Source organism: Ascaphus truei, chromosome 4 (assembly GCF_040206685.1).
Source record: "Ascaphus truei isolate aAscTru1 chromosome 4, aAscTru1.hap1, whole genome shotgun sequence".
Lineage (NCBI taxonomy): Eukaryota > Metazoa > Chordata > Amphibia > Anura > Ascaphidae > Ascaphus > Ascaphus truei.
Window position 1 is genome coordinate 49,647,592 of NC_134486.1, and position 144,179 is coordinate 49,791,770.

Genomic DNA, 144,179 nt, shown 5'->3' on the forward strand with positions numbered 1-144,179 from the left:
CCATAGAACTCAAAGGGAATTTGTGGCCGAAAATAACCCAATTGGACTTTTCAGGCAAATATATAATTGAAAGTACAAAGAAGAAGCAGGCACTCGGTCTTACTCAAAAGGAGGTTTAATATGCCATAAAGTCCAACGTTTCAGCAGTCTAATACTGCCTTTTTCACCTTTCTCACCTTGAGAAAGGCATTATTAGACTGCCAAAACGTTGGACTTTATGGCATATTAAACCTCCTTTTGAGTAAGACCGAGTGCCTGCTTCTTCTTTGTACTGGAACATTTGGGACTACAGGAGCTCCCCAGGACCAGCGCACCGGCAGCTAAGTACCCCACCTTTAATACCCTTGATATTGAGTGTGTGTCTCATCCTCTGTCTATATAGAATTGACCCCTTAGTACTATTCTTGGAAACATTGTTGTAGTATGCCAAACTGTCATAGAGTGGGGGTGATGATTATTTTGGGGTAAATTATCTCTCTGCCAATCAATATACTACCTGTAACTGGGACTTATCTCTCTTTAAGTAAAACTGCCTCTAAATACTCTTAGGAATCGAGCAGGGAGCTGGTTAATTACAGCCAGACAATTAACCAGACTCCATCTGGCTAATCTGAGCTCTAGAAAGCCTCCTGTGGGAGAGATTCCTTGCACACAACTGTGCTGACAGAGGACAGAGGCACTCCTTAGCACACAAGTGTGCTGACAAAGGAGAGCAAAGACAGAGGATTCTTGAAGCACTCACCAGGGCTGTGTGCTGACAACAGACTTCCTGGAAGCAGCAGGATTAAAACGCCTGCATCTGGAGATGCCGGACTAGCAAAGTCAGATAAGACTTTCTTATATATTGCTCCCTGATAAATGTTATACGTTTTTGGACTGGGAACTGGCCTATCCAGCCAGTCACAGATAGTTAGGGCATATACTGTCTATTTAGTCTCCAAAGTGCAGTAGGTGCTTGTTTATTTTGTTTTTGTATGCCGTACAGTGTTTAAAGGGACAGGCTCAATAAAGCCATGTTTTAATTTCACCCAAATCGGTCTCCATTAGTGTACCTCTGCACACATATTTTAGTCTCCATTAGTGTACCTCTGCACACACTAAAAAATATACATTGTGGTAAAAAAAATACCACTTAGTCAAAGAGTTAAAAGATGACTGTGTGCAACTGTGCTGAGTCCAGATTGGGACCATGAAAGTAATCATCCTTTACTCAGGGAAAACAAATGTAATCTGGTATCAAAGGCAAAGGAAAGATCAAGTACAAACAGAATTAAAGAAAAAAGCAATAAGAAGAGAAGCCATTACTGAGAATTATCATGAAATCAAAAGTCCAGAAACCAGACAGTGGCACTAATTTTGTGGGTTAGCAGAGACATTATCTGGGACTGGGAGTAGGAGAACATTTCAGAGCATTCAATAGAAAAATAAGTAGGACAATTAGTAAATAAATGTGGTAAGATCAAATAATGTTGATTTAAAAATGCTGGAACAGAACTAGTTAAGAGTAAATGATTAGATATAATTAATAAAACTAAAGCGTGGAAGTAAGAGCAAAGTAGACTGATCTTTGTAGGTTACATTGTCCAGTAAATGAGACAAAAGCAAACAAGACAGTATGTCTTTTTTATGCCATTTTTTTGTGTTATTACAAAATGCACATGCACTGTCACACAGAGTTAATACAATCTATGTGGCCTCAAAGCAACGACAACAACAGAAGAAGTGGCACATTATAAGTGGGAGGACTACTGAACAACTCTACTGAACAACTGAAGTTTAAAAGGAAGTTGAAAAGAAGTGAAGAAGAAGTGAACACCCCACCTGGCCCTGATTCCTGCATTTGAACTACGCTGGAAAGGAGGATATCATCTATACCAGACTGCATCATTACTGCTATGATGCTGCCTTTACCATTTATATTTGCTGTGACTTCACTTCTTCTCAAATTATGCACTTCTTTCTACCAGCCTCAGTATGTCTCAAACTCTATTCATATCTCCATCTCTCCTTCCTTCTCCACTTCTCAGTTCACATGAACTCCTTTCTTACCTGCGTCCTCTGACACCACACAGCTATATCCCCTGCACTAAAAAACACCCCTACAAATCATCCTCACACATCCTCTTTCTTTCCATGCTTCTCCTCCTTGCTTCTGGGGATATCTCTCCCAATCCTGGTCCCTGCCTTATTCATACATGCGCTCGTCCTCACCTGCCAAATGCAACCTCTACTCCTTCTGGTGTCAACGTCTCCAACCTCATACCCATCCCCTGCCACCCTCCCTCCTCTCTCCCTTTCTCCTCTGCCCTTTGGAATGCTCGCTCCCTTTCTAACAAGTTCCTCTCTGTACATGACTTTTTTTCTCTCTCACTCTCTGCTCCTATTTGCTATAACTGAGACCTGGCTCACTCAGTCTGACACTGATCTGGAAGCTGCCCTCTCCTATGGTGGCCTTTCCTTCTCCCACACTCCGCGCATTGATGGCAGGGGTGGAGGCGTGGTGCTCCTGCTCTCCCCCCTCTGCCGTTACCGAACCCTTCCTATTCCTCCATCTCTTGCTTTTCCCTCCTTTGAGGCTCACACTGTCCAGATCTTCTCTCCTCTCCCTGTCCATGTGGCGGTCATCTATCGCCCACCTACCTCTACTCATCCCCCTTCTGCCTTTCTCTCTCACTTTGAATCCTGGCTCTCTTTCTTTCTCTCCTCAGACTCCCCTGTTCTTCTCCTTGGGGACTTCAATTGCCACATTGATGACCCCTCTCTACCTTGGGCTTCCCGCTTTCTTTCTCTAACCTCTTCTTTTGGCCTTCAACAGTGGACTGCAACCAGCACCCACAAGGATGGCCACTACTTAGACCTGTTTTTTTACTAAAAATTTCTCTCTCTCCAATTTCTCCATTTCCCCTTTTCCTCTCTCTGACCATCATCTCATCTCATTCTCCCTATCTCGCTTCTCCCCTTCTCCACCTCCATCTACCCCCCGGTTCTGCAGAAACCTGCGCTCTATTCACTTACCTGACTTTGAGTCCACTTTAATCTCCTCCCTCTCCTCTCTCAGCTCTGCTACAGACCCTGACAACCTGGTCAGGAACTACAACTCTGTCTTGTCCTCGTCTCTTGATCTACATGCCCACGCTTTCTCTCTGCCGCACTTGCCCTTCTAACCCTAGACCCTGGCTAAATTCCCACACGCGCATGCTGCGTTCCTCCACTCGTTCCTCTGAACGCCTCTGGAGGAAGTCTCACACTCTCGCAGACTTCCTTCACTACAAATTTATGCTATCCTGTTTCAACTCTGCCCTCTCGCAAGCTAAACAAGCCTACTTTTCTTCACTAATCTACATGCACAAGTCTAACTCACGCCGACTGTTCTCTGTCTTTGATACTCTCCTCAAACCACCCTTGGCTGCCTCTCCTTCCTCCATCTCCGCTCAGGACTTTGCTGACTATTTTAAGGAAAAGGTGGAATCCATACGGCAGAACATCCCCTCTGTTTCTTCCTCCCATCCTACACCTCTTTATAACTCTCCTCCTGCCTTCCTTGACTCTTTTTTCACTGTCTCAGAGGAGGATGTGTCGCTGTTGATCGCCTCTTCTCACTCTACCACTTGCCCTCTTGACCCCATTACCTCCCATCTCCTAAAACCTCTTGCTCCTACTATAATCCCTATGCTCACACACATTTTTAACTCCTCCCTTTGCTCTGGAACCTTTCCATCCTCCTTCAAACATGCAACAGTCATACCATTACTCAAAAACAGCAAGCTTGACCCTATCTGTCTTTCTAACTATCGACCTGTCTCCCTCCTGCCTTTTGCCTCCAAACTCCTTGAACGTCTTGTATTCTCTCGCTTGCTCCATTTTCTCAACACCTATTCTCTCCTAGACCCTCTACAATCTGGCTTCCGCACTGCTCACTCCATGGAAACAGCCCTCACTAAAATAACTGATGACCTCCATGCTGCCAAAGACAGAGGTCATTACACTCTGCTCATATTACTCGTCCTCTCTGCAGCATTTGACACAGTGGACCACCCTCTTCTCCTCCACATTCTCCATACTCTTGGTATTCGGAACAAAGCTCAATCCTGGATCTCATCCTACCTCTCCCATCGTACTTTCAGTGTCTCTTCTGCTAACACCTCCTCCTCCTCTATTGATCTCTCTGTGGGGGTACCCCAGGGCTCTGTCCTGGGACCTCTTCTCTTTTCTCTGTACACACTCTCTCTAGGTGACCTAATAACATCTTTTGGGTTTAATTATCACCTCTATGCTGACGACACACAAATATACTTTTCAACACCTGACCTTACACCTGCTGTACAAACCAAAGTTTCTGAATGTCTCTCTGCTATATCATCCTGGATGGCCCTCCAACGCCTTAAACTCAACATGGCTAAAACAGAGCTCCTCATACTTCCTCCCAAACCTGGCCCTACTACCTCCTTCCACATTACTGTTGGAACTACAATCATTCACCCAGTAGCCCAAGCACGCTGCCTAGGTGTCAAACTCGACTCCTCTCTCACATTCGCCCCTCACATTCAAAACATTTCTAAAACTTGTCGCTTTTTCCTCCGCAATATAACAAAGATACGCCCTTTCCTCTGTTGCTCGATTGCTAACTCAGGCCCTCATTCTCTCCCGTCTTGATTATTGTAACCTCCTGCTGTCCGGCCTTCCTGCCTCTCACCTGTCTCCCCTACAATCTATCCTAAATGCTGCTGCCAGAATCACTCTACTCTTTCCTAGATCTGTCTCAGCATCTCCCCTCATGAAATCCCTCTCCTGGCTTCCGATCAAATCCCGCATCTCACACTCCATTCTTCTCCTCACTTTTAAAGCTTTACATTCTTCTGCCCCTCCTTACATCTCATCCCTAATTTCTCGTTATGCACCATCCAGACTCTTGCGTTCTTCTCAAGGATGTCTTCTTTCTACCCCCTTTGTATCTAAAGCCCTCTCCCGCCTTAAACCTTTTTTCACTGACTGTCCCGCACCTCTGGAATGCCCTTCCCCTGAGTACCCGACTAGCACCCTCTCTATCCACCTTTAAGACCCTCCTTAAGACACACTTGCTTAAAGAAGCATAGGAATAGCTCTGTGGATATTCTGGACACATGATACATAAAGCTTGCCCCCCTGCAGACACACTTACCAGAACTCCCTCCTACTGTCTCTGTACATTCTACCTACCTACCAATTAGACTGTAAGCTTCTCAGGGCAGGGACTCCTCTTCCAAAATGTTACTTTTATGTCTAAAACACTTATTCCCATGATCTGTTATTTATATTATCTGTTATTTATTTGATTATCACTTGTATTACTACTGTGAAGCGCTATGTACATTAATGGCGCAATATAAATAAAGACATACAATACAATACAGAAGAAGATATTTTATATTATTAACCCTTTAGGTGGCGCTATGGACGTAGCGACTTTGACATGGGGTCTGGCCACATGACATTGTAGCTACAGTATATCCTAAAGACCCTGCTCGTTTTTCTAGGGGAGAGAGCGTGAATGCCATCTGTCACTAAGTAAAAAACAAAAGGGGAGGATGCTCCTCCTTCCATTCCATCATCACATGATTGCGAGAGCTGGAGGTGTCATGGCACTGTGGTGCTGTGGCCCCATCGACATTCCAAAGGTTCATGTTATTGTTATCAGTATTTTTGTTATTAACTACAGACTACAACGTTGGCCTGAGCGTGTACTACTGAACTTAATGATTAATGTATAATGCTTACTTGACTGATTGACATTGGACAGATCTTTGTAATATTTTACAAATAATATTACTTGATATTTTCCTTACCAACAGCTATGGTTTTATTTATCATTTACTATATATCTATTTTTGGAACAAGTGTTACAAAATGCATGGATGCATGAAAACTAGTGTTTATTTTCTGATTCGGCCAGATATCGATGTTTTATTTCTGCATCTTCTGATTTCACGTAACACCTATACTTTACCTTTTGAGTTTTCTAACGTGAGACACTCATCAGTGCGATACCCCTCTCTTATTAGGGAATCACCATGAATGAACATAACCTATGACCCCTTTTTATTCAGCATCTGATTTATATACATTTTTACATGATGAAATGAAAAAGTACACATCTACTGTATCTCAATATATGTTTTTTATGATAGCCAAAAAGCATATCAATAGTATACCTATCATGTCCTTCCAATTTAAATCATTCAAGAACAAATAATTTCTGGTGGATATGCATGATCTGTTTCATTAAAAAATCAATTACTAAAGTATCATCATACTAAATGTTGAAGCACTGTCCATAAAACATAAAAGTGCTAAATATATTCAAAGAAAATTGACATAATATTCATTTCATATAGGTCATGTTAGAGGTGGCTTGTTAATTACAACCACCCACATTTTAACATTGCCTTTCCAGATATTTTGAGTTTATGAAAAAAGCGTAAGAAACAGTGGGGAGGTAAAAATCAGAATATCAGAATCTGAAATAGTTATGACATTTCCCCAATTAGGGCTGTCTGACTTCCTAAAATGTGGCAGAGGCTTTGCCCCCTTATGGGTCATAGATACTGTCCAGATCCTTACCAGACTAAGGCACCTATGCAGTAAGCAGCGGTAAGCCATTTATCATCAGTTTATCCCAAAAAAGCCTACTGCTATTCAGTAAGTCCCGATAAGTCGGCAATAAGAGAGCTTTTTGTCAAAAAAAATTGCCGAAAAAAAGAAATCGCCAACACACAGTGAGAAGCCACTTATCACCAGCTTGTCAAACTCGTGCTATTCTAGTAGCCCCGATTAGCTTATCAAGGCTAATTCTCTGCTCTAGAATTGCGATTTCCTCTCCAAATTGTCTCACCAGGAAAAGTTGGCAAGAAGATGGTGAGAAGCTGCCGATAAGCGGCGAGGCGGCACTTTGAAAAAAAAATGCATTTCTCCTGCATCTGATTGATGCAGGAGACTCCGGAGCTGATATCCATTAATATCATCACCGGAGACCCCCGGCATCAATCAAATGCCATAAAAATGCATTTACAGGCAACTTCATTACCTTAGCGGCTAACCCCTAAGAAAATGAAGGGGTTAAGGGACAACAGGATCTTTATTGGGGGCAGAGGGTGTGAGTGACAGGGGAAAACATGGCCTTTCACTCACTCCCTCTGCCCCCAATAAACATTACAATATGTAATAAGCACCAATACATAACCATACAAGGAAAGGAAGGGTCTTACAGTACCCTCACATAAAACCATTTTTTATTTATTTTAACACAGGATTGATAACATAGGCCAGCGGGTGTCCCCGGGTGGTTCTCACAGGTGTCTGGGGCCCTCAGGTTTTCCCTGCGGGTGTCTGTGGGCCCTAGGGTGGTCCAAACGAGTGTCAGTGGGCCTCTAGGTGGTCCCCGCGGGTGTCTGTGGGCCATGCAAGGGGCCCCCATTGGTGCCTGGGGGTCCCCATATCATCTCCATGGTGTCTGGGGGCCCTCGGGTGGTTCCTACTGGTGTCTGGGGGCCATTGGGTGGTTCCCACTAGTGTCAGGGGGCCTTTGGGTGGTTCCCATTGGCTTCTGGGGGTCCTCGGGGTGATCCCCGTGGTCATCCGGGGTTCCTTGGGTGGTCCCCGCTTGCCTGCAGTACTAACCCTGTTGTAAAATAAATAAAGAAGGCATACATTTCAATAAATACACCGCCCCCTCAAACACATCATACAGTACAGTAATGGGCAAAATAACTATTATCCAAATATGGATAATAGCTCATTTGCCCATTATTAAATCAAACATTAGCCAGGCAGCCAAAATAAAGTAAATAGAAACCATTCTACTTACCCCTGTCATCCTAAAGGGCATCCTTGTCAGCATACTGCAGAGCCATTTCCTCCGATGCCAGCAAGAATACATACAAACCGCTATAGTGTGTTGTATTATGGCATTTTTGGTGATGTTTTTAATTGTTTATTTCTGGGGTTTCTTTGATGTTAGCATTTTAATAGTGGTTTATTTTTGGTGTTTTGATTTTCAATGATGGTGTTTATTTGGAGATTTATTTTATTTATTGATGGCTTCGTTTTGGTGTTGGAATAGTTCATTCTGGTGTTAATTTGGTATTTGATTAATTGAATGGTTGTAATTTTTATGTGTTTACTTATTTATTTTTGATTATTTGGTGATTGTTTGGATTGCATTGGATATTGTTGGTGATTGATTTTTTTGTAGGTTGGCCATTGACTGGCATAGTGTTAAATCATGCCCATATTATATTATATGGGCATGATATACCCACTGTGCCAATCAATTGGTTTATTGGCAATTGTAATTTGTTATTTTTTATATGTAATGTGTTGTATTTTGGGCTTGTTTTTTGGTAGCTCCACCATTTATTGTTATAGTGTTAAATCACGCCCATATTATATGGGCATGATGTACCCACTGTACCAATAAATGGGTGGAGGGTGGGGGTAGTTGCCTGGGGAGGGTGGGTAGCCTCCTGGGTGGGTAGTGGGGGAGGGTGGGTAGTGGGGGAGGGTGGGTTACCCCTTTAACAACTATAGCAGTTATTAACTGCAAAGGTGATTAAGGGGTTAGGGGCCATTAGATTGTATTTTTGTATGTATTCTTGCTGGCATCGGAGGACATTGCCCTGCAGTATGCCGACGAGGACACTCTTCAGGATTGCAGGGGTAAGTAGAACAGTTTGTATTTACTTTATTTATGCTGCCTGGCTAATGTTTGATTTAATAATGGGCAAATGAGCTATTATCCATATCTGGATAATAGTTATTTTGCCCATTACAGTACTGTATGATGTTTGGTGGGGGGTGTTTATTGACATGTTTGCCATTTTTATTTATTTTACACTGGTACTGCAGGCCAACAGGGATCACCTGAGGACCCGCGAATGCCCACGTGGACCACCCATGGACCCCCAGATGCCCACAGGAACCAATCAAGGATCCCAGGACAACTTTGGAACACCTGTGGGGCCCCCGGCACCTGTGGGAACAACCTGAGGGCCCCAAGACACCCGTGGGGACCACCCAGGGACCCCTTTTGGGGCCCACAGAAACCCACGGGGACCACCCAAGGGCCCCCAGAAACCCGTGTGGAACACCCATGGACCCCCAGATGCCCACAGGAACCACCCAAGGATCCCAGGACAACCTTGGAACACCTGTGGGGCCCCCGGCACCTGTGGGAACAACCTGAGAGCCCCCAGACACCCGTGGGGACAACCCAGGGACCCCTTTTGGGGCCCACAGAAACCCACGGGGACCACCCAAGGGCCAACAGACACCCAAGGGGACCAGCTTATGAGACCCCCGGGCATCCGTGGGGACCACCCGGGACACCCACCCGCCTATGTTATCAATCCTGTGTTTAAATAAATAATGAATGGTTTTATGAGTGGGCACAGGGGGTGGGTTTTGTATTGGTGATTATTACATATTTTAATATAAATTGTAATACTAGTGTATTGTAGCAGGGGGTCTCTGGAGCTGAACCTTGTAAATTTGAGGTCCGGGGACCCCCTATTTCCCTGAGATAGTTGGAATCAAATGCATAGGAGATACCGGCACCCCATAACGGGGCCTGTATCTCGGGAAGCAGGGGGTCCCCGGACATGAAACCAACGCGGTTCTGCTCCGGAGACCCCTTGCTCATCTACACTATTAATAAAATGTAAATTAAAAAAAAAATTAGGCTGAGATTTGCGCAGAGAGAGGCAGCCCTCTCTGCTGCAGATAGAACTCGCTGGGTGAGCCCTTTTCAGAGGGCGATCTTAACGTCGTTGGCTACTCACCATTTTTGCAAATGATGCTATCACTGGTATTCGGGGCTTTCTGCATACTGTGATAGCAACGCTATCAAAAATGGCGATTTAAAAACAATGCGATTTTTTTTATCGGACTTTAGTGCATAGGCCCCTAAGCATTGCAATCAGCCTGATCAGGAACAACCAGGGGGGCTATCGAGCAGCAACTGGCAATGTCTGCAGTGGTTCCTTAAAAAGCATACATTGGACTAGCAAGCTAACATTAGAGGGGTAGTCGGGGAAATTAAGTGGTGGGCCAAGAGGGAAAAGTTTATTTATGTAAAGCAAGAATGTATCAAGCAAACCTCAGATTAAGAAACGAGAGTATGACACATCACTGTGCTCAGTAAACAATGTCTTCTGGCAAATATTTTTTCAGACCTCCATGGTACCCTCCTTGAGCTTAGGAAGATGACTATTGCGGGAGCTTTCAGATTACTGACACTACAACCAGAGTGTTTCAGGTGGATGGTATGCAGATGTGATGGTCTCTATTTTATTGACAAATGCCTTCCCATGGGCTATGCAATTTCCTGCTTATGTTTCAAGACATTCTAATCTTTTGTACACTGGTTTCTCAGCACTAACACTGGTTTAAAATTCACAACCCATTATTTAGATGATTTTCTACTACTTGGTAGTGGTTACAAAAGACATTTTAACACTGTATAGTGTACAGAAAAATAAAATATCATAGTTTTTTGTCACTTTTGTACTCACCATAACTTTCTTTGTGATAACAAAGAAAATTTTAAGTTGCTATTGTATAATATCTACAATAATTGTGTGTTTTAAATATAAAGTGTAATACATCTACTAATCGTATGTAGTGAATGTTTATCTGATAAAGTTTTGCAGCCATAGTGAAGGGGTCTCTAATCCCCTGGAGTGAGTTGCAATGGATAGAAATACCCTGGCGCATGAATCTGAATAAGTATCTAACAATTTTTGTTTAGCAAGTAATTTAGGTACACCGAGGTTCCTGAGGACAAAGCATATGAAATATTACATTTGCATAAAAAATTACATTTATTAGCAAATAAAACAAAATAAAAATGTAATAACAAATATATCAATTATGACATAATTGTGTAACCCACACGTGGTGAAGCCTAATCAATATGCCTTAGGGCAATTATGATGTGCAACTAAAGTCCAGATCCTCACCCCTACCACATGCAGCACTTATCATCTGAGATCAGACTCCAAAAGACTGTTCATGGTCCCAAGGCTCAACAAAGTATCTGGCCACTCCTTCTCTTACCGTGCACCTCAAAACTGGATCAATCTACCGGAGACTCTCACATCCACCACCAGTTTAAGTTGTTTCAAAACTAAGGCTGTCTCACATTTTAATCTGGTCTGTAACTGTTACATACGCCTATAATATAATTTTCTTTAACTGTGCATGCAATGTCTTGTATATAATGTATAACCTGTTCATTTATGCAACTGTGTTTGTAACCATGTATTATTTGACTTAACTCTATGCCCAGGACATACTTGAAAACGAGAGGTAACTCTCAATGTATTACTTCCTGGTAAAACATTTTATAAATAAATAGCTTGAATATATTGCTGTGGTATCCTGTGTATATGCTTGAGTCCAAAAACTCAATATGATATTGGACTACAGTGTGTCACAGAGAATGATTCTCTCAATGCATATATATTGTAGGTTCCAATATTTATGATGGAATCCTTGTATATTGGATCCTTATTGGAAGTTTGCACTTTAAAATCAATACATGTTGAAAAACAGTTTAAAAAATAGAAGAGGGTTAGTAACCTCTCTTTGGTATGATTAGATAATTGTGATGGTATATCTTTTTCAAATGAAAGTAGCATCTATTGTAATAATGCATGTGACGCCGTTTGGGTGATACTTGCAGGACAGGGTGATTTTACCTTTATGGTGAATTCTTCAATGGGTGATGGTTACTCACTAGAAGATGCAGATACATCACCTCGGTTCAGATCATCCAAATCTTAGAGTATATTTTTGGAGAGAAGTGTCACCGTTATTGCCTGGGCTTCTGCTGCCGCCGGTCGCTGATATAGTTGCTCTGATAAAACACAGCTTTGCTCTGGGGATCTGCTGCATAAACCGCGGCCTCCTCAGATCGTCAATTTCACCTGGCACTGTGGTAGCGTCTCTCCGGATCGCCTTCTCCAATGCTCCAAACCACAGCCAAAACATTCTTTGTGTCCGGTTGTAACCACCACCAGTTTCAGATTGCATAGCCAGTAACCGACCTGACACGAATGAGACACATGTTAAAATGGACAAAAAGCAAAAAATGACACACTATGAGCGCTTGTTTGCATGTCATTACCTACAATCCCTGGTTACAGTGGAAGCATTGAGATTATGGGGGAAAGCAAGGTTGTGAACCCGTCTGAGATGGGAATGTGCTGACAATTGGGAAAAAGTGGCTCAAGTTCTGTCTGATTTCAGGCAAAATAGGCAAAACTGTTGAAATTCTGAGCAACGCGAATAATGAAAACATTTCCTGAATACGTGTAATTTAAAGAAAATAATTAAAACATTTTGGGAAACAAAGGTGAAGGCATTTGCATTTGCAGCTAGGCTTACCACAAGACAAATGACCCTCCTATGACTTTAAGTGGACAGCTAAGTATGTAATGTCAATGTAACAAAAGCAGAACAGGACAGACCTGACATTGTGCTAATGCAGCGGTGCATAAAGTGGGGGGGCACTGGATTTTTTTTTGGGGGGGGGGGGCACGGGTGCTTGCAGAGGCCCCGCGCTCTTCCCTGAGGCACTAAAATTAAATCCCGGGGGACCCCGTGAGGCCCCTGCAACAAACTTACCGGGGTTCAGACGTGTTGGTGTGACGCATCGTTATGGCAACACGGCGTCAAATGACGCAGCGGTGTCATGCAGAGTGATGTCACATGGCCATCTCCATGGTACAGGGGTCACCGCCGCGGGGACGTGAGGGGGGCGTGAAAGCGAGGGGGAGCAGGCAAGGGGGCGCAGCTCCAAAAGTTTGCGGTGCCCTGTGCTAATGCACCGCGGTAGTAATGATTTGGGTAGCAAAAAATCACACCTATTGTTATTTCAAATAGAAGCAGATTGCACCAGATTAACGGCCCTATGGTAAATACTAACCCTAATTTAGTCATACGGTATACCAAGAAGATCGTGGCACCATGCAATTAATTGGGTCAGTAAAGAGGGAGCAAGGGAAAAAAAACAAACAAAGCCATCAGCAGGTTTATTCTTTCTATGGGGGGTACAGTTGTGACAGAAAGAAATAGACGTTCAGTGCAGGGGCCTATACAGAGGCGTTGTTTTGCAGTTATCGAGTACAGGGATGGATACATTAAAAGCAAACATACAGAATGCGCAAGAAGCCTTTATTTGAAGGTCACAGTAGGAGTCGGCTTCTGTCCCATGAAGAAGCTAATGGGACCTTTGGTGGCAGAACTGACATTCTGGCATGGACTGATATTCAACATTAGTTTCAGGGGACAGTAGCCCAGGAAAAAAGAAATAGCATGAGCTCGGTGTCAGCTGTACAGCCAGGCCACATCCTTGTGAAGGGCACGTAGCAAGTGCCACCATTTGGGGTCTTTGGAGTCTGGCAAAAATGGAGGGTTAGATAGGCGGCTAGCCACATATGTTTTTATCACCCATGTTTGAGTAAATTTGCTGGTTTGTCAGTAAAAGTGGTGTCTTATTTCTAATGTTGTTATAAAACGTGGACCTAAATTATTTCCTCACTTAGTGATGGGCAAATTTATTAAGGTTCAGCCCACAATCATTTGTGCAAACGTTCTTCAATCTCTGCAAACCCACCAACGTTAATCAGTGCTTCTTTTCCTTACAAATTCATGCAAAAGCTTTGAAATCTACCAAAAGTCTACGTTTCACTTGCTCTCTCCTTAAAAAATAAATTAAAAAGTTATTTGTGTTTATTATTTGTTTTTGTGAACTTTTTTGCTTTATTTCATTTGGTGCAAAAAAAGAAGAAGAAAGTTTGTACAAACAAAATCAATAAAAACAAAAGACTGACAAAGGCTTTTTCGCACTCAGCCACACCCATGAAATTCACACAAACAAAATATATGGAAAACACAAAACAGCTGCGGTGTTTTTCCAACTCAGACACGTCCGCAAAGCTTTTCACCTGCGCAGATATGCCTATATTGTGGCAAACACAAACTTTGGCGAAAAGTTAGCCCATTTCTACCCGCACTTGTATATTTTGGAGGAATTGAGGGTAAATGGGTGGTTAACATAGGCCACTTATGTTAAGATATGGAAAATAGCTGAAGCGCTCAAATGCAGGTTTATCTCAAAATGATAATAAGCCAGACCACTGTACCAGGGTACTAACAATTGATATAGTACCTATTGTGTCATATAATGGGTACTATCCTCCTGAAGACAGGTGGTGTGTGGTGCAACCCACTCACCATCAGTCTCATTGGCAGGTTCCCCTGAAAAATATGCAAATACTCACATCCTGGTAGGGCAGGCAGGCAGGCTGTGCAGCTACTCAATGCAATACAGGGAAAAGGGAGACCAAAAAGCGCACCAGCACAAATGGAGCAGAAAGAAACCAGGACAAAAAAATGATTAAAAGGGCACTTTAATGTGGCAAAAGACCCATCCAATGCATTTCAAACGTCGCAGCGTTCTTTTTCAAGGATCCTTGAAAAAGAACGCTGCGACGTTCGAAATGCATTGGATGGGTCTTTTGCCACATTAAAGTGCCCTTTTAATCATTTTTTTGTCCTGGTTTCTTCCTGCTCCGTTTGTGCTGGTGCGCTTTTTGGTCTCCCTTTTCACTTATGTTAAGAACCTCATGATCTAAATCTTGCAAACTATATTGCAAGTTGTAAAACCATTTGCCTCAGCAATGTTAGCACAGTTTAGTGAATGAGGCTATAAATAAATAGTGAATGAGGCTATAAAAAAGAATGGACATTTAAAGTACAGTAGCAATATATATTTAAGTTCCAATGGAGTGTAACCTATTAAAAATGCAACATATTTCCAAGCATTGTAAACATTGGATTTATAGTTTAAGAAAAGTAATACATTTTCAAAGGGGTTATGAAAACCTAATTCTGTACAGCCATAGCAGTAAAACAGCAAATTCCATGGAATACCTAACAAATAGGTTCTTACTAAGGGTTTGTTAATAGTTCAATTATAGTTAAGGAAAGAAAGCTGTAAAGATGCAGACATTTGTTATAACTAGAGATGTGCAAATTCCTTCAAATGGGCTTCACAAAATATTTTTGCAAATTTCTGTAACAGTTTTTATTTTCCCCAACTTTTTGTAAAAAATTATAGTAGTCAAAATATGTGCAGTTTCACTCGATTTTTGAGAAGATATCAGGATATAAAAGATCATGTGCCTGAATCTAGGGTCATGGGACATGTACATTGACTTGAAATGTATGGTGGATCGTGTTGTTGTTGTGAACTTTGGAAACCAGGGCAAATTTCACCTGGTTCGCAATGGCAAGTATAATGCATCAAAAGTCCTCTAAAGCAGGAAACTGCTGAACATTTTCTAAATGAATACTCTGGCTACTGGAAACCTGTTTAATATTACCATGGAACTCAGTAGACAATGTATATGGTTACATTCACATCTTTGGACTCTTGACTATATGTTATCATGTGTTACATATATTTACATTTGTCTAGTGACAGCTGCGTAAAAGCATAGAGAGTTCAAAAAGAGATAAACCATACACCTCTTTGCTCATTCCACTGATTGAAATTGTTCACTGTTGTATGCTTTTTATCACACCAACGTCTTCTAAGTCAGTCTGTTTCTGATAAGTGTTACTGCCTGGTGCCAGTATTGCTAGTCAACATTTTTTTCTAAACAATGCTCAAGAGACAATCCAAGTTATGTAATCAGTGGTTTGATCCTTTATTCACCTACCGATTCTCAACTCAGTTTGTTAGTTCTGCCGGTACAGTATTTTACATTGGCATGCAGCTTGGTATAAGCTTGAAGCAACAAGGAAACCGTTGTAACTGTTTCAGTTTTGGACCATTTAGCTTTGTGGGAAGCTGCCTACAAACCAGAAAATAAGTAACACTCACTCTTCACTTATTGTTATCCATCTGTACAGTACAAGACAATGTGATACTCTCAAAGGGAGGAAACATGTTATGCATCCAAAGGGTTACCAGATGTCCTAATTATTTCAGAAGTCTCAGTTTACAAGCAGCTAGATTGCCTTTTCTCCAATTTGTCCTATAAGCCAATATTTATTTGACTCTCCAGAGCCACTTTGCTTTTGAGATAGAAAGATGCAAGCAACAGGTTCATTAATTCATTTTAGCACTGACTATGAATATGATGATTTAAATAAGATGTATAATATTTTTTGTTATTGTACTACAATACATACTGATCCCACCAAACATTAGACAAGTAGGACGCTAGTTGAAAAAGGACAGAAATATAATTAAAAAGAGGCCAACTATATTCATTGATACATATATTTATTTATAAAATATTTTAATTGGAAGTAATACATTCAAAGTCAATTCTCGTTTTCAAGTATGACCTGGGCATAGAGTTGTGATAACAATACATGGTTCCATTAAATGAACATGGTTATACATTATATATAAAGACATTGCATGAACAGTTAAAGAACACATGTTATAGGCGTATGGAACAGTTACAGACCAGATTGAAATGTGAGACCGCTTTAGTCTTGAAAGTGTTTAGACCGGTGGCGACTTTGAGAATCTCAAGCAGATTGTTCCAGTTTTGGGGTGCACGGTAAGAGAAGGAGGGACACCTGGATACTATGCTGAACCTTGGGACCGTGAACAGTCTTTTGGAGTCAGATCTCAAGTGATAAGAGCTGCGTGTGGTAGAGGTGTGGAGCTTGTTCAGATAGATTCAATATACACATTGAATCTTCAAATGTGGTAATATACAGAGTAATGGAAAACCTGGTGGGTCTAGCATTGTATGATTAAAAACCAATGCAGGATACTATTGCAGTAAAATTAGAAAACATTATAGCAAGAAAACTAGGTACAGTCCCCAGGAATAATCTTAAATAATTACATAAACAAAAAGTCCCAGCAGGTTAAACAATATTTTGTGATGCCTCTCAGGAACATACTGTATGATAACTTTTGTGAGACCTAGGCCCTGTGGACTAATTACACCTACTCATAACTACTTATATACTGTATACACATAATTATGTTTTTTTTCCCTTTGACACATAAATTGCAAAATTTAATTTCATTTAGTGGATTTTACTATTTTAAATTAAATATACAGTATATATTTGAATAGACTGTATAACTGAATGAAATAATTGTATTGTATTAATTGTACCAATGCACCTCCCACCCCGTCCCCTGTCCTTTTTTTTAAGCTTTTCTACCCCATCCCTATTTCTTTAACATTGTTTGAGTAAAATATGTTAAGTATATAACAAATATGTATATATATTTTTTTTTTAAACAATTTATTATTGTAACTGATTTCTTAGAAAACATTCAATCACCTTAATTGTACTTATTTGTTGCTTACAAAAAAATGATTTGTTTATTTTTTTCTCTAGGTCTGCAGAATTCAAGCACTTCAGCAACTTGTTTTTTATCTGTTAGACTAATGATAGCATCATAATGACTGTGCAAACAATGAGCAATAAACAGTTCAAAAACCAAAATATATTAGGTAAAGATTGCAAACCCTTCTAAAGTATTTTTTTCCCCATCGCAATGTTAAAAATGTAAAAACAATGTCTAAATAGTTATTCTATACTTTTTTCTTTTGTTTTAAAAAAAAGGTGTCAATCGCCTCTGCTTAAAGCCAGACACCTGTCCCGATAACTGATCAACCTTATGTTACAGGATGGAATTTGGGGGTCTTTTCCTGAGCTATATCATGCTGTTCTCAGCTCCGCGGGCCCCCCAGTTCCAGAGATACTAATCAGGGAAGTAACCAGATTTAAATCTCTCTCCAGGGGAAAGAAAAGAGCATACTTACAAAACAAATCATATGGAAAAATTAGCAAAGGCTTAATGATGTGTTATTTCAGGATAAAGCTACATTAACTTTAAAAAAAAGTGATATTGTTTAAGTCTTTGTGCAGCTTCCATCCAGACAATGAAATAAGGCTTTGGGGATATAACAATCCGTAATTTAAGTTATACCCAAAGCAGGCGTTACTCCCAGCCACACATGGGAATAGCGTTTTTTCCTATTGCCTATTTCACTGCCTGGATGGGAGTCATACAGCGGAAAACCAGCACTCCATAGGCCTTTCCAGCAAAAATAAAAAACTTTAATGTGTGGACTGATCAGTCCACAAATAAAAGTTTAATATTTTTGTTGAAAAGACCTATGAGTGCTGGTTTTCCGCTGCAGAATTTCCCCCTATATTGATTACCCTACGGGATGTACTGTAGCCGTGCACCCGAAGCAGTATCTAAACCGTGAAGTTAGTGCTCCTAACTCTGCTTATTATTATGGATGGGAGTCATGCCAGGTTTAGGTATGAATGAAATATTGTAACATCATTTTTTGTCCTTAACATTCACAGATTCTTCTGAGAAGGGTATTTGTGGCTCAGTTTCATTTATATATAATTTGCATATAATTTCCCCCAAAGTCCGTTCTTCATAATGCTAGTCTTTTTACGTAACATTGACATACGTTTATGGTACTTTTTAGTGAGTACAGCTTTTCCATTAACGTTACGTTAAATGGCTTTAGGAAGCTCAGTGAGTCTGGGCCATAATGTGCTGTTTCCAAGATCCAAGATGTTAAGGGGATAGCTTTCTTACAATTATTAAATAGGATACCATTAATTTAGTATACATGTAGCGTAATGTACTGTATGGCTCTATGGGACCTATTTTCAAAGCAGTGAGTTTGTCTTTGTCAAACTATGTGATTTGACAAGGCAAGAAGTAGCAAACTAAAATTTGTAATTTATCCATATTCTCTCAAATAAATTGCATCTATTACATCACGTCTAGTAAAATGTGACATTCCGTGTGATTAAACAGCCAATCCGTGCCAGTTTGACTTGGTTTTTATTTGAAGCTTAATTAACATGGTTGTGATATCACACATTAGCCACAGTAGGCAGTATGTGTCAGTGCTGTTGGGTGTGAGGGACATACAGACTGTGCTGTGGAGTTTGGAGGTAGTTTAGCTTTTGGACAGTGATTTCTGAGTTGAGTTGTCTTTTGTTTTTCTATTTGTTTTTTCCTATTGTCTTATTGTCAGTTTGAAAGTTTATTGTGGAACTGTATGTATTCCTGTGTGTTTGTTAGTGAGTTTGTGTTTTTCTTTCTAACTGTTGTCTTTGTTTGTTTGGGGTGGGAATAAGATAGAGGAGGGGATATGTGGAAGAGGTCATGAGAGGAGTGTGCAAGCGGAGAGTAGAAGTGGGCATGAGAGGAGTGTGCATGAGGCAAGTGAGAGGTCTGTACAAGAGGCGAGTGAGAGGAGTATGCTTGAGGCGAGTGAGAGGACTGTGCATCAGGCGAGTGAGAGGAGTGTGCATGAGGCGAGTGGGCATGGTGGAATGAGGAGTGGTAAGAGGAGTGGGAAGAAGATTAGTGGTGTTATTGAGGTTAGGAGAGGAGGTGGGGAGGTAGCAAAGAGTGATAGAGGGGCCCAGCTAAGGGTAGAGGAAGGTGAGCCCAGAAGAGGCTTGGGGAAGGAGGGTCAGTTAGAGGGATCAGGGAGTAGATTGCAGGGAGCAAGGGTCAGTTACCCAAGGCTGTTTGGGAGCAAGACTGCCAGGACATGAACAGGAAACAAAAATAGATTGTCGGAGCAGATATGCTACCCTGTATAATGTCTTGGCGTGACAAGAAGAATTGCAAGAAAAGATTATCTGGTATCAAATGAAAGGTCAAAGTGAATATGCCCGAATCACACTGTCATGCCACTTGGTCTGGAGGAGTGCTACAAATGATGCATTTGAAGGAGAGGCTGAGTGCATTCCTGTTCCTAGAGGGCATCTTTGCCTTGGAGGGGGTCAGTAATCTAGGACCAAGTGAGTCCGAACAGGAGGCTAGTTACTAGTAAATGACATTAGCATATAATCACTCAAAATTTTATAAATACGACACAGCAATTCAAAGCCTTGTCTAGTTATTTCATTACGCAAGGGCAACATCTGCACAATCTTCTAAATATTAATACCTTATGATTCAAAATATTTAGGAAGGTATTCTTTATTTAAAAATGTAAGTGTGACTGCAAAACCACATCAATGTTGAAGAGATGTAGTGCTTATAACGTGATGGTGTGGTAGTGATAAGGGCGAATGCAAGTGGCACTGACACTACATCGTCAGCCACCTCTGACCCAACGACCCTGCAACCCCCAAAACAGCAAGCAGGGTTGAGATGTGACGCACGTTGACGAGGTGGTGGCAGTCAGGCCTCCAGAGTCCTACCAATACCACCATCACTAGCAAAATAGCAAAGAATAAAATAATGGATTAATACAAAAAATAATAATATATATTTCTTTTAATAATAATGTCCTTAAATATTAGTAGTAGATTGTTCACATGGTTATTAATACAGTTGCATGTATCAATACAAACATCTGGGAGTTAAAGATAAGAACTTTAAAGATTATCTACGGTGTAATAATGCAATTTTTGTGATATACATAATAGCAAATAATGCACTGGTAACACAATTGTAAATGAAGCACAAACAATATATTCACAAAACATAGAAACGAATGACAACCTATTACTGTAAATGCATCTACAGTCGATGATGGAACACATGTTTTAAGCATGTTAACAGTAATATAAATATAGTAATGTGGTAGACAGCACAGGATAAACTTTGCCAAGTGTATTAAAAAGGAAATTATTAGGGAATCCCTACCCAGCAGAGTTAAAAAAAAAAAAACTCACATCTTTTGAGGCTATCTCGCTAGCCTTTAGTTGCTGAGAAAAAATCTACAAGATATTTTGACTGATTTTGCGTTACTGACTTAATGGAGCTACTAGAATCCCAGTGTTTGCCAAATTTGCAAGTCTGAGCAATTTTGGCCATATAGATCGGATATGCAGAACCGGAATGAAATTGATTCTTCAAAAAAAAGCCTTTCTCGCGCGCTTTGGACCAGCATATTCGATAAAAAAGGGCTCTATCCTCACAGATATACACTTCTCACAGCTAGCGAAATAGGCTCCTATAGGCATACAACTATTTATTTTTTTGCAAGTTTTATTTATATGTTTTTTTTTTTAAGGTAAATATATATATTTTAAATAATCTAACTATACTTAATTGATATATTAAGTTTTGACATGTGTGAAATGTTAACTAAAGACTGTGAACCAAGTGAGATTTGCCTAATTGTTTCCACAATAATGTTGCAAAAATTGGCATGCCTCACCCCAACAATTCACCAAGCATTAAAAGTAAATATTCAAGGTCACACGGCCGTTTATTTACTACCACGTTTGAAAAATTCTGGTCAAAATTGGCAAAATTCGGGCTAAATTAATAACATGTGGTTGCAAATAGAAAAATCGCATAATTTTGGAGCAATGTGAACTCTCTTGAAACTGTAATAGAAATGTGAAATGTAAGAAAATATTGGGAATAAACTTGCGGTGAAAATTTGAAGACGTTCCCATTTCTCTAATAAAGTTATTTTTATCTTACTCTCTTTAAAAGTCTATGACAATGGACCGTGGAATATATTGATGACTTATAAATAAGTGACAATAATATAGAACAGAAACTTTGGTTCAAGTTTCCTTTAAACAGCCCATGGAGGAGAGCGAGGAAGCTGAGAACTACTGCAAATTTCCCAACTAAGGAGATAACCAACTATTCATTATCCTACAAAAGAGAAGGGCTGGACACCCCATGAATTGTCATGGGATTTAATTGATGGGTTTTTTCTCCCCCTTCCAGTTTTGTTATTTTTCCTGTCTGAATCTAGTTACAGTAGGCACAGGGAAACAGTGGGGGTGAAGAGAATGAGACAAAAGTGGAGATAGAAGAGAGAGATAGCATAGAGTGAGAGCCAAAGGAACAAAGATAGTGCAGAAAGTGTTAATGTGGAGAAGAAGCAAAGTGTGGGTAGTCAAAAGTAAATAAAGTATTGTGTGTAAGCAAAGAGAGGGGATTGTAAAGGGGCAAAGTGAAATGAGACTGGATGAGAAAATAGATTAAAGGAGAAATGAAGATAAATTCACAAATTTTGTTGATTCAGTAACAATTTCACATACTGGGATTCACTGATTTTTTTTTCAGTTATACAAAAATATTACTTTTAACAATACTCATTAGCATAAGACTCTTACAGGAATATAGGTATCAAAATCCAGAAAAATGGCATCTAGATCTCAAACTTTTCTCAACATTGTTAGATAACCTACCAATTAGATTGTAAGCTCTTTAGAGCAGGGGCTCCTCTTCCTAAATGCCACTTTTATGTCTGAAGCACTTCTTCCCATGATCTGTTATTTGTATTATTTGTTATTTATGATTGTCATGTGTATTACTGCTGTAAAGCGCTATGTATATTAATGGCACTATATAAATAAAGACATACATACATACATTACCTATAGCAGGGTCCTTACTAGAGGTTGTGCACATTTCTCTCTCAAACTATATTGCATAAATAGCATAAACTTTTTGACAATTCTAAAAAGTCAATGTGCAGGTCCTCTGGCCCTTTATATACTGCCATTTACTGATATTGTCATGAAAATACTGAAAAAATGTGGTAATATGGAAAAGGTTTATGGAAACGGTAGGAGAAAACAGTGAATCATTTTGAAAAGCAGCTTTGAAGAAATGAGCATACTATCTCTGGTTCTCACATTGTGGCTGATGGACCACTAGTACTTCCACGATGGCCATTATATATACAGACGAACATGTAATGATGTGGGTACTCCCCACAATCATTACCAGGGAAATGGTCTATGATAAAGACATGTTTGAGTATCTTTGCCCAACAGAAGTATAAAAATAGCTGAGACTGTCAAGGAATGCATTCCTTGCTTACTTTCTTTTTTTCTCCCTCTCTATCTCAACTGACAAGGTAATCACGACAGCCTGGAGTAGGTGAAACAAAATGTACCGGAATGATTCTTGTGTCAGAAGTGATAAAAGCACTGAGCTTGCAAATAAAATACTGTGATTTTGTACTTCAAAAAAAGATATTTAAAAACGTAATTACATTCCACTCATTGAAAGTATTATGGTGTGATTAATATCAACAAAACATGTTGCTCATTGTTTGCAAAAAAAAGAGTTTTATTGAACATGACTATTTTGTTAAAGCAGCTGTCCTAAGTTAATGGCAGTAGCATGTTTCAGTGTTTAATGCATGCGACTGGAGCCTTAAAAAATATATATTTTTAAATAATGATTTAAACTTTTAATACATCCATGGTAACCAATTGCTTTGTGAAGATTTTAGAATCTCTTCTTTCATAAGACAGTTAACGGATCCGAAAATCCACAGGCCATTTTTTAAATTTTGTTTTCTTTGCTTGGAATGTATTTATGATGCAATCAGCTAGAATTATAAAACAATAAGGGCCAAATTTACTTAGGCATATGGTGCCTTCCCGATCATGCACTTGAATGGGCCAAAAATATGCCTTATGACCTAACACCACATAGCAAATATGGCCATAAGTATCTAATAAGTGGGAATTTCACAGGACCCGTTAAAATGAAAAACATACATTTTTCGCAGGGTGCAAATGAGGGTACTATTTTAAAGCTGCAGTTCAAGATGCCGTTTAAAAAAAAAATCCATACAATATGTGCATCAATACAATCTACACACTGATAAGTGATTAGCTAAGTTGTAGATCGATCCGTTCTCCTGTAATCGATCACTTTGCTCAAGCTAATTTAATTCAGTTATTGCTGGACTACATTACCCACAATGCAAAGTTCTGTGTGGAAGATCATGTGACCAGGCAGTCACTAGATACAATTGGTGCACTGCTAGAGAAAGGAGAGGGCTCAAGAGCCAGAGCCTGTCAGAAGAGGAAGGGGGTGTGACTTTGTAAATAGTGTCTATAAAAACAAAAATGCTTCCTACATTAGAAAAAAAAATGTTTTTTTTAATGCTACAAGTATTTTCTCAAAGTACAGAACTGATTTATTTAAAAAAAAACCACACTTAGCATATTGCTTGAACTGCAGCTTTAAAGCTGATTTAATCTTTCCAAGTTGTTTAATTGAGCCCCCCCCCTGTAGTTGACACTGCACATTTAACCATCATTATAAGCAGTTATTAATACACCTAATGAAATCGACTATATATCCTTATGTTCCTAGAGCAAACAGTCCAATACAAAACCAGTGCTCCATCATCCTACGTTTAATGTGTTTCATATATGGACAGGATAGCTTTCCAAATGCATCAGTGTGTTCTTCATTGTTAATATGTTGAGTCAAAGCCTAGTTACTTATTTTAATACTATAGGCTGTATATACACTAAGTGGTGCTTTTCTATAAGACGCCGAAGATACCTCAAGCTCCGTTCAAGTTATGAGCTGTACGGTATCTTCCAGCACCAGGTGACTTATAGTATAGATAGCACCATTAGTATACATAGTCCTATATGTGTTTGTCTGGCTGTGTATTTTAATTAACAGAAAAATATAAACATAAAAATGGCAACTTATGGTTTGAACAGTTACAATACAATGCTCAAAATGTTTGTTCAGAAACAAAATAGTGTAATTTATCAGACCTAGCGCATGCATCCATTGCATTGCTATATGTCAGGTTAAGTCCAGTTGGTATCCACTTTCCTTGAGGTGACCTATCTTCCTTTCCTGGACTAAACATAGCCGTGGACACATTATAGCAATATGAATGTGTCAAATAGGCTACTGGGAATCAACTTCTGATTACTGTTAATTGGGTCGTCTTCCTGGTGTAGCCTAGTGCCCCTGGCTATAGCCTTTCCCCTGGCCTTAACACTGTGTCCTGATAAGAACAGGCAGTGTTGGGGTTAAACTACTGCACAGGGCTTAGCTTGCAGTTGTAGCCTGGATAGATACAATGTTACTCTATCCAGGTGCAGGTCTCCCGGCTGTTGGAGTGTCATACCTGGGAGGGTACTGACAGGGTCACATGCAGTGTTGTGATGCCTGTCAGCACCTGGACCTGCCTTGTTATGGGGCAGGTTTACCAACCCCTTCTCAGGTATAAAAGTTGGCACTCCACTAAATTGTGTGTGGTGGAGGAATTCGGGGGCTACCCTGTGCGGGGAGTATTACAATGCGAGCCCTGAGTCAGGGATGGCATCATCTAAAGGGGATGCCCATGTCAGAGACCCCTTTTCTTTGACCACCAATGCCAGGTGGGGTGCGGAGAAGTCACTGCAAGGCATTGTGACGGCTTCTTTGGTGGCCTCGCCCTAGTGGAGACCGTTCATGGCTGCGGAGGATCTTCACAAGGAGATATGGTGCTGCATCCATGCCGGGAGGTTCCTATGATGGAGGTACCAGCCAGTACCTCCATCGTTCTTGCTCCGGAGACCGATTTGTCCCTAGTGGTGAGTTGTGCCAAGACTATAGATGCTGAATGCTACTGCCACATAGAGAGGATGCTATTCTTCTTCTTACGGCCCTCGGCTGAGACCGCCATGAGGTGACTATGAGACCAGAATTTTCCTCTTCCTCATCAATAAGGGTTAGGGCTGTGATTGCTCCAGTTGGAGGAACGCCTGTTTCCAGCCCCGAGCAGGAACCTGTAGTGCCGGCACAACCCTGTGCTAAGTCGTCTATTGCTACACAGGTGCCCCGGAAAAAAGAGTTAAGTGGGGAGCATAGACCCATGTCACCCTGACCACCGTCCCCAGGGATGTCAGTTATCAAATGTACTACTGCCAATGTGGGTACTGTTATGTCTGTATCATCTGTGGGGAATGTTGTGTCTAAGTGGTGGGATCCTATGTTCCAGGGTTGTGTGCCCCACCTGGCAAAACCTGAATCGTGTTTATAATGGGCAACAAGGTAGAGCACTGATGGGAGGAGGGGGAATATACACCAGAGCAAGCAGCAGAGATTATGCACATCCACAGTAAAAGTCTTGAGTTGGGGCACAAATTATTTACTGTCCAAATGGCCAACAAATATCCCTCTGCAAATCAGATTTTGTTGAAAAACCTGCAATGAATTTGTTGCTTGAATTTTCAGACATTTGTCCATCTCTAGAAGGCAGATTTTGCTAAAAATGCTGTCTCTCCAAAAAGGAATAGGGAATAGATATGGGATATGTTGCTGATGCACTTTTTGTAAACAGAAACTATTGATCGATAGTCTTCCCACCACCTTCACCAAATAAAATACTAGCTTTTTTATCAGCTCACCTTGCCTCTACTCATTTCAAATGACCTGCTTTATCTATAGTTCAGGATTTTTTGTCATTGTTACATGAAAAAGAGAGGTTTAAAACAACAAACAGTCAAATTAACCATTGTGCAAAAATCAACTCTTGATATTACTAGATTTCAGGTATCTCTTATTTTATAGTAGCAATAAAGATAGCTCTTGGAATTATCTGTTTGCCTGTAAATGACCAAAGAAAAACAATGATCATTCTCATTAACTGAGAAATTGATGATTTAGAGAATAATTAATTGGATATCTTACTAAAAACGTAGAATAGCCTTCAATTGATTCTCTTCTGGGATACCAACACAGACACACAGACACACAGACACACACACACACACACACACACACACACACACACACACACACACACACACACACACACACACACACACACACACACACACACACACACACACACACACACACACACACACACATACACACGTAAATATATTTAAACATTTTTTTTCTAGTTTTCGTTGGGGTTTTGGAAAGAGTTGGGTTGTTTTTCTGTAGGTTTTATTTACATTATTAAACCTAAGAAAAATAATATTGATGTGTTGTCCTACTTGAGCTTTCAATCAAGAGCACACATGCACTTCATGCAAAGTTACTTTAATATCTCAACTAACTGGTTAAAACAACTTTATGTAGTCTGTAGAACAATAAGTTCATATTTTTTATTTTATTGGACTGAAGTGGAATTTACACACTGTGCATTTGTGTAAGTTACACCAAAAACAAAGGAAGTGGTTGTACTGAGTCAGCTGACAGCTAGCAAGTCCAAATGTGACAGACAACAACATTAAAGAGTTAGGGCCACTCAGGAAAAAGAGAAGTGCAGAAAACAGTGAAATGATTTGGGGGCTGAAGAAACATAGTTGAAGGGGAAAGAAGGAAGAAAAAAATTGCTTACAGTTCTGCAACAGCTGCAATAGTCTCAGTAGTACGGTGACAGTGACAAGTTACTTGAAATGTCAGATTTAGCATGAGACGTGCGACAACACTATTGCCGTATAACTAGAAATGTGCACATGTTTTGAAGGGTTGCTTTGCAAATGTTTTCCATTTTTTTAAGATACTTGAAAATTTGTGTTTTTGCGCAGATTCTTCCACAGTTTTGCATGAAAACGCCTTAATAACCAGTATGCCATGGTCACGCGTATTGAAGCCGGCTGAATCTTGGTAAGCAGAGGTTGCAGAGGCCTCGCGCGGTCCCCCAGTATTTAATTAATATGCCTTGGTGAAGAGTGCGGGACCTCTGCAACCACCCACGCCTCCCCCAAAAAATCTTGGGGCGCGCCCCCCAGTTTGTGCTCTGCTGGTCTATACCTAGCCCCAGCTCTGACTCACCGCTGGCATCCATGTCTCTTCCCGATGGTCTTCCCCTTGCCTACCAGGATTTTGGGGATTTTTTCAACGAGAAGCAAGCCGAGGTGTATTCCACGACATCGGGCATTCGACTGTCCAATCGACTTGCTCCCAGGACCCATTATACCTCGTGGGCGCACGTACCCCCTTTTGGAGCTGGAGACGAAGGCTTTGTGGGAGTTCATAGATGAGAATTTGAAACGTGGATTCATCCGCAAGTCTACATCTCTGGGTTTTTTCTTTGTGGGATAAAAGGACGGGTCTCGGCGTCCCTGTATAGATTATTGGGAGTTGAACAAACTCACAGTCAAAAATCGTTTTGCTATCCCTCTCATTCCGGAGCTATTCGACCGACTCCGTGGGGTCTCTGTTTTCATTAAGTTGGATCTCCAGTGGGCCTACCATTTGGTCTGAATTAATGAGGGTGATGAATGGAAGACGGCGTTCAATTCCCAAGATGGACATTATGAATACTTAGTGATGCCATTTGGTTTGTGCAACATTCTGGCTGTGTTCCAAGGCTTCATAAATGAGGTATTCCGAGATCTCCTCAATCAATTTGTGGTCATATGTCGACGATATCCTGATTTTTTCTTCATGGTCCGAAAATCGGGTCCAGGTCAGGCAGGTGCTTCAGAGGTTACGGGAACACACTCTCTACGCCAAGCTGGAGAAATGCCAATTTGAACAACCTAAGATCTCCTTCCTCAGATACGTTATCTCCGCCCAGGGTTTTGAGATGGACAGAGCCAAGGTCTCAGCAGTGTTGGACTGGCCCATACCGGAGGGTCTCAAACATATTCAGTGTCAAGGGGAGACTCCTGGAGTGGGTAGAACCTCAGTGGCCGGAACAGCGGAGAGCAGGTAAGGATTGTTGGGGTCACAAGCAGGGTTCGGTGGCAGGCAGCAAGCAGGATGGTCGGGGTCCAGGCAGGGATCGGCAACAAGAAAGCAGAGCAGGGAAGCAGGGACTGAGACCAGGGATCAGGGAACAAATGGGGACATGCCAGATCATAGGCAAGGGCCTTTAATAAGTAATCAGGATTACAGGATACAGGGAACAGGACACGGTCAGATCAGATAAGAGCAGCAACAAAAGGAGTCAAGATCACAAAACAAAGGCAAGGGAGGAACAGGAAACAGGAACTATAAGGACAGAGGATAGGAGCAACAAGAGGATACAGACAGATAGAGGAACCCCAGAGCAGACAGAAACCAGCAACATACCTGGTGGACAGAGAAAGGAACTATGGCTAGGAGCAGGATGTCTAGGAGACCCTGACATTACACCCCCTCTCAAGAGCATTCTCTGGATGATCCTAGAGGTTCTTCCTGGAGGCATTGATGAAAGGCAGACTCAGGGTGACCCACCTATGATGATTTGTTGACGGGCAAAATACTTGTTCCCACCGCGATGGCGCAGGAACCAGTAACTTGTACGTCGGTCGTTGCAAGGAACTTCCTGATGGGTACATTTAACTTAAATGCAGGGGCATGGACATCAGGAACACGGCACCAAGAACGGGTGCACCACGCTCTCCACATGAGTCAGTGGGGACATCGAGTCCACCCTACGTGGTCTCCCCTTGTGACCAACACATCTCTTTTAGTCCTGGAAACCGGAAATTCCCGATGGGCACGCTCAACTCAATCGCAGGGGCATGGACATCAGGAACATAGGCATCAGGAACACGCACATCAGGCCCACCACACAAGTCAGTGGGGACACTGAGCTCACTCTCCGTGGTCTCTCCTTGTGACCAACAAATCTCTTTTAGTTTTGGAATCTCTTTCTCCAACTTCATCTTTTCAGACTTTAGTTTAGCACTAAATGTTTGTTCCTTGTAACACTTGCTCATGTCTTGCAAAGCCTCTGCAAGCTTGCTTTTGAATTCTGTCTCATGTCCAGAATCTGTTTCTACTGTCCCAGTTTCCTGCCGTATCATGGTATCACTTAATGAGCATTTAAGACCAGCCATTTGAGTTTTCAGCTCTTGAAGCTGTCCTTCTGCATTTATTTTCCCACTCAATGTAGTTGTCAGTTCAGCTTCTTTGGAATTGAGTCACGATTCCACATCTCCCAGCTGACTTAGAGCAAGGCTTAAATTTTTTCCTTATTTCTGACCTGCAGCTGCCGGTACTCCTCTGGGACCATCTCCAGCTGCAGCCGCAGCTCCAGCTGCAGCCGGGCCTTCTCACGGACTGTATGGTCCAGAAATTCGCAGGCATCAGCCATTTTGCCCTCATAGCACAGTGTCAGGCCGGCCACTTGATGAACAGACACCTCCTCTCTTTCTTCCTTTTTGGTGAGCTGTATCTTGAGCTCAGAGATCTGCACCTGCAGCACTGTGAGTTGCTGGGATGTGTGTTCAGCTGCAAGCTTTAGCTCTTCCACTTCTAGGCTTTGCTTGAAGTTCCACTCCTCAGCGAGAGACCCCTGTTTGAGTGCATCCTGCAATTCTCCTCTCAGGGCCTCGATCTCTTCACTGTGCTTGCTCTGAGCTTGCTTCCACGCATCCTTTATTACTTTTTGGAGCTCTGCCAATTCCTTTGCTAGGGTCCCAGTACCTTGCCTTTTCCAGGTTTCTTTCTCCTGGGTGTATTGACTGTTGGGGATGGAGCAGTGTCTCTGCTCCTCTAGCTCTTGCTTCAGTTTTTGGACCGCATTGTGCTCCCTCTTAAACAGAGTTACCTGGCCTCTAAGATCCTCCTCCAGCAAGGCACTGGTTATGCTCAGGGTGGCCTTCAGCTCCTCATGCTGCTCTCTGGGGACACACTGGTTATTCAAATGCTAGTACAGCATTTTTACTTTGTTAGCAGTCTGGATACTTTCTTCCAGCAGAACTCGCTGCTTCTCCTCAGCATTCACCTGTTTCTTCTTGGTGTCCTGCAAATTCGCACGCAGTTCTTGTAGCTGCTCTGTAGCATGTTTTCTGCTTGAGTGCGCTGCTCCAGGGAGACACGTTCTGCAGTGCTGCCTGTACGTCAAACGTTTCCTGGGCCAATTGTTTCTTCTCCTCTTCTAATTCATGGAGTCTCTTATCTCCTTCACTGGCTTGGACAGAGAGGGTCTTGCACATTTTATTTAAAGTTTCAAACTCACTTTTCCACCCTTCGAAGGCCTCTCAGAACATCTCTCCTTCCGAGAGGCTTCCATCTCTGTCTTTAAGTTGCAAATCTCATCCCGAGAGGCTCCCAGTTCCATACTAAGCTCGTGAAATTATTTTTCAAAGAATTTCAGCACAATGTTAAGTTGATCAATGGAGCTCTGGTCCTGAACAACATAAGTATATGCCTTCTGCAACTTACTTGACATAATAACTAGGTCACTCTTCAACTGATGGTTCTCTTTCTCAAGTAACACAAATTTAGCAATTGCTGTGGATAGACACTTCTGTAGTGCAGCCTTGGCCTCTTGCTTTTTATTTAGTTTCCTTAGAGGCAATCTATCTCATTCACTGTGGATTGAGGTGCCTTGGTTAGGGCTCGTAACCTTGGTTAAAGGCGTCCTCTTTCTTTTCCACTATTCCTGGGAAGATTCTCTGAGTCGCCTTAGGCTGCAGCATGTATCTGTTCTCTTCTAGCACAGGTTTTCCTGATGTTGAAGGGTCATCCTTAATTCTTCCTGTAACTTTCACTGTAACACCTCCTCTTTTCTTGTTCTCTTTGCCTTGAGAAACTCTGAAGAATCAGTGGTACTGTGTTCACATTTATTGCTCAAGACTGTTTTCAAAGCAGGAGTCATAGTTTCGAACATAGGGAAAACCAACCTCCCCAAGAAAACCAGTAAACAGGAAAAGTGTCTTTAAAGCAGAAGCATTGGAATGAGCAACAGAAATATTGGACACAACAGGAGACAAAGCTAGGAGAGCTGAACTTTACATTTGAGACCTTAGCATCAGTCACAGAAATATCATAAATTGCAGGGAAAACCATAGACAGAAACTTGCAGTTAAATCTGAAACTTTTAGAATCAAGCATGAAAATATCACAGATTGCGAGAAACTAAAGACAGAGAAACTTGCAGTTACATCTGAAACTTTTAGAATCAGGAATAGGAATATCACAGATTAAAGTGAAAACATGGCATATAGCAACAAAACAATGGGAGTCCTCTTGCTTTTGAAATGGTAACCCTGTGAACAGCAGTGGTCCAACCAAGGAAGGCAGAAAATCAAGGTAACACGGTCTGTTTCAGTCTCTACATGGAGATAAATGTAGAGACCTTGTGGATAGAAATTAGCAGTGGAGGTAAAAGTATAAAGAAAATGTTTGTAGGGATATGCTATAAACCACCAAATATCTGTATGATTGAGGAAGCTAAAATACTTTTGCAATTGGAGAAGGCCTCAAAACTGGGTCATATTTGCATAATGGGGGATTTTAATTATCCAGACATAGACTGGGGAAATTAGATTAGCATTACAACAAAAGAAAACAGGTTTTTGGGGGTGCTTATAGACAATTATATGACCCAAATTATTGAGGAACCAACCAGGAGAGGGGCAGTACTGGATTTGGTAATATCAAACAATGTAGAGGTAATAACAAATATTCAAGTCCTGGAACATTTGGGTAACAGTGATCATACTGCTGCGGCCGAGTTTATTCGAGCATTTGCCCGTTCTCGGCCGCAGCAGTAACCTGGCGCGCGCCGGAGGGTGCCGGGCGCGCGCCGAAGCAGCGGAAGAGCGCCCTCCGATCGGGGCGCTCTCCCTCCCGCTGCCGGGTCCGCCGGGTCCCCCGGAACCCCCTGCCGCCGTCCCCCACATCGCGGGACACCAGGGCTCCCTCGGGGAGCCCTGGACGCACGTGCAGGGGGCGCAGGCACCCGATGACGCGTGACCGCGCATCGGTGATGCGCGGCACGCTGAGGGAGTGTGGCTAGCACGCCGGGGCATCCCCCGGCTTGCGGTGCTAGCCGTGCTCGGATTAAACGTGTCGGTAGTGTAACATGGTCGCATTTGAAATAAATTATCAAAAAACAGATGACTTGAGTTCAACAAAAACCTTAAACTTTAGAAAGGCAGATTTTAATAAACTGAGGTCTAATCTACAAGTAATACACTGGGATGATGTTTTGCAGGGAAAAATGTAGAAGATAAATGGGCAGTCTTGAAAAGATTGTTAGAAAGGCATACTTATCAGTGTATACCCTTTTGTAATAAGTATAAAAGAAATAAGTCAAAATCAATGTGGCTAAATAAACAGGTAGGGGAGGAAATAGACAAGAAGAGGAAGTCGTTTAGATTCTTTAAGCCAGAAGGGACGGAGACATTGTATCAAAATTATAAGGAATGTAACAAAAATTGCAAAAGGGCAATCAAATTAGCAAAAATGGATAATGAAAAAAGGATTGCAATAGAAAGTAAGGTCAACCCTAAAAAGTTCTTTAAGTACCTTAATAACAAAAAAATGAGAAAAGAAAACATAGGACCCTTTCAGTGTGAGATGGGTAGGCAGATTATTGGAGATAAGGAAAAAGCAGAGGTATTAAAAAAGTTCATTGCCTCTGTGTTTACCAGGGAAGAATCAAGTTCAATAGTAGTGCTGCAGGAGGAAGCCACAACCTCCATATTAATGACCATTGGTTAACTGAGGAAGAAGTTCATAAGCGGCTTGAAAAAATTAAAGTATATAAGGCACCTGGCCCCGATGGCATACATCTAAGAGTTCTCAAGGAGTTGAGCTCAGTAATAGCCAAACCATTATATTTAGTATTCAAGGACTCCATTTCCACAGGATCAGTACCACAAGATTGGTGTAAAGCCAATGTGGTGCCATTATTTAAAAAGGGAGCTAGATCACAACCGGAAAATTACAGACCTGTAAGCCTGACTTTAATAGTGGGGAAACTAGATGAAGGTTTAGTACGGGATAATTTTCAGGAATACCTAATGGAAAACAGAATTATTAGTAATAGTCAGTATGGATTTATGAAGGATAGATCATGCCAAACTAACCTTATTTGTTTCTTTGAGGAGGTAAGTAGGAATTTAGACCAGGGTAATGCAGTTGATGTAGTTTAATTAGATTTTGCAAAGGCTTTTGATGCGGTTTCACACAAGAGGTTGGTGTACAAAATAAAGAAAATTGGACTCAGTAATAATATATGCACCTGGATTGAAAACTGGTTAAAGGACAGACAACAGAGGGTTGTCATAAATTGAACTTTTTCAGGTTGGGCTAAAGTCCTGAGTGGAGTACCCCTGGGATCGGTAATGGGACCCCTGCTTTTTAACTTGTTTATTAATGACCTTGAGGTTGGGATCGAGAGCAAAGTCTCCATCTTTGCTGATGATACTAAATTGTGTAAGGTAATAGAATCAGAGCAGGATGTAATTTCTCTTCAGAAGGACTTGGAGAGACTGGAAACGTGGGCAGGTAAATGGCAGATGAGGTTTAATACAGATAAATGTAAGGTTATGCATTTGGGATGCAAGAATAAAAAGACGACTTACAAATTAAATGGGGATAAATTGGGGGAATCCATGATGAAGAAGGATTTAGGAGTGCTTGTAGACAGCAGGCTAAGCAATAGTGCCCAAAGTCATGCAGTAGCTGCAAAGGCAAACAAGATCTTATCTTGCATTAAATGGGCAATGGATGGAAGGGCAGTAAACACAATTATGCCCCTTTACAAAGCATTAGTAAGACCACACTTTGAATATGGAGTACAATTTTGGGCACCAATCCTAAGAAAATACATTATGGAACTAGAGAGAGTGCAGAGAAGAACCACCAAATTAATAAAGGGGATGGACAATCTAACTTATGAGGAGAGGCTAGCCAAATTAGATTTATTTACATTAGAAAAGAGGCGTATAAGAGGGGATATGATAACTATATACAAATATATTCGGGGACAATACAAGGAGCTTTCAAAAGAACTATTCATCCCACGGGCAGTACAAAGGACTCAGGGCCATCCCTTAAGGTTGGAGGAAATGAGATTTCACCAGCAACAAAGGAAAGGGTTATTTACAGTAATATTGCGATACAAGTAAATCCAGTTGTGTTTAAATTGGAGCTACCGGATACCTTAAGGATTCCTCCAGTCATCCATGTGTCGCTACTAAAGGTGCTGGTCTACAACAACTTCTCTGCTGCTCCCACCCTGCCAGGACCGGTTCTGGTGGATGGTCAAGAGGAGTATGTAATTCGCCAGATTCTGAATTCCTGTAAATCTCGAGGTAGTCTCCAGTACCTAGTATCTTGGAAGTGATACGGTCCAGGGGAGAATTCCTGGGCTGGTGATGTCCATGCTTCCTCCATGATCTGAGGTTTCCACCGGAGGTTCCCCGGCAAGTCCATCAAAATCGCCCGGAGGTCGATTCTGGAGGGGGCTGGGGGTACTTTGGGGTTTGGCAAAATCCTTTTTTGGTTTTCAGGTACCAGTTCGGGATTTTGCTCTTGCTCGCCCTCTGTGGCCAAATGGTCCATCTTTTTTTCTCTGGCAACGTCCTTTAAATGGAGAGCCCTCTAAGCAGGAAGTTGCCGAGCAAAAATCCAGTTCATGCAACACGTTTATACTTATTGGGCCTCATGCAGTAAGCAGCAATAAGCCACTTATTGACCACTTATCGGCCAAAATGCCTACTCTGATTCAGTAAGCATTTATAAGTGGGCGATAAATGCCTGAATCGCCCAAAAACTTTTGAACAAAATCAAATCGCCGACTGAGCGGCGATAAGCCACTTAGCGAAGCTTTTCGGAATGTTCATAAATACGCACGATTCTAGTAGCCGCGAGTATGTTATCGCCACCTATTGCCGCCTATCAAGGTCCTAGAATGGCGATTGGTGGGGAGAAGCGTCGATAAGCAGCGATACGGCACTTAGAAAAATGTTGGCCTTTTTCCTGCCTCGGATTGATGCCGGGGTCTCCGGAGCTTATACCCATTAATACCAGCACCGGAGACCCATGGCATGAATCCGAGGCAGGAAAAATGCATTTACAGCCACTTCATTACATAAGCGGCTAACAGCTAAGGCAATGAAGGGGTTAACCACCCGTGCCAGGCTTATTGTGGGTAGCAGTGGTGGGTGAAGGGTGCATTTATCCTGTAGTGGGTGTTTAGGCTTTGTGGGGGAGTTGCGGGTGGACTTAACCCCTTCATTACCTTAGCGGTTAATACCGCTAAGGTAATGAAGGGGTTAACCCTCCCGCTACCCACCCTTAAGGCCTAAACACCCATCCTTGGGGCTAATACCCCCTTCACCCACCCTCACTACCCACAATAAATACAATACACACACAACAGCCCTAAAACCCACCTCCTAGGCCACAATAAACATAGCAATATTTAAAAAACATAAATACACCCCCCGTGCCCCCCATAATGTAAAACCATTATTTATTTTTTACCATACAGGCTTAATAGCCCAGGCCTAAGTAGTCCCTGTTGGGCCCGAAGGGTGACCAATGACTGCTATAGTTGCTTATCATGCCCATATTATATGGGTATGATGTATCACTATGCCAATCAATGGGTACAGGGTGGGTATACTTTGTCCGGGGTGGGTGGCTAGGCCTCCAGGGTGGGTAGCAGGGGAGGGTTGTTAATCCCTTAATTACTGTAGCAGTTATTATCCGCTAAGGTGATTAAGGGATTAGGGGCCATTAGATTGTATTTTTTGTTATGTATTCTTGCTGGCATCAGAGGACATGGACCTGCAGTATGCTGATGAGGATGCCTTTCATGATGGCAGGGGTAAGTACAAAGGTTTATTTACTTTTATTTATGCTGGCTAGCTAATGTTTGATTTAATAATGGCCAAATTAGCTATTATCAATATCTGGATAATAGTTATTTTGCCAATTACAGTACTGTATGTGTTGGGGGGTGGGGGGAGATGTATTTATTGAAATGTATTCCAAATGTATTTAATTTTCAACAGGATTGGTACTGCAGGCTAGCAGGGACCCACGGGGACCACCTGAGGGTCCCGGGGACAACCCCCAGAAACACATTGATTTCAGCCTCGAGGACCCCCTGCTTCCTGAGTTACAGGCCCAAATATGGGGTGCCAGTATCACCTTCATTATTTAAATCCCCAAGTCACGTGACACGGACAAAAAATTTGGGGGCGATACCGGCACCCGATGCCCCATACCACTCGGGAACTCGGGAAGCAGGGGGTCCGTGAGGCAGAAATCAAAGTAATTAAGCTCAGGAGACCCCCTGCTCCCACACGCTATTCATAAAAATTACATTAAAGCAGCTTTATTACCATAGCAGATAGCCGCAACGGTAACAAATGTTTTATTTATTTTTATTTGGGTTTTAATACTAGTATAGATGAGCAAGGGGTCTCCGGAGAAGAACAGTGTTGAGTTGAGGTCCGGAGAGCCCCTGCTTCCCGAGATACAGTCCATGTTATGGGGTGCCGGTATCTCCTATGCATTTAAATGCCCCACGTCACGTGACCGTGGGAATCAAATGCATAGGAGATACCGGCACCCCATAACGGGGCCTGTATCTTGGGAAGCAGGTGGTTCCCGGAACTCAAATCAATGCGGTTCTGCTCCGGAGACCCCCTGCTACAATATACTAGTATTTCATTTTATATTAAAAATGTTTGATCTCTGGTGAAATTTGCGCAGGGAATCACCCTACATCAGAAAAAAATCACCAGGTGAGCCCTTTTCAGAGAGGTGATCAGCACATCGCCGGTTACTCACCTGTTGAGCAAATGTTGCTATCACAGTATTCTGGGCTTTCTGCATACCGTGATAGCAACGCTGTAAAAAATGGCAATTTAAACTGAACGGCGATTTTTTTTTTATCGACGCTTAGTGCATAGGCTCCTTTGTGTTGTTGAAAAAAGTCCCAGGTAGTGCCCATGTTGCACTATCCCAAGTCGCTTCAGGTTACATTTTGATTGAGCTCAAACTTCTCCCTATCTGCCAGCTGCTGTAAAAATTATTATTTTCATTTGTTTTGATGTTTTGCATGCATGCATGGATATTTCATTATATAAGTTAGCAAAATGTATGGTTTTCGTAGTATGGCTAGAATAAAGAATATTACATTCACAATTTATATTTACTAACACTAGCTATGAAAAATATATACATAATTCTGTTTCCATTGTAATTGTATCATAAGGGAGCTGTCCAAAATAATTTCAAACAAATAGTTATGTGTCATATGGATGTAGTCACATAACGGACATACATACAACGCATATTTTATGACGGTTTGTCTTGCTTTTTAGCACTGACATTTGTGGTGTTAAAAAACAAATGTCAGTACATAGGCACTTTAAAACTTGGACTGTAAAAAAAAAAAAGTTTATTCTTTTGAGGGGGGCATTTTGAGGCATGTTGCTGCCTTTGTCATGGCAGCTGTTTGGGCTAAGTGCGCTTTAACATTGCCAGACAGGGCTCTATGGTTCAGTAAAGCTCTGATGGCTGGGAATGGGGAGTGGGTGAGAGCTCATTGAAGTGTGACTTCTTGGTACCCATTCTCGCTATATGGCTGGGCTTGTGTGGTGCCCGGCTTGGTTGCTGTTGTGGGCCATGGTTTGAGTATTATTGGGCTTTACCTATTGGTAAAGCCCATGCTCACTAAACGGCTGGGCCGGTGCAGTGCCCAGCTTGGTGGGACTTGCGGGCCATGGTTTGAGTACCATTGGCCTTTACCCAGTGGTTGAACACTCGGGCAGGGTAGGCACTTGAGTGATGTATTTGAATGAAAGCCGCGGCCTTTGTACCTCCAGACCTTTGTTTATGTTTATTTATTATAATTATTATTATGGTGATAAATATACACTTGATAGCTCCAAGGTCAAGATAAAAAAAATCTTTAAAGTTATTAACTAAGATGCTACTTCTTTACACAACAATTGTATTTGTCCTCTTTGTTCAATGATGTATGGTATGGGTCACATTATGTTCCACTGGGTGAGGATTTTTCTGAAGCCTAGTTAACTGTTCTCCACAAACATACATTGTACATTTTTAACAAGGAGGAATTTGTTAACATTAATATTTTTTGTCTCCAACCATAACAATCCATGTTTATTGTGCATAAAAGCGAGGAGATACTACTGTAGTATTATCTAGGGAAATATGTTTTCTCTTGATTTATCCGTCATGTGAAAACATTGTGCCATATGCTTTACAATACTTCAAATCCTTTGTAAATAAAGCAGTAATATAAAATAGAATCAGGGTAAACTAAGACAATCTAGTGTTTGCAACTACTAATGATGTCAGTGGTGCTACTACAGTGATTACTTCCAGATCTCTTCTCTGCACTTAATGGGGTTGTTGAACAGTTTTAACACACTAAACTGTATTTCTTTAATTATATGTCAGGGCATAAGCCTGTTTTAAACAGCAATGTTTCATTTCATAGACATCCTGGGGGCAATAGAGGGAAAGGTCTTAACTGTGTGTATCCATAACTCAGTGACAGTTTATGTCTGTTTTTGACACCCTGAAGTAATCCTAAAGAATGCCTCAAGAGACAGCTCTACTGTAGCTATCCATTCTTCAGAACATGGTTGTATAAACTTTACAGCTAGTTTGCATTATGGTTGAGGACCTTGCATTGGAAATGAGCCATTTTTTTACAAGAAATGTTTGGTTAACCAGTGAAGTTTTCTTATGGTATACATACATTTGAGTTGTTTATTATTCAAATCCAGATGTGCATTAATTGTACCCTTTCAATGACTGTTTAATATCAACTCCTCAGGCCCTTCATGATAGGAAGTCAGCATCTTGTACGACACAAGATGACCTGGGCATTTATCAGTTTGTCTGTGTGATTCCGATGAAACTCTTGTAAATTTAATGGGTTTATAATCTCCAATAATGATTACATTCATTTCCAGTGTTAATTACTGTCTTCAGAGAAAAAGCTGTCTTTACCACAATCACTACTTTCTGGACAGAAGGTTTCCTACTGTACTAATTATTTAGTGGTGTCCACTAAGAAACTTGTGCATTAGCAATTTAGTGCTAAACAAATGAGTTTACTGTACATATTTATTTCTCCATTCTATCTTTCTGTATATAAAATGACAATGCATTGCTAAAATACACAAATAGTTTTTCCCAAAGCAAAAATATTTTGTTCTAAGATCCATTCTAATAATATTAAATAACATACACACAGATGCAGCAGCCGTTATGAAAACATTTCACGGTTTGTATGTCTAGGCATACCCTGGTCATGCTGCGTGATTTCATTGAACTTTCCCGCGTTAAGACACGCGTTTACTAGTGTTTTTATCAAGTGCAGAAAAAGGCATTTTAGTGTTGTCTGCAATACCGTCGAGAAACTCAAGTGGGCGATCGCGACTTGTTGCAATTGCAATTCAATCTGTCTTTTATTGCCGTACAGTTCTTCAAGTGTGTGTGTGTGTGTAATTTTAATTTGAAGATTAACGTTACGAGTTCATACTGTACATGGGAAATTAGTCCTTTCTGAGGCAAATTGGAACCTTGTTGAAAACGCATACAGTACTGTATGCATATCATTACATTTCTGCGCATGCGTGTACTGTATGTCTAATTGGAACCTGATTGTTACGCATATGCGTGTCATCACATTTCTGCGCATGCGTGTACAGAATGTCTATTTGGAACCTGATTGAAACACATATGCGTGTCATCACATTTTTGCGTATACTGTACGTGTATGTCAATTTGGAACTTTGTTGAAACGCATATGTGTGTCATCACATTTATGTGCCTGCATGTCATTTATGTTCCTAATTAAATTAATGCACAGTAAGGTACAGTGCATTTCCTCAAGGAGTCGCTAGATACTACTGTATCTGCTAGACAGTAGTAAAGTACTGCTGTTGGTGTACTGTATCTAGATAGTAAAAAACACTTGTTTTCTAGATATATATATTATTTTGTACATACTATACTGTATTCTGTACAGTTTATCAATTACACATTTTTATATATTGAAATGTCCAAAGAACTTTAGGTATAGTACTACTGTAAGGGTATACAGTAAAAACATGAACACCCAAAAGGTATATTTAAAGAATGAACATTTGTATTTGTACAGGATAATAAAGGGAAAAGGAATAATACAAAAATATAACGTCGCCTCTTCTTCAAAATTTACAATCTTGACTTTTTCTTCTTTGTAATGGCTGCTGCTTCTTGGACATCTGGGTCTGGAAAGAAAGAGAATATTCTATATTATCAATCCCACCATATATTATTGTTAAAATATGCCTGCATCTTCTATCAAGTTTAAAGCATGATCTACTGTATGCCAAGAGTCACTGATTTATTGTAATTGGCTACTCATACAGGACTTACACTGGCGACACACTTTATTCGAGCTTGGCTAGTCCCACGAATTCGGGTATACCCGGGTGTATTGAGGTTTGTGACTGTTTTCTGCCCGAGTGCATTGAGTTATTTTCCAAGCAGGGATTGAAGCATTTTATTCCCGCTGGCTGCAATACTGCACAGTATATATATATAAACTGCATTACAATTCATGAATTTATGCCATCTGGTAGACACGCGAAGCATTGCAGCCTATTAAATCCTAATCATTATCATTTAACAGATCAGCCGCCCATCAGCCAGGCATGAACCCAGGCTGGGAAGGCAAATGCAACGGGGCTTGTCAGAGGTTAGGAGCGGCACATTCCAGGTATCTGCCAGGTACATACCGGGTATTTGCTCGAATAAAGTGTGTCGGTGCAGTATTCAACCAGTGTGTATTATTGCTGCTGCTGCTGCTGCTACAGAATACTAAGTGTCAGACTTTCAAGTTAGTATTGCCACAACAATGTTACATTATATTAGGAAAAATGTTACTATGTATCCTCAGCTAAAAGGAGCTCTAATCAAACTGTATCCAACAAAATGATGCATGCTAACAATAAGCATTAGGTTTTGCTAGAGGTTAACATTAGGTTTTTGGGGGTTTGGGAGGAAGGAATTGGCATGCATGGATTGGAGCACTGTGTCTTACCTGACAGTATTGCTGGGAGAATTTCCTGCACCAATGGGGGGGGGGGGGAGATTTTCTGCACGTTGTCTTCACCCAGCTCCAGACATGCACATGCAAAACAGAAATAGAAAAAAAATATTATACCATGATGCCAGTACAGTCCATAATTATACTGTATTTTCTGCTTTTTGGGGGGTTGGAGAAGACTAAGCATGCATGACATGGGGTACAGCTGGGGTCACTCCTGTAGTCTGCATTATAGTATACAGCATTATACACGCAGTTAACAGGTGCTTGCTGAAGCTGCTGAAACGGATAATCATGTTGGTAATCTGGTTGGTAATCTGGTTGGTAATCTGGTTGGAAATTTGGTTAGAAATCTGGCTGGTAGTATGGCTGGAAATCTGGTTGGAAATTTGGTTGGAAATCTGGCTGGTAGTATGGCTGGTAATCTGGCTGGTAATCTGTTTGGAAATCTGGTTGGAAATCTGGCTGGAAATCTGGCTGAGCCAGGTAGCAAGGATTGCAGTTCACCAAGTTTTCACTGACGGTCGGACCGTTTTGGCAATAGTATTGGTAAACTGGTGCTGGTACATTGCTGGATCGGGAAAGACGAATCTTAAATGGATTAAACCCGAACTTTCTCCTTTTTTAGTTGCCATGAGCAAACCTACTGTCAAAATGTGGGATCACAGACCAATACCCTCTTCTATCGCCCAGAGGAGGTGCAGTGCGAAAAAAGCATTGCTCATTACTTAATGTTTGTCTTACCTAATGCTTCCACCCACGAACTTTCGGTCAAAATTTGAAAAAAATCATAGATCGAAATTAAATATTCATATATTTCTGATACGTTCACCTTCTTCTCTTTTCCAGCATTAATTGCAGAAAATATTAAATATGCAAAACGATAGTCAGGTTTGGTATACATGTACGGAGTTGACATGTTGCAACTGAGCAAGGATAATAATGTAGAAAAAAGCCCACAGCATTGTGTTTAAGAGATTTTTATTATGAATTTTTTTTTTTTTTTTGAGCCTGAGGAAGTCGATGTGTCGACGAAACGCGTAGCTCTAAACCACCAGAAGATTTTGACCTAAGGAGGCTTCCGCAGTCAGACCGTGGAGCAGTGTTTGCAGCCCAGCAGGATAGTTTTTCTTCCTGCATCCCGGACGCGGGAAGGGCGCACAAAGCTGCTCAAACTCGATCCTGGACTGCGTGAGGAGGCCAGGGGTCCATTATATATGTATGTGAGTCCCTTTGCTGTTTTAATTAATAAATGCGATTTCTTGTGAATATTTAACTGGAACCGTGCCTCACTCGTTTTTCTCATCACCCAACCCCTCCCCCCCCCACGCATCATAACACCTGGGGGGAGAGCCTGGCTGACGCCTGGGAGTTAGCACTGATTTTCGTGCTGCCCTGGATACTGGAGAAAACCCCCATTACGTGACGAATAGATGTGGATGGGTTAAATTTAACCCCAAAGTAACCAATTTCTACACCAGCTCACACATGGCCGTGTGAGTATAGCTTTATAGATTATATATCATTTCCCCTAACCCTATCAACATACAGCTATATCTAGCTGGGAGAGGCACAGCTCGCCCTCAAGGAGGTGATCACTAATTGTGGTTGCTTACACATGGCCGTGTAAGTATTATTATATTTACAACCCGCCCCCCACCTTTGGAACTACTGTCAATATTCATCACCATTATTATTGTATGTCTTTCTAATCCCATGCTCCCCCATTGTTTGTTTGTTCCCATTTTATTATGAAATGCCTACATTTGATAACGTCTTCAGCGACCAATGTCGATTCACAATGGGTCACTGTAGTAGTCTTGGTTTTTATCTGGTTTTTAAACACCTGCAAATTGCTACAGTACGGTACTGTGTACTAATTGTACTAGCCACTGGATACTGTAGTGCAAGGTGAATTCCTTTTTGCACTATCTGCCGTCTTGCAGATACGTGAAGAAATGCACACAAAGAAATAAGAATCCAGGTAATTCAAATAAATCAACAACGATAAACAAAAGTGTGACTCGTGTGATTGGCGGCGTTCACAGCAGCGTTCACAGAGGAATAATGAGTGAATGCTGCGTGGTATACAGCAGAGTTCACGAAAACGACTCCATGAAATGTTTTCATAACGGCCGCTGCATCTGTACATGAAGAATGTTTGCATAGAGTTACTGAGACTGACCAGTCCATGTAAACATATTTGTAATTTCCTGTGATGCAAACTTAAATGCAAAGGCAGAAAAATGTGCATTACTTCTTGTAAATCAAAGGTTACGCCTTAAACCTCAAGTCACATAAGTCAAATTTACTATAATCTATTGTTGCGTATTCTTTCAGGTATTTTATAGCAACATTGATAGACGCTGCTACCAAGTTCAAGCTTTAACTCTAATACTACATGATTAAGAGAGCTCCCCAAAATCCTCAAAAAAGACCATTAAAACAATACCACAGGAATGAAGTGTCCACAACTTTTATTTAACATTAAGCATTAGCATAACATCCAAATAAATAAAACCTCAATGCCCCACTTTAGGCCCCAGCTAGGCCCCGACTCATACTAGATTGTGGTTGCTACAGGGAAAGACCCTAGCTAGGGACATTTTTCCAGTAGCTGCCAATAGTTAGCGTACAGCACCGTAAGACGTCACGCGGTGATCACGGCCTGTAGTGTGGGACCAGATCACCTCCGAATAGACTCTTAAAGGTTAGACCTCGCTACTAGACTTCACCCCATGCAGAGGCGGATGCCTATGCCGACAACAACGTTGCGGCATCAGCGGATCTCCATTTGTAAGTCTGCAGTACCCTGGGTGCTGGAGCCCTGGGCAGGTACCTCAACAAGTGCACTAACAGTTCATGGGATTGAGCTATTCCATACACTTTGAGTGGGCCCTGACATTGGGAAAGGACATCAGGGATATTGGTGCCAAGCACCCTATGTACATTGGGGACACTCATCTGGTGTATTGGGGTTGTGCGTGTGGGCTATGTACTGTGGGGTACAGGTTGCTTATCCTGAGTTCTGTAAAACCAGATATTATATACCCTGTGTGTGATTATTATTGGTATTGTTCCTGTGAAGGGCTTATCCCACCACGTTGGAATCCCTTGCAGGTTGAGGCGCTGTAACAAGGTGAACGAGATATCACCCCAGGCTCCCAGTAGTGGAGGCTAAGGACCTTCTGGTAGCCAAACAGGTAATAGCAGTACTGGGAGTTCCTTCCATGACGGGGGAAAAGGGGCTACACAAACACTAACTTTGTCCTAAGGAACTTGAGTGATCAGGAGGAGCAGCAGTTATTGCAATTTGTGTTGATATGAATAAAAATATAGTAGAAATTGTATTTAAAGTTTCACTATTCAGGGCATATTCTAAATCAGCCAAAGCAGACAATTGTACCATCTGCAGCCATAATTGTATTTATTTATATAGTGCCATCCATGTACATAGCACTTCCCAGCAGTAATACATGTGGCATAATAATATAACACATAATGGAAATAAGCGCTTCAGTCAGAAAAGTAACATTAGAAAAATGAGTCCCTGCCCCGAAGAGCTTAGAATCTAAGTGGCAAGTGGGGAGAATTTAGAGCAGGGATCCCCAACTCCAGTCCTCAAGGACCGCTAACAGAACAGGATTTAAAGATAGCCTCTCATTAGCACAGGTGGCCCAATCATTTTGACTGAACCACCTGTGCTCTAGCAGGGGTATCCGTAAAACCTGCACTGTTAGCGGTCCTTGAGGACTGGAGTTGGGGACCTCTGATTTAGAGACAGTAGAGAGTTGTTCTGGTAAGTGCATCTGCAAGGGGTCAAGGTCGGTGCATATGAAATGTTTAGTAAAAAAAAAACACATATTGAAGTTGATCAACTAGGTAACTCTATAAATTCGTGGAGGTATGATAAACAAATGTACAAAAATAAATATGTGTGTGATTTCTGTGTGGGTGCAATTATCTCAACATTAGATAGCGTTAAGTGAAAAGAAAACAAAGAGCTACAGATAAGTCTTCCAAAAGAAAACACTTGAATGCACACCACAATTAATAAAATGTCAATTTTAATTGAAACCTAATGAAAACATATATCACAATAAACTAAAATGAGTAGCTAGGGGTATTCTCAATACTTGAGAGAATATGTTGATGAGAGCCTATATGGATATAGTATACTTAATAGTCAAGTCTATAATAAATGACAGAGTGTCTCAAATGCCTCCTACACAGTGTCAGGGAGTGCTGTAGTAATGCAGGGATATGAGGTGGCTAATGATCGCAAATAATGAGGATACGGGTCAGTAGCATATCATATCCACAGTAATTAAGCGAGGCACTATCTAACTAAAAGAGATCAGTTTGGGATTTATACTCTTAAAACTAAATATGGATTAAGACTCGTGACAAACTAGAAATTGCTCATTTTTAAAATATAATATCTAAAATATCTTATAGTTACCAATACATACCAATTAATTATATTAATATATATTTTTTATTTTTTTCTGATTGCTGTTAATAGATATGTTTCTATATATGTTTTTTGTTGACTTCCACAATGTTTTTTTTGATATTGTGTGTGTTTTTAATATGATGATGCATTTTTTCTCTATAGATATATATATATATGTATATATTTGTAGAGGTTTTAGTACAGTGTTAGCCGAACTTTAATAATAAAAAACGAATAGACAATACAGTTCTGTGGCTAACGAAATGCTTTTATTTGTGTGAGCTTTCGAGATACACTGATCTCTTCTTCCTGTGATGTTACATTGAATAAAGCAGGCAAGGGGTTTACTCAAAAACAGTGCATCTTGGAATGTGACTAGAGCTCATCCCTCCCACCTGTGTAGTGTGCAATTTATGACTTGAGTTGTTAAATAGTCCCTTAATGTGAGAGATGTAAGAGAGAGTGTGTGTGTGTGTGTAAGTATGTAAATATAAAAAAATAAAGAGCCAACAGTGTATACAGCGCTTTACAAAAGGTGTGTGTGGAATGGGAATGTATATCAATGGTGAAATGTGAGAGGGTGTTGCATTACTAAAAGTGTGTGTAGATACTATGTGGTCCCTATTGGTATATAGGGATGAGGATACATAGAGTATTTGTATGTGTAAGAGACAGCTGTGTGTGCATACATTTAGCACAGTATGTCGCCGGCACTATCAGCACAGCCTTCGTGGAGCGCACTCAAGGAATCACCACTTCCGGGACGGTGACGTCAGATCCGGAATTGTACCGCAACGAGGATGCCAGTCGAGCAAGGGGAGGATATTGCGGAGCAGAGCTGAGACCTCTGCCACTCAACAGGGGTCTACAACCTGCAAGTGATCACCTTTCCCCACTACAGAGACCAAGAAGGGGTCCAGCGGGTCCTTGTCACAAACATTAGATCGCATGGAACAGTAGCTGACCACCCATACTGGAGGAAGGAGACTGACGATTAATGAATCAAGCGAATATACCTTTTTAACTTTTTATGTGTGAGTCCACAGTTTTATATATATTTTTGATTCAATACGTTCATATAAAATAATTTATGCATTGTTTGCGCCCCTCATTTTTTTATTTTTTGAGGTTCTGCATTGAAGAGGATTGGTATCCTGACATCTGGGGCAGCATTGGGTTAAAACCCAAGAATCACTCAAGAGGATACTGTTTAGATATACATTGTATCCCCTTTTTTATAACACTGGCTTTGTGTGGACACATTAGTATCAACATATAAAGGTGTTACTAGTACCCTGTATTTGTGTTTGCTGCATGTCTGCATCAAGAGTGACACATGGTTTATATTGCACTTTCTTTCTACTTAATTTATGTTTTAATTGGTACTACATTTTCACTTAAACCAGAGTATTGGGTTAGTTGTGTAGCAGAAGCATCTAGGACTCATATTGATGCATTAATAATAATATCACACATGCATACAATTTCACAGATATTAGATAAAGTATATTCCTAGACAATCAGCGAACCCATACCTAGCACACCAATGTACGCACATAAGAGCGTATACTGTACATAAGTAAATTATTTTCCTTCTTTGCGGCACTTACACTGGCCCTGCACTCGTCCCCAAAGCATTTAAATTAAATGCTGGGGGAGCGCGCAAGGCTACTGGCAATGCATCCCCATGGCAAAGCAACGTCAAATGACTTTGCAGGGTACAATGATGTTGCGTTGTGACGTCAGAAACGCTGGAGCAAAGGTAAGGGGGCAGGGCGCGAGCAGAGGTGGAAAGCAGACAGGGTGGCACAGCCGAAAAATTTAGCACATCCCTGAACTATAACGTATTTTATCTCATTCATGTGAATCGGAGTAAATGCCTTTTAATCTTTAGCAACAGTTTGTGGATCAGGGCCTCTGTTTTTTGTTCTGCTAAAATGTTCTTTAAATAAAGAAATATTCAAAAATGGCTGTTTCAGCTAAACCATATCTATCAAAATGTGCATATATGTACCTACGTTCTGTATGACTGTATTTGACTATAATATGTAATTTTTTAAGGACCATAAAGCAGACTGGCCTTACTCGTGGCTGCAGAGCCCATGGAGGAAGATGAGGAAGAGTGGACTGAGGAGCAGATGGTGACCTCACCCTCTTCAAGGAGGAGTTACATGATTCTTCTCTTGCTGCTGCACTGCTGCTGCTTTAGCTGTATACACCACTGCACCTCAAGCTGCACCTGCTGCGGCACCAGCAGATATCCATGAGCCCACTCCTGCAGCACCCAGCCGCCACACTACAGCACCACTGTCTGTGGGTTCCCGTATGGCCCATCAGCAAGAGCTTCTGGAAATGCAGCAATGTGGCTTTAGATACCTCATTGAGGTCATGGCATGACGGATTGAGGAGAGCTCCTACTGCCACCACTGCCTCAGCACTATGGTCAATGGAATGGGCTTTTTCTATCAATGACCTCACCTTGGTTATACAGCAGGCCTGTAGAGCATCCAAGCAACCTCCATGCTCACAACACCCGGTGCCTCCAGCGAGTCCCTGCCCACATCAGGGGTGACATTATTGGTGGCAACTTCATCTACACATCCTCTGAGTTGCCCACTCCATTGACATCGCATGTGCGTACATTGAGGCATGGCAGACCTCTCACCGAGGAGCAGAGTGAGCTTGGCAGCGCGCCTGTCAAGAGGAGGCGCTGAACTCTTTTGATTTTTTTCTTTATTGTGTTTATTTTGCATATATTGTTAAAAAAGGTTTTCCTTTCACACAAAGTGAATCAACTGTGCATGGATAAAACTGATTTTGCCAACTTCTCTCTCTTGAAAATTCTTGGTCTTATATGTAGACACATTATTGTACACCCATAATTAATACACTCAATATTAGATTAGGCCACACAAACATACAGTATCCTACATTCCCTTTAATCATTAAACCCCATAATATCAGATGCATCTGTTGAAGTTTTCTGCCATTAACATGTTCCATCATATATCTTTGTACAGTATTACACATAAATCTTATTTAATGTAATGTTATTCAGATGCCTTAATATTAACACGGTTAATTGGATAAGGTATGCTCATTATAACGGCTCATGAACTCATTGCAAATAATTTTCACTAATGACCAATAACATTAATGCTTTTACCATAACATTAACCTAATTTAACGTTACATTAATGACTTTGGTGGATCCAGTGTTACCATTAATGGGACATTGCCTGAGGTTCACGTCATGTTAAATGTCGTAGCAGAGCTTATTACATCTAGGGTTTAGTCTTATTGAACAACATTATTTTTGTTGGATTGGAAATGACATAAATACTTTAAAAGAAAAAGAAAAAATTGTAAATCAAATTGACATTTGCTCTTTTTTTTCTCAAACGAAATCCAAAACATCAAACCCACTTTAGGCAAAACCAAAGACAACGCCAAGACAAGAAAACATTTTAGAGGTAAAACCACAGCACCAGGGCGAGTAAGCATCTTTAAAAAAAATTATACACTGAATTTCCTTAAATATGTGTTTAGCCTATTAAAGCTGCAGTTCAGACTTTTTTTTTAAATTTATTTTTTTAATTCAATAGTTTCGTGTGGGCAATCTCTAATTACCTAAAGAACTGTATAGCTGCCAGTCAATTCGTTCTCCATGTATTGATTGGCGAAATCTTTAGATATGGGATATGTTTTTCCTCTGCTTCTGTCACTCAGTGGAAGCTCATGAATATTCATGAGCACTCCTGCACTGACATGTGCTAGAGGTAGGGCAGGGCTGACAAAGGGGTGTGCCAGGGCTTGTGACAGGAAATGAAGGGGCAGTGCCTTAGTAAATGGTTGTTAAAATAGAATACAAGAAAATTGGTCTTTCAGAGTTTGTTTTTTTAAAAACAGAAAATGCTAAAAGTATTTTTTCTTACTACAGAACTGATTTATTAAAAAAACACACATGCAGGATATTGACGGAACTGCATCTTTAACATAATAACATGAAACAAGGTAAAACAAAGAATACCAACAAGTGAGTTCAAAGAATATCATCCCTCCAAAGATAAAAATGAATAGTGGTGTGTTCAATATGTAATATATATTTTAAAGCGTTTTTAAATGTTTAACATTCCCATGGTGAACAAAAGCCTTGAATTTTATTTTGTTTTGTTGTACAATCTTTATTGAATATATTTTGGTGATTTGCCTGTTTGGCGGTCCTCAAAATTAGAGGTGAACTGTTATTTTTGTTTTGTCTATTGTTTATATAGTAAACATTAAGCCATTAAAACAAATAAATATTAGTATAAATGCTTCAATTCAGATGACAGAGATGAGGGTTTTTTCTTTTAACATGATAAAAATAACCCTCTTTAAAGTGATAATAAATTTACATAGAACATGTTCAGTTTTATTATCATCATGATGAGTTCAATGTGCCCTATTTTTACTGTTGTCTGCTGAGACGTCAAGTTTAAAATGCGCATATTTTTCCAGATAAGGAAATTAGGAGATTTAGCTGTAAGGCAGCTCCTCTCCTGGTTTCCCTGGCTTTCTAACTTCAAAGTATTTTTTTATAATAGTCACATATTCCCTTTGAAAAATGTGCTTTATCTTTTTTGTCACTCGTTTCAAAATTACATCCGTGAGCTAGAAAATATAATTTAGGGAACATTTGGCAAGATAATCTTATAAAGCAATAGAACATAGTATAATATGGTAATCTAAAACAATGGAAAATAATATAACAATATTATATAAAACAATACAGTATGTCACTAATATAAAACAATAAAAATAATAGAACAATGCTCTACAGCCTGCACTCCTATCCCCACATCTCCTCCGCTCACTCTCTCCATCACAATTATTCCTACACTAACTCATTACTTCAACCTCTCTCTGAACATAGGCTCATTTCCTTCATCTCCTAAAGCATGCTTCTGTCACACCCATCCCGAAGAGACCTTCTCTCTGTCCTGCCTCACCTGCCAGCTACCGTCCTATCTCCCTTTTACCATTTGCATCCAAACTTCTGTAACGACTCCTTCATAACCGCGTGCTGGACTTTCTATCTTCTAAGTCTCTCCTTGATATATGCCAGTCTGGATTCCCTCTCTGAGAAAATGTAATAGCGTATTTGTGATGGTGCTCAACAGTGCTGGGACTATGTGAAAGGAGGGGAGTAAACTGGGTGATAATTATATTTTACAATGGCACTGTCCCTTTAAATGGGCATAAGGTACCCTGAAGGTAGGAGTGGGTTGCCAAAGACAGCCCTCTCTTTCCTCCTTAGGTAGCCCCAGGTTTAGTACTCACTGAGTCTTCTTTCTTCTCCAGTCTCCCCTCCAGAGCGTGCAGCTGTATTAGGGTGTAGATCCAAAGCCAGGGTGTGCAGCGCACAGCAATAAGGAGGAGCAGGTCTTGCAGAAAAAATAGTCCTTTATTTAATTCATGGTGTGGGACAACAGCAAACCTTCAACGCGTTTCGTTCAAGGAGCTTCCCTCTCTGAGAACACTGAGGGTGACAGAACTCAGGAAGGACAATTATAGAAAACCGGATTTAATTAGGGCAGAGACAAGCAATCCTGGGTAAACAGGATAGCAGGCAAGCTGTCATTAACAGGATTGGGAAACAGGGACAGGAACTGGCAAATAGAAATAGGGACATGGAAACAGGGATGGGCAGGACTGGGACATGGGCATGGGCAGGTAACAGGGATGGGGACTGGTCAGAAAACAAAGTTGAAATGCTAGGAAGGAGCAACTTCCTGGACATTAAATAAGGGTCAGAGGAGGAACAGGGCGAGTTCTAGGCTGCAATAAATCTGAGAGTTTTAGTCTTTAACGTCTCCAGCGTGTTGTACATTCGCAGGACTGCAGCCAGAAGAAACTTCATGAGGGCAGGTCTTCTGAAACTGCAAATACTAGCTAAACACTGCTGCACAGGTCTTACACCTTCCTAACCAGTCCACTGAAACTGCCTTCAGAAAAGACCCTAATCACTAACCTAATTTCACGTCTCAAGGGTAGTTCTCCCTACTTATTCTTTTGGACCTTTCTGATGCTTTTGATACTGTTTATCTCCCCTCCTTCTGTACACCCTCCATTCTATTGGGCTCCATGATACTGCATTTTATGTAACGGACTTCCATTGCTGGCACATCATCCTCTTCACTACGGCTCACAGTTGGTGAGGCCTCTATTATAGGACCTCTACTCGTCCCATTTACACCTCTTTCCTTGGTAAAATAATACACAGTCATTTTGATTTCCCTATCACCTCTATGCTGATGATACCCAAATATACCTCTCCTCTCTTGACCTCTTCCCTTCTCTCCAATCCAGTATCACTAACTGTCTTTCTGCTATCTCCTCATAGCTATCCAATTACTATCTTAAACATTACATGTCAAAAACTGAATTTATAATTTTCTCTGGATTTCTCACTTGCATAAACCCTGATAATCCAAGATAGATGACTAGGTGTAATTCTTGACTCCTCCCTGTCATTAATTCTGCACATTCAGTATGTCTCCAAATAATGCTGTTTCCATCTCTACAATATTGCTAAAATACATCCCTTCTTCGCAGAAAGAATCACCAAAATTCTTATGCACTCATTATATCCCTACTGGATTATTGTACTGAAACCTGCTTCTAGCTGATCTCCTAACTCTGCCATCTGTCTTCTCTCCAATCCATTCTAAATGCTGATTCCTTACAATGCATCTGGTTGCAGACACGCTATTAGAGAGGGTTGGAGTTCCTTAGGCTATGCTTATAGTGCAGGCTACGGCGAGGTGACCACGTGATGTCAGCCGTCGTCATTGTAATAGTGACTCCTACACTATGGTGCAGGAGACAAGAGGGTGACCGAGGGCGTGGCGGAGGCATGGCCGTGATCGGTAGCCCTCCTTGGCTGAACCACTCATGTGCTGCTAACATCACTCGGTGATCGCCCAAAAAGTCAAAATCCTTTGACTACCGGCTATCGCGACCGCACGTCTCTCTGCAGTGCCATCGCGCCCACTATGGGCACCCAATACGGACTGCATGTACTTGCTATGGCACTGCGCAACATCGCAATCGCCGTAGGCAGCCTATAAGCGCAGCCTTATAATGCATCTGATCTCAGCCACTATTAGAGAGGGTTGTGGTTCCTTACAGTGCATCTGATCTCAGACACGGTATTGGAGAGGGTTGGGGTTCCTCAGAATGTCACAATATAATTTTAGGGTTCCTTAACCAAAAAAAAGATGAAAAACACTGTGCTACAGCGCAAAATTCAAGATACTTGTGCTCACCTATAAAGCTATGGATAACATGACTCTTCTGTACATCTCTTAACTAATTTCCAAGTACTCACCAAGTATGCAGTATATGCTGTGCTCTTGATCTATGTCTCTCCCCCTACCCTTACTACTTTCTCTCACTCCCTCCTCCGACTTTTCCCTGCTGCATTCCAACGGTGCAATTCTCTACATAGAGGAGTGCAAACTTTTGTTGCTGCGCCCCCCTGCCTTGCCTCCCCCGGTGCTCGCGCCCCCTTTAACTTGGTGTAGCGTCAAATGATGCCGCATGGGTCGTCATGTTACATGACCCGTGGAGTCATTTTACGTGTGCAACATCGCGTTACATGACCCCGTGGCGTAATTTGACTCTGCGTTGTCATGGAGACGAGTCCTGAAGCCATCAGAATCAAAGTAAGTTGAGTTGTAGAGGCCTTACGCGATCCCCCGACATTTAATTTAAATGCCTTGGGGAAGAGCGCGGGGCCTGTGCAACTGCCGTGTCCCCCCAGAAAAATCTCCCGCCCCCCAGTTTGTGCACCCTGCCTTAGACAGCTCTTTTTCTAGTCGAGATTATGTCCTGCACTCCTCTTCCATTTCTGGGTTACAGGATGCCGTGATCACGTTGTCACTTTGAAGTGCTGTGGCCCAACTAACCCACCTCACCCCCCCTTTTTATAGTATGGAAACCAAGGGGGGGGGGGAGTTCTCCAGAACTTAACCAAGCTATTGTTAGCTCCTTTGACACCCCAGTTCCCAAGATAACTCAGTGAAGTTAGCGGTGTTACTTCCTGGTTATTTAAAGTGATTAAATATCCATCCAATAGAAGCAGCAACCGAGGATGTTGCGGCTTTCTATTGGCTGATGAGATTTGGCAGCCATCTTGATTTTGCTAGGTGTAGCACAAACACTGCTAGGTTTCTTGGGAACCAGACGACCATGTGAGCAAAAAATAACATGGTTCAGCTCTGGATGACCCCTTTGTTCCCATGCTGTAAAAAAATATATAAAAGAATCAATCGGACAGGTGGAACTGCTGCTTTAATGTTTGCCATTCTCTGTCAGCGTACATATATAGTGTAGAGACTAAACACTGAAAATATGTTATGCCTGTATTGAGAATGTAGTAAATTGTGTCATCACATTCTTCCCCCTGGAGGTATTTGGAGACTGTTTATTAAAGCCTCCAGGGTCTTTACTGTAAAAAAAAATGGTACAACAGTAGTGAAGAAAACAGTACTAGATTTAACAAGAGTCATTTTGTTAAAGGTAAAGGATTTATTTTATACATCTTGTGCAGTTGTTTTGCACATGTGTTTGCACAATTTAATTGGAATTACATATTTTATAACTTAAATCAAATCTGTAATGTTGTGCTGCACAAGTCATAGCTATGCTCTCTAACCCAAACAAAGTTTATGATCTGGCTTTTCTAACAGATAAGGAAGTTATAAAACTCATACTAATTGATCCCTAAGTGATGTACAAATGTGTAATGTATTTATTGCAGGAGAATAGAACCAGATGCTGATAGTGGCAGCATTTTCTTCCAAGAAAAATGTGCAATTGGTTGCTTTTTAATTACTGTTGCAATTAATGTGCTATTTTTAGATTTATTCTAATCATTGACTTTGCTGTTAAACTTATTTTTTTGTTTGTTTGTTTGTTTTATTTCAAACAGTTTTTTATTTGTTTTTCAGTTATACTCAGGGTAGGGGGTGGCAACAGAACAAAGAAGAAGGGGTGGGTTGGGAACAAAAAAACATCCAACATAATTAAATTGATAATGCATTACAGAAATAATAATAATAATAATAATAATAATAATAATACTAATAATAATAATAATAATAATAATAATAATAATAATAATAACAATAATAATATAAATAATATTTAGTAACAGTAATAGTAATAGAGAATATATGGGGGACAAAGTGGGGGGGAGGCAAGAGACATTAGTGGTAGTAGTCTTAATAATTTTCAGACTTTAGTTTAGCAATTTTTAAGGACTCTGATTTGTCCATTCATAACAAATAATATATGACAATATATCAAAGTCTTCATAAAATTAAATGGTAAAAGGTTGGTATAGGAACAATATAACCAACAAATTTTAACCACAATAATACAATACAAAAATAATATTATTAATAATTATTAATATTCAAAATAATAATTAACCATATTAATAACAAAATACAGCTAAACCCCATTATAACACGTGCACGGGGCCACATAATGAGAATGCATTATAACTGGGATCGCGAAAGAAGGGAAAAAAATGGCCGCCACAATCAGGGGTTCTGCGAGGACTTACCCAGCATCTGCAGCATTCTCCTCTCCCTGCTTCATCAGCTTCCAGAGAGCGAGAGTAGGGAGCTAGGAGAGAAGTGGAGAATATTTATTAGACGGCTGGGGCTGTAAATGTTTGTTTCTAAATCTGTGCAAAAAGGCAGAAGGACTACAAATCCCAGCATACCCTGAGCCTTTCAGAGTGCCGACTGAGAGAGAGGCTTGGAACAAACCCAACCTCCATGGTTGAAGTGCTGGTCCTTGCTCACGGCTGCACACAATCAACAGGTAGGGAAAGTGTGTGTAATTGTGTGTTTCATAGCATTTAAAAAAAAAGTGCATCTAGTTTGTCCCAGTTTCGCTGGATAGTGACCTAAACCAGCTATCTCCTCTACCTAACCCCCATGCAGGGCCGCTGCCGACGGAGTGGGTGTTAAGCCCAAGCTTCCCACAAACAGAGGAACTATGTAACAGGGACTTATCCCTGTTTAAATAAAACAGACAAAGAGCTCTGAGAATCCAGCAGAGATATAGTTAATTGCAGCCACTCAATTAACTAGTCTCCACCTGGACTAATGAGAGCTCTGTAAATAGTGTCATGTGAGATACAGGAAAGATATTTCCCTTACTACATAAGGGTACTGACAAGAGGAAAGTGGCCTTGAGTGCACTGAAGGACTGGGCATTGAAAACAATACAGAAGGGGACCAGACCTCTTTTCCTAGACACAGGATCAAGGAACCTGCCAGAGGCTGGACCCTCCGACACACCAAGACACCTGGACACCACTGACCTGAGGAACCACCTGCTTTAAGGTACCACTGAGACTTTGGGGGTGATATACTGGTAAGGAGCTTATCCCCCCAGTCTTACAGATAAGGACTGAGGAGTGAGTTAGCCCTTACACAGGGATAGGTTTTTGTTGTTTTATGTATATTTTTGTTTGCTGTGTTAATTAAAGGAACAGGCAAGAATGCCTTGCATTAATTTCACCCTAAAAACGGTCTCCATTTTGCATAACTCTGCACACATCTTTTACAGCTCCATTATCATTGGATACACTGTAATGACAAGATAGAATTGTACATGTACTGTTAAATCGCACATGTGCATACTGAACAACAACACTATTGCATTATACAATATTGCAGTAAAACACTTTACTTGACACATCTGTACTTCCAGCCCAATTCACGTCTCATTCTCCTGATGCTGTACATGGACATTGTCAGGTTATGATCCTGCTGCAGAACTTCTTTAACTGTGGCAGCACAACGTTCATCATTTGCATTGCATGTCACAAAAATCAGTACAAGAAACGAGGGAGAAGGGGAAGAGGGAGGGGGTGAGGAGGAAGAGGGGATGAGGGAGAAGGGAGGGAGAGGGGATGAGGGAGAAAGCAGGTAGATGGGATAATGGAGGTAGAAGGTAACAGAATCAATAATATTCTCATTCAATATTATAGTTATAGTAGGACTAGGAGAAGTAAGAAACTTCACCTAACTGGTGCTGCAGGTGTAATAACACGGAGTCACAATGTCAATAGCTGTTCCGAGACAATGTATGCCATAAACACAATAATCAGCAGTGCACAATATATGTATATAGTAACATGATGTCCTGCTCACCATGTAGCCCCATAATAACCCGACATAGGGAATCTGAACTGTGCAGGTGGGGGTTAGCAATGATAGAAACCACACTCACCCCGTTAGTACACAGACGTCAACCCATGGGTATGGGAGGCTGGAGCAATGCAGTGATGCACACGTTGTCAAGTGAGTTCGAATAAGCAATAAACACACGATAATGGCATTGTCTGGAGTCTTGGCGTGGCGTGCTTCATTACGGGAGTAGATAAGAGAAAGGGTAAAACGGAGACTGATCACAGCAAAACAAAAATAGGGCTGGAGGCTTGAATCCAAAACAAAAAGTAATTTATTAATTGCGCATAACAGCAACAGTAAAAAGTCCTCTGACGCGTTTCACACCGAAGAGGTGCTTTATCAAAGAGTGACCAAATGTGAGTAACATCGTTAAATACCCTGACTAATCCTTGAAATCTGTGTATTCGCGCCAAAATCACCTGAAAATCAGGTGTGCAAGATGGAACGAGAAGGCTACATGAGCCTGAATGGGACAAATAACCCGACCAAGGAAACAGTCAGAGTATCACAAAATGGTTAAAAGTAACAAAGTGTTAATATAGGACAACGAAAAAGAGAAAAATAAATAAAAAAGAACATGAAAATGATATAATGAAAAAATCTAAAAGAATATAAATAGAAAAATATATTGAAAACCCACAGGTGAACATATTATTACATCATAGAATCTTAAAAGTGAATAAATAATAAGAAAAAGATTTATTCAAGAAATATATATATTATTAATAAATACTGAAAATGAAAAAAAGAGCATGTGTATCAGACAATGTATATAATGATACCTAAAATAATGTGTGAATATCTAATGAAATATCAAAAATAAATATAATATAACTAAGAAATATAACTAAAGTGAATAAAATAGTGCATCATAAATATTGCAAAAAGCAAATATACATAAATACCAAACATTGTGTACCTCAAATATCTAGGTTATGCAGAATATATAATTAATAAAAAAATATATATATACTCCAACATAAAAATATATATATAATGTAAAGAAATTAATATAAATTAATTGTGATAAAGAAGACCATATAAATATATGGCATAAATAAACCTGATATTAAATTTGGATAATCTCTCTGAATAACTGTTTACATCAAAAATCATATCAATGTACATGACAATGTAAAATTCATCTCAAAAAGTGAATAAATTCCCAATCCTGATTTATGCCGGTCGGCTGTAAAGGGTTCATGCTGAAAATCCAGAACATTTCTCACCTGTTGAGCATGCCCAATCTGTCACCCTCCAGGGGGGTCCAGGGACATGCTCAACAGCCGAGAAAGAGAAGGTCTGAATGGCTCCCTGTGGGCAGTTAGAAAAATGTCTTGACACTGGATGTGTAAGATCATGCTTTTTAATAGCTCTTACATGTTCCATAATCCTTAATTTCAGGCATCTAATTTTGTGACCTATGTAGTGTCTGCCACAGCCACAGTTCAGAATATAAACTGTGTAAGTGGAATTGCAATTAATAAATGTAGAGATCTTTATATTCCCCTTAGGTTTTAAATATTTAATACTCTTAATGGGAATGGCATATTGGCAGACAGCACAGTGACTGCACTTATAGAACCCTTTAGGAACAGTGGTGATGTGTGACAGGGTACGAGACGAGAACAGACTGGGCGAAAGAAAGCCAGCCAAAGATTTGGCTTTGCGAAAAACAAATGTCGGTCCATCATTGATGAAAGGATTTAAATCTACTGTACATCTAGTTTTAAAGTGTCCCAATGTTTTTGGACAATTTAACTTATAGAATCAGCTTGTCTACTTTGTTGGGTGATGAAAAATGGAACAATATTTTGGGAAACCTGTTTAGAGGGATCCCTAAATCTGTGGGTTTTGCCTTGACTATCAAATAAATCAGAACGTTCTAATGATTTGAATGTATTGAGGGCCTCCATGACATGGGTTCGATTGTATCCCTGTGTTAAAAATCTATGGACAAGATCCATGGACTGAGTAAGAAATGCCTCATCTGTGGAGCATAATCTCCTCAATCGCATGAATTGGCCTTTGAGGATACCTTTCTTGAGGGGTCTGGAATGATTACTATCAGCCCTCAAGAAGGCATTACGAGAATTTGGCTTCCTATATATGTCAGTTTGAATTGATCTACAAAGATCTATGTACAACATGATGTCCAGATAATAGATATGGTGAAAATCTAAAACATAAGTAAATGTGAGATTATATTGATTGATATTTAAAGTATTAAAGAAAGTTTAAAAAGTAGAGAAATCATCGTCCCAAATGAAAAGGAGATCGTCAATATAACGTCTGTAGAATTTGATGTGATGTCTGAAAGGATTGTGATCCCTGAAAATAAAAATAGACACCTCAACCCCATAAATAAATTAGCATATGAAGGTGCGAAATAAGTGCCCATAACAGTGCCATCTAAAAAGTTTTCTTATAGAAGAAGATACATACATATATATGCTTATAATTTTTTAGGGCTGGTTTGGCTTGACCAATATACTTATTTTTTAATTTTTTTTCATATTCTGGATTACCAGTAATACATGCATATGATCCCTGATATATTTTACTACAATACAACATATCTAGCATGTTTAGTAATACTATCATGTGTGAACTTATGTTCAAAGATATATTGAGTCTTTAATCAAGATTTGATGTTAGCTGTATATATTGAATTAGTTATGTATATGAGGGGTTAATAGGACAGTATGTTTTCGTGGGCTTTTTCATTTTAAATGTGCAGGCTTAGACCACGTCTCCCCACTCCAAGACGAAACGCTGTTCCCAGCATGAAACGCGTTGAGGGGGAGATCGTGGTGTAGCCGTGTGTCTGTGAGGCGCCAATAAAGTTTTTTCTACTAACCCGGAAGTGCCTTGAAGTTTGTCACGGGCTGTGGTGCCAGAACTCTCTCCCACCATGTCAGTTATAAGCTGTATCTTCAGTGGATTAAGGTGGTTCATTATGGTGGCAATAGGGGCAAGATAGCGCTGCCTTCGAATTTGCACAGAAATATTATGGATGAAATAAAACGTTGTTTCATTATGACCCCGGTTCTTTTCCGAGCTGTGAAAGACAATATAAATGCCTTTTTAAGGCATACAATTTCATCTTCCCTGGAACACCCACGGCTATGGGGACGAACACTTATTTAATTCATTTCAAAATAATAAACGAAACATTTCCTGGGAATGTTTTTCATCTAATAAAAAATAAGTTTTGTTTTATAAAGTGTTCACTGGTTTCATTGCTTTAAGACGTTTTTATTCTTTAGCAGTAAATGTAATACACTTACAGTAGTACCGTACATAAAGTACTAAGGTTTTCATGTAACATACAGTACACATGCAGTACAGTGAGTGTCACTTAACCTAGCCCTTGTCACATGTAACTGCAGTACATGTTCAGCCTAGCCCTTGTCATCGTGTAACATGCTGTACACATTCAGCTTAGCCCTTGTCATCATGTAACATTAGATTGTAAGCTCCTCGGAGTAGGGACCTCTTCCTTAATGTTACTCTTATGTCTGAAGCACTTATTCCCATGACCTGTTATTTATATTGTTATTTATATGATTACAACATGTATTACTACTGTGAAGCGCTATGTATATTTATGGCGCTATATAAATAAAGACATACAATACAACATGCAGTACAGTGAGTGTCACTCAACCTAGCCTTTGTCATCATGTAACATGCAGTGCACATTCAGTCTAGCCCGTGTCATCATGTAACATGCAGTACACATTCAGTCTAGCCCGTGTCATCATGTAACATGCAGTATATATTCAGTCTAGCCCGTGTCATCATGTAACATGCAGTACAGTTTTTCCTACAGCTAGAGGGGAGGGGACACAATAACTCGCGATCACCGACTTGATTTTCTGGCTGGTATTGCATATAATGCCACATATTGAATTTCTGCCGCCTTCAGGTCTTACTTCACCCAGGTTAAAACCGTGGATAGCTCGTGTAAATTTCTTGGAAAATTTCACGTAAGGAACAGGCTCAGGTCAGGAAAACCCCGGATACAAACAGACTATACCTGTACCTTATATCATGTGTCGTTCTTCTTTATTGCAGTCTGTGCTGAAAAGCTGTGTTATAAGACATGCATATGCTTATAGGGGTGCATGTTAAAATGGATATGAAGCAAAAGGAGACACAGTGTGCTCATTTGCATGACATGTCCCAGAATCGCTTGCTGCAGTGGAAGCACTGTATGTGAGAAGATAATGATGAAAAGCAGAGTTGCAGACTTGTCTGAGCTATGTCAATGTGCTCAGAAGCGATAGTTTTATTTGCTGGATATCAAGGACAGATTGTATTACATAAAAATAAGATACATCTGACAAATACAAGTTGCATACACAGTAGCTCCCTTTATGAGCATCAATAAATGTGCATATGTAAGTTGAGAAGGATAAAATAAACCACCGTCTCCCAAAAATATATAAGTAAAAGAGATGTTTTCCCCCGTAAATATATTCTAAGCTCTTTATTCTGCATTACATAAGACACAATCGTATGGTTTAGATTAGTAACATCATGCTGACACTTCCAGCATCCAAAGAGGTTGTTAAAATGAAGTTTGACTTCATGCATATGGGCACCTAACATGTTTAAATATATGTTTTACAACTACAGGAAGAACACTGAAGACAAAGTTGACATTATAATCAAAATAACAGGTTATATCAGCTATATTTGTTACTCTTCTAGACGATAGAACACACTACATTAATGATATTGTTGTGAGCAACTTTATCTTTAAGATATATATTTTTATTTTTTATTTTGTTCTTTTTATCTTTTGATATTTATTGTCATCTTGTGTTATGATATATTTATTTCATATTTTTTCTTTAGATGCAATCATATGTGGAGTGAGATACATGAAGTTATCCACCCTTATTGCATTCCTTTAGTACATGTACAGGCTTTTTGTTTATTTGCATTTCCTATTTACAAATGTAGCTTTGGTATTGCTCCCACAGATGCATTATGGTGAGATATTCTGTGAAATTCTTTGTTATCTCTGACAATTAATCCTATGGAAACTCTGTGATTTTCTGCACTATAATGCATTATTAGTAGTTAAAACAAAGCTTGCTATTCTGTATTTAGTTTTCTATATTTACAGCTGGTGTGAAGAGTTGAATCATTTGTATGATGTCCATTTTAGGGCATCCTGGTGTATTATACATCATCCTCCTTCTTCCAAAACACTGTCCTCCGTTCTACTAAACTCTCTCCTTTCTCCTCCTAAATGTCCTCCCTGCTGCTAAATTCCGTAATCCCTCCTCCAAAACTCTGAAATCTGAAACTATGACACACTAGGTCTAGTGAGAGGAGAGAGGAGAGAGGAGAGAGGAGAGAGGAGAGAGGAGAGAAGAGAGATGTGTAAAGTTGCGAGAAGTTGTAAATAAATAGTTTAAAATGCCAAGTAGTGCTACATTTTTCTCCTGCTTCTCCTTGGGAATTATGGTGAAAAAGGTCTGCTTGTTAGCTGGTGAATTTTGAATAGATTTTTGGAACCGTGTAAGGGAGAACCTACACACTGTACATTTGATAATGTGTTGTACACCTATATGTTATGTATTTAAATAATTATAAATGAGACAGATACATTCTTAATTTCATAGAACTTGCTAAAATATATGAAGCCTTAAGGTGCTGGTGGTCAGAGATGTTCGCAGGATCCCCAGGCTTCTAAGGCATTGTTTATAGTGCACGGCTGTCGCCAGAGCAATCCATGCACTGTGATGGGGAGGCGTGGCTGTGACATCATGAGGCTGGTTCGCACTCATTGGCTGAACCACTCACATGACGCGGCGTTGATGCGCCTGTCACGCGAAAAATCTAAATAATTTGTCGGCTCAAAATTCTGCTGCACGGTCGCTCTTCCTCGCTCGCACGGTCGCGCACACTATGGCCGGCCCGATAGAGCAACTGTATTTTGTTCGCACGCCGTTGCACGTGCTGTCGTGCGCACTATAATCACAGCTTAATTGAAGATTCTGACATGGGCAACATGTGAAAAGACTGAGAGCTGACTCCAACTTTGATGAACTTAGGGACTTATTGAATAAGATGTAAACAATTAACAGCTTTAACATGGTCAGCCCAGTCCTGGGTCAGTTTTTCCAGGGGCACAGTATTTAAGTTGTTTGAGGAACCGCCAAGTGGAGACATATGTCAAGACCTCAGGAACAGATAGGACCTCAGTGGCCGAAACAGCAGGGCAAGCAAGGAAGCATCAGGTTCATCAGCGGGGGTCCAGGGAAGGCGGCAATCATCATGGTCGGGGTCACAAGCAGGAGTCCAGGGCAGGCGGCAATCATCATGGTCGGGGTCACAAGCAGGGGTCCAGGGCAGGTGGCAAGAATTGTGGTCAGAGTCACAAGCAAGGGTCGATAGCAGGAAATCCACAGTGACAGAGGCAGGGACAGGGCAAGAACAAATGGGGACAAACCTAGTGCAGGTAAGGGCCTTTATTACGGAACAGATAAAGGAACAAGCTTATGCATAAGTCAGGGAACACAAAGCATAGACAAGGATGCACAAGAAACAGGAAACTATAAGGACAGAGGACAGGAGCACAAGGGGAGACAGACAGACAGAGGAACCCCAGAGCAGACAGAAAACAGTAGCACACCCAGTGGACAGACAAGGGAACTGTGACTCAGAGCAGGATGTCTAGGTGACTCTGACAGCTTATCACATGGTCAGACCAGAGGACATTGCCACTGGTTAAGCCAGGGGTATATAGCTCAGAGCCCTTCTAATATGGATCCAAACAGAGAACCCAATGCTTCCACCATAAAGTTTGCTTAATTGGCTAGAGGCTCTGTAACAGGGGAGTTATCTCTGTTCAAGTAATGTGCCTCTAATCCAGCAGTGTGGTGGTTAACTGCTGGTAGCCAATTAACAAACACCACCTGCCTGATTAGATTGCTTAGAAAAGCCTGTCTTTTGAGACAGGAAGTGAGACTCCTTACCTGAGCTGAACTTGGAGACACTTGTCTTGAGCCCTGCCAGAAGAAACAGCAGAGCTACTTTCAAGACACAGGGGAAACTTCTAAACCTGAGGAAAAGGGAGCTGAACCAGGTACAGAGAAGATTTTCCCTCCAAACCACAAGGAACAGATAAGACTTTCATTTATGAGACTTTCTATATCTGCTTATTTCATGCTATATGTTTGGGGCTTGGAGACATGCTTAGTTGTGAACCGCATAGTATTTCACTAGAAATACTCCCAAGTGAATAGAAGCTTTGTTTACCCCTTGTTTGGATGGTTTCCTGATGTTAAGGAAAAGGCGCAATAAAAGGCTTATTTAATTTCACTATAACCAGACTTCCTTGCATACCTCTGTGAGCGTCCGCCTAAATATGGTGTCCGAAGTGGGACGAGAGGGGTTCTTGAAGTTAAGGAACCCGGAGTTTGGCTGTGAATTTTTTTTATGCTTTTTGCCTACAAACAGTCTGAGCAACTTAAAAAAAAAAAAAATCTCATGCAGCAGAGTTCAGAGTTAAAGTGATACACACCACTGCACTGAAACTTACAAAACCACAGATGGACTCTTTTCCCCAATCCCAAGAGGAGAGAGAGAGAGACTGCTGAAGCATGTGAACCTTATTTGCCTATCACAATAAAGTGTAATATGGTCATTGAAATAGGGGTTTGCCTTCCAGCCATAGTCAGGGTTCAAGAAGTGAGTTAGCCCTTGAAAGGGATAGGCATTTGTTATTTTCAAATGTTTAGCTGAAGCAGTGAATACAAATGGTGACCCATGAGTGGTATTGATTCTGCAAGTACAGGCTGCCACACCGCATAGGACTACCAGTTGTGAATGGAGAATATGCAGAAAAATATGAAAATTGATGCAAGACTGTGCTGAAGCAGGTGAATTTTCAGTAAACAAGTGCTGAGGGTAAAATTGCCTACTAGATAAAAAAGGAATTGCTGAACTGTGTAAAAAGTATCCCAAAGTGTGAAGAGTGAATGTCATAATACCCAAAGTTAAGACTGAACTCAAGCAGAAAACCACATTATTTGGTTGAAGCAGAGAGATTATACCTAGCAAGTAAATGGTATAAAGCAAATAGATGTTTTTACCTAGCAACTGCACATCTTGTATACCTGATGAGAGAAAATGCATGCACAGTACTGCTGATATTGTAAAACTTATCCAAGAAAGAAAAATTCTACAGAGATGCCTGTGAGAGCTACGACCTCTACAAGCAAAATATGCCCACCTGCAGGACTACCACAATTGGGGGTTCTAGCAAATACAGTGGCAACAGCTGCAATAGCGCCTCCTGAGGTCAGGAAGAAAATTACACCTGATAGCCTAAAAATAGAGGACAAGATGCAGCGTTCCTGTAATGAACCCGACCTCACGGAAGAGTGGCCCTTCCAGTCCAATAAAGAGGAAGACATCTCTTACGGGGAACTCGAACCGAGTCACATCCACAAAACACCCCAAAAATGGTGGGGGTGCCTGAACTCGGCACAAACAGAAAAGACCGCCCTCTATGATGACGAATATTGTCGACAAGAGAAAGAGCGGGAGCAGCAGATCACCCAATATTTCTGTCAGCTAAAGCAACTGCAAGAAAAGCCTGGGGTATATAATGAAGCTGCTAAAGTATCAAATAAAGAAGGAGACCCCAGTATTCCAGATGGGACGGAGTCATCCAATACAAAAAAGCGGAAAAAGAAAAAGAAAAGCGATTCTTCACTTACCGTGGAAGGAACAGACACGTCCGCAGATCCTGTGGAGGAAAAGGGGGACCGAGTTGCCCTGCAGCCTAAAGAAAATGGAGAAGTCGTCTCACGGTTAACCGAATATCCAGAGGGCCCAAGGCAGAAGTCGTGTACCCCAAAGAAGTGTCTGTCCAGTGCCAACACTGAGGAACCCTCAACCAACCATCCCACGGAAGTGGAGCCGGGACCAGTGAGTTACGATTACTTGACCAGCCCTGAAGATGCCCTGAAAAATGCCAGGCATGACAGTGAAATGCTGCGTGAACAATTGAAACAAAAGGAAGATGGCTACACAGAGCTACAGAAAAATAATGTGAGGCTACAAAAAGATGTGCTCACAATTTACTCTTTAGCCAGGACAGGATTGGACGATCTCAAGACTGAGCTAGATACTGCAAATCCTACTATTTCCACCATGGATGAAAAGCAAAGCCAATCTGATAAAATGGTGGCTACGCTAAAGCGGAAGTATGAGGAGGCACTGAAGAAGATGACAGTCTTCCGGCAAGAGGTTCACACACTTCGCATAGAGCTGAATGCCTCACAACAGGAGGTCAACAGTGTCCGGATAGAGGTGGACGTATCTCAGAAAGAGGTTCAGACACTCCGCAGAGCACTGGATGCCTCACATCATGAGACCAACAGCTGCCGCACAGACCTGGAAGTTTCCTGAAAGGAACTACACAGTCTCACTGAGGAGCTGGACATTTCTAAAGAAATGATTGTCAATCTTAAAACAGATCTCCAAGTCTCCCAGAAGGAGCTTCAGACCCTCACCCTAGAGAAGGATGTCTCACGCCAGGAAACTGTCATTCTCAAAGCAGATGTGCGTAAATAGAAGGAGGACTGCAAAGAGGCCCTGAATAGTACAGAGACTGAAAAAGGAGAAAATTTAAGATTACAAAGAAAAAAATTAAAACTCAAAGAAGAAAATTTTCAGTTGACAGACGAAGTCAAGGAAAAGAATGAAAAGCTACACGAGCTTAAGGAAACAAATAGACTTTTGGAAGGTGAGAAGTTTGAAGCAGAGCACCGACTGCAGAACCAACTGCAAGGTCTGCGTACGCACCTCGAGAAGGCCGAGGAGAAGCAGCGAACTCTGCAGGAAGAAAATCTGCAGGCTGTTAAAGAAATTCAAGTGCTGCAGGAACGTCTGATGACCCAGTATGTCCCCGCAAAGCAGCATGAGAAACTAAAGTCTACCCTGAGCATCACCAAAGCATCGCTAGAGGCCAATCTTAGAACCCAGGTGACCTGGCACAAAAGGGAGCACAAGAAGGTCCAGAAACTAAAACAAGTAACTGTGGCCCGAACAAAGAAATTCATAGTGCTTCACAATGCAATAAAAATGTGGAAGCAAGCTCAGAAAAAGCAAAGCGTGCAGATAAATTCCTCTCGCGGATGAGATTACAGTCCTACAAGGACAAGTATTGACCCTGACTAAGCGTCAGTATCCCCCAGCCTCAAAAACCCATGAAGACAAGGGTACAGTGAGAGCTGGGAATACCGCTCATCTGAAAGACAAGGTTGCAAAATTTGAACCACCTAAACAAGCACTAGCAAAACCTTCAGCCACCCAACAGGCAACAAAAGAAGGTACACATGCTGAATCAAAACCAGAAGAATCCTTAGCTGATGAAGCTGAAAAGATGGGACATTCTCTGGAAGTGGGTGTGGAATTGCAACTTAACCCCAAAGAGGCTGAACTAGCAACCCCATTGAGTGGGAAAAGGGCAGAGAGACAGCTTCAAGAGCGGAAAACTCAAAGGGCTGTTTTGAAATGCTCTGCAACTGCTGCCATATAGTATGCCTACAATAAGACAAGCACCCGACGCGAGGGAAATCTCATGACCGCACACGTAGCAAAAAGACTATACTTAGAAAAAGTCCTCCTCGAGCGACTGAGGAGTGCTGATTTCAAGCACCTTCAGGAGGAGACACGAATAAACTGGAGAAAGGGCTCCAATCCCAGCAGGACTGAGGGTTCTCTTCCTCCATCCACTCTCATTCAAGTCATAGAGATATCTAGAATGAGAGTGGAAGGATGGGCTTTGGCCGTGGCAAGCCCGAGCTTCCCACAAACAGGGGAGGTATGTAACAGGGGAGTTATCCCTGTTCAAGTAATGTGCCTCTAATCCAGCAGTGTGGTGGTTAACTGCTGGTAGTCAATTAACAAACACCACCTGCCTGTATAGATTGCTTAGAAAAGCCTGTCTTTTGAGACAGGAAGTGAGACTCCTTAGCTCACACCTGAGCTGAACTTGGAGACACTTGTCTTGAGCCCTGCCAGAAGAAACAGCAGAGCTGCTTTCAAGACACAGGGGAAACTTCTAAACCTGAATGCTGACACACCCTGAGGAAAAGAAAGCTGAACCAGGGACAGAGAAGATTTTCCCTCCAAACCACAAGGAACAGATAAGACTTTCATTTATGAGATTTTCTATATCTGCTTATTTCATGCTATATGTTTGGGGCTGGGAGACATGCTTATCTAAGGGAGTTGTGAACCGCATAGTATTTCACTAGAAATACTCCCAAGTTAATAGAAGCTTTGTTTACCCCTTTTTTGGATGGTTTCCTGATGTTAAGGAAAAGGCGCAATAAAAGGCTTATTTAATTTCACTATAACCAGACTCCCTTGCATACCTCTGTGAGCGTCCGCCTACAGGCTCTAACAGGCTTGACCTTGGAGCTTGACCTTAGAACTTCAGTATTCTGGTTTCTTCTAGTTATTCCTATTTACCTAAGACAAGCACTGCTATGTATAGTTTAGCCTTAAACTACTTCCTCTTGCTACTGTACATTTGGCATGTATCCCTACTGAGCTTTGATGAATTCATCCACCCTAATGACTGATCACACACATTCAGTAGGGTCTCCCTTTGTCTTATGTCTTATTAACTTGCTGCTCTTATCCCTATTTTTTTTCTTTTCTCCCAGTACTGTAATTTTGTAAAGAGTGGCATACACTGTTGGTGATATAAATACAATTATATATACTGTACATACTCAGCTATAGCACTAAGGTTCGTGCTTTCACTCATTACACGTGACACGTGGCCCTATTGCAATAATGTCTTACATATATTGAATATTCATCCTGCTTTTTGATATTACTGTGTTGTCCCATTTGGTGTATGTTGGCCGGTACGTCAGAGGTGGCACTACCAGAACCATCCAGTCTTGATGATGATGATGATGATGACTGATGATAACAAAATGATGTGGCATTGGCTGCTGGTTCCAAACATGCTGATGAAACCTGCTTTGTACTGTAGTTTTATTTATTTTATATGTAGAACACTCCTGGGGCCTCTGGATCAAATGCTGGGGTTAAAACAGTAACCATTTCTAATCTTTTCTCTAGGATGTTATCTCCCATGCAGTATTTTTCTGTCATAGCCATGAGACGATCACCACAATTCCACCTTCCCAAACCTCAGATTTTCTCAACAGAACTAGACATAGTGCTGGAGAAAATGCTAGTCCAATTTACCTGAATGGAGGCAAACTGTATTCCATCATGAACAAGATGACTTCATAGTATATTACAAAAAGGATGTCAATTAGACCATTTATCTTACATTACCAAGCTGGATAAAGACAGAATTGCTAAAATCGTTCTTGACCTGCATAGAAAATAAAGAAAGCCATGCCTCTTTTTAATAACATTTACTCCTGTTTTGGGTTTGTTACTAAAAAAAGTGTTTTCATTTTGGATCTAGTTTTACGAAAACTCAACTAGTTTTGTTTTGGGTTTGAATTTTTATAAAATTTTAGAAAAAACTCAAAATAAGCTGGGAAATGCTAAAATAGTATAATAAATGAGGGTGGCTACTTTTAAACGTATTATAGTTTTGGTTCCAAAAAGGTTGTGTTGTGTTTTGTCAAACTCGATATGTTTTGTTTTTTGATTCTTACCAAATTAAAGAAAAATACTAAAATAGCACAACAAAGAGTGAAAAATACTTAAAATAAATATATGGTCGGAATAACATAATAAAACTTTAAATAATTTAAAAAGGTAGGGTAAAAATCATTCTTAAAATGTTAAGATTTTCAGTTATATTTTTTATACTATCCTAATTGTTTTTATAATGTTATACTTATTTGAAGCTTTTTGGCATGCATTATTATTAGAGATAGGTAAAACCAGGTGCGTGAAATCAGAACCTTACAGTCCAAAACATATACAAAACCCAAACCCTTAAGATATGGGTACTTGGCAGGTGTGGGTTGGCCAGTGGGGCTCGGAGGCAATTATATGGTTTATGCATGTGTGTAGGGTGCATGTAGTGTGAATCTATGTTTGGTGTCTGGGCTGCCTGGATCCTGGGCAAGTTGGTTGGGCTTGTCCCCCGGGCTAAAATTTGCCAGCTAGCCTTTGGTGCTTGGTCTAGTGTTCTGGTTTTGGTTCTAAATCATTTTAGGGTTTTGGTTCTAAAAATCTTAAGGGTTTTGTATTTTGCATTTTTATTTGGAATGTCAGGTTCTAGTAAGTTCTGATTTCTCCCACCTGGCTTTGCCTATCTCTAGTTTTTAATACAACTCACAGCAGAAATATCCACATTCAATGCAAATGAGGAAAATCATATGTCCCAGTTCAAACTTCATTCAGCTAAGATCACAACGCTCCAGTGCATATGCCACTTGATTTTGTTCTCTTCCTCGACAGAAAACCTTTGCCCTTACTAAACTTAATGCAAAGCAGATCATTTATTCCTTATATAGGTTAATTTCCATCCCCGTGTACAGTACAATCACACTGGCATTCACTGCAGTAACTACTTACTTCATACCCCAGTGTGCTACTGCATGTGTATGCTCACTTACATGGTGTTAATATGCCTGATGTGGTGACAGATCAGAAAGTATATGGATGAAGGACAAGGTGTCACTATAATTGGGTATATCACTATTTACTATGGTGGAACACCGCAAAATCAGACAGTTCCTACGATGACAGTCTTACTCCTATACTTCAGGCTAATAGACTGCAACTCAGCCAGAAGTATATAAATGGGAGCTTTTTGATGCAACCACGGCAGAATGGTATAACAGCGTTGCATAAAGTAGAGTAGGGGTTTCAGGCCCTTGGATGGTGCTGGCCAGCAGATAATGTGATGAGGACTTGTGCTAAGCACAGATCTTCACTCCTCCACCCATGCGGAGCAGAAGGGAACTTCAACACACACTTTCCTCTCCCCAGGAAGGGCAAAGGAGAGCTGACTCCTATAATTTAGAACATCGTCCCCAATGCAAAAGGGGAGGGCACAGAGTCAGCACCATGATAGGCTGCAACATAGACCCAGTGTTACCACCTCTCCTGCCACTCAGGGAGGCTGCGTGGGGGGGGGGGGTGCAAACCCCACAGGATAGCCTGTCATTGTCTGTACCTAGGAGAACTTACGTGACGGTGGGGAGGGGACAGAAAGATAGCTGGACCAGCCATGGCTATACTCTCCCCTAGGTGAAGATTGGCACTGGGATCCAATTTGGGCACCATCCAGTAACCTGAAGCCTGCAAAACAGAATAGGTTACTGCAGATGTATAACATAACCATCACAGTCATACAGACAATTGCCCTCATCATCCACTAATTTACAGCGATGATGAATACATAACTACTCTTCCAACGGGAAGACAAACAAGATCCTCATTTATAATATTTTGGATCTGGCATCCTGACTACTCTCCCATCAAATACCTCGGTCCACACATAATATATTTTTGGAGAACCAGGACGTTGCCTAACTTCTACACGGTCTTTGTATATGCAGGTACCTACCAACCATTCTTCCAAGACGGAACGAATTTTAGAATCAGTAATAAATCTGTCATCGGATGTTTTGGTCTTTATATTCTCTATGACAGCTAGTCGCAGCCATTCCTGATGATTTAAATCTATTTAATTCATTATTGGCTTATGTACATATGGCAATTTATATCCGTGCGACTGACAGTACCTGTTAAAAATTTGCTCTGTCAGCTCTAATCAGCTTTATGATCTTACGGTCAGCTCCCTGACAAGGTAATACCCAGAACTTAGGCTCACTGAGCTCTATCTTCTGATAGAATACAGAGGGGCCCTTAGGAACTCTTACTCCTAAATTGATCTCACCAAACCTTTTGCGAAGGGCCTCAGCTATCTGTTCCTGGGAGAGTTGACCTTCCTCCCACCAGTGGTCCACGATGGAGCCATCCACAAGCAGTATCCATGTTCTATTAAGGCTAGCAGCATATCCCTCAAACATTGGGTCCCACCACTTAAGAGGTTCCATAGACTGACCTTCTACAGGTAACTATCGGACCTTGTGTCCATCTGAGAGGACACACCAGATGTGGCAGATTTCTTAGACAGAGATGAATCCCTAAAGGACTCAAATGACCCTGGAGACTTAGCCACAGGAATTTGGCTGGAATAAGGTATTTCACACTCAGATTCATCGGACCACCCATCTTTCCCACCAAAGTCCCAATCCCTCAAGTCTGTTGACACAAAATAGAGAGCGTGGATAGAGCACAGCCAGGGATATCCTGTATATTGCGTGCAGGAAAAGAAGAAACAGCCAGGCCACTCCAGAGGTAACAAAAAGTGATACTTAATCGATTGCATGCTGAACATACAGAAAAAATGGACTAGGTAAACGCACATTTTTTCTGTATGTTCAGCATGCAATAAATTAAGTATCACTTTTTGTTACCTCTGGAGTGGCTTGGCTGTTTCTTCTTTTCCTGCACGCAATATACAGGATATCCCTGGCTGTGCTCTATCCACGCTCTCTATATTCCTGGACCTACAATGGATGGATTGCACACCGCCAACGACAAGAGTGCCCCTTGGGTAGTACAGGTAAAGTGCCACAGTGCCTTATTTTATTCCTGTCTACCACAGACATTGTCCATTTATAAGTATTGTGCTGGTTGGGTGCTATTATGTGTTACAGTTGTGTGTGTCAAGCCGACTCCACTAGTACACTTATTCCCACCAGTTCCTAGTCAATATTATTAGGGGCACTCCATCGTGTTTTGGATTAACCCATTGTGGATTTATACATTTGGATATTCAACTTACAGGACTGGTCACAATTTTAGAGCATCACATCTACCTTGTTCCTTGTGAAGTCTGTTGACATACCTGGGGAAAAGTTATCGCTAGGGAACTTGGTTAACACAAATGGGGTTGCTTCCGGATCAAATACCTTGGAACTATGCGTCGAAATACTAGGGTTAGGAGCCAAGGGTCGATGCCAAGGATGATCCTGGACATACTGCACAGGATTAACCTTACTCTTACTCCCAGAGTATGGTGTTGTACCAGGTGTAGGGGCAGGTGACAGGGCTGGTGATGAGGCATGGTGTACTGGGCCTATCACAGTCCATGACCAGTCCAAGGGATGTACTGGTAAGTTGGCTACGACTTCTAGGGGATGTAAAGGGGCCATGTTGAAGGATTCACAATGACTTCTTCCCCGGCTTGGGGTCTGTGGTGGAGCAGGAACAGCTGAGCACCATCCGGCACTCACTCCGGTAAATAATAGTAGTGAAAGTTCCGCATCCGAGACCGTCGGCCATCTTGTCGACGTCATCGGGAAGTGCCAGCTTCGGGAGAGTCTCAGGCAGGTCTATGTTCGGTGGCGGCAATGACGTCACATCTGGCTGCACCGGAAGTACATCACCCCGCGACAACCCAAACAGGGCTCCATGTTTGGCAAGGCCGCAGCGGACTTCAGTTGGGTGAGGAGACATCTTCTTCTGCCCAACAGAAGGAGATGGGCTCAGAACCCAATCACAGGACACCAGTAAGTGCAGAAGTATTCTCCACAGGTATCTAGCAGCTGAGTTCTTCATCATAAGAGGAAGGTGGCAAGGACACCTCCATCGGGCAGCGATGTTAGGGTGTCCAGCAACCCCTTGCAGTAATTAGCACAAAGCAGGCTTGCTCCGGCACCACCAGAGGAGAAACAGCCTACACATCCCCGGGGCCGTCAACTCACACTCCAGGCACACCGACATCGGTTTCTGTCTGGGAACCATCTAGATTTGGACCACAGGAACTGTCTCAGATACTGCTGCAGGTGGCACTGGGTTGGCAGGCCACATATACTGGGTCCCGCAGTTCTGGCACAGTGCCGTTATACTGGCATCTCCCCCAGGAAGTCTGCAATTGGACACATACATCTCAGGTACTGTCGTCCATAAACGGTGACCACCAGATAGCCTCCTGGCAGAGAATAATTCATTTGGTCTAGCTCTGATATGATCTTTGATCAGAGATAGATGAGGTAGGCAAGGTAGCATGAGGCAGAGGATTAGCAACAGCTATTCACTCTTCCACAGCTCCGCAGAACTAAAGTCCAGCAGGGTGTGGCAGCTCCTCCCATAGCCGAGACAATAGTCCTGGCTTGGTGCAGGGTTGTGGCTCCTCCCCTAGGTGGAACTCAAAACGGGGGTTGGACGGACCAAGGAGTGACTTGGCTCCAGCTGAGCCAGTCAAAGAGATGGCCGGTCAGGTTTTACCACCTAACAGGATGCAACTTCTTTTTTGCAAACTTGCAACTACTTTTGCAAAACTGATAACTGGCTTTGTGCAACCCACGCGGACCCGTGATTTTGGCGGGAACGCCATTTTGACTGCGCAATACTTGCCATATACTCCGTTTTAAGCACACAACAATAGACCATGATATAAAGGTACACAGGATCCCTGGTGACACGTAAGAGGCCCGTTACTCACATTCAACTTGTAGAAAAGTCCAGAATGAAGGTGCACAAGGTCCCCCAGTCTACAACTGCAAGGGGCCCGTCCCCTGTTGAAATTAAATGCAGGGTTCACGCTCCCTGGATAAATTTCCCACAGGGTGCACCCCAAAAGCACAGTCCAGGTACCCATAGTCCTTCGTTACGCTGAAAGAGTTCTGGCCCCAGATTTTCCTTATGGAGTAGCAGCTTGAAGGGTACACGCTCTCTGGATTTCCCGTTGGAGAACGTCCGACCATCTGGTCGGTAATTGAATGAAGGGTACACGCTCCCTTGAAACATATCCTCATGGTGTGCCACAACTTGCACAGTAGGTCGTGCACAGGTGCACAGGGTTCTTTTGGTACACTGAAAGGCTGTCCTATCCCTCCTTGAAGAAGGGTACACGCTCCTCAGATTTCACCTCGGGGTGCGCCCCAACTCAGTCTATCCTTGGTAAGGGTCTAGGATGCCCCCTCCCCGGTGTCGCATCAGGGAGAGGCTCCCCCTTCCGAAACACGCGGATGGGTGTCCGGGGTTCCTTGGGTAGCACAAGGGCCCCCGCACCAGCCTCTTTAACTGCTGGCTGCAAAGTCTCTGAAAGCTTTCCCTGTTGCAGCATCTCAGCAGCACCTCCATTTGTAGACCTGTTTCCCCCCCCTCTCTGGAAACATGTTGCTGCTACTGATGTCTGTGGTGCAGTTATACCTATACATGGAGAGGGCACGTCGCTACACCGAACACACATACAATTAAACAGAAAACAGTCTACCTGGTGCAAGGGAGAAAGCACAAATCAATACACACAAATAATCCAAGGATTATAAATAGCCCCCTATAATTGCACTCAAGGTAGGTGACACAAAATCTATTGTCTACTAATAACTGGCTAGATAATAGCCAAATCCTAGCATAGGATACACCGCCAAAAGGTCACACTCAGAAATAAAAATAAAAAAGACTTTAATAGTTATACTGTAAAAAACGACGAAACACTATAAAAATGCACAACAGCAAACCCCGCAGGATAGCCTGTCACTGTCTGTACCTAGGAGAAACCTAGGAGAACTTATGTGTCAGGGAGGGCAGAAAAATAGCTGGACCAGTCATGGCTGTACTACTATGAAAACAAGGAGGCACTGAATTAATAATCTGCAAATTACAAGGGAAAATGCATCCCAATTCATTGTGGAAATTCCTTTTATTGGAAAAAAATCATGAATCACTACAACAAAGTAGATCACTATATTTGATTTGGGGGAAACAAAGTTGTTTTGATAATCTTTTTTTTACCTGTGTGAGTGTGGAAGTGGTCACTGTAACAATATCCTGCTTATCTTGGTGTAACATAATGATTCACAGGGACTTAGGATATCCACTTTATCTGTGCTGAAAAAACAAAGAGACATTCCAAAAATATCCACTGTATCAAAGGAGATAAAGCAAGGAGTACTTCACATTTAAACCTTTATCTAACTAAAAGCAAGGATCCTTTACTGTTTCCGTTTGTTTTTCTTTTTTTTGCACGTTCTAAATCCCTTTGTTGTTTCATTTCTGTTCTTTACTTCTCTATTTTCATTTTACATTATTTTATCTCCTTTTCCTCCCCAAAGTTCAGCAAAAAATAAGGGTCGACAAAGGGCCATGGCTGTACTGCTTGTGGCCATGAGCACTGCATAGTGTGAGGATAGTCATTCTCGGTATTTCAAAGAACTTCTACAAAACACCATTCCATACAGAAAAAAAAAAGAAGGTGTTGAGTTGTGTTGTACTGATGATTTTTATAGGTATTGGTCAATTGTAGACAAAAGCATAGTGATACAATGTTTACAGATAAAATGTATTACAATTATCTAAACCAGTAAATCACTGTGATGTACAATCACCCCTCACTATCAAATATGTAGACAAACACCCCTGAAAAAAAATGAAAGATTTTATTGCAAAACAATAGTGAGATGCAGTAATTATGCACTTGGGAAACATACTGTATCTTTCTTTAACACACAAACACTTACTTGGTCACTAGAGTTATTAGCCCTGATGATCAAAGGAAAAGACTAAAATGCAAGCATTTTTTCTCACAATTGTTTTTGCTTATTTTAAATTTGAATACTTCTGAAGTTAAGAATGTTCAGTGAACTCCAAAACTAAGATCTTCAGGTGACATTCTGCAAAAGGAAAGTAACAAGAAATACTGCCCTCACTAAAAACAACAGCACCATAACGTTGAACACAGGTAAAATGTGGGAGCTTACATTTTGAAAGTAATATTATTAAAGTTCTGGGTTTTAAAGACTTCCCCCAACTCTATTAAAACAAAAAAACCTAACAAAAAATATAGTAATTTTGACATGAATATATTGCCGACAGTTAAGGTTGGTGAAGACATATATGCTCCTTTCTTGTTGATTGCCAAATTTACCAAATAGGATGTTAGATTTGAAGCTCCTGGGATCCCTGCTGTTGCACCATGCTGGAAAAGTATTACGTCTGACTTCATTAACTGTAGGAAAGTAATGGATCTTCTGACACAACCAAACGTTTTAGGACACACAAAAAAAGATACTGTCTCCAGAATCAGCATGATATTTTTGTTTGTGAAATGTATTAAGGAAAAGTTTGCTCTAATTAGAAACGTTTTCATTATGAGCCCAATTTTCAAACCAGACTTTTCTGTGGCGTAATAGTTTTCAAGAAGTCCTGTAGCGTGAAGTCCTAATTTGCTAGTATGGTAAAACACTTAGTAAGTGTTCAGTATGTCAGCTTATCTCCCCCCTCTCTAGGATAAACTAATGACCTCCCCAAGCCGGTAGGTCATGTCACAGGTCGTTTCTTTTCTTCCTATCAAAACCAACTATATTTTTGAGCAATATTGGAAATTCAAAGAGGAACATTGGAAAGTGAAACATCGTAAGTTAATTTGTTAAAGCGTAGGTTTGGAAGCAAAGTAAAACAGAAGTTGTGCCATGTTATAATTTGCAGTGTATTTTAATTATTTATTTGGTATTATACACTGTACAACATATAGCAAATTAATGTAACTATCCTACATAATTCCACTTACAGACTAAATGTTGTTACAGGAAGAAACAAGACCAAATGGAAGAATCTTGGATATGAAAATTGCAGAAAATGTTATACGACAGACACAGAATAATTTCTGGGTTTTTTGTCTGACATTTGTCTTCGACAGACAGTCACAAAAGTGATGCATACATTTTATTAAGATACTTTAAGACTGTGATACCTTTTGATGGACCAACCACAAGGCTATCTTGTGCAAAAAAAATTGAGACTACAGAGGTCTCCATCAGATTTTTTACATAATATATATTTATAATTGAAGTAGTAGTGCTACTGTAATGTTAATTCATATTTTAAGAAACAAGTATAGTTATACTATCACAAATTTACTATGCAGGGTTCTTTGATTATGTGTGGCAATTTTCATCATAATTAATATACTGTACAGCAGCAGGAGTTATCTCAATTGTACATTTGGCCATTCATTATCACAGTATATTGGAAAAACAAAGCATGCAATGTCAGTCTGGTGTATTTTTAGTGTTTTACTACATGCTAATGTTTTATACATCTAAACTAGTTTGCAAACATATTTCTTTCTGTCCACATACAAGAATAAAAGAGGTAGGATGCTGGTTGAACTTGTCACTGTTGTTCACTCCCATATATTAACAAAGGTTAGGAACTTTAATATGGTATATCTGCTTGTAAATGGCAACCCTTGCTTTAAAAACTACGGTATGCACAGTTGTGCTAATGTCTAAAATGGTAAACACAATTGTATTGTATATTTTCACATCCAACAGCTGTTTTAAATCTAAATAAGTCATTGTGCAAATAATCAAAGAGCACAGATGAAGAAAGGTTCATTGGATGCTCTGTTAATATGTGTGTTAATCCCTTTGTTTGGTTGTTCACATATCACTCAGGGGACACAAGTGATTGGGAGAAAAGGTAAAATGTGAGCCTATTTTCAATTTGCTGGATTAGTGAGTTGGTGCCTTCATAGACCTACAGGGAACAGTCCTCTCTGGTGTTCATTACTTAATGGGCTGACATTTGCACCCACTTTGGAAAGCTTTAAGATCACTGACCCATGGCAAAAAGCGCATTCCAACACACCATGATGCCAGGGGGCATTAGTTCTAACACATATCACCTTTTAGAACAGGAAAGAAATAAAACATTATTATCCAATATCAACATAGCTTTTTAGCCTTAAGGTACATTTTAGAAAAGGTTAAGAGTAAATAGTTCACTTAAAATGTTAGGATTAGGAGTGTATTTCTATTGGTAACATATCAATGTTGATTGCCATAAATGGAGGGACTTTTCCGTTTTAATATGTCCCACTAGCTATTTCAGAACACTTGTACTTGTGAAAAAAAAACTCTCCAGTTTAATCATTCCAGCAGTAAGGTTACTTGGATAAACTCTTTTGAACATTCAATTCCTAGTTATAACTAAATCTCCTCATCATGCATTTGAAAGTGATATTTCTAAAGTAATGTTGAAGGCCTTCCTTTAATTACATTATGGAGCCTTCACATTATCGCTTTCATAAACATAACTGTGTCAGCTTCCTTGTGACCTGCATGTTTGAGAGAACAAAGTCATCCTAACAATAAAACATTGGACAGATCTAGAGTTAAGACTTAAACCTTTAATATTATAGAATCATTTGATTTTAATGACTGTAAAAAAAAATTAAAATGGGGTATACGTTTGAACAAATACTTAAAATTCCTTTTCTTTGAGATGTAGATGACAAATTAGTTCTTTTGATGTATGAAATATGCACATACTTTGGCTCATAATAAATTATTGGCAGATGAAAGTCAAATATTTTACCTTTCCTTATTTTAAATGTCATAATGTCTTTTCGTGAATTAGCAAAATCCCGCCAATATATACTATGTAACCAGGAAGGGTCTTAAACATGCAGGTCATATTTTCATTAAGCTGAGCATTAAGCAGTTGGGTTAGGTTTGGACTTCTGGAACTCTATAGTGCATAGTGATAAGAAGAAGGGACTGCCCTTTGAAACCTGTCATGGGATTTGAGGGGTGTCTTAGCGGTCCTGCAAATGGTCCCGCAACTGTCTCGGGAGTGGCTCACACATGGCATAGCTGGAAAAGCTGCTTTGTTTTGTGCTGCTTTCTCGTGGCATTTTTTTGTTGAAAAAGATCAGCCATGAATAGCAATGAAAAGTCCGTTACCACTTTGCCAGTTGGAAAGCAGAGAACAGGAGCTTAGCATCCCTATGTTAAAATCCAGGAAGAGGCACTGCATCCCAACACCTGCACCTGTACTTCCGGTCCCCTGAGTGGATCGCAATCATTTTTAGGTGTTTTTTTTTACAAGACTTTTATTAACTTCCTTCCTTTTTTTTCCCTGTGGGATCTTAATGGGACTTAAAAATAACATCAGATTGCTATTACTCAAACAAGGACAGAGAAAGCAGAACTGAGTTGGCCAATGTAAAAATCAATTCATTTTACTGCTTCAATTCCATTCTCTCAATGCTTCACTTCCATTTGAAAAGACCCCTTTGAAACAACAAAGAAATGTTTTGGGAAGGGAAAATACCATATAAAATCTATGAATTTTACAAAAACTATGTACAGCAAATAAGAATATCATTTGTGAGCACATTCATGTCTCAGACAGGTCTGCAACCCTTCTTTTCACCATTATCTTTTTGCATACAGTGCTTCCACTGCAGCCAGGGATTCTGGGTAATGGCATGCAAATGAGCACACAATGTCACCTTTTGCTTCATGTCCATTTTAACATGAACCCCTATAAGCATATGACTGCTGCTTTACACAGCTTTTCAGTACAGCCTGAATTAAGGAAACTACGAGATCCTTGAGATTTTGACTGTAGATCCTGTTAAAATCTGTTAATAGTGATTGAGTACTAAACTGAAGGAAAATGTTACATTTAATTCTACACATTTATAGTTAGATTAAAAAAACACATTCATATGCAAAAATATGAAGATTTGTTTGTTAACTGAAAAGAGATAATGATGCCAACGTAACATTAAAAAAATGGCTCAAGGAATTTTGCTTATATACAGGGTTTTTTTTGTTTTGTTTTTTTTAAATATATATGTTTTGCTTCTGGTTTTGCAAAAGCTTGATTTGTTTGGTTTTGGTTTGAGATTTTTCTCAAAGTATGTTAAAAAATTAACATAAGCAGGAAAATGCTGAAATACCATGAAGCATGAAGGATGAAAAATGCTTAAAATAAGTATAAAATCATTAAAACAATTAGAAATATAAAATAATGTAACTGAAACTTAAAATAGTTAAAAAGGTATAGCGAGAAACACCTAATGATTGGCACTTGGCCTTGTGTTCTGGCTGTGGTTCTGAATACTTATTAGGTTTGGTAATTGGTTCTAAAAATCTTCATGGTTTTGGTTTTGTATTTGTTTTGTTTGTTTTTTTGGTTCTGGTAGATTTTGATTTCACACACCTGGTTTTGCCCATCTCTACTTACACTATATATTTTGTTATGCCCCATGGGGAAATTAAATGCCCTAAAGATGTAATCTAAATTTCCCTGTAAATGTCTACAATATAAATTATTCTTTGACACTGCCTCTATTTTGCAACACAAAAAAAGATTAAAAAAAATCCTTAGGTAATCAACCAATAAATGTGAATATTTTATTTATGATATATATATGCATATGTATAATCTAAGAAATATTGTATTTTGCAGAAACATTTTATTTATGATATATATATATATATATATATATATATATATATATATATATATATATATATATCATAAATAAAATGTTTCTGCAAAATACAATATTTCTTAGATTATACATATGCATAACCTCAATTACAGGGTTATAGCACAAGATTTTGATGACTTCATAGCCGATATTTACAAACTTTTGTTGCAATTTACCATTACTCATAACATTCTTTTTACAGATTCTGATTGTAAGCTCTTTAGAGACTCATATTCTCAATGTTTACTTTAATTTATTATGCACTTTTCCTATTTGTATTATTTTCCCCTGTGTTATATAATATATTATCTTTGTAAAGCCGCACATTGATGATTGCCACTATACAAATAAATATACATACAATATAAATATGAAACAATATTATTTTTGTAACTATTAGTTTACATAATGTTTAAAGTGTTCACAAGCTTTATCCCTTGATTAATCACAAACTAACCCGACATGTTACATGTTTTAAAGTGTATTTAAGTGGTAGGAGTTTAGAAATGACGCAGCTAGAAAAAGTGGTTTGGCTAATAATTATTCAGACATATTTTTGGCAAACCATTTGTTATGTTGGTTGACTGGATGTTTGTTTATGTTTCTCTAATGAGAGACACCTTTTGGCCCAGATAAGGATTGTTGTTAATTTTAGGAATTCCTATAAACACAGACATTTATTTTTGGGACAGAGTAATCAAGTTCAGCATTAATCCGAACCATTAGCTAAACATCAGGTGCTTAAAACGTGTTTATTGTTTGCTTGTCAGTGAAATTTGTCTTTCATTAAACAAAACACCCATATGGAGTCTACTATCTTTTACACAAAGTTACTGGTGGGCTCAAAACACATTAATCAAAGATATAGTTGCAGATTTACTATATTGGCTGCTAAATTCCTTTAGGAACTATCCTTTGACCTTAATGCCATAAATTTTATGGCATAGATAGGTGAGCGATTACAGTCTCTTCCTTCTGAGAGAAAGAAAAGTCCCATGAACTGAACAGTTATTTGAAAGTAATGCAATGATATTATATATATACATATATATATATATATATATATATATATATATATATATATATATATATATATATAATCAAAAAATAAATACATGATACTGTTCTGTGGCTAACGAAATGCTTTTATTTGTGCGTGCTTACACTGATCTCTTCTTCCGGCGATGTTACAATGAATGAAGCAAGGATAACTTAAAAACAGTGTCTCTTGGAATGTTATCTGTGCTTGTCCTTCGCCGGAAGAAGAGATCAGTGTATCTCGAAAGCTCGCACAAATAAAAGCATTTCGTTAGCCACAGAACGGTATCATCTATTTATTTTTTGATTATTGAAGCTCGGCTAACACGGTACTGATACCTCTACATGTATATATATATATATATATATATATATATATATATATATATATATATATATATCAAAGCTGTGACCTTGCAGCAAGCTTAAGCCTATAGGGAACCATGTTAAAAATGGTTATTGAGGCAAAAAGTGACACTATGTGCTCATTTTCATGTCATTTCCCAGAATCCCTTGCTGCAGTGGAAGTGCTGTATGCTGGATGATAATGGGGAATGGCGGGTTGCAGACCTGCCTAAGACATGCAGATGAGCATACAGCTATATTTGCATATTTGCTTTCCTGTGGAGGGTTTTTGTCACTTTTTTTACTCACCATAACTTAACTCAGTATTATGGTTTAGCCTATCCCATAGCCTCTCTTGCATTCCCAGTAAAATCAACCCCACACTGATGAGACCCATCAAGGTCGAAACAGCTGTCTGTGGGTGGTTTTCTGGGTATGCACCTTAACCCTGGCTGTGCTCAAAGCTGTGACCATGCAGCAAGCTTAAGCCTATAGGGAACCATGTTAAAAATGGTTATTGAGGCAAAAAGTGACACTGTGTGCTCATTTGCATGTCATTTCCCAGAATCCCTTGCTGCAGTGGAAGTGCTGTATGCTGGGTGATAATGGGGAAAGGCGGGGTTGCAGACATATTTGCATATTTGCTTTCCTGTGGAGGGTTTTTGTCACTTTTTTTACTCACCATAACTTAACTCAGTATTATGGTTTATATATATATATATATATATATATATATATATATATATATATATATATATTTATATATATATATATATATATATATATATATATATTTATATATATATATATATATATATATATTTATATAAAAAGAAAAGAGAGATGGCACACACATATTGCAGTAAAGTAGGTGCTTATCCCATATAGACAGTAGGTATAGTGAGCTCCTTACCAGGCAGATCCAGAGTCCCAGGCCCACAAAGCAAGGAAGAGACAGCACACTCAGTAGTATCCAAAAACGAAGTGTATTTGTAGAAAACAGGCACATTCACCGACGTTTCGGTCCTAGAAACAGGACCTTTCTCAAGGGAATGCTCTGATATATATATATATATATATATATATATATATATATATATATATATATATATATATACACAGTGGTTGACAAATCACCAAAAAATCTACTCGCCACACAAAAAAATCTACTCGCCACCTAGTACCAAACGTGTGCTGCTTGGGCCAATATTTACTCGCCCGGGGGTTAAATCCACTCGCCCGGGGCGAGCAAATGTATAGGTTTGTCGAACACTGTATATATATATATATATATATATATATATATATATATATATATATATATATATATATGTAAATACAACTGTATGCTCATCTGCATGTCTTAGGCAGGTCTGCAACCCCGCCTTTCACCATTATCACCCAGCACACAGCACTTCCACTGCAGCAAGGGATTCTGGGAAATGACATGCAAATGAGCACACAGTGTCACTTTTTGCTTCAAAAACCATTTTAAACATGGTTCCCTATAGGCGTAAGCTTGCTACATGGTCACAGCTTTGAGCACAGCCAGGGTAAAGATGCATAGCCAAAAAACCCACCCACAGACAGCTGTTTCGACCTTAATGGGTCTCATCAGTGTGGGGTTGGTTAACTGGCTATGCAATGAAGCAATGAGGATGGGGTTTACCATACTTAGTTAAGTTATGGTGAGTAAAAAAGTGACAAAAACCCACCACAGCAAAGCATATAGCAAATGGAAATATACTGTATGCTCATTTGTATGTCTTAGGCAGGTCTGCAACCCCGCCTTTCACCATTATCACCCAGCACACAGCACTTCCACTATATATATATATATATATAATGAGAACAAAAATATAGACAGCGCCCGTAATAGCATACACCCAAATTGCTGCAACCCTGAAACTGATTGACCAAAATGACACACCCAGCACAGATGACTATAAAAAAACAATATATAGATATTGAATGGTATAAACTATGGCGGTGGATATAAAATAAAACATATATGCAATGACACAAAATGGAAAAAAATGTGCAAAAACATAAAAACTACATATAGAAAAAATACCATAAAAATATAAAAAAAAGTCTAAGTTGTGAAAAAAATGTTCTGTTCAAAAAATAAATTTGTCCAGATAAACATAAGGAATAAAAATTTCCTGTGTCTGCAATGTATGAAAACCTTGGATGAAATATGTGGTCCGGGGCTGCTTCTTCCTTGGGGTCAACAACCTCCCAGCAGATACCTATTAGAAAAAAAGAAAGAGGAAAAGCGCATAATCCATGTGTAAAATCCAATATTAATGGTTTTAATTGACACGAACAAAGACAAATGCACACTCACACTTTGCCAATAAAATATAAGCGTTGTATGGGACAGGCCCATGCGCCAAGATGTATCAGACTGTGGTAAGTTCCTTTCGTTCCGTCTCGCTGTATGAACTGCAAGGCTTCACTGCTGCTGGTGTCACTGGCTCAGCGTCTCTCCGGCAACCCGAATGAGCAGCCTGCAGTTCCTGTTCAGCACGGCTCCTCTTAGGAAAGATTCAGGGAACTTCCTTGCTGGTGTCTGGTTTCTGGCATCTGAACTGCTCCACCACCGTAGTTCATTGACCACGTGACAGGGGATGAAATCCGCTGAGTCGGAAGAAACGTTAAGGGCATGCCGCCAGTAGTTATCATGGGTTTTTCCCCCGCTTCAGGCCCTGCCTTGATTGATGGTGGCAGCCCTCTGTCTCTGTGTGCAGGCCTGAGGCAGAGGGGAGGTCCTGCTGACATCATGAGGGGTGGGGCTGTCTAAAGTTAGTTCTGCCTGTTCCTGTAAGTGACAAGCAGTTATGTCCTGGGAGCTGACGAGTGAAGTTCTGGTCTGAGTTGGAGTAAGACCAAGTAGTTCTGTTCGGTCCTGGGAGCAGAGAGTGCTGAGAGGTCATGATTAGAGTGACTACAAAAACAGGAAAGGGGAGGGACACTCCCACTTGTGATGCTAACCAGGAGCAGACAATTACTTTGTACGTAATAAATCAATAAATATCTTCATTGCATAAGACAGTTCATGAGACCCAAGAATCCGAATAGTCCACCAATGAACACACTCCCATGTATATAACCACTAGCCTGATAGGTAGATCTTATGTGGTAGTCTGGGTGCTGTGTGGGACTGATCACATAAATGAAGTAATTAATTACTCACTGCTGACCTTGAGGATATCCTGGTCCTGTCAAGCGTGATCCTACCGAGAGGTGAATGTAGAAAAAGCAGGAAAAACGGCGGTGCATCTGTTGCTGCTGAAGAAGAATTGGAACCAACAAAACTGCAAACTGCAAAGAACTAGGTGCAATAATTTATTAGTGGCATAATAAAAACAGCCAGAAGGACACTCTAACGCGTTTCACGTGGTATCCCACGCTTTATCAAAGAGGAAATATCACTAAACGATCGCATAGTTAAATACCCACAATTCCCTGTCCAATCCTATGACGTTACGTTATTCAAGCCAATCGGAAGCTTGGGATGCGTCACACCCCTGTAGCTGACGTGAAGCACGTAAGCTTTGAAACACAGCCAGCTACCCTTCACAGAGTGATTGCAGGGGAGGTAATGTATCCTCCCTGCTATGACGCGACGGCCCACCTGGCCAGTCACGTGCCTTGTGGGGCGGGGATTCTAAAAGGTAAACAAAGAGCTGTTAGTAAATTTACACGGAGGGAAGGAAATGGTGGGTATACCAATGAAACATACAACTTGCTGGGTCACCGCTATAATACCACATTGGTCAGTCCAGTAATGATTTGGTATTATAATTTCTAAGGTAGCAATGACCCACATAATGATATAAAAAAGGTTAAAAACCACTATCAACACTATAGTGGAAAATTGTTAAAAAACACACAAAAAGCTGTTATAATTACCCTCACAAAGCACCAAAAAAAAAATATATACACAGTTAAAAACCTATTATGTGGTATTAACCACATTATTATACAATTCATGCTATAACTTTTTAATAAGTTGAATAATTTTTAGATGAACATTGTGTCTATAACAGGAAATAGTAGTATGGAGAGTACAATTGTATTAGAAAATCAAAGTGATTAAACAATGTGATTGAACAGATCAGATTACAGGGTTACATTTGGAGGTGCTGCTGAGAACCAGAACAGGACAGGCTTTCAGCAAGGCAGAGCTGGAAGAGTGAAGTGCACCTTCCATGCAAGTACTGGAGAGAGTAGGGCATATATGCATACCAGGGGTAGTCAGGGGAGCGTGGATTCCCGCACAGTACGTCCTGGGTGCCCTAAGAGGGTGATGTAAGATGGGTGTGGAGCTATAGCTGTCCTAGTCCCTTGAGGCAGATAGTGTGAGGCAACTGGGAGGCTTAGCCTGTTAACTAGTCCAGGGACCATGGCCCAGGGCCCGCACTATGAGTGGCCAAAAGTAGGAGACGCCGTACCTTAGGGAGATGCCCGGTAGCACCCACATAAAACACACCACAGAATACTTGCAGGAACCGTCAGCGAGTGCGGTGCACAGAGAAAGAGTTCTGCCTAGCCTGGGATATGCCACATCATATTAGTGGGTAAAGCATCAGTGAGAGTGATGGAGAGAGCGTTCAGTGAGCAGTCTGAGAGCAGTCAGTGTCTAGGAATGAGCTATGCACTAGACACTGAGAATAGTGCACATATACATTTGGAGGGCTCATCAAAGATGGCGGACGTCACAACATGTGCTCCGCGGAGCAAGAAAGATTCCAAAATGGCGACAGCAGCGCCATCCACGGCCCAGCAGTTAGCAGCCAAACTAAAATGGCAATTCCCGCCAATCCTGAATCGCGCACGTGAAGTGTGCAAAGAGACTGTTAGAGAAATGTGGCGGGAAATGTGCAGGGGTTTGGTGCCAAACCCAGATCCCCTGCAAAAGGAGTGGAGCGGCGCGAAAGCCGAAAGCCCACCCACCTGTGCTGTGACTGACCGACAGACAAAGAGAAGGAGTGCCCCGCCTCTTGTTTACACCAGAGGGAGGGGGCACAAGGAGAGCCAATCAGAAGCATCCTCCCCAGCGAAGGGAGGGACAGGAAGTGAGAGCGAGGAACTTCACTTCTGCCTGGCATTCGAAGAGCAAGGAGCTGAAACATTGAACTGTTCCACCCCTGAGCTAATAATGTTCGAATTAAGCACAACAATCTTCCAACTCCCAGGAGGCTTCCTGGTGGTGGAGATCGATGGCAGAGAGTATCTCCGTTGCCTGTGTATACACTGCAAGACACCCGGACCAGCCACAAGCACCAAAGCACGATGCCCTCAATGTGGCACGTACTACCTATGGCTTAACGAACCATGGCCCATGCTAAAGACCCCTCGGGGTGCCTCTCCGGGAAAACTAACGGAGGTGGCGGAGACAGCAGACGAGGCTGCCCTAGTTCCTGCACCACTACTGAGGTGGGAACCCAGGCCCAGCCGACTATCGAGCCGAGAGAAACTCCAGCGGAGAGGAGCGCAACCACAGTGGAGGTACCGGAGCGGGCCCGTTTCGTACAACTACCCACTTACGGGGCCGAAAAAGACCCAGGTGACTCCCTAGCGGAGGATCCGATCAAGTCGTCTTCGGAGGAAGAAGATGGCGTTTCATCGGTGGCGATGCGCCTACCGGCGAACCACCCCAGCTGTAAGAAAGATGGTGGTCCACTTACAGGAGAGAGGGAGCAGACGAGTCCGGACACCCACCGACGGCGAGCGCTGGTGCGGCCTGAGGCCCGTAGAAGTCCAACAGCCGTGGTGACTCCCAGTGCGGCGGAGACTGGATCCGAGACGGCTCCGGAGGAACTAGAGATCATCAGCCGGCAGCGGAGCGGTAAGGTGAAACCCCACCCCCTTACTCCTGCCAGGCGAAGAAGGAACCTGCAGAGGGCGAGAGAGAGAGGTTCGCGGCCTACTTACCCATCCGCGGACCGGATGATCCACCACCGCCCCTTCCGGTCTTCGACGCACTTCCGGTGCGTGACCAAGAAGTGGATGGAGATTTCGCGGGCGGCAACGATGACGACACTTCCGGTTCCGGCTGGCACGGAGGACCGGCGGCCATCTTTGTGGCCCGAGGAGCCGCCATGGCGGCTGCACTTGCCAACCTTGACCGCCACGGCGTTTACAGAGGAGCACGAAGCACGCCGGAGAGAGCAAGCAAGAAAGTGCCCAGTGGTCGTGGCATTACCTGCTTGCTGGACATTGATTCGGACATTGCCCCAGCCCCAGCCCCTAGCGCCATTGCCCCAGCCACTGCCCCTGCCCCTGCCCAGTCATGCGTCATGACACCGGGACCTAGCGGGGATAAGTTAAGTAAGAACCCCAAGTACTCAAGGATTTTAGGGATTGGGAACAAAGTGACGAGGGATCTGATGGGGAAGTACCATATGATAATGTGATACGTGTGCCTAATCCAAAGTAATTTTCTCCTGTGTTTAGAGGGAGGGCCCGAGGGTCCCGCACTACGGCGGGGACCGGGCCTGTAAGCAAAGTGGTCTCTAAAATTAATCCCACCATCTACATCAATGCAAAAGGTAGACGCAGTTGCTCGCACTCTACAGAGGCGCTCATGTCCGGTGTATCATCCCAAGCTGAGTCAGAGACAGGTACTTCTAGTGCAGTGTCCGAGTACGAGCACCGTGACAAGTGGTGGGCACCCCTGTTCACTGGGTACCAGAAGGGTATGGACCGTACCAGGTTCCTGTTAATTAGGAGCAACATAGTAGACCATTGGTGGGCGGTAGGTGCCTATACTCCCCAGGAGGTGGCAGATGAGCTAGAGCATAGATTTCAAGAGATAGAACAAAGATCATCCTTCCTAAGGGGCCTAGTATTTTGTATGATGACATTGCTCCTGCAGAACCGGAGTTTTGGGTACTGCCAAGCAGGGCGGGCCACAGGAAGCTGTCCAGGTTGAGCCAAGCAGACAGAGCTATAGTGGCTAGGTATAAGCAGTCACACGGATATGATTTTCCTTATGTGCCTGAGCCGATAATGAGTGAGATAGAGGAGCACAGAGATAGCTGGCTCAGAGAGGCAGTGCAAGAATACTTGCGTACCAAGTTCGGGAAAGCCAGGTACCAGAACGAGGATAAAATCAGTGTGGTAGCTTGGAGTGTGGGGAGATGCATATACATGCACAGTGTGGTTTATCAGCCAGAATCTGGGTCGGTACAGCCATATTCTGTCACTATAACAGACCATAATGGGAGGCAGGTACGGAAGCCTGACCCAAAACACTATAACTAGTTAGGTTCTCCATGTTGGGAGGTACCCTTTTCATTATTACACCATCTGCGTGGATGGTCCGAGTTGTGCACACTAATCAAATGAACTGTGTTTGTTTCCCAGATTTGTTCACCGCAGGATGGAGCTGCTAAAGTTAGGTCCAAGTGGGGACCATTGGATTCCACCTGAGGGAGAATGTAGCCCCGGTAAGAAATGGGTGCTATATATCTTTCTCCTACTGGTGTAAGTCCTTTTAAGGGCATGCCGCCAGTAGTTATCATGGGTTTTTCCCACACTTCAAGCCCTGCCTTGATTGATGGAGGCAGGCCTCTGTCTCTGTGTGCAGGCCTGAAACAGAGGGGAGGTCCTGCTGACATCATGAGGGGTGGGGCTGTCTAAAGTTAGTTCTGCCTGTTCCTGTAAGTGACAAGCAGTTATGTCCTGGGAGCTGAGGAGTGAAGCTCTGGTCTGAGTTGGAGTAAGACCAAGTAGTTCTGTTCTGTCCTGGGAGCAGAGAGTGCTGAGAGGTCATGATTAGAGTGACACCTGTGCTTGGAGAGGAGGCAGAAGTCAAGCCTGTTTTGAGCTGATAAAACTAAAGCTGGTGGACCAATGCCCCTCACCTGCTCAGGGGGTGAGGGGGGGGGAATCTTACCTCACCCAGAGGATATACCCTTGGGGTGGGTGTCGGGGGTATTGAAGCCCCATAAGCCCATCCTGCAGGGGTACAGGCTGGAGGAGAAGGAGAGGAGGACAAGACCCTGTACACGCTGTGCTTGAACTGCTGCTGTGTGCTGCTACTAATCTGCTGTACAGAATAAAGAGACATTGCTGCTTTTATCAAAGAACTGACTGAGACTGGAATCTCTCTTCCCTGAGTGGGAATTCTCAGTAAGGGTTCCACCCCATATCCCTGGGGCTTGTAGAGATGGAGGCGCTGCACCGTTGCTGGAGAAGATGGAGGCATATACCCCAGAAGCCTGTCCCTGTTATCCCAAATACCATCGCGGGAGACTCAGGCCCTCCTGTTCCTCACAGGTATGCACCACTAACATGCATGTAGCCAGCCCTCACTACACCCGAGAGGTCCAAACTGCGACCAGGGGGGGGGGGGGAACATGGGTTCCATATATATAATAATAATAATAATAATAGCATGTTCTTGTATAGCGCTGCTAGTTGAACGCAGCGCTTTAAAGAGACATTTTGCAGGCACAGGTCCATATATATATATATATATATATATATATATATATATATATATATATATATATAATCAAAAAATAAATAAACGATACCGTTCTGTGGCTAACGAAATGCTTAAGCATTTCGTTAGCCACAGAACTGTATCGTTTATTTATTTTTTGATTATTGAAGCTTGGCTAACACGGTACTGATACCTCTATATATATATACTTAAGTTAAGGTGGGTAAAAAAGTGACAACAACCCTGTCCTTCTTTTTTGCATAGCCAGCATAACCAACCCCACACTGAAGAGACCCATTAAGGTCGAAACAGTCTTCCTGTGGGTGGGTTTGCTGGCTATGCATCTTAACCCTGGCTGTGCTCAAAGCTGTGACATGCAGCAAGCTTAAGCCTATAGGGGAACCATGTTGAATGGTTTTGAAGCTAAAGGTGGCACTGTGTGCTCATTTGCATGTAAATTCCCAGAATCCCTTGCTGCAGTGGAAGTGCTGTGTGCGGGGTGATAATGGTGAAAGCCAGGGTTGCAGACCGTCTAAGACACGCAAATGAACATACAGTAATATATCCATTTGCTATATATATATATATATATATATATATATATATATTGACAATATATACAATGAAGGTCTGCGCTCGTGTGTGAATAGCCAGAAATATAGGGTATCTATAAATAGACTATTAGTGGATTATAAATATATAAACACAATATTAATGAATTAATATAATGATAAAATAATACAATATATCCTTAAATAATGAGATTAATTAATATACCAATAGTGCATAATGAATGTCTAATTAAAGCAACTAAAAAATACAATTTAAACAAAAAAAAATGTGTGGTGCTGTGAACTTTCCTTGATCTGCTCAATGCAGATAGTCCTCTAGAGTCCAACAAATAAGTCCAATAATTGGGGAGTAACAGTAGCACTATTAGGACCGACAGGCAGCTTCTTTAAAAGGGCACAACGACTTCCCTCTCCACCTGCATAGAAAGATATAAGAAAAAAAGCGCCAAATCCTAGTGCATTACTGTGCAAAAATCGATATATTTAATTCCCAAAAATCTCAATAAAAATGAACTCACAAACATAAAACATTTAAAAGCATTGTATGAGTAAGCAGCGTTTCCTGGTCCTAGGAGCATGAGTATTACTCATACAATGCTTTTAAATGTTTTATGTTTGTGAGTTCATTTTTATTGATATTTTTGGGAATTAAATATATCGATTTTTGCACAGTAATGCACTAGGATTTGGCGCTTTTTTTCTTATATCTTTCTATATATATATATATATATAGATATATATATATATATATATAATCAAAAAATAAATAGATGATACCGTTCTGTGGCTAACGAAATGCTTTTATTTGTGCGAGCTTTCGAGATACACTGATCTCTTCTTCCTGCTATGTTACAATGAATGAAGCAAGCAAAGGGTATACTTAAAAACAGTGTCTCTTGGAATGTTATCTGTGCTGGTCCCTCCCCCGGTGTGGATGTGATTTATGGCTAGAGGTGTTAAATGGTTTCTGAAAGTTAGTGATGTAAGAGTGTGTGTGTATTTGTATGAATATAAATGAATGGAGAGCCCACAGTGTATACAGTGCTTTACAAAAGGTGTGTGTGTATATACATATATTATACATTACCATAAAGCGGCAAAGAAGCGACAGCACGCCCCTGAGGAAGATCCCCCTGAGGGATCGAAACGTTGGAGATATGATCTTATATGTTCAATATATCAATTTTGCTTTGATATTTTCTGAGTGCTGTCGCCTCTTTATAGTAACGTATGCTTTATTATTTCTATGGGACATGCACCAGCTCATTATTGCTTGATTACAGGAGTGCTGGTGATCTTTCATCAAATATATATATATATATGCAGCCACTTGCCATCATGGCCCTGAAAACAGTAAGAGCTCTGAAGGATTAACTCTGCATGGTCCATGCCTCTTAATGGGACCCCACAGCATTAATCCTTTTGGGTCATCTGCTTGGAGAGAAAACCAATACTCACCTTTTAGATGAGCTTGCCATCCGTCTCCCCACAGGACTGAAGGTAGGACAGGGCTGTACTTTCTTGTCAATGCCCTGGATGATGTAGTCGCCCGAATATGGGGCTCTACATCATGGGGGGAGGCTATATGACCATATTCGGTCATCTATATCAGCGGTGCGCATGCAGGGTCATGAGACGTGACGCGCCGCCATGGCAACGCAAATCAAATGACGCGGCAGGGTCACACGTGACATCACATGACCCACGATATCATTTAACGCCGAGTCCTTGGAGAGGGGAGGCGCGAACGCTGCGGCTGCCGAGCAGGGGGGCGCAGCTGAAGAAGTTTGCGCACCCCTGATCTACATTATCAAGGGGGCTGGACAGGACATTTAAATTTGTTAATTCTCCATAGAATAACTTAGTGATGATTATGGAGTTAAGTCACAGAATACAATCAATCAATACCACCCCCATAGTATTATTTTCACTGATTTAGGACCAGATCCACAAACTCTGTTGTCAATTAACGTGACTTTAACCTAACTTCAAAGGACAATAACATAAAATGAAGTAATCTCTTCCCCTGTAAAGAGCATTCTGTTAATTATAATGGCTGTTAGTGATAATGATATGCAAATGAGGCATATCATAACATCGCATATACACAAAAGCATGTCAAGGTTAATGCGGAAACTTAACACTACATTAGTGAGGTCATACTTAAACTTGGCGTTACTCACATCCTTTGAATAAACTCATATTCTTTATATGAGACCACTGGAGTGCCGTTCATCTTATATTTTTCAGAATTATTTCTCCACACCATGTGAGGAAGTGCACCCGTGGCATTACGGCACCGTGATAATTGTGAGTGCTCCTCTGTTTTCAATATGGTACTCACATCCAGACACTGATATAGGGCGTTTGCAGTATCAGGATGGGTTTAACGAAACATAACTGAACTAACATAGTGCTATTTCCCTCTGCTCTCTTTCTCAACTTGAGTTACAGACCTATTTCAGGGTCTGAATAGGAGTAACGCTAAGACATACTCAATGTCACGTTATTGGAAGATAACGCAAGGTTGTGCTACAATAACGTGACAGTACCCCTGTGCTAATGAGGTGTAGAACAGTAGGGGAGGTTTTTTTTTGCATATAATTCGCATTGAAGATATGCCTTCACATCAGGGAACATGACGACCATTGATTAGATAATGTTATGATATGAGGCCTAATATAACACAGATTTTTGGATCTAGCCCTTAATTCTGGGCTACTACTTCTAGCCTTGCTAAGGTAGAAAGATAGATAGATGATAGAGGTGTACAGATACAAAAATAATTAAAAAGTAATTATATATATATATATATATATATATATATATATATATATATATATATATATATATATATATATATATTTATATATTTAAACGAAGTGTTAAGCAAAACAACAGCATTATTACACTTTTTTGCCTCATTAATGTACCTGATGTGGTTAATAGGCAAACTATTTTGGTCTTAATATTAGAAAATACATTTCCTAATAATTTTACTTTGGAAGGTCTAAAGTAAATATTCAAAAGTCAGGCATGATTTTAACTTTAAAAAGAAACTTATATTTTTATGAGATCTTTTTGGTCTACGAGGAATTGTATCTTTATGAAAGCTTCAACAGCAGCTCTTTGTTCTGAAAAACACTTTTAAAACGTTCTCAAAGCTCTACTTGCATAATTCACTGCTTTTTAAACAAGGTCTACTTACAGAGATCCCCTTTGAAAATTATTTTCTGAAGTAGAATAGTAAAATTCCTTTTTGAAACAGAGACTTACAAAGGCAATATAGAATCCTGTAAACTGCTGATATCTTTTGATAATTACTTCAAAGAGCTTGGCAACTCTGTTTTAGACAAGTGGGTACTTTATAAACTATGTTTAAATTCAAGTGAGTGATGTCATACTGCAAAAAAACTTATTCAGAAAACCTTTTCTGTGCTTACTTGAAGTTGGATTAAGGGTTTGTTATTCCTTCATACCCACAAATTGCAAAAATTTTAATAAAAAAATCTTAAAAATAATGACAAAACACAATATTTTTAATTTGAAAAATAGAAATGTTATTAACATTCCCACCATGTGATAATATTTTCATTTTATGTTTACGGAGGTCCAAGTGGAAGGGTGTTTGGAAGCTGAATTTCAATTAAACTCAATGCTTTATCATTGGAATATGCCCCTTCTAGTTCTGTAAGGTAGAGTTAATAAAGACAAAGCACACAATTCTTGTTATGCCTGTCATAGAATATGAAAGGGAAAAAAATAGTTTATATCCCTTCAGATTGAATTATTAATACTCAGAAAGTCACCATCCATTTTAATGAGAAAAAAAATGATTAAGATGATTCACCCCATCATAACCTTTTCATTATTCCTGCTCAAATAATGTATAACCCCAGTCTAAGAGTGGGCAATTTAATAGTGTTTTGGTTTTGATTCTGTTTTGATGTTGGTTTTGACTGAACCTGATCCTGGTTTGAAATTTTTTTAAATTATGGGAACAAAGCTCAAAATAAGTAGAATTTTTTTTATTTACTACTTTGAAAAAAACCAAAACATTTTACGGCAGTCTTTACAGAGACAGCTTCAAGACCACAGCATGTTTGCTCAGTGGAGGCTGCTGCTGTCCTCCTTCACAGGTATGGGTGAGTGAATGTAGTGGAGGGTATTTAAGTGTGCGTTCATAAGAGATAAGGGAAGGGTTACAAATATCAAAAGCATTAAAGATATAAAAAAGGGAAAGGCAATGGCCAAAAAGGTAGGCACAGGATGGAATACAGAAAGATACTTAAAGGAACCTGAGGGTGTCGTGTGGAATAGCACTACTTAGTAAATATGGGTATATAAAAGGTAAAATATCCATTTAAGATATTTACATTTTATTGGTTTCTATGTCTCGGGATTTTTTTGTTTGTTTCATTTTTGAGTCCAATCTTACACCCATTTTTGCTAAATGGGGATCATGACTTGACAGTCAGTACACGGAAAGTGATTTGAGGCTTTGAAAGCTCTCTCCTTTATAATTATATCCATTAAAATGTATCACAAGCTAGGGCAAATCTAGATAATTTTGTCATTTAAATGTTTGTACATATTGTAGCCTGAAGTTAAGGCTGATGTCTGTATTTGCCTTGTTCACGCCCATGTCCTGTTTTACTCCTATCTACTGTATTTGCTCATTTGCCATGTGTATATAAATTGGATTACTTTATCATTTGGATAGAGCAAACAGGCTTACCCCTCCTCCACTATTAAGTTCCTTTGCAAATTAAAACAATGGGAATTTCCCATTTCCAACAGTGATTGACAAACCACTGTACTTGTCTGATTATTAAAAAAAATATTATATATATATATATATATATCTAAAAATATATATATACAGTATATCATCTAATATAAACTATCACCTAAGACATAGGTCTGCAAACTTTTCAGTCTGCACCCCCCTGCCTGCTCTCCCCCCCCCCCCTGCACGCGCCCCCCTCCTTACCTTGTCTCTGGCGTCAAAATGACGCAGCGTGGCGGCACCTGGCCATGGCAATGTGACGTCACGTGACCCTGCAGCGTAATTCGATGCCGCGTTGCCATGGCAACGCATCGCCATAGCCGCTGGAGACAAGGTAAATGAGTTACAGAGGCCTCGTGCGGTACTCCGGCATTTAAATGCTTTGGGGGGGGGGGGTGTAAATGCTGCGCCTCTCCCCCCATGAAAATCTTGCGCACCCCTGATCTAAGACATACTGTAGTTGAAAATGAGAGATAACTAAATGTAATTTTCTTGGTAAACTGTTTAATACTTCAAATAAAAATCACTGTAATTGAAGTAGCAGTCTGTATTTTGCATATTAGTTTTGCTTTACTTAGAGATCTATTTTTCCATTTCCATCACTGTTTTTACTTCTAAAATCTGTCGCTCCGTTTACAAAATATAAGCGTTTGAAATATTAAGTGTTTGGGAGGTGAAAACAGAGCTCTCCCCATAACCCAGTGCAGTCTAATTTTTAAAAAGGTAACTTCAGAAACTAGCGATTAAGAGAAGGACCAAATAAAAATTCTCCAACCACCCCCCACCCCTTTTTTTTAAAGAGCAGGACGCACAGGTGGCTACATAATAAAATTATATGAGCTCAATTCATATAGACCTATGGGGAGGATTGCTGCTTTAATTTAAATTGCCGTTATGTGGAACTGCAGCTTTAAAACAAGAGTATGGTACAATGAGAGAACCCAGACACTGGAGATTATTTAAAGACCATTGCATGATTGCAGGGCAAACCAGCTCTGGGGTGCAAAATGGGGTCAAAAGGGCACATTGGACACTCCATTTGCAACCCAGAACTCCTTTGAGCTGTAACTGCACAGTTACTTCGAGTAATATGGCTTTCAGAGTTCTCTCTGTTTCTATTGTGTGACCATTGAAGTTTTGGAAGGAAACATTTAAAGCAAACAATTTAAGGATTAAAAGATATCCATATGCACGGAAAATGTAGACTAAGCCTGAAAAATGAATCTATTACAGCCTTTGACCTTTGGAGGTGAACTAACATATTAATGGAGGGGAAATTTGATCCCCAGAACCAATATCTTCAAAATCTTTAAGCCTGGCGTGAGGCAATTGATACTGTTTGACCCCAATGAATGTGCTTTCAGGTCCTGCATGAATTGCAAATGAAGCTATTCCATGCAACATTATTTAGAAAACAACAGCTGGGTGTGTGGTATGCAAAGAGGACTTAGGGAAATGTAGATGCCTTTCTAGAAGTGGTAGCATTTTCTGTAATTACCACAAACTCATTCACTCTCATTTATCGCTACAGACAGGCTGGCATTGTTAATAAGAGTAATTAGGATTTAGTTGAACCATTACAATAGCCTAAACATCATAAAGTCCTTAAGTTCATCTATTTTCTTGCAAGGTCTTAGGCATTTCCATTGTGATTCAAGTGTGTGTAGCAGCAGGGGTCCATCAGCAAATTCCAAGTGAATCTATGTCTGTAATTGATCAAATCAGACAAGCTGAAGTCTGTTGAGAGGGGGAAAAAATGTAAACATTTATTATCTATGTGCACATCTGATTTAAAAATATGGCTGTAGAAATCTAACCTTTGCAGTGTTACTTGTATATAAAGACCCACAGAAGGACTGAAACGTTAGTAATAACTATTTTTTATCGTTGTGCATTGGCCCTTTTATTTTTATGGAATAGTTCCATAGGGTCATTGATCCTGAAGACCTAAGGGGACATCGACGTAGATGGTAAGTGTTTTTTTTCTACACTTACCTATTGATTGCTTTTGATTGGCACTGAAGGAGTTAATGGCTAATGTCTTTAATATTGCAATGTTTTAGATTATGAACAGCAGCAGCAGCGCCGACAGGGGGAAGAGCTGGCACAAGTGTCCAGGGTCAGGAGACCCGGCCGGTGAAGTCAGGCCAACTTTCTGCATCTGGCTGTGGGCCCAATTTCCCCTTCACCTTGGGACCAGAGCCCCCCCCCTCCCAAGGTAAAATTATTGGAGGGGGGAGAGATGCAGGAGGGGTAATGAGTTAGGTAGAGGGGTGGTTGAGTGAGAAGGGGGGGAATTGAGAGGATGGGGACGAGTGGGAGAGGGGATTAAGTGGGAGAGGAGGGGGTGTTGAGTAGAATTGGGGATTAAGTGGGAGAGAAAGGGTGGATTTAGTGAGAGAGGAGGGGGATTGAGTGAGTGAGAGAGAGGGGAGAGTGAGAGAGGAGACGAGAATAAGAAAGGAGGTGAGAGAAGGGATTGAGTGAGTGAGTGAGTGAGAGGAGAAGGGGATTGAGAGAAGAATAAACAGGCGACTTACAAATGAAATGGGGATAAATTAAGGGAATCATTGATGAAGAAGGATTTAGGAGTTCTGGTAGACCGCAGACTTAGCAATAGTGCCCAAAGTCATGCAGTAGCTGCAAAGGCAAACAAGATCTTATCTCGCAAAAAATGGGCAATGGATGGAAGGGACATAAACATAATTATACCCATTTATAAAGCATTAGTAGGACCACGCGTTGAATATGGAGTATAATTTTGGTCGCCACTCCTTAGAAAATACATTATGGAACTAGAGAGAGTGCAGAGAAGAGCCACCAAATTAATAAAGGGATGGACAATCCAACTTATGAAAGCTAAATTAGATTTATTAACATTAGAAAAGAGGCGTCTAAGAGGGGATATGATAACTATATACAAATATATTTGGGGACAGTACAAAGAGCTTTCAAAAGAACTATTTATCCCAAAGACAGTACAAAGGACTCGGGTCATCCCTCAAGGTTGGAGGAAAGGAGAGTTCACCAGCAACAAAGGAAAGGTTTCTTTACAGTAAGGGCAGTTAAAATGTTGAATTCATTACCCATGGAGACTATGATGGCAGATACAATAGATTTGTTAAAAAAAAAAGTTTGGACATCTTTTTAGAAAGGAAAGGTATACAGGGATATACCAAATAAGTAAACATGAGAAGGATGTTGATCCAGGGAGTAATCGGATTGCCAATTCTTGGAGTTAGGAAGGAATTTATTTTTCCCCTTATTAGATATCATTGGATGATATGTTACTGGACTTTTTTGTTTGCCTTCCTCTGGATCAATATACTGTGAGTTTAGATATAGGATAAAATATCTGTTGTTTAAATGTAGCATAGATTGAACTTGATGGACGCATGTCTTTTTTCAACCTCATCAACTATGTAAAATAAACTGATTGTTACAACAAGTGCAATGTTATGAATAGGGCTTAGTACAAGAAAATGTAGCAAGTGTCCATGAAAATGAGAACACAAGAGACTATAAACATTGTTGGTAGTAGTGAATGAAACAAATGATATAAAAAGGATTTCTAAATGCTAGCCAATACACTGATATGAGCTAAAGTATATATCAGTAAAATAGTATACATGATATAGTACTAAATACACATGTATAATAGGGCAAGAACATGAAATGCCATAAGGGACATATCAGGGGAAATAGTCTCATCCCGAGGTTGTATACTGAGATATTGAGATAGCAAGGCAGTGATATATTGGAACCAACATTACAAACAACATACTGGGACATCTACATATCCAATGCAAGTGATACTGTTGTCCTGCTTATGCAGATTGATAGCTGAAATATTCCAAATGCTGTGCAGCACAAAACCAGACAAACACAGTAACGCTCGTCCAGCCCAAAAACTATTAAACATTACCTATGGGGAAAGGTACTGGATGTAGAGGATTGGGGCTCCATCCTCACGGCAGTAGCTAAGTGCTCAATCTCCACGTCCATTCGGGAGAACGCTTACAAAGTAATGCTAAGATGGTATCTGACTCCCCTCAGGCAGTCCAAAATTGTCCCGGGTTACCCCCCAGACTGGCCAAAGGGATGTAGAAACCAAACCTCATTCATCCACATGTGGTGGACATGCCCAAAGGTGTCCTCACTGTGGGAGAAGGTAAGATTATGGGCCCAAAGAATACTCCCGGTAGACATAGCCTTAGACCCCTGGCTGATCTGGTGTCAGCCACTAGAACATCCACCACTGTGCAATGAAGATGAAGTGTATGGGGATGGTAATGCAATGCTGTGAAGAAGGGACGACAAGGATGGTCATCATGCCATGAGATGAGGGAAGCTCCATGACTGAGTCAATGGATAGGTGCATCCATGGCCTGGAGGGTAACGGCAGCGGCTGCAGAAGCCCACAATGCAATGTTCAATTGACTGTGTTTCGGGCACAGACACTGTACACAGAGACAAAGTCCCAGCCATCAGTTTTTAACATTGGCCACCAAAAAGTCCTCTTAAGGAACTCCACAGTTCTGTGATCCCCTGGATGGCCTACGACCTTAGATTCATGTCCCCACCATAAGACGTCCTGCCAAAGACAAGAGGTAATGAAGAGCTTGGACTGGGGAATGGAAATCCCAATGGGTAACATGACCTGGACTTTCAAGATGTGCTGAAGTTTGGTAGAGGTAACAGCGAAAATGAATTTACATGGGGGAATGATGGGACCCTTATCAACAGAGTCCATGTCGTCCATGGAGAACTGGTGGGTAAAGGCATCCGCCTTCACATTCTTGGATCCAGGTCAATATGACATTATATAATTAATTAAAGCAGCTAATAAAGAGTGTCCATCTTGCCTGATGAGTGTTAAGCCTGCAGACCCAATCGATATATTCCAAATTCTTGTGGTGTGTTACAATTGTGTGGTACTAAAGTTCCCTTGAGGAGATGCTACCACTCATCTAGAGCAATCTTCACAGCTAAGAGCTCTTGATTTTGCACATCATCATTACATTCAGCAGATGAGAACTTCTTGGAGAGGAAGGAACGTGGATGAAACTCGCTACTCTCTGACAGCAGCCATTCCAACATCAGAGGTGTCAACTTCCACAATTGAGGAACAAAGAGGATAGTGTTGCTTCAAGATATACATAGAGGAAAAAAAGTTTCTTAAGCTTCAAAAATGCTGCCTGTGCTTCTTGAGACCAGTTCACAAGATCCACCTCTTTCTTGGTCATGGTCATGATGGGTGCGATGATACAGTATAAGAAAGTTCCTGAATAAAGCATCTACGGTAATTCAAAAATCTGAAAAGCCTCTAGATAGACTTTAATCCAAGAACAACATAAACATTGGCAGGATCCATTTCTAGACTTTGAGCTGAGATTATGTACTGTACCCGAGAAAGGAAAGCCTGGATTTATCAAATTCACATTTCTTGAATTTGGCGTAGAGTTTTCTAGGAGACGCTGAAGTATCACCCTTACCTGCTGATGTTGTTAAATGGTGTTTGAGTAGATGAGGATATCCTCAATGTAAACTATAATGGAAGAGTGTAACATATCTCTGAAAATCTTGTTCTCATAAAAACTGGTGTGTGTGCATCGCATAAGCAGAAGTGCATCACCTCATACCCATAATGTCCGTTGCATGTGTTGAAAGCTATTTTCCACTTGTCTCCTTGCCTTATCCATCCATATAAGGTTGCCTCTGAGGCTACGTTAACTGAAAACAGTTGCGTTGTGCAGATGGTCAAAGAGTTCCGTGATCAAGGAACATTAATGCTTTTAACAGTGATCCTGTTTAAACACCTGTAATCAATACACTGTCTCAAGGATCCAGCCTTCTTGGCTACAAAAAAAAATCACACATGAACATGTGAGTTGGACTTGCATATGAATCCACGCTTTAGATTTTCTTCTATGTATGCCCTCATGGCCTTAGTTTCTGGCTTGGATAGAAGATACATGTGTCCGCAAGGAGGAATCGTGCCAGGGAGCAGGTCTATAGTGTAATGAAAGGAGTGATGAGATGGTAGCTCATGCTCCACTAGTAAGGATCTCTAACATGGATGCCCTCTGACTTCGCTGCCTCTACCAACACGGCTGGTGAGGCAGGAAGTCAGACACTGCTTGAGCTGGATTGCTAACACCTGCCTTTTCCCTTTAAAAAGCTTCCATCCCATTCTCTCCTTGCTTGTGAATGGTACTCCCTACCTTGTCTCCTGTTGGAAGCCTTTTTGCTGTTTTGCCTGCTTCAGACCCCTGCCTGCCACCGGACTACTCTACCTCTCTCTCCAACTCTGACCCGGAAACTGTGACCTCAACCATTCTGCCTCTCTCCTGCCCTGATCCTGGAACCAAACCCCACTATTCTACTGATTCAGGATTTAGATCCCAGGTACAGGTCGGTCTATACTCTCCATCTCGGCCTAGAAGGTCTGTCTCCTTGACAGTAGAAAGCAACATACGCCAACATAACGGAGGCGGAGAGTCCCCACTTGACGGCAGGGTGAAGGAAACTTCAAATGGCAGGAGGATCCCTAGGCTAATAACTGTCCTGAGGTCCAGTCAATTGGGGATTGTGGGCATGTAGCAAAGGAAGCCACAGAATTACATCAATGACTGGGGAATGGATAATATCCAGCTGGAGGGATTTGTGGTGCAGAACACCAACTGGTGGCTGGAACCATCTCCTGCAAAATAATTCCAGATCCCAATGGTCTCCCATCAATAGTGTAAATAGTTATTGACAATGGTTTCTTCAGGAGGGAAATGCCAGCTCTACTGGCAAAGGCCTTATCCATAAACATACCAGCAGCTCCCAAATCCATGAAGGCCTCCTGCCAAGATAGATGAACAGGAATCATCAGATGGCCCCCCACTACTTCTACAGACATACTCGCAGGTGTCTGGAAATGTGGTGCCAATAGGACCGACTTGAGCTCACGACAGTGCTCTTGCTCCTGATGTTTTTTCCCTCATTCGGAGATCGAGGAAAATGCAACTGCCCTCTACCTCAACAGGGATATCTCTGCAGGTTACCTCGTCTTTCAGCCTCTCTCCTATGCTTTGTCGGAACGCAGATTTCAAAGCTCCTTCATTCCAATCTGTCTTTGCTGCCAGGGTCCTAAACTTGACCGCATATTGACCAATAGTGTGGGAGTCTTGCTTGATTTGAACGATCATCTGGAAGGTCTGCATGAAGTCGACAGTCATCCAGTAGGGGAGAGGTTCACCCATGCCAGAGCTTCATCCGTAGAGAGGGAGAAGATGTGTGCCACTCAAGAGCAATGGGTAGAGAAGGATGAACGTTGCATATCAAACTGGACTTGCACTGGTTCAGAAACCCTCTACAGGCTGAGAGAAGACCTTCATAATGGACTGGAGTAGGAATTTAGGACCACGGACATTGGCGTGGCTTTGGTACTCGAATGCTCGGACGTAGGAGGGACTGGAACTGACCTGAATGTGCTGAAGTGACTCAAGCATAGAGGTAATGGGGTTTAGCTTCTGGTCCAACTTAGCCAGATAAGTGGCATTGGCAACCAGAAGTTGGCCCTGTGGGATCACGGCATTCACTACCTCTGTGGAGTATATTGCATGGCCCATGCATGCAAGGTGTAACGTTGCCTTATGCAAATTAGGATACAAACCTTCAGGACAGAGGTAGGGAATGATAAAGAGACCTTGCCCAGGGATTAGAGGCCTACAAATGTATCAGTGGAAATGTCCAGTTCCGGGTCTAGACAGACAGCCGACAAGAATAGTTGCATTCAGTTTTGGATCGAGGCAAGGTAGGGATGGTCAGGTCACAATTCTGAGGTTGAGGAAGGCAGAGGTCACAAATAAGATCAATATCAACAACAGGGGGAAACACTCAGTATAACAATACTTTACACGGGCACTGTCTGGGTAGCAAATAGCTGCTATTTAAAGCTCTGGAGCAGGTGCAGACAATCAGAATCAGAGACTGACTTCCTGTTTTGGTGGCCATCTTAGTTGGGGCAAGAGCTTCCAGGTCCGTCGTCCATCTTGACTGCACAGCAAATCTTCACAAGTCTCAGATCACCATGTTTACAAATTATATTTGACAAATAATTAAAACAATCTTACCAGTATTAATCACTCCTTGAACATATCAGTGCCACTAATAAATATGGGCACTCTGAGGGATTCCTCCTTTGATTTCCTATGAGTTCTTTGACAATAATATGACTATAGATGGGCACTTTTTTCTTTTTTTTTTTTTTTGGGAAGGGTGGGACGGATTAGAATCTGATGTGGATTTGCTGGTTCCTTTAGTTGCAGATTTCTGCGGATCAGTCTCAAAAAGTGATTACTAATCTGCAGGCAGATTGTTAAAAAACTGCACTCCCATTAAGAGAGACTGTTTAGAAATCCAGCCCGAAATAAATAATCTGCCATGCGAAATTCAGATTCAATATTGCGGAAATGTAACATTCTGCCCAGATTTTTTTAGCACCCAATCCACTGGCGAATTTTGGTGGGGGAGGGGGAGGAATGGGAAGGGGAGGCTTAGATTTGGTCTAAAATATCCAGGAATGGAATTTTAACCAGTTCACCCATCTCTAGATATGACAATCAAAAGTTGAAGAAAAGCAGTTGCAGGAATTACTGATTAGGATTGTTATACAAATTACGTTACATATTATAAATTGTGTAATTTATACAATATGCATATCTTAATCTAAAATAGTATTAGTGGTATTGTTCTGGCAAAAATCATGGAGGAAAGGACTGGGTTGTTATCAAATTTGTTAAGTGGCCAAGCAAGGTAATAAATGCAGCAAGGAAGACTGGCAGGATAGAGATATTAACAGTACAGCCGAACAAAAGAGGCAGTGATGTCACTTTAAAAGGCTTTAATGAAAAATTTATTACAGTAATATATATAATTCTGGAGACCTCATAGAATAGAGATGATAACAAAAGACTCAAACATAGTGCCTGCTTTACATTTAGGTATTTTAACAGTGGACTAAAGGACGTCCTTTGTACAGAATGGAAGGAGTGAAAGAGAAGTTGCCATAGAAAATGTCAATGGCATAAATTGTACAGGAAGAATAATTATGGTAGAGAGAGAGAAACTGGGCCATTTTATAAAGCTGGAAGTGTGGCGAACAATTGCTTTTAATAATAGTGCATTAGATGCATGGAACAACCTTCCAAAAGAAGTGGTCAGAGTGAATGCTGACCCGGAATAACAAAAATCATTGAGATAGAGACAAAGTAACCTTACAGGGAGTTATAGGAACATGTTATGGATTCTAGTAGAGCCTACTTTAATTGCAATAACGAAGGTCCCGTTTACTGGCAGATTCAGTGTATGTTAAAGTTACTGCATACAAACACACATTTTGCCTGAGAAGAAATTATACAACGATGTCGGTCAAATGCTCTGTATGTGCCCTTCCTTATTCTTCTCTCTACCAGACAAGATGGACAGGTGGTAAATGCTGTACTCTGTTTTCCCCATAATCCATTCGCAATGTTTCTACTTGGAAGTTGTAATTTGGAATCAACATTTGAGTAACTTTTAAAGCACTACTAAGGAAGATTAGAACTGGTTAGTAAAACGGAGGAGTAGGTATGGGCTGTGAAATTTATCTTTGTTAGTCCCAAGTGCTAATTATATATACCACCCCAAACATACATATACAGTACAACATGTGGAGAGACACCTGTGTACAAAAAGGAGCACAGCAAAGATACCTGGGATGTACGCTACTTAAAATTATTAGCATACCTAAATACCTCTCTCTGCCATATTTAAGATTCATGGTGATTCGTGTTGGGTTATTAATTTCCATATCTGAAATTTTGGAAGAGGAGATCATTTTAATATATGTTGGTATTTGAGAAGTAAAGGGTAGACATTATACAGAATGGGAACAAGTCCCTGAACATGAGGATTATATTATTGTTTAAAAAAAAATCGACATCACAATGTTATCGGTTTGGCTTCAGTAAATTTACCAAAGTATATTAAATGGTATGTAGAAAAGTTACAAAGTTTCCGTATAGTTTACATTGCATTATAAAATATGTCCCCGATTTCATGAACATGGACAATTTCGCTCCCATTTTGCAAGTGCTTTATTCACGTACACGCTACAACACAATTGTTTGTTCAGTAAAGTAACAAAGGTAAAAATGAACTAAAGGGGCAGTCCTACTTATTTAAAAAAAATGTGATTGGCTTCCTTAATCAAATGCATTCATAAATACAAAAATGTCATGTCATTAAAATGAAGGGAACGTTTTGTTCAGCACACAGTGACAGTCACACAAAATGCAGTAGCTATAGATAGTGAAATCATCTAATGTTTCAGCTTAGCATGTTTAACTAACCCACTTTTTGACTGGTCACACCATTGTGTGCCCTGTCAGTCTACTGTGATGGATTGTACATGTGTTATCAATTATATTGTCTCCAAATGATAAACTTAGTCCAGCACTCTGGGTTTACCAATGATTACAACATACTTAGCCATTTATTTCTTATATGTCATGGCAGTGTTCCATGTAGAAATTTAATTTGTCTCTCTCATGGAAGTAAAGATTTACCACAACCCACTGGGAGTGCAACATTTTACAAGAGTAAAATAAGGTTATGTAACCTTAAGAGTAATGGGGTGACTGAAACTCTTTATATCACTGTTAATTTCGAACAGCATAGTAAGAATAAACACTTACAGTATAGTACTTTGGTTACAAATTAGATATCCTATAGTAGGGAGATTCTTTTGGGGAGGCGTAGTAGTTACAGGGGCCCCGTGCTCTTCCCCAAAGCATTTAAATGAAATGCAGAGGAGCATGCGAGGCCTCTGTAACTTGCTTACGTTGGCTTCGGGCGACGCATCACCATGGCAACATGGTGTCAAATGACACTGCAGGGTCATGTCACGTCACATCACCCCACGGTCATGTGACCCCACGGATTCATTTGACCCATGGCAACACACGGTTCCTAGGTAAGGGAGGATGCGAGCACGGGGACTGAGCAGTCAAGGGGCGCAGCGCAGAAAGTTTGTGCCCCCCTTTCCCATAGTATGCACATATGACAGCTGTACTATAAGTATTTATTCATACTAAACTGTTTGAAACTCTTCATATCACTGTTCATTACAGTCAACCCATTACTCTTAAGGTTATGTAACTCTATTTTACTCTTGTGAAATGTTGTGCTCTCAGTGAGCTGTGGTAAAGAATTGTGGAGACAGTTGGGAAGTCTTTTTCAGTGTAGCTGCAGATTTCACAAAATATTTTCACTGTGAATTTATTTGATTGAGTGAAGTCACTTGGGCTGTCTTTTCTGGGTTTTTTTATGGCAGTATGACAGAGTGATAGTGTAGAAACAGGCGCTAATAGAATGCTAGTGCTCACTAATAATTCAGTGAAAGAATATTAAACATATACTGTAATAATGTTGTGACTTAAAGTGACTAAAATTGTTCAACCATAAACAAAAAATATATGAAAGTTGTAACCCCCTGCTCAAACCCTCTGGAAGGGACTGTCTTCACTGGTCCCAGATGATCGATATATATTCTCACAACCCAGGGGGAGCATGGAGGAAAGTAAACATTGGAATTCATTGAAGTCTAACAGCTAATTTCTTACTGTCATTTCCTATCTACAGTATATTTAAAAAAATATTCTTGTGATGACCATCTTATTAGAAGGTTTGTCTCAATAATAATTTGTAAATACTTGTTTTACCCAATAAAGGTCTAGTGACGGGGCCTTAACCCCTGTCTAAAAGGGCACCAATAGAAAGCCTGTTTAGGTCTGATGAGTCCAGCAGGGAGCTGGTTAATTGCAACTACAGACAATTAACCAGTTTTCACCTGGCTCATCAGACTGGTAGAAAAGCCTCCTTCTTGAACTGCACGAGATCATTCTTGCACATGGGAGGTGTATGCTGACAGAGAGCGATCCCAGGGAACCAACACATCTATTCTAGGATACAGCAGAAATTGGAACCCACCAGAGGGTGTATCCCACAGAAACCAACCCAGATACGGACTGAGGGAAATAGCCCCTGATAACAGGTACCTCTTTGGACATTGGATCAGAGGCTGGTAAGAGGCCTAGCTTCCCAGCCCTTCAGATAGGGACTAGGAGAATGAATTAGCCTTTACAAAGGGATAGCCTGTTTGTTTATTTCTATGCTGTCTTAATGCTGTATTGTTTAAAGATACGGGCTAAATAAAAGCCATTGTTTATTTCCCCCATTTATGTCTCCCTGGCTGTACCTGCACTAGTCTCCTACATATGGTGGATGAGAGGTTGCCCTTGAATTTCAAAGGGGCCATGGAGAGCGTCCGGGAATTTTTTTGTGCTTTTTGTTGCCTACAGTCCTGGAACAGCTTGAGCAACAAAACTAGGAACAAAAGAAACATGACAGAAGTGACCAGAATTAATGGACTAGACATCCAGTCAGGAAAGCTCCACAAGGAGATTAAGGACAAAGAAGAGTGGGGATGTGCTGGCCTCATATCTGGGAGACATTGGTCCGATAAGCGAAGCCATTGTCTGCTCCAGACAGCGAGGCACCTATCTCACCAAGATATAGCAGGTCAGCATTTAGAACATGGACAGGTAAGCGGTGTTCTCATTGACTGGTTTGTTATGCCCTTCCTCTTTGCCTCAGCCTCTCCATAACACCCCCCAGCCTGAGTCTGATTGGCTGAATACACCGCATCTGCACTGTGATCGCTGCCCCATTCTCCATGATTTCCTATGGAGACGGGGAAACTAGAAAAGGCGCTCGACAGATCTTCCCTGGGCTAGCATGTAGATGGACTAAACTGTGCACTCCAAGGTTGAGACAGAGATACCCCTAGACAAGGCTGCGTGCCTTTCTGAAGGGGGAGACTTAAACTTGCCTGTATGCATCTTGCAGCCAGTGCTCCCTGGATTTCGTGATACTTACACTACCCCCAAATACATAATTACACTACCCTCACCCCCAAATACATAAACTTAACACCTGCCCCACCAAATACATACTCTTACCTTGGGTATGGTCTCAGGCTGCTGGCCCGGAATTTCCCCAGCTGCCTACATCTCTCTCCCACACTCTCCCGCGCTAGGCCTCTCTCACATGCTGGTGGCTGGGGCGGTCCCGGCTTGCCGGCTGGTGCTGGAAGTTGGGCCAGGAAAATCTTGGGCTGATGCCGAGTTACTGCAGTCAGGCAGCACGGTGATCTGGGCACTTCCCAGTGTGAGCATTGGGTGCAGGCTTCGCCCCTGAAATGTCAGGATCGGGTACAGACTCCGCCCCCGAGTTTGATCCAGACTTTGGTACAGCTCGTGCCTCATCAGTGCCTGCTGTGCAGACCCCGCCCAGCAATGAATCAGGGGCCTGATTCTAGTATCATCGTATGCTGTGCAGCCATTCACCTATTGGCTGTTCTCCTTTATAGGCTCAACGATTGCCTCTGCAAATCGGCTGAGCATAATAGTTCTTTACTTGTGACGTTTTGCTGGTCGCATGCACTCTGTTTTGCCCTGTCCTGCATTGCCTCATTGTGCCTTTTTTGTCTTGCAGTGTCTTACATCAACCCTAGCTACTGTCTACTACCAACCGTCTATCTACAACCCTTGACCACGTCTAGTGACCCCACCAATCCATACCCTCTCCTACCTCTGACCACGGCAAGTTTATCTACGTTCCTTTCTTCTCCTACCTAAGTAGTTGTGGGATTCTGTTCTCGTTCTTCAGATCCGGGTCGACTAGTATACAGTGGGAGTGCATCTTGATTGGTGTTGAGCTCGGTGAGAGAGATGTCCACCTCGCTCATTTCCCCGCTACCCTGAGCAGAGTTTGTAACTGACTTCAAAGAATGGTGCTGGTAAGGCTGGAGATACCTAATGCCCCATTCCAGGCAGCAGCCAGTACTGAAGAGCTCTCCTCCCAGGTGTATGCAAGAGACACACACTGCCTGTAGAAATGCTTTTCCTTCCAGGGTTATGAAAAATAACTGCTGGGAGTTTTGAAATCCACAAGGAGTGGTGCACTTGCCTGGGAATACATCTCTAGTGGAGGCACTGCTGATATATCACAGCATACTCACTCACAGCTACTATCAGTGGAGTACAGAACTTCAGCTGGGTGAGAGTGGCGGTCACCCTTTTCTGCGTGTGTTTCCTGGTTAGTAAAAATAAACCCCTCCCCTAACAAAATTAGTTGGGGCAGGGTGTGGTCCTTATCCTCCCTATTCAGTGGATTGTCATTGGCTAGTCCTGGGAGGGCATGGTTATACATTCGCGCCACTCTGTAACTGGCTACGCACATAGTTGCATTCATGCACCTCTTGCATGCTCTGGCCATAGTCTCAGTCCCAATGACTCATGCAAAATTTTATTTTAGCAGGGATTTAGGCCCACTATAATTCTGAAAACTTCTTTGGCTCTTACCTGGGCGCATTACTCATTGAACTATAGTCCCTATACACCAAACGTTCCACTGTTAGGAACAATTTTTTTTAATTCTCTGAGAAAGTCTAGTAGCCTGCTTCTCTCAGCCTACAACTAAGGCACGTTCTATAGTGCCGTACGTGTGCTACACCGTGCACGCGCGCAGAATTTTAGTTGGCTGACGTCAGTCAGCCTTTCTATACAAGGGCCGCGCGCGCGCACGGCAGGGAGAGGGGAGCCGACAGACACCGGTGAAGATGAGGAAATTCATCTTTTCGCTCCGCTACCGGCGCTGAATGTATGTATATGTGTGTGTGTGTGTGTATATATGTATGCATGTGTATGTATGTATATGTGTGTGTATGTGTGTATGTGTGTATGTGTGTGTGTGTATATGTATGCATGTGTATGTATGTATATGTGTGTGTGTATGTGTGTATGTATTTTTGTGTCTGCACAAGTCTAATAAATGTTTTATTTTTACCAATGTTTTTTTTTTTAATAAATAATAAATTACACATAAACACACACACACACACATATACATACACACACACACACACACACACACACACACACACACACACACACACACACACACACACACACACACACACACACACACACACACACACACACACACACACACATATACATACACATACATATACACATAAACACACACAAACACACTCAACACTGTATACACTCAACACAGTATAGTTACGAAAAGCATGCGGCATGTGCACGCGCGTTCGCATAGGCACGCACGGCCGCACGGCCGCATGCTGTATATAACAGCCCTAACACTTCAGCTCCAATCTCAGGGAATTTGAAATTTTAGCTTCCTGAGCAGGAAACATTTGCACTTCAGCACTCACGATGGTATCATGACAACCAATCATGGTCTCGACTTCTGGTGCGCTCTGTAATTAAGAGTCTTTTGTATAAGCCAAGTGCGCACATAACATTCCTCTGGCAGGGAACAGCATTTTCTTAAAGGTGCAAAGCATACATTAATTAGGTTGATAGCAACCACCATTTTTCCAGTCAGACTCCACAACTGGCATCCATGCAATCTTAGTTCTTGGGTACAGAAAAAGTGATCAGTGCGCAGCTAAAACATATTCCCACATACAGTGTTAAACATTAAACACAGTGTGAAGTGATAGTGGAACAAAATAACACTTATACGGAATAATTAAACCTTTGGTGAAGAAAATCACTATATTGCGTCTGCAGCCTTCTTGAGGGGGTAGCTCGACACCCCTACTAGTAGAGAAAAGACACAAAGACAAGGCGCACAACGCACATAGTGATGTAAAGTAAAAAATGATAAATTTACTAAAAGGTTAAAGGTTCTGCGTACATCAATGTTGAATAAAACAGGCAATTGGTTAGTGGGGTTACCACACAGTAGAAATAGCCGGAGCGTCAGCTCTTCAACGACAGGTCACACTCGGTCCCACTCTGCTCATCTCAGGGTAACCAGGTGATGTGGCTTGTAGAATGTGTTACCCTGAGATGAGCAGAGTGTGATCGAGGACTCCGTGGAGGTTCCTGTCCCTGCTGATGTCGGCTTTGGTACTGTTGCCTGAACCGCCCTCGTTGAAGAGCTGACGCTCCGGCTGTTTCTACTGTGTGGTAACCCCACTAACCAATTGCCTGTTTTATTCAACATTGATGTACGCAGAACCTTTAACCTTTTAGTAAATTTATCATTTTTTTACTTTACATTACTATGTGCGTTGTGCGCCTTGTCTTTGTATTAGTTCTTGGGTATCTGGAAAACTTTGCAGTTGAATATTTGGCACTGACATTCTGAGAAACCAGCAGTTCACAGTCTTTAGCAGCAAGTCCAGTTTCCATGGCAGGAAACACACAGCCTCAGGGAAACATTTTAACAGCTGTATATTTTTTATACAGACAGTTCAGAAAACAGTAAACTCGCAAAACAGACTTTTTGCTCCAAAAGTTCCATAACTACCAAAACAAAAAAAAAATGTTTTCTTTTTTCTTTTGCATGAACAGCCCCACTTTGGGCGCCAAATGTAACGCTCCCAGTCCATCTCCTAGTGAGATTACAGCAAATGTTTCTTACCTTGGCTTGCTCACAGTTGATTACCTTGTCAGGGTGCTGGATTCGTGCAGGCTGAACATTGGCAATACAATGATGGGCGCCAGGAACTTTATTCAAAGAAATAGTATCTTTTTAAATCACTTTTCAAAAAGTCTAATTTACACGGTACACAACAGTTTCTGTATAGTATCATTACTGTTTTCTGTATGTTGTCTGGATCCTCTTGCCTAACTGCCTCCTATCCCAGTCCGCTAGGAAGGTGCTGAGGCTTGAAGAACTCCTGTTATCTAAAAGATCCCTCTGCTCTATAGTGTCGATAGTGCTCCATCTCCTTTGGTCCCCTATCAAGCCTTAGGGCTGGGACCCGCTGCGCCCAGCGGCGCGGGCGGCCGCATGAGCATTCCCCACCAGCAGGGGAATCCTTCTGAGCAGGTCCCAGTCCCCCCTCGCTGTGACGCATCAGTCGCCAGGGGATGCAAGAAAATTGTGATCCCGAGCGGTGACGCGTCACGTGGTGCACTAATGAGCCTATCAGCGGTGGGGGCGGGAGCGGGAGCTGTCATACAGATTCCTACACAAGGTAGGCGGTGTGTGTGTGTATCAGCGTGTGAGAGGGGGGGGAAGGGGGAGGGAGCGGGAGCTTACCTTCCTTCCAGCAGCCCGCAGCAGCTCCCTCCTGCAGCCCGGGAGATCGAGCCCTTGGAGGGAGGGGGGGGAGTAGCGGGTCCCTCCGCTCAAACCACGCCCCCCTCCCACTCCCGCCCCCCTCCCGCTCTGGCTCCCGGCTCCCTACAGACCGCATATAGCGGTCTGTGCCTATCAGCACACCGCCTGTCTGCAGTGCGGGCGCACTGACTGAGGGAGCGGGGCCTTAGCCTTATACTACTATCTATCTGTCTGTTGTCACTATCTCTGTTTCAGGTACTGAATGCCATCATATGGCTTTCTGGGTGAGAGTAAGCTATGGACCCTCCAATATTGCTGTCCAACTATTCCTCGGGGCTTCAGCTTGGGGAGACCCCTCTGGGCATTGGCCGCCATTCTGTACATCTTTAGAATAGAGTGGAATAATTCCTGGGCATGCTATCTAAACAGTGCACTGTCCCTAACTAGAAAACAATAAAGGAATCCTTACCATATGCTAGAACAGTGAATCCCAAACTTTTTTGTTTGGAGGAACACTTGAAGTATTTTGAAAAATCTCGGGGAACCCCTAACTGGCTGACACATATTAGGACGCGCTTATAGTGCTGTCTACGTCGCATCAAAACAAATGTATTGACACCGTCACGTGCGCTTAAAGTAGGAGCGACAGAACGGTGCGACGGCTTGGTCGCATTCGCTGGAAGTCACTTCAATTTGATTTTTCCAGTGACCGCAGCATGACGTCAACGTCGCCGGCACTATAAGCGCGGCATTAGGTTAATTTCACACCTCACGAGCCACCTCTATTTCCCACCCTCTCCCCATGTATTTCTCTCTCACCTCTCTCTCACTCACTCTCCTCCCCTCCCGCCTCGCATGTATTTATCTCCCTGCGTCTTACACCCTCTTTTCCTCACTCTCTCCCCCTCTCACCTCTCACTCGCCCCTACCTTCCATCAATTATCCCACTAACTCAATCCCCCCCACAAAATACATACCAAAAAATCCCACCCCGCAATACATAATAAAAATACCCGCCCCTGCCAATACATATTAAAAAGACCCCCGCCACCTCAATACATTTTAAAGACCCCCCACCACCTCAATACATTTTAAAAAGACCCCCACCACCTCAATACATTTTTAAAAGACCCCCACCCCCTCCAATACCTCCCTTCTCCCTCATATCACACGCCCCTGCATCTCCATCTCCCTCATATCACACACCCCCACATCTCCCATCTCCCTCATATCACACTCCTACCTCTCCCATCTCCCTCATATCACACCCCACTGCATCTCCCATCTCCCTCATATCACCCCCCTGCATCTCCAATCATATCACATCTCCCTCATCACACCCCCCTGCATCTCCCATCTCCCTCATATCACCCCCCTGCATTTCCCCGCCTGCATCTCCCATCTCCACCCCATACATCCCCCATCTCCCCCCCACTGCATCTCCCATCTCCCTCTCTCCCCCCATATGCCTACCTCAGGCGGCGGAGGTGGCTGCGGGCAGGAGGCGGTTGCGGGCAGGAGGTGGCAGCGGCAGATATGCATGTGCTCACTAGCAGCAGGCACCGGAAGTGGCGCACTGCTAGAGAGCGGCTATGAGCGGGCTCGTGGGGGGGGGGATTGGGAGGGCTGGGAGGGAGACCCGGGTGCCGGGAGAGCCAGGGGAGGGAGAGCCAGAGAGAGCCGGGAGGAGGAGGTGAGCCAGGTTAAGCTGCTGCAGCGGCTAGGTGGAACCCCTGTGACGGCTTCATGGAGCCCCAGAGTTCCGCCGAACCCTGGTTGAGAATCACTGTGCTAGACATATCTATATTATAAACCTATATAAACTATTCAGAGCAAGATCCCTCTCCTTTAACTGCTCCTGGCACCTGACCTTATAGAACCCTCTCATATATATATATATATATATATATATATATATATATATATATATATATATATATATATTATATACGTTACCGTTCCAAGGATTGGTAAACAAGAGACAGCACTCAGTGTTGAAAATCAAAGTGTATTAGTGAAAGCAAAAATACATCCATTTTTATTTTTGCTTTCACTAATACACTTTGATTTTCAACACTGAGTGCTGTCTCTTGTTTACCAATCCTTGGAACGGTAACGTATAACTACATTCTCTATATGGGACGTGCACCTGTGGCTTACCAGCACCTATTGGAGTGCCAACTGCCTTATCTAACTATATATATATATATATATATATATATATATATATATATATATATATATATATATATAGTGCTGCTTGGGCCAATATTTACTCGCCTGGGGGTTAAATCCACTCGCCCGGGGCGAGCAAATGTATAGGTTTGTCGAACACTGTATATATATATATATCACACACAAACTGTAGCACTTTAGAAGGTAATACAATACATAATAGTGCGATATTAAAGTGATGACTAAATAAATCGGTTGTTATAACAGAAATATTCTCTACTAAATAAATCATAAATAACCACTATGAAAAGTGAAAAAACTAGTGTCTTAAATCAAAAAAGATAAAATCCAAATAGTTCCACTCGATGAACTTCAAGAGAGGTGAAAATTGCAGCATACAGATCCGTGGAGCCCTTTGCAGCTTCAAAGAAAGTGGTATAGCCACCCACTGTAGAATCTAAGAACAAAAAAACAAAGAGAAGCGCAGGCTACATAGCATATAACTGTGTAAAATTGATGCACATTTATTAAAACAAGCAGTCCCAAGGAATTGCACTTACAGGATAATTAAAGAACACATTCATGAGAGAGAAATCTCTAAAGGGAGTCCTCAACGGGGGTAGAGGAGTCCCGAATATACAGGGTGCACCTGATCAAATGGTATCCGCATGCAGCTCCTGCTACGAGCTGGCGTCACCCCTCAGCATCTCGCAATGCCTCTGTATTTTCCTATTGCTTCTATCAGTTGCCAGCAAGGAAGGAATCAGCTGGCTGGACTAAGTGGATAGACCAGGAACACCTTGTGCAAACACATGTGCGTGATGCGTCACCATGTCCCTATGCGATTCGTCATGCCTCGTGACTTCATCAGGTGGACCGCATGTAGCTCCTGCCATGAGCTGGCGTCACCCCTCAGCGTCTCGCAATGCCTCTGTATTTTCCTATTGCTTCTATCAGTTAAATATATAACAGTTCTATATTAAATAATAATATTTCAGTTTGCAGTGCACTATTTTTCATTAGCGCTGTTTGTTTTTTCTAATATATATATATATATATATATATATATATATATATATATATATATATATACTTTTTACTAGTTGATCTGTGCTCACACTTTGTGCTATGACATATTCCCCTATGTGGGATACATGTTCGCTGGTTTATTTCTATTTTTATCTTAAATCGATATGTTTTAGGTTAATATATTAACAATATTGTTCTATATAGACGTTGTTGGATATACAGTACTGTGCTGATTTTCATACAAATCTCCTTTGAGACTGAAGGCTTGTTGATTTTGGAAACATTGTTAGTGCACATTCCCATGGAGTTCTAGTATATTTATTTATAAAATGTTTTACCAGGAAGTAATACATTGAGAGTTACAGTACCTCTCATTTTCAAGTATGTTCTGGGCATAGAATAACATAGCTTCCATCTCCAGACCTGTGGTACGGCCATGGGACCACGTTTGCCCCCAGCTATGCAAACCTATTTATGGGTTATTGGGAGTCCAGATCTATCTGGCCCAATGCACGGCTGGGGGGGGGGGGCTTGGTGTTCTATGGCCGGTACAATGATGACATCTTGATCATATGGGATGGAGATGGGGGTGACCTTGAGCAGATATTGACCGATTTTAACTCCAACGATATGGGCCTCAGATTTAATGCAAAAAGTGCACATCATTCAAAATGGCTACGCAATATCCCACTCAGTCAGTAAATAGACTGAGGAGGAATTGCTCGTCCGACCAGGTCTTTGAGGTGCAATCCTGTCGTCTTATCGACAATTTCAAACGTAAGGGTTATGATATGTCTCTAGTGCAGGAGGCATTCAACAACGTTAGATCTGTTGAGCGTGTGGATCTGTTAGCTAAATCAAAGCTTAAACAGTCTACTCAATCTATGGCTTTGGAAGACAAAAATAAGAACACCTGTGGGGTTAAGTTTATCACAAATTTTAATGGTTACTCCAATAAAATCAAACAGATTATTAATCGCCATTGGAAAGTGTTGCTTTTGGATCCTCACCTCGGCAGTCAGTTGTCCACTGTGGCACCACTGGTCTTTCGTAAGGGTCTAAACATTAAGAACATCTTGGCCCCAAGTAGGCTCAGTGATGCTACAGTTGATAATGGAGGTCAACAGCTAGTGCCAGGTAATGCCAAATGTGGCAGATCCAGATGTTTAATGTGTAGACATCTTCAGCCGTTGAATACTTTTTCTTCATTTAGTAATCAGTCTGAGTACACATTAAAGAGTTCAATCAATTGTCTCTCTACCTATACAGTGTATATTTTATCTTGTTCTTGTAATCTGCAATATGTGGATCGCACTAAAAGAGCACTGTGCGTCAGATTCCTTGAACATCATTAGGGGGGTACTGGCGCACAGTGTTCCCCATCATTTTTCCCAAGTGCATTCAAAGGACCCTAAGGGACTTGTTATTATGGGTATCGAGAGTATTCCCAGTACCATATTGGGTGGGGATAGATTCATGAAACTATGTATGAAGGAATCTTTTTGGATATATTCTCTCTGTACATTGTCTCCCAGAGGTCTTAATGAGTGGCTGGATACAAGCACACTAGTTTAGTGTCCTGATCTTGCTGTTCTCTGCCTTACTGCTCGGGTTCACTTTATTGGTTCCTCTCCCCCTGTCTTTGGATAGGGTTCTGTGTTTTTGGAGGGGATCCTTCTGTAGTATATTATCAATTAATTTTTTGATTAGGTATTTCATCATTGTCAATCCAGTTCTATCTATTATTAATTTTTGCAACAGTTTATTTAATAATTATCTAATAGTCATCTATGGGGCCTATGCACTAAGCTCCGTTAAGTCCCTATAAGAGCGCAAAGTGCTCTTAGAACGTGCTTATGCGCTCAACCCGATGCACTAAGCAATGCAAACAGGCAATTTGCGCTCTAAAAATGACTTTTTTCAGGAATTTTTTCTAAGTCCAACTTTGCTCGTTTGCAACCCTGTTTGCTTTAAATTCTGCCCTTAAGCGGGATGCACTAAGCAATGCAACCTTAGCAAACGCGAAAATTGCGTTGATCAGAACACCTCAGGTCAGAGTAGACGCAAAGAAATCTGGACTTAGAAAAAATTATTGCTTTTCATTTTTGCATGTGCAAAACCCATACAGCAGACCCCGCGGGGGTCCCCGAGGGAGCCCGGGGGTCGCGCGGGTGTCCCCGGCTGACCCCGGGGGGGCCTGGGGGTCCCCGGCTCACCAAGCGGGGGTCCCCGCAGGAGTGCGGGGGTCCCTGCGGGAGACCGGGGTTCCCCGCGGCCATCCCAGAGTCCCCGCGAGAGTCCCGGGGTACCCACGGGCCTGCGGCACCAATGTTGCACCTCCAACAATAATAAACAATAATTATAACTAAATACACCCCCCCAAAACATACTATACAGTAATGAGCAAAATTATTATTATCCACATATGGATAATAATGCATTTGCCCATTTTAAATACATATAACATTCAATATATACAGTAAAAACATATTACGCTTACATTTTACAGGCACCCACGATGAAGGCCGTCTTCATCCTCATCTTCATCCTGCCCATGCCCCTCCGGTGCTGCAAAACATGCACAACAATCACAATAGCCAATGTAATGTCCCCTAACCCCTTAATCACCATAGCGGTTATTAACCGCTACAGGCATTAAGGGGTTAACCCACCCTCACCCACCACTCGGGAGGCCTACATACCCTCCCCCACTAACCCCCCAACACCGTGAGGCCTAACCACCCTCACCCACTACCCACAAGGGAGGCCTACCCACATACCCTTGGGACCAATACACCCTCTCCCCACCTGTGCCTGTAAAAGGTAAGTGTCATATATATTGACTGTATGTCTTGTAATTTATATGTATTTAAAATGGGCAAATGCATTATTATCCATATGTGCATAATAGTAATTTTGCCCATTACAGTAATGTATGTGTTAGGGGGTGGGGGGGATGTGTGTTGTTTATTGAGGGCAATTGTCCCCAATAAACATGCTATTGTGCCTTAACCCCTTCATTGCCTTAGCGGATAGCCGCTAAGGTAATGAAGCTGCATTGATGTACATTTTAATAATAGTGTACGGGAGCAAGGGGTCTCCTGAGCTGAACCGCATTGATTTCTGCCTCAGAGACCCCCTGCTTCCCGAGTTACAGGCCCCGGTTTGGGGCATCGGTGCCAGTGCGGACACCATCTTTATAGAGCCCACGTCGTGTCTTGGACGCTATAAAGATGGCGGCGACACTGGCACCCGATGCCCCAAACCGGGGCCTGTAGCTCAGGAAGCAGGGGGTCTCTGAGGCAGAAATCAATGCGGTTCAGCTCAGGGGACCCCTGCTCCCGCACACTATTATTAAAAATACATTAAAGCAGCTTCATTACCATAGCGTATAGCCGCTACGGTAATGAATTATTGTTTATTGTTATGTGTGTTTTAATACTAGTGTAGATGTGCAGGGGTCTCCTGAGCTGAACCACATTGGTTTCAGGTCCGAGGACCCCCTACTTCAGGAGATACAGGCCCCTTTATGGGGTGCCGGTATCCCCTGCAGAATTTAAATGTCCCGGTCAAGTGACTCGGGAGCTTTAAAGTGCAGGGGATACCGGCACCGCATAACAGGGCCTATATCTCCTGAAGTAGGGGGTCCTCGGACCTGAAACCAATGCGGTTCAGCTCCAGAGACCCCCTGCTCATGTACACTATTATTAAAATGTTTTTATTTAGTGTACGATCGCCTGTAACAGTCTTGCATGGAGATACAGAATCTCCATGCAAATGATACAAGCGGCTTTTTTTCTATCAGCTAGGTTAAGGTTAAGAACGCTAGCAGGGGGAAAAAAAGCAACACGTACGCTGTGGCTGTTTTGAGCTATTTTGAGCAGGTACATTAAAAAATGGCCTCAAGGCCTTAGTGAATCGCGTCCCCGGCTTCACTTTTTAACGAACCTGTTTTTTGGCCAAATCAGAACGCAAAGCCATTGAGCTTAGTGCATAGCCCCCTAAGTGTTTAATTATAACAAGTTTTTTTGAATGAATTACATGTGATTGTTTGTTATTTTATTCAGTAATTGTATAGTGTCATTTTTATTGATTATATTGTTAATATTTTTCCATCACACATTAAGGAGTTAAAACATGGTGATTTAATTTAATATTATGTAGTGGTATTTAGTTGTTTGAGTTGTATTATATTATATTACGTTGTGTTTTACAATGTTTATATATTTAGGTTCCAAATTTAATGGGTATTTATTTTTCCATATCTGATGAAAGTTAGATTGGTATTAGCAAAATAGCTCTTTCTAATACTTTTTAGTATTAGTAGAGTTTAAATGTATTTAATTAAATAATAAAGTTATTCTCAGTGTATGGTGTAAACAACTTGAGTATTGATGTATTGTTGTGATGATTTGGTTATTTTATTATGTATTATTATCATTTTCAACCTCCATTTTGTGGTGAATCAAGTTATCAATGTGAGAATAGGTTTACATGATTTAGCCTATTTCATTGGCTGTCTCTGACCAATCATACTTCCCCTGACGAAGTCGCCTTTCTGTGACGAAACGCGTAGGGCTGGTGACGTCATCGCGTTTGGGTCTGTGCATACAGAGCTCTGGGCGTCCCTGCGATCCTACCAGCTACATTTCCATGTGCTGGTAACCATTTCATGTCGGAGCAGATAACAGAGAGGCATTGAATGCCTTACTATCTTGGTGCCAACTCGTGATATGAGCTGGTGGTGGCTACATGCTGTGTAGTTTCACCCTGCCTCCTGGGACTCCCCTTACCCTCGCAGATGACCACACTTAGAGATTTCTCTCCCACAAATGGTTCTTTTTAAAATCCTGTAAGTGTACTTCTTATGGGTGGCTAATTTTTTTAAATAAATGTACCTTTACTTTTAAACAGTTACGTGTTATGGAGCTTGCGCTTCTGTTTCTTTTTGTCCATAGATTTATAGTGGTTGGCTATACCACTCTTTCTTAAGCTGCAAGGATGCTCCCTGGATCTTCAATTGGGACTGTGTATCTCTCTCGATTCTTCCCTTTTTTCTGAGTGGAACATTTATTCTGGACATTTGTTTATATCACTATCACGTTATGGTTTGTAGATTTTATTAGGTCAAGTGGTGGCAATTAATTTCTTTATATTTTTTATTTAGTATTTTATTATAATATAAATCACATATATATTGTCATTATAGTCACTTCACATCCACCTGAAGCGCTACATAATTTTTGTGTTGTTTTTGATAAATATATATATATATATATATATATATATATATATATATATATATATATATATATATATATATATATATATACATATATACATACATACATACAGTACATGTATACTGATAAAATGTGTTTAAGATTCAAACAGATGTATTTCACTTACTCTTATACAGTATAGTTTTTCACACAGTAAACTACATAGTAATAACTTAGGCTCAATAAATCTCTTATATGAACCTGAAAATCTAGATTTCAGAACTCAAAGCATGTAGATAAAGTAAAGGGATCTTGTATTATGTCTAAAACTGAAATGTCCACTGCAGAGTCCAGTTTCTTAGCCCAAGGGTTGTCTTCATCAGACTTTCATTGCTGAATGTAGTTCAACCATAATATAAAAGGATCCTTCTTTTTTGCGACATTTAGAGGAGTATGTTCATATTTGTGAAGTGTGTATAAGGTAAAGTGTAAGTAGTTTAAAAAAAAAAGAAAAGAAAAAGAGTACAAGTTCCAGCTGGCATGTCACTGCTTTCCTGTAAAACACTCATAAAAGTAATTTATATATACTCCACAGATGTTTCCAAAAGAGCAAAGTTGTGGTTGCACATAGATTTAATATAAATATTTCAACTTCATGAAACAGTACTCTAATATACATTTCAATGTATCTAACAGACCTTCACAAGAACACAGAAGCTTGGCCTCATTAGCTACAACTGTTTTGATAACTGAGAAAGCACAACAACTGCTAATGCATTTTGCCACTTGAAGACTTCTTGACAAACATTCCATTAGGACTGCAACCTAAATATGTAACTGCTTTCCTTCTCTTCAACATGTCATTTCTAACTAATTTTGTCATAACAAACTCCATCATGGCTGCCAAAGGGGTCTTTTCTATTCATCTTGCTAGAGTAAACATCTATTCTCTCAAGTCACAAAACCTTCTGCTTCTGAAGGTTAAAAGTCTGCTGTATGGAACTCCATCAATGTAGTTCTGCCTTGAATCAACGTACTGTAACAGAAAGTGTCCAAATATTTGCTTGGTACTGGGAGAATGTATGTCCCTGACTCATGTTCTTGTGAGGAACATCACAGTACTCATGGGCAAAAAATGTATTGTTAGGCAATGACTAATATAATTAGGAGAGGGTTGAGCTTTCATAGTCATGGAATGAAGATGAGTCTAATTAAACTTGTTCTTGAAAATTTTTAACGATATGTCTCCAATATTTCTTTCATGTAGCTGTGAAATGGCAAAAAGAACGTTGTAAATCATCTTTTTGCCTTCAATTGAAATCAGGTGTATATTGCTACAGTATGTAAATGTTATACAGCCATTCTTAGGCTGCGCTTATAGTGCCCGCGATGGCAATGACGATGCGACGTCGCTCGAAAACAAAACAATTGACTCTGTCGCCAGCGCTTATAGTAAGCTCGGCGGCGACGGTGCGACGTCGCGGAAACAAATTTAGTAGCGGGTTAAATTTGATTTTTCAGAGACTGTCGCCACATGTGACAATCTCTGAACCAATCAATCACCCTGTTGCCAGCGACGTCGGCGAAACTTAAATTATAACTTTCGCGGGTGGCGACGGGTGACGTCATCCGCCGCGTCGTCGTCACCGTCGTGGGCACTATACGCGCGGCCTTAGGGAGATTTATAGTTTCTATTGCATTCGTATGACTTGTTTATAATATTCCTGCAACATGTATTTTAATATGTATATACCAACCTAGGAATTAATATATTATAATTATAAATATTTATAAATAGTTTTCTTGTATTTATCAGGATGGAATTGGAATGTACACAATGATGCAAGAAAAACAGCAGTGCCACCTTTCCTGCTATTTCAAACATGGCATTGGTATGTATGTATGTATGTATGTATGTATGTATGTATGTATGTATGTATGTATGGGGAGGCCCATTGTGTCTGGGGTGGAGTCAATGACGTCCAGCGTGTCCCAATATGTTGATCATTTTCTGCAACCTTATGTCATCAAGCTCAGACATTATCTGAGTTACACGCTGCACGTCATCGGCTCCACCTCCGACATTCAGTGGAAGAGTTCCTATTTGTGGATTACCTGTGCTGTCTCTTCACTTTATACGTATGTTGAGCATCACAGGGGTCTTAATGCAGTTAGGTATTTTTTAGAGCAAGACACATCTCTACACTCCGCACAAAGAGAGTTCCTCCTCTCTAGTATATTATTTATTTTACAGCATAATTATTTTTTATTTGAAAATGATTTTTATTTGCAGATCTGTGGAATGGCCATGGGTACCATGTTCGCCCCAGCTATGCTAACCTATACATGGGGTTGTGGGAGGACCTTCCTGTGTGGGCCAATGCTGTACTGGGGGCTGGCCTGGTGTTCTATGGCCGTTTCATTGATGATATTATTTTAATATGTGATGTGAGGAGGAGGATCTGTCTGCGATTCTATCCACATTTGACAATAATGACATGGGATTGAAGTTCACTTTTGTCATAGATCCTGTACAAATTGTCTTTCTCTTGAATTATTCACCTGTACGGGTGATCCTAAAATCTATACTAAAACACACTTTAAAGAAGTTGCGGTAAACAGTTTTTTACACGCTTCTAGTAATCATCATTGGAAATGATTGAAAAATATCCCGAGGAGCAGCTTCTCCCTGTTATTTTTGGATTTATTAATACGCTTTAGAGTATATATTCACTACACATCATTCATTAATTTTTATCATTCATTATTTATCATTCATCATATATTTTTCATTCACATACACAATATAGTCACACATAATACTCCCTATATTTATATTAAAAATTATTTCAGGGTTTATATACTGTATTCACTAACTGCACACCTACATATAATAAAATCTAACTTTTAATAAATTTACTTAAAACATGTATTACCAAATGTAATGTACTATATGTCTTTAAAAAATGAATTAAATATTCAATAGCGTGCAACCCTGTCAAATAGATGTATGATTGGACGCGCAGTTGTGTCAGTCTCCTACCTGGAGCTGTTTTAATGTAGTGTCTTAGTCTCCTGGCTCTATTTATGCAGACGGCATTAGCCTGATAAATACAACAACAGACAGTGAGTCTGCCTGCTATATACAACACATGATATATATACAATCTGAGCCTTATGCTGGGTAACTCTATGTCAATGGCACTGTGAGTTCCAGCCTAACTATACTGAGGGTATTGTGGATTGATTGTGTCTGTGTCAGCGTCACTTCTCAAACATATGCACTTAATACAACCATAGGTGTTCGCTGCTATATATATTATTGCAGGATTGCTGAGTCTTTGACCAGTTAAAGGCTCACTGAGTAGGACACGGTTACCTACAGTCTGCATCTATACTCCAGAGGGGTTAACACCCTGACTTTCAGCATCCACTGTCCTGTCAAACCCAGGAATATTGCATTTGGGTTTGTACAATCATACATCTATTTGACAGGGTTGCATGCTATTGAATATTTAATTAATTTTTTAAAGACATATAGTACATTACGTTTGATAATACATGTTTTAAGTTAATTTATTAAAAGTTAGATTTTATTATATGTAGGTGTGCAGTTAGTGAATTCTTTAGGGGACTCATTCATTTTGTGTTCCCCTTCCCCCTCTTTTTGCCTGATTCACTTTTCAGTTCACAGTTTGCACCCACATTTACAATTACCATTATTATTATATATCTTTTCACTTTACTCAATTAGTGTGACCCTGTGATCACTCCCCAACCCTCCCCTTGTTTTATATACTGTATACACATTTATGTTCGTTGCTGAACTAAATTCACATTTATGTAGTTACTGTTTACACATGTAGCCATGGTTGTTTCTGGCTATACTTCTGCCCCCCTGTCATGTAAATCCTGGTAGCTGCAGGCTGTGGCAGGCTATCATCCTGGGTTTTCCCCATCCTCAGCAGGCAGCCTCCCTGAGTGACTGGGGTGGAGGTGCAACTTGGTCTGTGTGCAGCCAATCCGGGAGCAGACCTTGTGCCCCCCCTCCCCTCTGCACTAGGGAGGAAGCCATTCCAAATTATAGTCAGTCTCTTTCTCAAGGGAGTGAGACGTGCCTCAGCCCCCTCAGGGGGGCTGAAGAGAATGCCAAGCAGGCTTTGGAGGCCTCAATTCTGCCAGGAGGCCTAGGTGCCATCCAGAAGCCTGGGGGCTTGAGAAAGCATACTACCTCTCTTGTATAACATCTGTAGTGGAGGAATAAAGAAGCCCTTTTGTTTTATATACACCTGCCTATGTCTCAGTTTATTGGGTAGGGGTATGAGAGATATGTTTCACAGTGGGGACTGTCTCCAGTACACCTGGAGCCTGGTGTGAATGGAGGTGTTGCACCAGATAAGATCCAGCCTGAAGACAACCGAAAGCCTGTCCTGTTTCCCCATACCAACACAGACCCTCAGCATCTCCTGGAACCTTACAGGTATGATGCACCACGCCACAAGTAGCAAAGGCCAGATCTCCTGGGGGGGGAGCTGCGCTACAATTGGAGGCGCTGCTGAGACTGTTGGGAAATCCAGGGAGCATGTACCCTTCTGTAAACTGAACAGTGTGTTGGGGCACACCTGGCGGGAAATCCAGGGAGCTTGTACCCTCATAGCTGCTAATGACTGTACTGTGCTTTGTTGGAGCGCACCCTGGCGGGAAATCCAGGGAGCATGTACCCTCATAGCTGCTAATGGTTGTACTGTGCTTTGTTGGAGCGCACCCTGATGGGAAATCCAGGAAGCGTCTACCTTCACCCTCAAAATTCAAAATACACTAGGGACGGGCCACTGAGGCGTCACCAGGGACCCTGTGTAAATTGTAGCCTCATTGCCTGTTTTATTGCTGCTCAAAATTGTGGCTCCAGGAATTTTGCTGGAGCTGGAGGCACACCGCATGGACTGTGCTCTGAAAATGGGGTTCTCGTTGGAAAAACCGGGCTGCAGGGGCTTGCTGCAAAGAAGCAATCTATTTTCTGCAAACCTAGTTGCAAGATTTCAGCGCCAAGCCGAAGTACCGCACCACTGTGACTGGCTCAGTCGGAGTCAGGTCGCGCCCTGCTCTGTCATGCCCCTGCTCTATATTCTACCTAGGGGAGGGGGCACCACAAAGGACCAATCGGAGGCTGTTCCTGTTCTGGGAGGAGCCAACTACAACCTTCCTCATATCAGTTCCACGGAGCTGAGCAAGAGAAAAGAGCTATAGTGTGCTGCTGCTTACTATTACTACCTCCCATTTACCACAAAAAATGTCTACCTTGGAGATAGCCAACTTTCATCTGCCAGGGGGTTACCTGGTAGTCACCGTGAATGGACAGTGCCACCTGTGGTACATCTGCCTGGAGCCTGACAGGTATGAAGCACCACACCACCGGTAGCAAAGGCCAGATCTCCCAGGGGTGGGGGAGGCAGCGCTACACAATAATATAATTTAATATTACTTTTGGATGCAATTGCAACGGTAAAACCTGCTGTTGTGTGTGTATTCACCATGTAGAATATGGCATCCATATACTGTATTTCTCTCATATATTATTTAAAGATCCAGCCATTCTTTGTCTCCTCCCTGGATGAGTTGCAGTATATTCTTATTTTTTAGAATTTTTCTTGTCATTATAAACATTTGTTCATGTACTGTCATTCTTATACAATGTATTGTTCTTTTTATTTTCATATGTTATGCATTATTTAATTTATCAATTTATTTCATGTGCTTTGTGTATTTGGCATTGTCTATGTTATATTAGCTTTCTTTATTATGTCAATTGATATTATAGTGTATCATCTTGTTTTTAATCATTTGCTACAACGCTTCTGTCTGCTTCTTATGTATGTATTTAATGTTTTGTTTCTTTAGTGTTTTTTGTTTGCCATGTTTTACCAATAACTCTTTTTATCATTGACATATTAAGGGGCTAACACCTGAAGGATATTTTTCAATAATTATGTGTCAAGGACTATAAAAGGACTATTGGTGCCTGTGCAAACCAACCCCTGATGAAGTCGCATTACACTCATGTGACGAAATGCATAGGGTGTTTTTTTGCTTGAGGTCTGCATTACAGGGAGCCGGTATCGCATTGAGCCAGTAGCGGTGGAACTGAGGAGTCCACAACACTAATTCCAGGGAAAGATTGATGCTACTTATGTCGACACGCGCTAAGAGGCGGAAATACATCATCGGCAGTTCTGTGAGGGTCTGGTCTTCAGCATCTACACACGGCCCTTGTTGCAGTTATTCTCATGCGCATATCCTAGCGACCCTTGTGAGTTGCATTTTTACTGTGATCACCGTTAAGCGTTTTTTTTTAAAGATTTACGCTATGGAGCCCACGCTTTCTATTTTTGTTTTATAGATGTACTAGCTAATATACCCGGCATTTCATTTTCCCGCTCCCCCTCTCTCTCCGCTCCCCCCCTTCACATCTGCGTTCCCACCCCCGCGTTCATATGTCCGATCCCCCCTTTCACATCTCCGGCTCCCCCCTTCATAGCTCCATTCCCCCCCCCCCCACCATCACAGCTCCAATTTCCCCCCCTTGGTCATGGGCCGGTCCGCCCCCACTTTACATTTCCAATTCCCCCTCCCTCTTCAGAGCTCGGTGGCGGCGGGTCACTGGGGTGGTGGACGGGAGGGTTGGGATTCTGTAACAGATCGGGGACTCGCAGTTCCCAGCTGTCCCCGTCACCCCAGCTTCCACAGAGCCTTGTTCCTCCGCTCCCCTACGTCCCAAAACTCTACCTTCTTCCCTCAGCCGTTCCTCCACGGCTCGATCCTCATGCCCAGGCTTACACTCTGCGCATGCACGCGGTCCCCTCACCAAGCGCGCGTGTTCATGATTGCGGGTTCCCTATCGCGGCTCACGTGCTCCTCAGTGTGCCTCTGTCACCCCTGTCCGTTCCTTACCTGGTTCCTCCGTTCCTCCTTCCCCTCTGTCTTCTCTCCTGTGCGCCTCCTCCGCTGGTCTTCCCCCACGCTCTGGTGCACGCGCGGTGAGCTCGCATAGCAGGGTTACAGAGGGCGCGCGCACCCGCTCTACTTACTTACCTCTCCCACCCTCTGGCCCTGCCCCCCGTCGGCTGCAGGCTATTACCTTAGATTATCTTCTTGTCTCCTCTCCTGCTCTCACAGACCTATCTCTGCAATTACCCACTCTAACATCTGCTCCTCCCCTCACCCCCATTGGTCCTTCTTCCCATATAACCCCACTCCTTCATCTCAGTCCTTGCTCTGCATAGCTTTCCTGTAGCTCCTGTGTGTGCAGTGTCTATGCCTAGCTCCCTTGTCTGTTTCAGCTCTGGTTCCTGTCCCTGCCCCTGTTTGGATTCCTTGCCTTGAACTTGAACTCTGCTTTGGACTTGACTACGCTGCTTTCTCCTGCCCTTGGACCCTGGCTTTTGGACATCACTATGCTGCTCTCTCCAACCCCTGAACTCTGGCACTTGGACATTACCCTCTGACCTCTGGCACCCCGGACGCAGCAAGTATTACGTTAACCCTTACTCTCCAGGCCCGGAAACGCTACTACCACACTCCGGGCACGCCCTCACTGCTGTGGGTGCATGTTATACCCTTACCCATCTCAGTACTGGGGACTGGCCAGGTCTGCGGGCATATAGGCGTTACAGATTCCCCCCCCCCCTTCACAGCTAGGCGGCGGCGGCACACTGGAGGAACAGGCATGAGGGTTGTAACCCCCCCTTTCAGAGCTGAGCGGCGGTGGCTCACTGGGGGTGGGCGGTCCATAGGGTAGTGATTCCCCCCCCCCCCTTCAGAGTGGGAGGCAGTGACTTGGCAGTGACTGGGTGGGCAGCAGTGACTGGGTGGTTGGGTTGGAGGCAGTGACTGGGTGGGTGGGTGGAGGGGAGGCAGTGACTGGGTGGTGTGGGTGGAATTCAGTGACTTGGGAGGCAGTGACTTTTTGGTGGGTGGGAGGCAGTGGGTGGGTGGGAGACAGTGACTGGGTAAGTGGGAAACAGTGACTGGGTGGGTGGGTGACAGTGACTGGGTGGGTGACAGTGACTGGGTGGGGTGGGTGACTTACTTTGACCGGTGGGTGCTGGTTCCTGCCACCAGACGCTTCCCTCCTGCCCCTGATATCCCCATGGCAGCTGGCTGGGGCGGAAGGTGGGCTCGGTGAAGGGGAGCATGGGAAATTGGCGGGTGGGAGGTGTGGTTACACTGGCGGGCTGGGGCAGGAGGAGCGTGCGGAGGAAGTGGTGTTGGTGCTTCCCCTCCATCCCACGGTGGGAGTGGGGGGCTGAGCGGGGGGGGGAGCGAGAGTGCCGGTCTGTGGCTGGAGGCGAGCGTGGGGGAAGCAGTGTTGGCGCTTCCCCTCCGTCCCACGTTGGGAATGGGGGGTGAGCGGGGGGGGGGAGCGAGAGTGCCGGTCTGTGGCTGGAGGCGAGCGTGGGGGAAGCAGTGTTGGTGCTTCCCCTCTGTCCCACATTGGGAGTGGGAGGGTGAGCGGGGGGGAGCGAGAGTGCCAGTCTGTGGCTGGAGGCGAGCGTGGGGGAAGCGGTGTTAGCGCTTCCCCTCCGTCCTACGTTGGGAGCAGGGGGTATCTGGGGGGGATGCGGGAGGGTGTGAGGCAGGGGGGCGGCTTGAGGTTAGGAGCGGTGCAGCTCAGGATGCGGCGTGTGGCTCTCACGCGGTGTGAGGAGGCAGAGGGTGAGAGCGTGTGTATTTGTGTTTCTGACGTCACCCCACCCCGCAGGCCAATGACAGCGTGAGCCGCCGCCAAGCACGTGAGCCGCCGCAACCAATGAGCAACCTCACAAACCCACACAGATCCAAACTTTCAGATGTATGTATGTATGAAGATGTCACTGCTCCTAAATGTAGATATAAAACGTCTTAATTACCATCTAATTATAGACAGGCTTAGTTCAAACCTACAGAATATAAGGATATTGAATCCTACCCTTCATTTGGTAGATCTAGACTAGTCTACCAGTGAATGCTTTTAAGCTATCCATTACTTCTTGCACCAGAAGGTGTCTTATGGCATAGCACGACTTGGTAAATATGGCCCAAGTGTCCTTACCAAATTATTGGAAATCATTTATTCAATTAAAGAATGCATATTACTAATAATGTCCAGGTATACAAAGTAAGTTATGGTGAGTACAAAAGTGACAGAAACCATACAGCATACAGCATACAGCAAATATATATAAAATAAAAAAACACATGAGCACATTCACATCTCCGACAGGTTTACAAACCTGCCTTTCCCATATTCACTCAGCATAGCTATCCTGATTGAAAGATTTCTGTGTTCATTTTACTTTTGCAGACAGGAAAATGGTTTGATGCGTTTTGCATAACTCAATAAATGAAACACTCCAAACAAAAAAAAAGTCTTCTTGTGCTGGGATATACAGTAGTTGAAAAGATCACTAAGCACACATAGCTATTTTATTTTCAATACAAAATTTTATTTGTTTTACCTAAAGAAAGACCAATGTTTCTGCCATTAAAAGCCTTCTTTATGTAAAATAAATACCATTTTATTTGAAGAAACAGCTTGGCGCTTGGAGATCTTTACAATTATACAGATTCAATTTTTAATTTTAAAAATGCCACCAAAAAAAATGGCTGGCATGGTGGCACTCCCATGCCCAGTGGGCATGAGCTGCCACTATGCCAGGCAACAACATGCATCCTGCCAATCTTCAAAACAAGCCACTAATAAAACAAACATTCAATTTTAATCTTAAAATGCTACGCCAAAAAATTGACTAGCATGGTGGCAAACCCATGCCCTGTAGGCATGAGATGCCACTATGCTATGCTATGCAATGGGGAAACTAAAAAAAAAATACATTAAAAAAAACAAAAACTATATTTTTCTTACTTTTTGATGTCTTCACCTACCGAATCTGACTCCAAAGGCAACACCAGCAGCAGCAACTCCTGGTCCACGATGCAATGATCCTCCACAGCCATGGTCCACAGGTAAACAATCTTTGTCTTTTCTTTCTTTTATTCATCTTTATTTTGTAATCCATGTTGGGGTCTTTTGGGGTCTTCTTTATCTTCATCTGTACTTGTATTCCACTCGTGGTTCTTCTTTAGCTTCTTCTTCATCTGTTCTTTATCTTCTTCTTCATCTGTTAATCCAATAGGGAGGTGTTGCTCCATCAGCTCAGTGGCGTCAAGGAGACTACACAGGCTTTCATAGGCCTGTGATGTCATATTTGAGAGGGAATGTTTCCCATGCCTCTGATTGGCTGGGATAACCACGAGCCCCGGTATGGGGTGCCGGTATCCCTCTGCTTTGTTTAGATCCCACATGGATTTTAACATGGCGGGGATACCGGGGCCTGTAACTCGGGAAGTAGGTGGTCCCCGAGATTGAAATCAACTTTGTTCAGCTCAGGAGACCCCCTGCTCACTCACACTATGAATACAAATAAAATGTAAGCAGCTTCCTTAACTTAGCAGCTATCAGCAAAAATAATGATTTTGTATGGGGGGGGGGTGTTTGAAACTAGTTTGCGGGAGCAGGGGGTCTCCTGAACTGAACAAAGTTGATTTCAGCCTCGGGGACTCCTACTTCCCAAGATACAGACTTCGTTATGGGGTGCCGGTATCTCCTTCAATGTAAAAATCCCTCGGTCACGTGACCCACAGGATTTTTACATGGTGAGATTACCGGCACCCCATAACGGGGCCTGTATCTTGGGGCGTAGGGGTCCCCGGACCTGAAATCTATGAGGTTCAGCTCCGGAGACTCCCTGCTACATTACTGTAATGTTTAAAATTAAATTAAATGCCCGCGATCGCCTGGGAGAGGCGCGCGGTTAGAGTGACTGATTTAGCCTATCTCTTACTGCGTGTCTCTTACAGACAGGCAGACCCCGGTAGAATTAACAAAGCAGGTACCCCTGCTGTGTTCATCCGATGGGACATTAGTCTGCCGCGACTAATTTTGAGATAATCTCAGCCAAATCTCGAATAACGGCTGCTGCATCTGTATGTATGTTTACTTTGGAGACAAGAGTAAGGAAAGGCTTGTGATCTTACAGTAAAGATTCATATTTTAAATATTCCTTACCTTTGCTCTCACTTCTCCTGAATAATTTATTTGGTGTGATGTCATGCTTTCATGGATTAACGTACTATCAATCACATAAACATGGCTGCATGTCAAAAGTATGAAATACATACTGTACTTCATCTGCCATGCCGAATCTCTTCAATACCAACAAATTCATAGACAGCGTATGAAATGCAAAAGATTTATACAACTGATCTGGGCCTGTTGATTGCCATTTTCAACACCTGACCTTACACCTGCTGTACAAACCAAAGTTTCTGAATGTCTCTCTGCTATATCCTCCTGGATGGCCCTCCGCCGCCTTAAACTCAACATGGCTAAAACAGAGCTCCTCATACTTCCTCCCAAACCTGGCCCTACTACCTCCTTCCACATTACTGTGGGAACTACAATCATTCACCCAGTAGTCCAAGCACGCTGCCTAGGGGTCACCCTCGACTCCTCTCTCACATTCGCCCCTCACATTCAAAACATTTCTAAAACCTGTCACTTTTTCCTCCGCAATACAACAAAGATACGCCCTTTCCTCTGTTGCTCGACTGCTAAAATTTTGACTCAGGCCCTCATTCTCTCCCGTCTTGATTACTGTAACATCGGCTATCCGGCCTTCCTGCCTCTCACCTGTCTCCCCTAAAATCTATCCTAAACGCTGCTGCCAGAATCAATCTACTCTTTCCTAGATCTGTCTCAGCATCTCCCCTCATGAAATCCCTCTCCTGGCTTCCGATCAAATCCCGCATCTCACACTCCATTCTTCTCCTCACTTTTAAAGCTTTACACTCTTCTGCCCCTCCTTACATCTCAGCCCTAATTTCTCGTTATGCACCATCCAGACTCTTGCGTTCTTCTCAAGGATATCTTCTTTCTACCCCCTTTGTATCTAAAGCCCTCTCCCGCCTTAAACCTTTTTCACTGACTGCCCCACACCTCTGGAATGCCCTTCCCCTCAGTACCCGACTAGCTCTCTATCTCTCTATCCACCTTTAAGACCCACCTTAAGACACACTTGCTTAAAGACGCATATGAATAGCACTGTGGATATTCTGAACACATGATACATAAAGCTTGGCTCCCTGCAGACGCACTTACAAGAACTCCCTCCTACTGTCTCTGTACGTTCTCCCTACCTACCAATTAGACTGTAAGCTCCTCGGAGCAGGGACTCCTATTCCTTAATGTTACTTTTATGTCTGAAGCACTTATTCCCATGACCTGTTATTTATATTATCTGTTATTTATTTGATTACCACATGTATTACTACTGTGAAGCGCTATGTACATTAATGGCGCTATATAAATAAAGACATACAATACAATACAAGTTGCAAATACATGTGGGTAATTACAGAAAACATTTTAAGTCAAATATATTCTTGGATTTTTATAATTAGTGGCTTTATTATATTTATAAATAAAGAATTGAACTACGACACCTAGGGGATTCAAGCATGTTATCTGCAGAATTGGGCAATAGTGCTGCAAAATAGTACACCAGATTTATCAAATAAAATATAATTGATTGCAATGAGATATATTTATCATTTTGTAATGTGATGATTTTTTTTTTCATGAATGCAGCTGGCCGACTGATAAATTGACTCTATAATGATGGATGCAAAGATTCCTGCATACAAAAGAGTAACATCCATGGCTAATAAAAGTGGCTATACCTCTTGTTTTGTTTTTTTTACTAGGTGGGAAGCAGGGGGTCTCTGGAGCCATATTGATTTCAGCTCTGGGAACCGCCTGGTTTTCAAGATACTTACATAGGACGGTGAAGCCAGTAGCAGCTCCAACTGGGCACAGAAAATGTTTATTTAAAGGTCCTGTATCCCACAGGCCAATCTCAGTAATCTCATCCCTTGTGGCTTCCTATTGGCCTGCTTGACCTTGCAGAAGATACCGGCATCACCTTCCAATGTAAGTATCTCAGGGGCAGAGTGTCCTGGTTGCTGAAATTAATGTGGTCCAGCTCTGGAGATGCTCTGCTTTCCACCTAGGGGAAAAAATAAAAAATAAAAATGTGTGTGTGTGTTTTAAAAGACAACGATGCCCTAATGTAGTGTATTCACACATTGCATGAACACAACAACTAGTTTGCATGGTTTCTGAATTGAGATGTCTTCATTTTTAGCATAATGGCTGGCCTTCACTAACCTCCAATACTACAATTGATGCAGTCTCATGTCAACTGAGGCGCCACAGTGTGGAATGCAGGGGGGAGCTGTTGTAAACCTTACTGGCCAATGCAAGACAGAGCAATTACAAGTAGGGCCTGGGGCTGGGACATGGGATATATATGTGTAGCCCCCTTTCCCTATGCCTAAAGGAAAACCGTGGGCGACTATGTGTGCTGCTGTACCTTTATGCTCACAGGAGGCCTGAGCCTTCGCTTCTGGGAACCTGGGGTGAGCGCTCTCTCACTCTCTCACTCTCTCTCACTCTCTCTCACTCTCTCTCACTCTCTCTCACTCTCTCTCACTTTCTCTCACTCTCTCCGCTAAGCACCTCCACCTATGAGGGATCCCAGCATGGACGGGATGACTCCTCATAGGACACAATAAAACCAGTAATAATAATATCACACCCTATATATATATATATATATATATGAAAGGAGTGGATAAAGTAGCGCCACTCGTGAAACCAGTGTAAAATAATGTGATCCCTATCAAGTGCATAAATACAAAATACAAACAATCCTATAATAAGTGATAACTACTAAATAGTAAAATATAATATAACAAACTAGAATATACACTCTAATATAAATACATGCACATTCATGAATAATAATTAAATAATAAATAGTCCAAGTGTAAATGTCCAAACCCCAAAATAAGTCCTGATAGGCGATACAAGACAATGTACAGAGTCCAGGGGTCCACGGCAGCTCTCAATTGGAAGAACCACTTCCAAAACAGGATCTATAAGAATAAAAAGAAGACAGAGAGCACACGCCCCATAGTGTAATACTGTACATTTAATATAGGGAAGGGATGGTGGAGGGATTAAAAACACTCACAAAGTATAAGTGAATATAAAAGCAATTTGTGATAAAAATCACCACCGAGGCAGGCACCGTCTCGTAATGCATTAGCAGTCCAACCGGAATACTCGAGCAATGCACCCGACAGCGTCCGTCCTCTGAACGATCAGTTGAAGTCCTCCACGCAGTGTGGTATTGGAGTAGCCTCAATACACCTATACCCCTAGGCCCATACTACCCAAGGCCGTACCTAATCAATCCAGGCCCATATCCCTCAGGCCCATACCTAATTCCCTTTCCCCTAGGCACATACCAACCAAGGTCCCAAACCTAATCCCGAAACCCTCAGGTTCATACCTAATCCCCCACCCCCATATCCCACAAGGTCCCATAACTAATCTCCCGACCCCCCCCCCCCAAACCCATACCTCCTTCTCCTTCTGAGGCCCATACCTACTCTCCCCCCCAAGAGCTCATAACTCCATCTCCCCTCCTCACCCAAGGCCAGTACCTCCTTCTCCCCCCGAGGTCAATACCTCCTCCCCCCAGGCCCATACCTCCTCCTTCCCCTCTCCTCCCCAGGCCAATGTCTCCTTTTATCCAACTTCCCTCTCCCTGGCCCAGACCTCCTCTCTCCCCTCCTCTGACCCATACCTATACCCTTAGTGTGCCAGCAGGGGGGGGGGGGGTCCTTGCTCCTAATATTTGTCCTAGGCCCAAAGATTTATGTTGGCGGCCCTGATTATGACTAGCCTACAAAGTTATCAATTTGTTAAAGTAGACAAAGTCAATTGATAGACTATACAAATGTTTCCTGATTGCCATACATGTGCAAAGTACATGTACTTTTATGTTTATTTAAAATCCAATAGTGCTGATTTAACATTATTGAAGTCTGCCCTTTCATGTGGTAGTGCTGTATCAGGATTATCTCACTTTAACAAATAACCCCCTATGTCTGTGAAGGTGCGTTTGGGAAGTTTGCCTGTAGCCTCTTCTGATTTTAATTACAAGAATGTTTGAATTCTAAACATTTAATAATGCAAGATTATGGTTTTTGTGAAACAGCCTAATTATTTTGAATAGAGTATATGAAAAGTGATAGATTGATCAATAGAACACATGATTTGATCCAAGGCATTAAAATGTCACTATATCTATTTTCTGATCATACTATAATGTACTTGTTACAAAAGTTATCTTACCTAAGACATATCATGAAAAGCTGTTAGAATAAACAGCCTTAAAAATCAAACAGTTTCTATTTAAGAAAAAACATATGGGATTGATGATTAGATGTTTGAGATTTACAACCACAGAAAAACTATTGCACAGGTTACAACTCACATTCACATTTTCACTAGCTTATATGTTGACCACCTGAGTGTTATCAGTAAACCATCTGGTACTATATAATATAATTTAGTCATAGGTCATACTTATTATAATGCCCTTTCTCAACTTTTTTACAGATGATTATTTTACTGCACACAACAAACACATGTTTTTGCAGTGTACAACAGAATATTTAAATTAAGATGTACTTTAGTTATTAAACGGATTAATTAGGTCTAACAACAACGTGTCTATTTTTCTTAAAATGACAACATTTATAATTGTTCTCAAGCATAGATAAAATGTCAGATGTCGGCTTTTAGAGTGATTGATTCTACTGAAAAGCCACATGGTTTATGCATTGGCCCAAACAGGTCATTAATTGAGATCTGATTCGGATAGGTCAAATTTAACAGTGTTTCTCAACCTAATATTATTCTGAAAATTACTAATATTTGTTAAAAGTGTATCTATACTTATTGTTCCATGTTTTTGTTTTTATTTGTAAAAAAAATATTCTTGGAATTGCTTGGTGTTTATTTTTCAAACATTTAACCCTGTATGAAATCAAGTAAACATAAATACAGAGGGAAAGACCAGGATTTTTTGTCCTCATATGTATACATTTTAGTACAGTCAAATAAAGAGGTTAACTGGCACATGTCTCATCTTTGCAAAGAATACATCAACTGCCGGTGCTCACGGAGTAAGGGAATATCCTGCAAGGTCCCAATGAGTTCATATAAAGAGGAAGATAATCCAGGCACACGGTCTTCTTAATTAGTATATTTATTCAGCATAGAAACGACCAACGTTTCGACTGCCACGCAGCTGCATGGTGCTGAGTTTAGCATCATGTTGCTATTGCAGCAGTGGGGAGGTGATTCCGAGTCCGATGTGATGTGTGGGCGTAGTGACGTTGCGCAGCAAATATGCGCCGGGCTCACATTGATGTGAGCGGTGTTGTGCGCATGCGTGGACTTCCGTCACCACCGTGACGTTGCAGTGGGACCCGGTTTTCGGGCCGAGGGTCAGCTGCAGTGGATCATCATGGGTAAGCGTTGGGGTATATATTTGCTCATTTTTTTATGCTTGTCAGCCTTCACCTTGACAAAGACTGCGTGGCAGTCGAAACGTTGATCGTTTCTATGCTGAATAAATACTCTAAATAAGAAGACCGTGTCCCTGGATTATCTTCCTCTTCATACATTTTAGTACAGTACATACTAATATTTTTATAAACCTGACACTTTTCGCTGCTTTTAAATCAAGTTTTTGTATCAATGCCTGTTTGTTCTACAGCTGTGACATGAGTCGATTATAGTACATTATTAATTTGTTTCATTTAATGATACCTACAATTTGTATATTCTGTGTTTCACAGGAATTGCTTTAATTTCAGAGCTGTAGGACACATACAATTGCATAAGGCATTAGAGTTTAACAAAAATAACCACCCCCAAAAATATTGAGTTGTTTGATAAAGAAGTGTAAAGCAGTAAAAGCTAAATTCCTTTAATAAAAAAAAAAACCCCTGTTCATTTGTAGGTGAAAATCAGCAAATACTGAAAATTCACAACATTACTTGTACTGTACCTACAAAAATATGTATACCTATTTCCTTAGCATCCAGCAATAGCAACCATCATGAATCCTTTGTATAGTCCTTTCATTCTAAATGTAATCACAGTTCATTCTGGTTAGTATATATAATTGAGTGGATGATGGAGTCAGTCTTGTCAAACAAGAACTCATGATAACATTATGGCAAGTTGGCCATACTGGGTATTATTTCTTTCTTCTCAATATACTCTTACAGTAAATGGTTATTGTCCACTCTGTTTCCCGATTCACAATTTATTCTCTTACTGGTTTCACTGTCTTCTAAATTGGGCAATCTCCCCTATAGGTTGTATTAATTCAAATGAATTGCCATACATACTTGAAGGGGAAACAAATATACAGGTGCGCCGACGAGTATTCTAAAACTTGCCCTAAACTTGCCTCGGAAAATATGGGGCTATCACCAACATGATCTAGGTACATGCTGCAAACATTTCAGTGACATTTCTGCAGACAGACTAATGGCCCATTGGATTAACACTGCAGGGGTCCCTTGCAGTCCCATTCAGTTTGAATGGGACTGCCAGGGCCCCCACGCTGTTAATCCGATGGGCCATTAGTCTGTCTGCATAAATGTCACTGAAATGTTGCAGCATGTACCCAGCCTGTACCCAGCATGTACCTGGGTCTTGTTGGTGATTGCCCCAGATTTGTTTTAGAATATTCGTCGGCACTACAGTATGTGTGACGAAATATGAGTGTGACGAAAAATCCCTCCCAAGCAAAGTCCAATTGAGGAGGTGTTTAAAATCCCAGAAAGTTTGATCACTTTTGTCATACAATTTGCAGCGACAGAGGAGGTGGAACCTGCACGAGAGAGTGAGAAGCTTAGGGGCACAATTTTAAAGAAAACGGTTCCTTTCCATCCCCTGATTATCAGTGACCTCTGATCATCATCAACCCCCCAAGACAGTTGATCTGATGTTTTGCTTTTTTGTAAAGTCTGTCAGTGTCATGCTGTGTTCACCACAAATGAGACATTACCCCAGGTATTGAGATGGGAATAGATATAAAGCCATCGACAGGCACGGGGCAGGTCTGGAGTATGGATAGTCGAGATCGCCAGGTCTGGAGTGGACAGGTTAGAGTCGTCGTATTTACTTGCCAAGGTCAGGAAGAAGTCTGGAATGTAGAGGTTACTTGTAGCCGAGGTCGGAGCTGGAGATGGTAGAGAGATCGTGGTCCAAATGCCGAGGTCAGGGTAGGAGAGTTGCGGAGGGTTGAGGATAGCCGGGTCGGTACACAGGTAGATAATAGCAGGACAAGACAGGAAGTCTTAAACACAGGAGAGGTAAGCACAGGGAACAAGAATCTTTGCTCAGGCAAAGTGCCAGTGGCACAGCTGAGCTTATATAGGCAGGACTGTCCAATCCCATGGAGGGGTGGAACAGAGGAGAGGTCTCAGTGGAGGCTGTGATAGAATAGGAGCAGGAGGCAGGTGAAGGTGGTGGAGCTGATTATGCTCTGTTGCACGGAGCACGGGTGCGTCACGTGTGTGTCACGTGCGTGTGCCACGCACCGATGATGCGCGGCACGATCTGGAAGCAGAGGCTACCCCTGCGGCATCCGGGGACATCAAAACAGCGCGCATGCGTGCCGCGCGAGTTGCGGGTACCGTCCTGACAAGAGAAGCCCTGCGGGTGCGTGTTGACCGTGCGGGAGCTCGCGTGAGACCGCGCGGCTCTGGGATCCTCCCAGTCAGTTTTGGTTCAGGTTTTGGATTATTATACAATATGTGATATATAAGATGATCAAATATATGATTAAATATGATGGGTTGCGAGTTTATATATATGCAGTTGGTGATGTGGATATGGAGGCTGATATGCAGGCAATGATTACTGGTGTGCAGGGAATGATTAGGGTGTGTGTAAGGGATTATGAGGGGATGTTGTGGGGGATGTACGAAGAGGCGATGGGGAGATGTACAAGGGAGCATGAGGGGGTATGTGCTTAAGGATGATGGGAGATTGATTGGGGGGAATATGCAGGGCATGTGAGAAGGAGATGGGACAGTAGTTTGGAGGGTAACTGGGGATCAGGGAGTGATGCTGCCGGAGAGAAAGTACTGAGGATCTGGAAGAGGGAGAGAGGATTATGGGGGTGTGAAGCTCAGGGAGAAACACCGCCCACGGAGCGCTCCCCACTCACCTTCTCCGGCGGCCGGTGTTCCTTTGAGGCCCGCTCCTGCCTCCGCTGGCTCCGCCGCACCACGCCTGCTTTTGAGGTCTTCTCCTCCCACCGACGTGGGGCATGCACAACGCGGACACGCGCGCAACACACACCGGCTCCCTCTCATCCAATTCACCTGAGCCTTGCTATTATTCCTCCTATCGCAGCCCTCGCTCTACACACCTCCACGCTGCAGTTTTCTCATTGGACGTTCTCAAGTGCCACTGGCACTTTGGCTGAGCATAGTTCCAGTTGTGTTGCATTTACCTATCCTTGCATCCACAGTCTTGCCTTGCCTTGCTGACCCTTGCTCCATGTACCGACCTGGCTTTCTTCGACCAACCTGTCTTCTCCAACCTGACCTTGGCACCCGGACTACGACTACGCTACCCTCTCCAACCCCGACCTCAGCACCTGGACCATGACGACTCTCCTCTCTCCAAACGCAACCTCGGATAAAGTACCCTCAACGATCCATATCTGTCCTGCATGACCCCTGGCAAGTATACGACTGTCCGTACCTCTCCACTCCCGACCAGGCTACCTTGACGAAACCTACAGTCCAGATGTGCCCTCGTGGCTGTGGGTGGCATTGTATTCAATCCCCACCTCAGCACCGTGGGTCTGCCTTGTTTGTGGTGAGCACACCGTGACATGGGGATAGGGAGCTGGGGATCATGAGGGACATGAGCCGGCTGGGGAGGAGGCAGGAAGAAATGCAAGAAGAATATTTTTTCCTTGTTAGCACCTTGGACTCAGGCACTTGGGGGCAAGCTTCAGTTTGGATCATTGTAAACTGAGGGATTTTGGAGGGGGTTCAGAATATCCCCCCCTCAAATTCCACATCTCTATTGTTTTTACACTTTCAAATGGTTATACCTGAGATTGCTTATTCTGACTCAGGTTAAAACTGTTTATCTGAAATCCCTGCCTGTCCTGGTGAGCAAGTGGAGCTGGCTTCACAATATGGGCATATAACATGGGATTTTCAATGAATGTCACAAATGTCACTGGAAAACCATTTGCCTGTAATGTACAGTACACAAAATGTTACAAGGGCAGTGTGCAAAGGGTTAATGTGTGTAAAAAACCTTTAAGAAAATTAGCATTTTGAAGCTTTTCTATATGACACCTTTACTTGTTCCTGTTGTCGTATTCGACCAAATTAGAAAAGGCATTAAATAAACTGTATTGCTAATCAATAACTGTCAGAGTTGCAGTTCTTTTTCACACCAGAGAAGTTTAACTATGCAACAAACATTAAAATGATAGGAAAGGTGTAACGTGCGTACTTCCAGTGGCATTCGGCTATTATTTAACAATACAAATACATTTCTTGGAGACAGAAATACATTTATGGTGAGAATGTCACAGAAATTGTAAAAAGTTTTAAGTGCTTGAAAATTATGACGCAGAAAATGAAAACAGAGGAGATTTTATACTACCTTAAGACGACTGCTAAGCTTAATATAATAATATTTACATTTCCTGACCAGACAATATTATGCACAGTACTGGACTGTGCATGCATTATAATCTTTTAATGGGTTGTTGGAGCCTTTCTTACTAAAAAAGGATAAGACAGTAAGATGCATTATATATCTTTTAAGACAGCCTTTTAGAATGGTTTTTAAAGCTGTGGTATATTAAAGATGTACAGTAATATAAACTGTTACTATTATATAGTGCTTGAGGTAGAATGTCTTAAAAGTCAAATATTAAAATGTTTATGTTTCTCAGCTTGTCTGACTAGTTTTTTGTTATTCTTTTATGGATTAGCTGGCAGCCTTTCTTCACTCTGTTCCTTTTGAAGTTTTAAAAATGCAGTTCCCCCAAAATGACCTATACATTCTTAGGGGCCTATTCTCATAGCTCCAAAGTGTGTCAATCCGCTTCTAAAGAGCCCTTTTCGATTGGATTGGCATGGATGGAGTAAGCACCACTGCTGGTCATTCTACTTCAAAAGCAAGTACGATTCAGGTGTTTTGGCTGTTAAACCATGCTGTGTCACTTTTTATAGTCCTGGTATAGAAGATATGATTTGCAATAGAGGATACAATAGAGGATAGGGTTTTTTCTCACATTTCATTTAGCAACTTTCGAACATGCTAAACCACACAGTTTGGCAATGACAACTTCCGAGCTATGAGAATCGGTCCCTTAGCCTTAAGTCAGTATCTTCCTACAATAACCCATAAAAAACTCGCAAAACACGCCACTTGGAGTAAAAATTGTAACAGCTTTATTAAAAATGGTTTATAAATAGCTACAAACATACAAACAGTACCTGACCCAAATAAGGCATCCTCACTAGCTTGCTCCAGCAAACATAGTCCAAAAAAAGTGTGCTGCTCAGAACTGAAATTGACAGACATGAATAAGAATTATATATTCCAACAGTGCCCTGCAGGTATTCTTCATTGATATATATATATAGCAAAGTGGAGGATAAACTTCAAAGCCCGACGCTACTAGCCTGAAAGACAGCGTGTATCACACGGAGGCTGAAGTAACCCTAAGCATACCGGA